We start from the raw sequence: 144,179 nt of genomic DNA on the forward strand, positions 1-144,179 counted from the left end.
TGGCCTCTGTGGGAGCTTTCCATTGACTTGGATAGGGCCAAGATTCCACTGCTGGTTTAGGTCATCCAGAGCAGTGCTCAAATGAAGCACATTCTTGGGGACCAGTCTAGCATAGTCACTGCTTTCCCTCATTCCCCAGCGTGTGTCAGGACAGCAGCTCATTGCTGTGAAAGCCTCCTTAGAGACCATGCCCAAGATTTTCAAAATTGACTAATGGCCAACTTTTTGGTGATCAACTTGAGACCAGAAAAAGGGGGCGGGGAGGGGGGAAGCACAGCCCTTTCAGAACACCAAGACCCTTGCAGATGTCTTTATTTCTTTAAAGCACTACATAATAAGAATGATGGCTGCACTACCACGATTGCAAGATATTTTCCTCATTTGTTTTTTTTACAGAGCAAAAATGTGAAGAATCCTAGCAAGATCACGTAATGCCAATTTGTTCAGAAAATGGTGTTGACCTACTGTGTCCTGAATGTGGTGGTAGTAAAAAAAAAACCCATGCGAAACTATTCGTCTCTTTAATCTAACGCATCAACAAGAGTCAACAATGCAGAGTTAAGGCTGATTGAGAGAATGGTCTCATATTACATATTGCATCATTTGTCAGATAATTTAGTAGCTCTCAGGGTTTTCTACAGGTCATGCAGGGTATGCAAAACCCTGGAATGTCTTACACAACCGTACCTAGGTGCAGTGCAGTAATACTGAATTAAAGAGCCTGCATCAGAGCTGATGAACTCTCACCCAAATTATTTGTAACGGGATGAGTGCACTAGGTAGCACAAGACTGGGAAGACCTGGGATTTTGAACTCCTCACAATACATTGTACTACAGTAGCTGGTGCATACAAATCAGGAAACTAGTGACAGGAAACACACAGGGCATGCAGAGGTGGAGGCAAGTGGAAAAAGCATCAAGATGATGCAGGGAGAGGAGGAAATGATGTTGGGGAAAGAGAGGGAAGATACTTCAGGGGGAGTTAGAGGAGACTAGAGAGCGTGCTCAGACAGCCAGTAAAATCTGGCTATGGGACAAAATCCTAGCTGGAATGTACCTGGCCAGAATCCCACCGAGCTGCCGCAATCTTGCAAAACTTGCAGAGCTGGTGGGGCAATGGAATTTTTATCCTGTGGGTTATGGTGACATTCGTTCTGAATCAAAACAAAGTTGAAATATTGAAAAATTCCACCGAACTTTTCAGAAGTTTGCAATTAAAAATATTTTGTTTCATAAAGTCACCTCAAGTTTTCATTTGGATTTCCCAACTGAAAAATTGAAATAAAAAATGTTGTGGAAAAGGACATTTTCCCTAGGAAAGATTTCAAGGGAGAAAAAATTTGATGCTCTCTATGAATAGGTCTGGTTGTCCTTAAAGAGAAGGGGGAAAATGTGAGACAAGAAAGGGAAGGAAATGTGCAATGGCAGAACAAAAAATAAAAAGACAAGAGGAAAGAATGGATGGGACATTTGTCAGAAACTAAAAAAAATAATTTTGCTTACCTGATCCTTAAAAAATTATTTCGTAATTGACTAAACATGTAACCAACCTCTTTTAAAAATCACACAAAACAGACAGGATATTTAAATAGTCCTCTTCACTAGCATAATGATGCTTAGCTGCACTGTACAGATTTTTAGTGTGTGCAATTTGGCTGAGCTATGGCTGCTGTGAGAACTGTAACTTCGTATTTTTCAATGTTTAGCTATAATTACATGCAAAAAATTTCATTAATGCAGTGTTTTGCAATTCAAATGCTGCAGCATTCTAGCACATGAGAACTTGAACATGAAAGACTAGAAACAGACTATAAAACAAATGTGGAACTGTTTAGTTATTTGTTTTTTCACTTGACTTTGACAGTTATTGCAGAGTGAAAATTATTGATAATAAACCTAATTTGAGGTGTGTTTGTGAGGGGTTGGGTGAGGTGGGTTTTTTTGGTTAAATGATTTTAAAAAGAAAAATGTTAATTAAAAAATGCAAGTTCTTTCCTCTCTTACAAACTTCATTTATTAAAACTGGAAGAATTGCAAACATCATTTTGTTTACTTGCTACTTTTCATGTGGTTTACTTTTAGCATTTCTCCCTGCCTGAACAAGGAAAAGCAGACTGATCTGTTTTTGTTTTCCTTTCAGGATCTCAGGGGAATGTTTTTTTAAGAGGTACAAATTGAATTTCTTTAAACACACAAAAAAAAAACACCCATGAAAACATTTCTCCATCTCAGGTTTGGTAAGAGCTCACATTTTAGATTAAATTTATCCCAGCAGCGTGTCTGACTAGGTATTGTAAGCGGTCTTCTTTCCCAATTTATTTGTACAGTGAAGCTGCGTACCAATACCCAATTACTGCTATCTTACACCAGAGCCAAAACTGATTTTTTGGCAGGGCCTGTGGTTGACACGGGTTGGCACAAGCCTTGTGTCACAAACGAAAGAGGCAAAACGCAGGATGAATTGCTTAAAATCTGATTGGGTAAGCCACCCATAGCTCCACCACTGTCTTGGACCCTGATTCAGCAAGCCTTGTCTATTCAACATAACACTTATGCACATGATTAACTGTAGGCACTTACCTAAATCCTATTGACTTTAAATGGGACATAAACAGATGCTTAAGCACTTTGCTGTACTTCAGCATGTGCTTTATGAACCTAGCTAAAATGTACTTCTGGCTGCATAAATCCTCTTTATTCTGGAAAGGAACTCAGCATGGTATTTTTTTGGTCCATTTTTCTTTCAATTAAAAAAGGTGGCATTAGTTAGTTGCAGGTTTGTTGGGGGGACTGGATGGCACAGCATACTGTTAATAGGACACAGAGCCTCACACCTTTATGTTAATAACCAATACTAAACACTAGTAATACTAAGTAATAATGCTTCTTAGGTACAGAGAGAAGCAGGAACTCACACAGAATCAGTGGCAGTAGCCTGGGATAGAACCTAGGTTTCCTGACTTCCAGTATCTGGTGTCCTATCTACCAGACAACTATAAATACAGACTAGGCCAGTGGTGACTTGGAGATATCTTCAGTGGACTGTGTGAAATCACCGTTTCATAGTCTCAGTCCAGTTCCCTTTGGGGAAGGATTCCCAAGAACCATTAATATACTGGGCACTAATAAATACTCTTATGTCTGCTGGCTAATCTCAGAGACCACAATGCTGGGAAGTCAGGGGGAATAGGCCACCTCCCATCCCCCAATGAGATGTAAGGTAGGGCAAGGCAGGAAGGCTTTCCCTATGCTTATCTGGACTATACTCATTGCATGCACAAATACGGAACCGTAACTTATAATACTGGTTAAAATAAGACAGATATTGACAAGAAAAGTAGTCTTTTATTTCAATGAATATTTCTTGGCATTAGGCAGATATTAAATAACACTGGAATGCACAAGACTATTAACATATTGACAGCAAAAGGTAAGAGAGCATAGCAAAGTTTAGAACAACAGCGTGAGTCACATCACCTCATGTCACTCAAAAGCCAGTTAATGCTGCAACCACCACTAAGTAGGACTCCACTGAGAAATACCAAATGAGGATTATTCCTTTTATTCTTTTGTTAATATAGTAAACGCTGGAACGATCAACAGTAAAAAGGAACAAATATTTGCATTCAGTAATTAAACAGAGTGCAAGAGCCACAAATTGCTAGTCATGCATTTTCTTTTTAACAGCAATTTGCTAATGCATAAATACCTCAAAAACAATCAAAATTTGAATAAATCACAGACAAGAAATTAAGCTTGAATTCTACTTTATGCATTAAATACATGACCTAAATAATTAAAATTTTACTTCACCATATATATATATAATTTATATATATATAAAAAGAAAGTAGACCATTAGATAAGTGCAAGCAATTTTCCTCAAAAGCAAACACAATTTGGAACCATGCCCAAGAAAGCTTTTCTCTTCTTCTTTCTACTCCATTCAGTTCACATTTTGTTTCAATAATGATGACCTACCATCTGCTATGTTGGATAAAAATTCTATCTAGTATCTTTTTGGGGCTACCAGAATGTCATCATTCTTATTGACTAAGTGATGTGATATCTCACCAGAAATTGGAACTCTTTGTATCCGCATGTAAACATACCTTTCAATTACATTAAATGTGTAGAGTGAGTCATAACATTGGCAGGGAGGAAGGGGGAGAAAAATGAAACTGCAAAAGGAATGTTGCATGGGTGTTAGTGAGAGGAGTGAGGCGGTCTTCACTCTGATACGCGCACACACACATATATATATATACAATCTGGCAATGGAATCTTATCCACTAGCAAGTTGAGGAATGATTGAGAAGGCATCCATTTGCGAGCAAAGCTTGAACAACAAGCCAGTAGTTTCTTTGCAAACTGTCCAGAGTTCAATTAGAACTGACTTGCACTGCTTGGATCACATTGTAACAATCGCACAATAGAGGGATCACTCTTGGCACCTTTAATAAACTCTTCGAGGGACAGTTTACCTTGAAGGGAGAAAACAAAAACAAGTCACTTGCACTGCAAGATCAAAGTAAGCTTAAAAATAAAACCTCTTCACAGAAGGTTTAAAAATACACATATCCTACTGCAAATGCATTTAGGGTGAAACTGGCTGCAGTGCAGAGGAATCAGGCACATTCATCCTCCTCAAGCCCTTAAGCCTGGACATTTTCAAGTTAAAATAATTGTACTAATAATACCACCTTAGATCAACAGTTTAAGCAGAGAACTGGCTTATACAAAACTGGAGTACAAGCATTCATGAAAGATACACACGAACTAGATTAGAAATGGTGCTTGAATCAAGGGTGAGATTTTCAACCCACAGAACCCAAGATATTTGCATCATATGCTCTGATAGGTGATCATGTAACAGTGTCCCTAACACTGGGCAATGTTATGTCATTTATCCCACATTTGTGATCTATTGCTATAGTCAGCCGTGCTGTGGTAAAAGAAACAGACCTTGAGTGATGCTGACCTGGGTGCCTTGTTTGCTGAGCTAGACAAAACCTTTGCAATCAGACTCCTACAGATGAGTTTTTCAGACTGTTACAAACCTGAAACTTGAGCCAACTTCACCAATTTGAGCTGATTTATGGGGCTAGGGTTGAAAACCATGTGTAAATCCGTGGCTATGAATGGCTTCTAAAATCCGAAACTCACAAAGGAGAGATTGACCATTAATCAAAACCACTGAAGTCTGCACCACTGTAATTATTTGTTATCCACCATTGCTGAAAAGTATAGGACTGTTCTCTTGTATCAGTTTTACTTTGGGATCATGCCTATAAGCCCTGGGCTAGTGGAACTTCCATTGAGCTCAGTGCAAGTGCTGCCTACAGAGGCTTTCAGGATTGGATTCATTAACTGTAATTTGAACAACAGTACTGAAATAGAATTATATTTTTCTGATCAATATTTTGCATCTGATGCACTTGCAATGCTATTCTCTTGTACAGTACATTACATATCCACAGCTGGGGAGAAATAAGACATTCATGAGAAATGAAATTGATTTTTCTAGGATGATTTCACTGGGCCCAACGATTCCCTCCTTGAGCTGATGTAACCTCCCCAGAAGAAGGGCCATGATGATGACAGAGTGTGACTGGAGCATTCTGCATTCCTGAAACACCTTTTGGCTTTTATAATCTCTTGAGGCTTATTGCAAACTGGCAAAGTTTAGAACAGCCCAAGCCCGGACTTCAATGAACTTACTTACATGTCTAAAGTCACTCATCTGCATAAGTGCCTGGAGCTCTGGGGTAGTTATTAGTAGATGCTTACAATCTAAATATCTGTTTGCTACTGTCAAAGAAGTTTCTTATATGTGTAATTTGTTTAATCAGCAGGTTTTTATACTTTTTAATAGAAATATTTACTACTGGGATGGTCTATCACACAAAACATTCTGGCAGTCAAGTCCATTTACACTACATCTGTATGAAATACAGTATTTCATAGAATTATATACAACATTCCAAGGCAATTCTTACCCACCACATATTTTTATTTTACCAAGAGGAAATTAATTCTTTGCAGAACAATGTGGCACACTTTGCATATTCTTATGTGATCACTTAAACCAAAGCCCCAGTCATACTGCACATGTCTTAGGAGTTAGAATTTTAGCTTAGATTCTCAGCTGAGATTTTAAACCCTCGTAAAGTGAAGACATTCAAACAGAAACATTCCACTTTGAGAACTATCTAATTAAATTTCAGTTCTGCCCCTTCGGTCACTCTCTCCCCCTCTCTCTCTACCAGTTAGCATTGCTTCTGGCTCATTTTGCTTTTTTTGTTTTTAATTACTCCCTGCATTTGTGTACATTTACATAGTCTAGAATATGGTATTAATTTACACTTTTTCCTTCCTCCAACACTCATTCCTAGAGTATCAGAATGTCTCATGGAATTACAGAAGCATCTATTCTTACATTCTATTTTTACTGTGGTGGGTTTTTTTTGTTTTTTTTTAAAGACTAACATACATTTTATTGGTCCAAATGGAATCTTTCCACTACAGATTCAGATTTTGCATTTGACTTTTGCTCATTACCTTTTTGGCTACAAGTCTAAGACCCTGGGAGGAGCAGCTGTGTAACATTTGTTTTTGTTAAAAATATTAAAGTAAAGGCATCTAGAGATGGTCTCAGCCTTTTGTGGAGACAAGGACTGGATTCAGCGATCAAGTGCTCATCTGACCAAGGTATGCCATGTGCCAGGAGAGCTGCGATACGCAAAGGCCCAAAGCAGGACCATGCACTTATATGCTGGGCAAACTGGGATTTTTGTTTTTAAAAAAAAAACATTGTCATTGCTGAGAAGAATTTTTGCTAGTCTGAAAGTTTTCACAAAATTTAGCACAAGTGTCACGCTGGCTGGATTGGGGGGGGAGGGGGTATTTATTATATTTTTTAACATCAATACGTCAGAATCATAGTAATTCATGTGAGATATGCCATGTCAGGTACCGTTAGAAAGGCTATAATGTGCTAAGTAGGATGATGATGTTTATGTTCATGTGTTATGTGTGCAATGGAAGTTATGGATATGTTTTTATCTGTATTTCATATTGTACTGTGTTTCTGGGCAACACCCCATACAGGATGGCTGCAGCACTTGCCTGCTTAATGGCCCATTAAGGAAATTCACAGGTACAATGGCCCAGGGGGAGAAGCCAGGGATATACCTGATGAGTCACCAGTCACTCATGTGACCCTGGACTCCCTCTTATTCCGGTAAATTTCCACAAGCAGCATGGCAAAGGCCAAAGGACATAAAAGGCAGTTGCACCCCATCCATTTGTCTTCAGTCTTCAGCCTACCTCTGGATCAACTCATCTACAACTAAACTGAAACTGTGAAACAAAAGGACTGAGACCCATCCAGGTACTGGATGTATACCAGAGGGACTATACAAAAGCCTGCGAACTACACAGTTCTATTAGAAACCAGATATATATGGACTTTCAATCACTTGTATTTGTCTGATTGCTTTAATCCTTTAACATTTCTCATAGTTTGTTTCTTTCTTTTTATAATAAACCTTTAGTTTTAATTACTAAAGGATTGGCTGGCAGCGTGGTATTTTGGGTAAGTTCTAAACTTATATTGATCTGGTACTGTGGCTGACCCTTTGGGGTCAGGAGAAATCTTTTTGGTAAAGAGCATAGAGTTTACTGGACCTAGTGGCTGATTGGGAGCCAGAGACTGAAATGCAGTAAAGGGGGCTGTGTATATTTTTATTTTGGCTTCTTGATAACCAGTGTGGGGAAACAGAAGCACTGTTTGTGGCTGGTTGGGAAGTCTGACTTCAGTGTCACCCACCAGTGTTGGGAGAATCTGCTCTCCTTTTACAGCCTACCCTGACCTTGGCATTTTCAGGTGGCTACCGTAGGTACGGACAGGTCACAACAAGTTTAATTTTTTGTGCAACATTCCAGGGCGAAGTACAAAGCAAAATCTGGCAGTGTCGCTCCCCTGCAGAGTGGAGAATGAGAAGCCATTCAAGTCATATCAATGAAGCGCACACACAAGGTGTGTTTCTCCTCTCTCTTGCTTGGAAATGGCAGGAGGGACTGCTGGAGGGGTTCTTTTGACGTGTAAGCACTGTTCTATTACATAGCTCAGTATTTACATTCTATTACTTAGGAATACTTTACTTACAGAAGTGACATTTTGCTAGTTATGGAATTGCTTTAATGAAGCTATCTGTATATTTCAGGTTTTGCCACATTGCCCTATCACATAACTCTACATGCCACGTGTCACAGAAGGATTACTTTACACATTTTAGTTTTGTATCCCCCCACACGTTGATCCAAAGAGTGAAATCCTGGCCCCACTGAAGTCAATGGCAAAACTCCTGTGGACCTCAACAAAGACAAGATTTTACTAACTACTGTCAGTCCAACAGAACACTATTCAGAGGCTTTTCTACCTCCTAAGGGTCATAACTTTAAAAGTCAGATATCACAGGCCTTGACAAGGCTACACGCAACTGCTGGGTCCCACGGAGAACCTCTTTTTCCAATAAGCGAAATCTCCCGTTTCTACATCTGCAGCACCCTGAAATATCAGATTTTACCCTCTAGAAGGGCATGTCTGCACAGCAGAAGTCGCACGTGAACAAGCCTATCTGAGCTGGCTTGAGTCCAGCTAGCATGAGTAACCATAGCAACGAAGACAGTGCAGCATAGCTTCAGCCTGGGTAGCACAAGCCTGGCACAGACCCTTGTACATTGTTTGCTTGCCAGCTTGCTCTGCAGCCAGCACTGTCTTCACTGCTGATATTAGCCTAGCTGGATTCAAGTAGCTCAGATAGGCTGGCCTGTGTAGTGCCTTTCCTATGCCGTCGTACCCGAAGAGCGGTCACAAACCCAGAACGAAGGCTGCCTATCTTGGGCCTCTGACCAAGGTAATTTACAGGGAAAAATTTCACAACTGATGGGACAAGGTGGAAACATTTCTTTGGCAGGGTGATGGGGGGAAAAATTGATTCTGCTCACCAATTTTAGTCTGGGGAGATGAGTTAATGGGCAGAGGAGGTGGCTAAAGGAGCCTGGTACATTAATTTATCACATGGTTACACAATCTGCCATACTGGTATTGCCTCCAAACGTGGCATATATTGCAATGAAAATCTCTTGATGTAGTGAAAACAAACCTGCAGCCTGAAGCAGGTTTGGGAGGGAGCAGAATCAGCAGCAGATCAGGACCACAGAGGCAAAGGTTGCAAGTTAGAGAGCTCTCTGTGTTAGACATCCCATCCCAACAGCATCCCACACAGCTCCCTACTCTCACTGCCTATGGTTTTATTCCTGGGACATCAAAGCTTTCCTATGAAAACCATAAATTTAAGTGCTGGGTTTGGATAACACAGCATTAGAAAGCGCACTTCAGGGCCAGATTTTCAGAGGCACAATTTTGCAAGCACCAGTTTTGCAAACCGCTGCTAAAGGCAAAAATGTGCCTTTCAAAAAATCTGGGCCTAAGTGATCACTTCTACATCTGAATGGAGCTAGAAAATCTAAAGATGCATAAAGGAGGAGGAATATAAAACTGAAGAGCTGAGAGAAGAGTGGTGGCACAAATTCAAGGCCCAATCCTGCTCTCCTCATGCATGAGTAGCAGCCTCACAGGAGGGAAATATAAGGAGAGCCAGAATTTGCCCGTAGTTTGCACACTCAGAAAGTGTGAGCTGAAGGCACTGAAGACATGGAAGTTTCACAAGAGCCTTTTCACAGAAGAAGAGAATGACATGGAAGATTGCCAGAGACAGCAGCAGCAGATGAAACTGAATAGTAACAAAGAGAGAGAGAGGAAAAAAAAGGTGGTGGTGGTGGGGAAACAGTAAGGTGGCTAGGAGCCTTGCCTCCCCTCTAAGTAGACAGATGCATCTATTCGGGCTGCCACACTCTACCAATTACAGTTGGCCAGAGCACCATGTGGGTCACACTGAATACAATTTTAAGCATAGCTGTGACTTGGTTCTACTGGCAAGGGTTACTTAGATGGATGACATGAGATTGCTTTATGCAACATGTGACCAGGATGTTTGCAGAGGCAGCTACTCATGTACTCCCCTGTAAAACAGTGCATGAGATTGACTTAGGCTCAGGCCCTCATAGGAGCAGGGTGACTTTTTCAAAGGAAAAAATGAGGGCACTCCTGTGACTGTCATGGGGCCAGCACAGGGAACAGTGTGGACAGGCATAGGAGAGGTGAGCAGACTGCATTTGGAGACTCAACGAGGGAGAAGAGGGTCTTCAATCTTCTCCCCCACCTCCCAGGCAAGAACGCTTCCCCTCCCTCCCCACTATCTGCCATTCTCTCTTCTTGCAGTATAAAAGCTGGAACACACGACAATAAAAACTGGCCCCCCGTAGTCCCTTACTACTCTCTACCAGCCCCTACCTCATTCACTGTATTTTCTGCCCTGTATTTGTGTTCTCTGTGGTTATATACTCCTCCTCCAGTTTCTACTCTCCTTTGCTCATTTCTTCCCATTCTACAACCTAGCTCCCCCTGGCCTCCCTTCCTATTTTGCCCTCACTCTGCCCCACTCATAATCTGCCTTTTCTCTTACCTTCTGGAGCGAGGCTCCCATTTGACTTTCCTGGACCCTACCACAATTTGTTACCCACTGCCAGTGCAAAGGCAAGGTGGAGAAGCAGGGCTGCCCTCAGAGGCCAGGACAGTAGTGTTGAATGGACAGATGGCCATGCAGCTGAGCTGCCTGGAGTCAGACAAGGTGTCTGATTCCATGTGTGGAGGAGAGATACGGTTTGAGAAGAGATTTCATGTGCATGTGTGTATGGAGGAAGAGATCAGAGGGCAGCGCAGGAACATACAGCAGACCAAGCTTGGGAACAGGCCTTACTTCAGGTGCACACACACTTAGCCTGCTACCAATCTCACTAGCTTGGATACAAAGACAGCCTGTAAGGGTGTGGGTAACAAAGAACAGGACCACATAGCTTTTTGCAATAAAGATCATGTCAGGCCTGGCCAATAGGGACCTTGCTGATTTCTACAAACACAGTTCATTCACATTTATTTTATTTGGTGACAGACAACAGACACTCATGTTACTGTGAGTATGACAGACAGAACTGAAGCCTCCCCGAAAGCAATTTTTTTCTTTTAATTAAAAGTTAAGTGTTATCAGTAATGCAAAGCTAGAAAAATGGTATGAGTCAATGCATGTTTATTTTTAAGACCTAATTAAGGACGTGTGGTGGAAATCATACCATCATTGTTTGTGTCCATCTGTCTGAAGATTTTGTCTGTTCGTTTCTCCGGAGTGGACTCGTCTTCCGGCATTTTCATTACAGAGGACACCATTTTGTAGATTGCCTAAATAAAAAAAGAAAAAGAAAAATAAGAAGCTATAAAGCCACCAGGACTGAGGAAAGGAATTTAAGCCTTCAGCAATAAACAAAGGCAGGCAACCTTGAAAACCCCTATAAACCACAACAAATAAAAGGAATTGCAAACTTGATCTGCTTTTTTCCAGCATTTATTTCTGATTTAGAAAACCAACACAACTGCTATGTCAGTCTAGTAGTCGATCAGTATTTAAGTTAACACAATAAAATGCAAGAGCTAGAATATATATGAAAAAAGTTCCCATGTGTTTTCTTTTCTGCATGAGAGTCTGTGGAGTGATCTCATGGCTTCAGGATGGCTGTTCACTCTCTCACACATGTGCACACGCATGCTTACCACTCTTCAGTAATTATTTGCATACATGGGGCTGGGGGGTAGCTACATTTCCAAGCTTTGAAAAGATGATGGATTGACTTGAGTGAAGACCTATTATCCATTGGACTCATGAGGTCCAGCATGGGCAATTCAAACTCCCCTTCCAATTTAATTTTCCCCCACTCTGTTCTAGGGGAACCATTGGGGGGGGGGGGGGGGAAGGGGAGAAGAGGGGGAGAAGGGGAAGAGGAAGAGTTGTTCACTCTCCAGGTAAAAAGTCTGTTCCTGGCAACCCTTGCTAAAGCATTCAAGAGAGGCCAGTTATGATGGGGGCTTTTGTGGCTTGGATATCAGACAGAGCACGAAATGATGTTAGAGGCTAAACAGTCAGCTGGTCTGTATTTTCTGTCACTACCAGTCAGAAATGGGGTTTGAATTTGTGATCTAGAAGTGAAGGGCTCTTTCTGACATTACCAGTCCTCTGAGGCTTCTTACACATCTGGGGAGGGGGTGGGGTTAAAGGAGCTGTGCAGCACCTTCCCTTGTACTGCTGTGAGGGGAAAGGAGTTTAGGGCCTTTCACTTTAAAAACAGAGATGGGTTTAAATCTCAGAATTTGAATTTCAGAGTTTATGACATTCACATCTGGAATTATGGTTCAAACCATTATAATCCCTGGGGCCATTTCCAAAATTTGGATCCAGATCTGGTACTGATTTTGAACACCTTAAAAGTCTTTTTTGGGGAGTGGGTTGGAGGGGAGGTGATTGGGGTTTTGGTTCATTTCTCCTCAGAGCCGCTACACATTTTGTCATTTGTGGGTAGAATTATTTTCTGCACACCCCTTTGGAATGGCAGAGTGAAGAAGTGCTCAGGAACTTGGTCCATGTGCTGGCTGCAACTCTTTTGAAGTACCAGCAACTTACTAACAGAATGGCTGTTTGGATCTAGTAGAGGCACAGCCCAAGTCTCTAGCGCCAGTCTCTAGTTCAGCAGGCAAGTGGTTACAGCAATATTAATATGAACAGCAAAATTTTTCAAAAGGTAAGTTTTACAAAAGAGTAAGAACATTCCTCACCTGCACAATTTCAAGCATTTCGCCACGACTGATGTATCCATTGCCATCAAGATCATACATGCTAAATGCCCATTTCAGCTTCTGTTCGAGCTTTCCCCGAGAAGTGACGCTGAGGGCAATGATAAATTCCCTAAAGTCAATCGTCCCATCGCCATTGGTATCAAAAGTGCGGAACACGTGCTCTGCAAACTTCGATGCATCACCATAGGGGAAAAAATTTGCATATATCTTTTTGAATTCCTCAACAGTCAAATGGCCTGTGGGGCAATCTTTTAGAAACCCTTTGTACCACTCCTGAAGCTCATGGTCTGTGAATTCGGTATTCTCCCGGAGATCCTGGAGTACCTCAGGTCGCAGCTTACTGTTCTGTTTCCCCATTCTGTTCTCGGTTAGGATCTATCAGCTGTAAAACAAAAGAGCCAGCACGTCACCTTTAGTGCCACGACTGAACTCCAGGTGATATGGTATGCTCCTGGACTGTAAACAAGTAATACAGTGGAAAGATGGGTATCAATATGCGGACATCCAAGAAGTACAAACATATCAATTGATGGAGTCACCCCAGAGAGAGTACTGCTCCACTGCACAGAGCACTGGGCTGTTAAATATAAGCATCTGCATACAGCTTTAAACAAGAAAGTGCTTATCTATTTCATTAACCTTCTCTGTCTACGAAATATCTTATTTCACTCACTCTCTCCCTTTTTCCAAGCTCTCCCAGCTGCTGATGCTGCCCTGAGGGGGTTGGGAGATGGAGAAGAGAAGAAATGGGTGGTTTTGGGTGACCGTGTGCATACGCCCTTGCTCAGTCACGTTCCTCTCCCCACAGTTCTCCTGCTATCCCAGTTTACCTTGCTACACAGCTCGGGATGCTTGAGCCCAGCTTGCAATGTGCTTTCCCAGTCTTTGACCACACGGCCCTGCGCAGGCTGACATGTTGCTACTAGTGGGTTGGGCCAGAGTCCAGCATGGGAAGTAAGGAGGGAAAAAACGCTTTAAAAAAACTAATTCCATATTTAAAGATTGAAAATCTCCCCCTTAGAAATCAAAGGCACAAAGGGCAGTTAGATAGGCACTCAACTCTTATAGACTTACAGTGAGTGTTGAGTGCCTATCTCCTCCTAATGCCTTTGAAAATCCCCTGCTAAAGCAGTCCCTTCCCCCTTTTACTCCTACCATCACATCAGTATCAAAGGTTCCTGCCCTGGACTTGCAGCAGAGCTGGAGTCAAGTCAAGACCCTTTGGAATGCTTTGAAAGTTGGGCTCAAGCAATGCAAACAGTATAAGCAGGATAGAAGGACGGAGGGAGGTGGGAGGGGAAAGAGGACAGAAGTGCTGCAGGGAAGTCTGTGCTGAAAGCAGCCCCCACATTTAATAGGATCAACCCAGAGGACCTTTCCCTCCCTCCTCCCAACAGAGTGGCGGCAGCAGGAGCAGCTGGGTCACCCAGGGAGAAGGAAATGCATAAGTGATTCAGCTCTTTTAAACACATTTTAATTCAATGTGTTCCTACGAACGTAGACAACAAGATTTTTAAAATGAAACACTTTCTGGGTTTGCAATCTGGTTGAAGTGATTGCATAGGCCTGACATATGCATTTGTTGGGAGAATTACAAGGGTCTGGCTCCCTGTTGAGTCAATCAGATTGCAGCTATTATACAAGCTTATTCAAAGATAGCACACAGTACTTCAGAGTGCAACATTCCCAACTGGGGTGAAAAGGCATTTTAAAAAAATCTCCTGGTTTTATCAGGTATTCAAGAAGGGTCTGAGTGCAACAGACATGCTCAGCCTATTAGGCAAGAAGGTGCCTCAGTGCTGTGATGGCTTTTGTTCGTTTCAGTATTTCCTAGACATTTGTGGAACAAGTTGAAGATGTTCACCAACAACAGACAAGAACCCCTGACACAGTGGAAGGTGCTCAGTACACTCATAAAAACAGTCTAACATACGTCTTCCCCTTTTACCATCCTCAGCCCCTAGGTTACCCAACAATATCAACCACTAACTAAGACGACAGAGGAGCTCAAGGCTAGCACTCTTAATGGGTTTAGCTGCATACCACAGAGCCCGTCAACAAGCTGACTAAGGGCTAGTTTACATTAGAAGTGCCACGCTGCACCGCCATGAGAGGCAGTAGCTATGGCAGCAGAAGTTCTCCCACTGACATAGTGCTTCCATACTGGTGCTTAGGTCAGTGTAACTTACATCACTAGGGGTGCCTTATTCACACCCCCGAGTGACATAAGTTATACCCACATAGTCTGTAGCATAGCCAAGCCCTAATGCTGCCAGCTCTTCATTATGACAAACCGAAGTCCTGTGCAATGTTACTAATGTCTATATGAATAAAGTGTAAGAGTCATTATGTCATGCATAATTATGTCAAATTATGCATTATGTCAAAATGTCATGCATTAACATACGGAAGCCTACAAGAATCTTACATTGCTTCATTAAAAAGGTTTGTATGCTCTTGAATCAATTTACTCATAGCTTAAATTAAGGACCTAATTTTTCTACCTTTCCTTGTATAACATTTACACCACTAAATGAATGCAAAGTCCATGGAGTGACTACATTATGAGCACACCAGATAATGCAGGGTGTTTGTGCAGCACTGTGCCCTATCTACACTGAGAAACAGGACAAGCGGAACACCAAGATGCAACAAGACAAATGCAGTGAGATAAGACATCTGATAACGAGTAAAGCACTTTGCAGGCAGCAAAGGCTGAGTTCATGCATCAAAACCTAAAAAACGTGAAGGGTCGACAAAAAATAATTGCAATGCTTTAGAGGATTATCAATAACTGAATTCAACTGCATTTTATTTGTATTCTATTTGCTCTCCGCACAGTCTCAGCAATATAAAATCCACATCCTGCTCTGCGGCTTAATGCTTAGAGACAAAAACCAACCAGCTGCTCATTAATAAAACACATCAGGTTCAACGGAAAACTCTGCTGATATCATTAGCTGCTTCTGTTTTGTAGGAAACCACAAACATTCCAACCCACTAGCTTTATTTCTATTCACTCAGACGCAGTTTGCTCTGTGCCTTTGACATATCCCCATCTCACTTCCAAAATGCTGAAACTAAACTGGCAGACACTAAAGCAGCAGCCATTTAGTGAGCACAGGGCAGCTCTCTAGCTAAACTGCAAGTTTGCAACTACCAGTACTTCCTCTCCATCTGTTTTTCAAATCCACGCTGCTCCACATATTCATATTCACACAAGTCTGTGTGCACAGGGCAGAGAACACAGCCATACTTTCTACTCTGCTGCATTTTAAGGGTGTGTTGGCGTGGACATAATCAGTCCAGCTTAGGAAGCAAATTATTTTAATGTCATGCTTCTGGCCAATATGAACCCTTCCCCCCCACCCCCTATCTTCTTTTTCCCTTCAAGATGCCTTATCACCTGTTAAGAGTTACTATGTCCTGGTCAAAAGCTATTGAAGGCTGTGGAAGCCCTTTTGTTGAGTTCAACAGGCTTTAGATCAGATCCTAGAGCAAGAGCAACAGCCGGAGAGTCTGGGAGAGCAGCAGAAGCTTCTTAGGGGCAGAAACCAGGTTTCAATCATGAATTGCCTCAGATATACGAGGGAAAACACAGGCCTGGCCACCATTAGTTTACTCCCCACCCCAAAATCTGGCAGCTGAAGGAGGTGGTTAGGCAGGCATCAGATTTCTCTCTTCCTCCTGCTCCCCATATCTACTCAGAGTGACAGGCAGCAGGCCATGTGAGAGAAGGGGAAGAAAAGGAGATCTCATAGCCCAGGAAGCCAACGGAACATCCCCATATTGAATGAAATGTTGGCCACAAGAGCTGGGGCAAGAGGAGACAGGAGAGCCGTGGGGGAGCTCAGATGGCAGGCCATAACATAATAGGCAATGTGAACCTTCATTTCCCTAGAGCCTCCCCAACTTCTCGACAGCTGTTAAAATGTGGCATTCCTACCATCCACCCAATACTGTGCAATCTTAGGCCACGTCTACGCTACAGTGTTAAGTCGACTTAAAGCAATTTATGATCGTCAACATAACTTCAGAACATCGGTAGAGCATGTCCAAACATTGCTCCTTTTGGCGGCTGAGCATGTCCACAGTCGCTGATGTTGCATCGACAGAGAGTGTGTTGCATTGTAGGTAGCTGTCCCGCCATGCAACTCTGCACCCTCTGCCACTGGAAGCTATGGGAATGGATTGCAGTACACCATGGGGACATGCTCATCGTCACGCTCCATGGGCTTCCAACTTCATTTTGCACTGTTTTTGAACGGCCCATGTGAACTGTGCACCCGCCATTTCTGCCTGAGCTGCTGACCATGGTGGTGATGAGCATTATGAACACAGGGTGGCTGGTCCTGCAGTATTTCAGGAGCTGCAAGACAGAGTGTGATTCAGTGATGCCTGCCCTGCTGCCTGCCATGGAGATAAATAATGCATGATTGCTGCTGGCATTCATGAAGCAGCTTTCCATGGTAGACGGTTGGTACTGGGCTCGGGAAACAAGCACTAAGTGGTGGGATTGCACCGTGAAGCATGTATGGGATGATAAGCAGCAGCTGCAGAACTTTCAGATGTGAAAATCCACCTTTCTGGAACTGTATGTGGAGCTCACCCCAGCACTGTGACACAAGGACACTAGAACGAGAGCTGTCCTCACTGTGGAAAAGTGAGTGACAATCACTGTGCGGAAGCAGGCAACTCGAGACTGCTACCGGTTAGTCACGAATCATTTTGGAGTTGGAAAGTCCATCGTGGGTGTTGCCGTTTTGTAAGTGTGCAGGGCCATTAATCACCTCCTTCTACAAAGGAATATGAATCTCAATAATGTGCAGGAAATAATTGATGGCTTTGAGGCTATGGCATTCCCTAACTGGGGCAGGGCAATAGATGGAATGCATATTCCAATTTTGGTCCCGACAATCTTGCAACGAGTACATCAACTGAAAGGGCTACTTCTCCATGGTCTTGCAGGTGCAGGTGGATCACTGGGGCTGTTTCACTGACACCAGCGTGGTGTGGCCAGGGAAGGTGCATGATGCACGCATCTTTCGGAACACTGGTCTGTACAGAAAGCTGCACGCTGGGACTTTCTTTCCAGACCAGAAGATTCCAATGGGGAATGTGGAAATGCCCGTAGTGATCCTGGGAGACGCACCTAGCCCTTGCTCCCGTGGCTCGTGAAGCCTTACATGGGAACTAGACAGCAGCAAGGAGTGCTTCAACAACAGGCTCAGGAGATGCTGAATGACTGCTGAATGTGCTTTTGGGAGATTAACAGTTCGCTGATCCTATCTTTTTGGCCAGTTAGATCTCAAGGAGGAAAATATTCTGATGGTCATTGTGGCCTGCTACTCTCTCCATAATATTTGCAAATCCAAGCGGGAAAAGTTTCCCCAGGGTGAACTGTTGAGGCTGATCAGCTGGCTGCTGATTTTGAGCAGCCAGATACAATGGCCATTAGAGGGACACAGCAGGAGGCTATTCGAATCAGGGAGGCTTTTAAGGAGCATTTTGACAATGATTTCCAATAATGTGTCTTTAAGTGATGCATTGGGCTAGGTAATGATTACTTGCCACCTTGAATTACCCCTGTAGAGCTTACTTCCTGAGTGTTAACTGCAAGGAGCAAATATTCCTACCTATAGTCACTGTGTGTCAATGTTAGCACTGAGCAGAGTATGTATGTATGTATTTCACAAATAAAGTCTCATTTAATTTCAAAGACTTAAGTTTACTAACAGGATCAAACACAAACTTTTGATCAACCAGGGGAAATGACAAAGAAGAACAGTTTCGTGGCTAGGGCTCTCACAGCAGGGTGCAACTCCAACTTTCATTGGGAAACCAGTCCCTAGGTGTGGAGTGCACGGGGTACACCAGGAACAACCGAGGAACAGTGGTGGTGGAGTTTGAGAAGGGCATGGACCGGAGTTCTAGTAGCTGGAGGAGTGGTCTGGAATGGATGTGCTCAGACTGAAGGTTAATGAGGGACTTCAACATCTCTGTCTGGCCTTAATCATCTGCTTCTGCCCGTGTCCTTTCCTGGCTATTCAGCCTGAGTTTCTTGTTGATTGTCTCCCTCCACGACACCGCTGTGTGTCCCTGTCACAGTCCTTTGCTTGCTTACCACTTGCAATCAGCCCATGGTATCAAAATTCCTACAGATGGTGTGAAGCTGCGACTGCACCGCCTCCTCTCCCCACATACTCAGCAGATCCAACAGCTCCAGTGTGCGCAGACAGCATCTAGTGCGTACAGCGGGCATGGTCAGCTGGGAAGATGCTGTGTGAATTGTGCACAAGCAAACAGGAAGAGGAATTGCAAAAATTCCCGGGCTTTTAAAGGGGAGAGAGACGCAGACATATGTGCCTTCAAGATAGCAGAGTTTAAACTTCTGACCAGAGCGATCACATGGGACACCTCCTGGAGGCCAATCAGGGCGACATAACCAAATGCTGTGTCCAGGATGCTGTGTCACTATGTTGCAGAAAGCTCTACGTCACTTGTCAAGGTGGTTGTATTTTGTCAGCTTAGCAGGGGAGTTACATTGATGGGAGGAGCATTTCAGTGTGTATACCTCCACTGTTTTGTTGATGAAAGCCGACTTTTGTTGACAAAACACTGTAGTGTAGACAAGGCCTGAGCTTGGCTCTTCCTAATGTTTTTCTCCCTGCAGATTCTCTGTTTCCACTGCTCATTCTCATCCACGCTACAGAGACTCCAAACCTCTCTGTACACCATGGTTGGAACTCACATGACACCTGCTCCGGCTGCCAAGGTGAATCAGCAGCACAATTCTACATCTTTATGCAGATATCAAGCACCTGACACCCTGTGTTTCAAGAACCCTGTGTTCACAGATAACTGATGTTTACCAGGTTACTTCAATTCAACAGTATGGCATCTGCTGGGTGACATGGAAGAGACCAAAACTGTGAGACGTCTATGAAGAATGGTATTAGCAAGAGGAGGAAAGGGCAGTGGTAGCATTCTCTCACCACTGACACTATAGTGGTCTAAACTCTGTGTGGCAGGGATGCGTGTGGGCAGGGATGCGTGGCTAGCTTTAAGAGAAAGCGGACTGGGAACAGCCACTGCTCTGTGAGGAATCCTCCACCTGAAATTGTGTCCAAAGATCAATCAAATGTCTTCACATATTTCTGCTGAAATGAACAAATTACTCATTGGGGTTTTGCTACCCCAAAGAGCAGCAGGGCAGGGAGGTTGTGGAAACAGGATCCAGGCATGCAAATAACCAGAGATTCACATGACCGGCCTGTGGTAATTAGAAATGCCACAGTTATCCTCATAAGGCGACCACACACACCCTATTAGTAGGGGGATCAATTTAAGAGCTCTTTGGGGCAGACACTAATTTGCTACAAGTTTGTGTGTTGCCTAGTGCAGTGTGTCTTGACCTGGTGAAGGCCTCTAGGTGCTACTGCAATATAAATACTAAACACTAATAATAAATAAGGGGCATGTTAGTTCCATTTACTGGAATCGCACTACTTCCTTATCATGGGAGGAGAAAAGAGGTTTGCTGATATTACAATGAAATTCATTTGATATTAACTTCAAAAGCTCTATAGTCCAGTAGGCTTTTGCATTCAACAAATTATAGGTTACCTTAGGTGACTTCAAAGCCACCTTTTACTTCAGATTTTAAAAAAGTAACATGCACTGCATTAAAATACAATCATTCTTCAGGTGTCTGAGCTTTTCAAATAGATTCTTAATGCGTCAAACCCAAATACAAACCTGCAGTTGGGTAACCAATTTGTTAAGAGTAATTAAGTAAGTGACATTAATGTTAATTTATTAAAGCACATCCAAAGAAATAGCTGTGAGATAAGACTTGTGTTTCAGGTAGCTCCTGGAAAATGAAATGCCTAAATATCTCATTAATCATGACAAAAAACCCTGCTGCTGGCATCCAACTGACATTTCATTCGATTGCTCTAAAACGCTTTAATCAAATCAGTTTCCCTGAGGCTCACTACCTGTTTTAGCCAGAGAAACACCTGGGAGGATAGTCAATAATGGAAATCACAGGTAGTGGGCTCTCAAAGAGGAAAGTTCAAGTCAGTCTTATGATTACTCTTTTGCCACATGATTTATAAATGTCCGATAATCTGCTGTCACTGGTACACAAGCATTGGCTAAAAACACGCTGCTGGTGAAAACTTTTCATGGTCTGAAAAAGGCGGCAGGGATTTGAGAAAGACCACTAATGATTACTGGAATCCCTCACCCACCGATGAGCACTGGTTTCATCTTGCTGTGTTTTCACAGGACATTGTACTGCTGTTCTGATCGACTCACCCACAGCTTGGGGACCTTACTTTAAAGGTGTTAAAAGATGTAAGATTTAGACTGCCCATAGATCCTTTGCTTGCAGATCAGCTAAGAAATCAGTCTGTCCCTCAAAACAGATTTTTTCATCACTTCCAAACTGACCACTGAGAAGGTGGCCAAAGCCCTTGCAAGATTTAAGAGAAAAGCTGTTGGTTTAGTAACACATTTAATATTGAGGAGAGATAGCAAGACAAAGCCACCAAGAACAGCAACACGCTAAACAAATTAAAGGAGACTTTAAAATTTCATCACGGGATTTTTAAGATGGTAGAGCAAATGAAAAATTGGAAAGCTCAGCTTTTGATAGACGGTTAAATCAGAGATACAGGAGAGTAAAGAGGCAGCTCCACAATGGATTTTGCATCTACTATAATGGGGACTTCCTGGGGGATTGAGGTGGGAAACTGACATCCCTGTATCTAACAGCTTCAGTGAAAACCACCTCATGTGTGATTAGAATCTAGCATTGCTGAGTGGTAACAAAGTCCTGGTTGTTTGGCAGCTAAAGCATAGCGAATCAGTGATCCTCATGCATCGTCTAGTGAAGGTCTGTCTTCATCTCAAAAGTCGCTATCATGACGGGCATGAGCTCAGAGATGTAGGAATGAATAAGCTTGGAGACTAAACGACCTTTCCCTAATTTGTATAATATGTCCATCTGTATCATTGTTGCTACCACTGTAATACTTTCTACAAGATTCATTGCAATTGTATGTCATACGTAAGGTGTCAATGGAAAAGTTATGATCTGCTAAGTATGATTATCCTGGTTAAATGCACGTATCATATTGGCTATGTATTTCATCCCAAATGTGTTTGTTCCTGAGTGACACCTCTCAAAGAGATCTACGTCAAAGCTAGACAGCTATGTGTTGAAGGCCCATGAAGGATACTTCAGTCTAATGGTGAGCCATAGAAGAAACTCATCCCAACCAGTCAACCTTTCCAGTAAACACCTCAGAAAGAATATTGGCAATGGCTGCCCGTTTGTCAGCAAGCCACGTAACGACAAATATGTCATGTGACCCTGGCCTCCATCTTGGGCCAGTAAATAAATGTTCCATGCACTTGGGCTGTGGGCTTTGTTTGAGACAGTAAAAATCCATGCACATGGCAAAGAATTATAAAAAGACAACAGGCATCTCCATTTTGTCTTCATTTCCAGCTTCCTTTCTCTGGCCTAAATTTCTAATAAGGAAGCTTTGGACAAGGACTGGAGATCCCCCAATGTTTGGGTAATTCCAGAGAGAGGCTTTTGCAAGACAGCAATTTATTCCATCATTGCTGTGATCCTGATCTATGAACATTGAAAAAATATCACTTGTATGTATAAGATCTATTATCCATTTATAACTTTTCTTTTCTTATTAAACTTTTAGTTTTTAGTTACTAAAGGATTGACATCAGCACGATTACTGAGCAAAATCTGAGTTATATATTGATCGGGCTAAGTGGCTGATCCCTTGGGATTAGAAGGATCCTAGATCTGATTAAATTGGTTTTCTGTAACCACTCATCATAAATTCTAGTGCAGGGGCTGACAAAAAATAATTGACTAGGTCCAAATTTCTTGGTCAAGGTATAGTCGAAGTCCAGACTCCAGAGAAACATTTTTCACAACCCCAGTGTCCCAGTTCAACAAATACATACAATGCTGTGTAATATATCCAGGGTCTATTGCTTATATTTTTAGTGCATTAAATGAGAAATAAAATCAAACCACTGTTTAACCTAAAAATAACCTCCAAGAAAAATGGAATAAGTTATATTTGAGACTTTGAGAAAGTACATAGATAAAATGTCAAATAGATGCAAATATTAGCATCAAAACAACTTTCAGACAACTGTTTTAAGTTTTGAATTTGTTCTGAGTTTACAAAGAGTATAAACTTTGGTTTTGTCAAATAAAATTATTATAGGCATATAACCCTCCGACTGCGCCCCCCCCCCCAAGCTTAGGGTTACCATATTTCAAGTTCCCAAAAAGAGGACACTGCCAGGCAGAGGTGGAGGAGGGAAGCTGGAAGGGGAATACATTTGGGGGTGCTGGAGGAGGTGCGTGCATACTGGGAGGGTATTTGGGGGTGCTGGCAGGAGTATTTGGGGGCTACTGGCGGGGGTACCTGCAGACTTTCACTTGAAGTGGGGGCAGTGTCACTCCCTGTCACGGTGGCAGAGCAGCTGGCACAGGCCCAGGATGCAGTGCCAGCCCTTCAGTCAGCACCACTACCCAGGGCGGGGAGCCAGGACCTGACTCTGTCACTCCCTCCCGGCCCTGGTCGGGCTCGGAGTCCCTGAGGTGTGGCAGGCAGCCCAGCCAAGAGGCACTTGGCAGCTCTGCTTACAGAGTGGGCCAGATGGCCCAGCTCCCCTCAACCCCCCGATCTCCTGCCAGCTCCCCGCTTGGAGGGGCTCGTGCTCCTCCCTACCCCCCCGCTCACTGAGCCTGGACACCAGTGCCTGCTCGTTCGTCCACATGGCCCACTCGCCCCATCCCTGCGCTGCTGCCAACTAGCAGAGAACAGAGCTGGTGGGGCTGCAACTGCATAAAAACAGCTGCCCGGGGATACACTGTGCCCCCCCAGCTTGCTCCTTATTGGGTAGGGGGCCCTGTGCTGGGGAGTGGGCACAGCTCCAGCTCCACCCCCAGCTCCGCTTCAGCCCATTTGACCTTTGTGGTCCATTCAAAAGTGTCTGGTGGCCTGGATTTGGCCCATGGTCCACCTATTGACTATCTCTGGTCTAGTGTCTGGATGGTGAAGGCTGAAATGCCTAAGGAGACTGTGTTTTTGACTTTTTGTTAACCACTGTGGTGGGACAGAAGTTCACATTTGTTACTGGCTTGATATAACCACGAGTTTGCAGTGAGCCTGCCCTATTCCTCAGCCGCTTGTCCTGAATTTGGCACTCTCGGCTGTGACCCACTGAGGCACGGTGACAGCATCACAGCCCATCCTATGCCTGTTTTTCTTGATAAACAGAGGACTTATTTCCAAGGTGAGCACCTGGAATTTCCATGAGCATGGAATTCATGATAGTAACAAAAGAAGAGCAAGGTAAAGAAGTATGCTTTAAAGATACTCAGGCAAGAATCTGAAGATGTAATAGACCCATAGCTTCAGAATATATAGCTTTCCAGAAAGACAAAACGTTATGGCAGACAGCTGATTCATTGTGTAGGATCTGAAGGGGGGAGGGAGGGAACCCCAATGAAAGAGGATTTTTGTTCAAGTCTCATACCTGGAGTTTTGGTAAATGTTAGCTATGCATTTAATCACCCTCCCTCTACCTCTTAAAGCAACACCCCTGCAAGGTCTAGAAATATAGCCAAGTTAGAAGTTAGGATGCAGAGAATAAATAGGTTAAGTTGCTCTAAGTTACGGTCTCAGCTAGAGTCACCAGAATGCAGACAATGATTTTTAACAAAATCCCAAGAATGAGTGAATCTGGATTTTTAACCACTTAAGATGAAGATTCATTAGGCAGTAAGTGCAAATGGCTTGAAGTATCTAGCCAGTAATACCAATTATTACTAAATTAGAAGACTGGGTGTTGGCATCACTAGAAAAATGTCAAGTACTTATGACAGTTCTATTCACTTTTAGGTTTTCAACTCTAAATTGAGCATTGTCTATTGCATGTAAAATCTCTCAACATGCAAAACCCAGAGGAGACTGACTACTTTCATTTCAGCCCTTCTGAAGACAAACTCACTGAACTGAATTCCTGGTAAGATGTGTTAGTGAATCAGTTAAAAAGGCCAGGGGAAGATAGAAACTTCTTCAGAAGGATACACTTCCTTGTGATATTTCCTTGCCTCCTTGAGTGTTGATTTAGTCTTCATAAAAAGAGGAAAACGGATTAAATATCTCTGTGTATGTGTCTACAGTATTCTTCAGCAGTGAAGGACTGCACACAGAGAGATGTAATAAATAATCTTTGCATCTGAGAGCATCAGTTTTGCAAGGGAAAAATCTAGCATCATTCCAATCTCACTGAACTACAGAGAGAGCAAAAGCATTTCTAAAAACCATTAAGGTCTTGAAATAGGTTGCATTGTGCCTTTTGAACCCCAGCAATGCACAGCAAAATGGTCAACATGTGCCAGGTGTATTGTTATAAGAGAGTTTGAAAAGCAAGAGCAGCTCCTATGTCATCTTTTTAAAAGCAGTTAAAATGTCAGTCCAAGGATCTGATGCACTTCTCTTGAAACTGCAAAGGTACTTTAGGTGGGGGAAGAGACACAAGAGGACTTGTCTTGCTGTGGCCTTGTGGATAGGATGGAAAGCCTGTGTTTGGGATTCCTGATCCTAAGGCAGGCAGAGGATGAGAGCGGTACCAAGATTATGCCCTCTGCCTCTATGGGGATGGCGTAGCATTCAGCATGCTTCGTTCACCCCTTGGTGGGAAAGCTTTGCAATACCTGAGAATGCCCATCTGTGCATCTATGAAGAGAATGAATATTGATGATATAAATGACAGAATCTAGGGCAAAATGTTACCCTCCATATGAGAATGCCTCTGCATTAGAATCCAGGAAACAGCACAACTCCTTCCTATCATGTTCTTGTTGGGAAATCTTGCTACGAGAACACATGCCATGTCACCTCAAAGTGAAAAAAGCGGGCTCTTTATTTCAGGTCAACAAGAGGCACCAAATGCATGAAAAGTTTTATTTTCTGTAGTTTGTTCTTTTATTTAATTCCTTACGAAAGAACCTTGGGAAGTAACTGCTAAGAAGAAAACGGGTTTCAACTGATAAATATCTGCACTGTCAGGTTTTTGTAAGGCCACAACAGGGAAACACACATTTATTTTGGACTATTCACACCAGAATTAATAGAAAGTTTCTTATCCCTAAAACACAAACAAACAAAGCTTGGTGCAATACATCTGTGGTCTACTATGCACAGCTGTCAGCAGAAATAGATCATTGGACCTTTAGCACCAACCATTACCACTTGTGCTCAAGGAGTAACTTATCTGTCAACAGATGACAGTCTCTTTATGAGCCAGCAGCTAGAGAGAGACAGGATCACACTTACTTTATCCAATATATTACATTGGTACTTCATACAAATTGACAAATACACACTAGTCTAAGAGGGAGCAAGCCTTATCCCATTCACGGCATCGTTAGCTTGCCAAGACCCAAGAACTGCACTTGATTTGCATGAAATGGAGCAGAATGCAGTCAATACAAAATACAGCTCAGATCCTGGCCTCTTATGTTTTGACCAGGGCAGCCTGCCACTCTTCAGAGAAGGCGCAATGCACACTGGGACCTATAATCGCCACAGGCCGCACCTGTGTAAAGGTAAGGTTGACGGTAGACAGCACATAGAACTCAATAGGCTGCATTTTGACTTTTGACCAACAGCATTGCTGCATGATTGTAACATGCAGCACAGCTTCAGTGAGTCAAAGCCATTAACATCAAATAGCAAACATATTGCAAAGCGGGATTACAATGACCAGTATGTGGACCACACTCCACTTGCTTTGCTCAAAGAGAGTCAGTGAGTAGGCCTACTCGTTAGAGTAAGGCAAAAGAGATGTGGAAGTATATAGGTATCTGACATCATAAACGTCTCTTTACCTGAAAGTTTTGTTGTCAGTTTACTGCCAGTATCCTAAGCAACAGCCTACAATTGATAGGATACAGGACATATACAAACATGTTGCTACAGAAATCTGGTTCTTCTTGGTAAGATCATGTAAACCTCTTTGTAACTTTGCTGCAAAAGCCGCTATTTAACAGGACACTGTCAAGTTAAACTTGGCCCCAAATTTACGTTTGGTAGCAACGAGCTTTTTAAAAATTTCAGCCCCGAGTCCCAGTCCCGCCACCCCGGGTCTGACAGCCCTGAGCCCAGCCCCACTGGGATCCAGGGACCAGGTTCGTTATAGCCAAAGGTTCGTAATAATGAAAGGCGTTATAGTGAGGGTGTACTGTAGTAAACAAAACAACAAAAATAATGACAAATCAATTAGATGTGCTTATTTTTTCACTTTTAATAATCTATACTGTTAACATAAAAGTGAAGAAATGTTGGTCTATAAACATATAATTTTTAAGTTGGCAGTGTCCTTTTGAAAAGGTGATTTTTTTAAAAAGTGGAAGTGAATTTAATGGAGGACAACCAACCACCACCACCACCCAATGTTTAGGGCAGAATTTTCAAAAGAGCTCAGTCCCCATTTTAGGCACTGAAATAAGTAGCAACATTAAAAAAACCCTCAACATGTTGGGTGCACCAGGTGCTGAACTGTTTTGAAAAGCTGGCAATAAGCATCACAATGGATGCTGAGTGCTTGTAAGTGCAAGCTGTGCACTACCAAAATGTGTCCAAGTGCTCTTGAAAATTTGCATTTATGGACAAAGGCCCCGAACCTGCACATGACTGCGCATCTCTGTGTTTGCACAGAGCCTCTTTGATTTGATTGAGTCAACTGCAGTTGGAGCCAGATCTTAAGAAATTCACTTACAAGCCTCTCGATTACCGGAGTAAGGTATCCTGATCCTACTGAAGGCAGTGGGAGGTTTGTCATTGACTTCGATGGGGTCAGGATTTCACTCCTGATTTACTCAGCAAATCTAGCAATGTACGACACCCAGCAGCGTTGCATTCATCTGAGAACATAATAATCTTGCTACAGGACAGAGAGAAAGCGCTAATAGAATATCATTACTATAATATTTCCATACATACTGTGGTCATATGCTGAACTACTACCAGCTACTTCAGTGTCAAACTGAATTCCATCAACTAGACAGAGGAGTTCATGACAGAGTATGGTGACAAATTCATCACTGTACCAAAACACTATTAAAAAAAATAATCCCATGCATCCTTGGCTTGCTGCTAAAAGTTCTCTCTTAGTTTTCCCCATGCCTCCGAGTCCTCACTCCCCTATCATTTGAGTTATGGAACTATAAGTTATACACATAAGTCTATATAATGCTTTGCAATTCGGAGAGATGGTATTCTACGTGCAAAGGGCAAAACTCTCCCAATGCAATGAAAATTAAGACCAATATTCCAAGGAAAGCAGGAAGATGTGTTAACTTGGGTGAAAGCAGATTCCCATCCCCCTTGAAGGGGTGACTTTTTTTTTTTTTTTTTTTAAATGGAGTTGAGAAGAAGACAGCTTTTTATTCTGTCCTCCTTTAGCAGAAATCACAAGGGATGAAGAGGTCTTTAAATGCCTTTCACATTATATAAATTTAAGATACTAATGTAATTTAAAGTTTAAAATAAATTTTCATGCCAAGTGAGCATACAGGATGGCAAATGGCAACCAATATAAACTGGAAAATAAACAGGATAGAACATTTAATCTTCCCAATTTCATTTCCCTTTGGAAATTATCAAATGGCCAAAAATCAGAGTAGAACAGAAATAATTATACAGTAAGAAAAAGAGAATCAAGGTGTATTTTTTAACTTGACTTTTAAAGATATGTAATATGAGTTATTAAATTTAGATCATAACCATCTTTTCCATGCCAAATGTCCTTTAGCTGTCAGCCCAAAGCCTCTTTAAGGCTTAGCGTTTCGTGTGTACAGGGTCAATGAAAGAACTCTGCTTGCAGTGTAAATAGCATCTAGGAGATGCCAGCAAAACAACAAATACATTGCGCATCAGTAAGAGATTTTCTATCCTGTACTGCACACGGAGTACTCTAAAGCAGTAAGGGAGATGAAATAATCCTTTTTCCCCTTTTGGTTTACCAGTCTTCTTACATATGTAAGGACTTTCAGTTGTGGGTTCTCCTCTGACAAATGACTATGTGAGAATGATAATTTCTTCCTCATCAGATCCACTCCCTATGCATTGTGGAGTTGTACCTGCTGATTTCAGTGACAAAGGTTTTTTTCTTTTCTTTTAATACTGCTGTCAGCTCTACAGAACGATCACAGCTAAGGGAGAAAACGAGCTGCATTCAACTCCTTCATATACATCAACAGAATAGGTTAGTAAATCCCAGGAACAGGACCAATCAACTGCACCTGTGCAAATGAAGGGATGGCAGTGTGATTGGCACAAGGGTAAGGGAGAAACAATGGGATTACACAGATAATGACCAGATTAGATCAGGCCTTAAAATTTGGTCTGCAGAACCTTTATTGCTGGGGCTGCAGAACAAAAGGAAAGAACCCCAGTCTGACTGTCAAACCCAGGCTGAATTGAGACATCTTTTTTACTAGAACTGGTTGCGAGTTTTTAATTTCACAAAATGTTTGAAGTGGACCCGAGATTTTGTTTTTAAAAAACCCAGCCAAACAATTAAATGTATATAAAGAAATATATATTGAAAACACCATCAGAACCATCATCAGAACAGTTACAGAAATTTTTGTTTTCTGACACAATCAAGTTTTCAGATTTCAATAACAACGTAAATATTTTTGGTTAAAATGCAACAAATAAATATTGAAAAAGGCTTGAACAAAAAAAAAAAAATTCAGAGAATTAAGCTTTTCTACTAAAATTTTCATTCCTCCCAAGGTTCTCAGTTTTATTTTAAATTTTGACTGGGCACACCCAATACCAAGACGACCCAATAAACCGGAAGCCCCATAAATGCAGTGTTACTTTTCACACACCATCTCACTTTAAATAGCACAAAACCACTAAACATTTCACACTCAGACCCCTTCCTCCCTCCCCATTCCTTAAATGAGAGCCTCAAAAGTTGTTGGCTAACCCTAAACTAACTAAACTGGTGGTTTCAAACCTTTCCGAACTATTTGGACAAAACCCCAAAAATTAAACCCCCCCCACCACAACTGCAGTAGGATTGAAATCTGGAGTCTAGAGCTTGCCACAAGCTTTTATAGCAGAATTTTTCAGTGAACATAGCAGCTCACTGGAAAAAAAAGCCAGGGTGAAATCCTGGCCTCACTGAAACCAACGGGAATTTTGCTATTGATTTTAATGTGGCCAGGATTTCACCGCTGGGCACTCCTAACTGTGCTCATATGAATCATTGAGACTGAAGGTCAGTAGCCACCATTATACGGTGAGAGAGGCAGGGGGGAGAACAAAAGATAGCAAATCAAGTGGCCAGATCTTCTGCTAGTGTAAACCTAGATAGCGCCACATCAGCTGAGGTTCTGAGACAAATGTTTTTGGTACAGATGAGTGTGCCAGCCACAAATATGTTTCAACCTGCATATAATTGATATAAGCTCCCCTTATCAAGGAGATGATACCACCAAAAGTTTAGTGGTTATTATCTACCATCTGTTGTCAGGGAAGATTTTTATCTAGCACATGGCTTTAAAGGTTTACCAGACACCTCAGACAAGTGTCAATGTAAGAAAATGCAGTACTGTGTTGCAGTCACAACATACTTACCATATTTTGTAAAATCATTTACATACAAATGTTGAGCTCCCTCTCAGATGGCATTAGAACCACCATGCCTTCAGAGCAAAACATGAAACCCGTTTGACTGATCCAAAGCAAAATAAAAAGTAGTTGCAGGATATGGCAGGATATGGGGATTCATATACAAACGCTGTGCCTGGATCCTGATCAGAGAGTTCCAGGTTTCCTATCACTATCACCAGATTGCTAAAAGGGAGGAAGGGAGGCATGCTATATTTGGCTTCTTTGTCTGTTTTCTTAACAGTGCATTCTTACAGGTCATGCATAAGGTCGGTGATCTGAATAATAAGCCCATTTTATAGTGAAACTTATATTAACAATGGAAAAATTCCTCCAAGAAACAAACAAAAACAGGGTTGTTAGCTTTATATGCAATGAGTAGGTCCTATTAGCTTCTTGGCACTGAACCCTTGACCACAGTGTGTGAGAGCCACAGGATCCAAGAATCTGAGTAGATCAACAACTTGACGTGCTCATATGGTTCACCACAAATATATGCAGAAGGACAATAAGGCAGTATCTGTAGAGAAGAAAGGGAGCAATTCCAATTAGAGGTGACAGCTACAAGATGTCTATTCCAAGGTCACAGTGACATTTTCCAGCGGAGAAACAGATAAAAACCTTTTTCTTTGCTGGCATTTGTACGAGACACTCTGAACACTTAATTTGAAAGGAAAATCATCTCCGAAGGAATCATAACAGCAGTCATGACAACACTACTTTCATTAAATTATACTGATGAACTCAGCCCTATGATCCAGGATGTATGAGTGGCAGTATTAATATTGAATATATTTTTCCAAGCTCCATGACCCAGTATGTCTGGAATGGACTCTCTAGAAGCAGGTGTTGGTGGTGGATGGGGAGACTGAGTCAAGTTCCACTACTTTAATTTTGCATTAAAAAAATCTGAGTTATCCATGAAGCCCAGACTCTGGCGAATCTTCCTTTGTGAAGGAGGAAATTAAAAAAAAAAAAGTGTTTGATCTTTCTTTTAGAAAGAGGTTTGATTTGGAACAAGAAATACTCAGACGTGCGTAAAATGTGAAGTGCTAACTTCTACCTGCTACCACACCAACAAAGAGAGCAAACACAGCATACTCTCAGTATCTTGTGTCACTCCTATTCTAAATGCAATACAAATGCAGAATTCAACTAGAAAAATAAAATCTGACAGTGATCTTTGAAGCTTCCACAACACAAATTTATGGCACAAAAACCATGCTGTAGCCACTCATGATGCCAAAGAGCAGTGTCACTTACAGTAGACTGTGTTGATCCCTACGGCCTTGTCCTCATTAGGAAATATTTTGAAACGCATGTTAAAATCCTAGTGTGGATGGGGCAAATTGTAGTTTCAACACGTGTTAGCTGACCAATGCATTAAAATGACAACTTGTCCACACTAGGATGTTAACATAGGTTTGCTAACACAGACTAAAAATGCACCTTTGCTCCAGCATGGACATATCATTTAATGTAAGCCCGTTCCTGAATGATTTGTTAACGAGTACATTCCTGATCAGTGCTGACATCTAAATTATCACTAGAAATCAGAATCCACAACCAAAAGTGGATAAAAATCAATTTTTTTGGAAAAATGAAAAGACATCAGATTTGATTTAAAAATCGGATTTTTTTTATTGTTATTTAAATTACACCCTTTTCTTTTTAAAAATAACCTGTTTAAAATGAAATCTGAATTTACTACAAAATGTGTTAAGGCCTAAATTATTTCTCTCTTAAAACATTTAAATAAAATAATAAATATGCTGAATCCATGCGCCTCTATTCAAACACTGAATTAAAGGCTGCTTTTCTATATAAAGAAAGCAACATGGGAGGGGGAAATCTATCTTTTGAGGTCAAGTTTTATAAATAAGGCACTTTAGGTCATATATTATGTTAAGGGCTTGTTTTGTTTAATAAAAATAAATTTTATATGCTGTTGTGTTTTTAATTAAATTCCAATTATATCCTAATGCAGCTTGATATAAGTCATGAGCAAAAACTTAATTACCAAAAAATAAACCAAAGAAGCTACAACACTGAAAGGAATACATCATTCACCATTTCCTAATGTACTAAAAATGTTAATTAATTATTAATAAGGGTCTACTTAAATCAGAGAAATCACACGTTTTGTCGGTTCGTCACAGCATTAATAGCAAATTACATGAATGTGTTCATACCATGACTCCCCCCTTACTTCTGCGCTGCTGATGGCGGCAGGGGCTGCCTTCAGAGCTGGGTGGCAGACCAACAGACGCTGCTCACTGGCCACCCAGATCTGAAGATAGCGCAGAAGCAAGGTTGGCAATACTGCGATCCTCCCCCTCCACAACAGGCTTGAGCACAATAGGGTAAAAGTACACAAAAAGACTAGCTTTCATGAGGAGACCAGATTTCACGTTCCGTGACATGTTTTTCATGGCTGCGAATTTGGTAGGGCCCTAATGATGAAGAATCTGAAAATATTAATCTATGTAATTGCTTAAATAAATATATATGTATACAGCTAGAACATAGCCTCCTAGGAAGCAAAAAGATGTACCAAATCTAGTGTAAAGGCTCTATTTAGTTGTAAATCAACATGTTTTAATGGTTACGTCAACCAATGAGAATGTACCTTTCTTTAGAAAATAACTGAAGTCTAAACAGAAAAGTTGATTAAAACCAGTTATTTAAACTGAGACTTTCCACTTGGTGATTTACAATGGCCTTGATTTAAAATCAATCCCCCTGGCAACCCACGGAAATGAATGGGGCAGTTCTCACTTCTCTCAGAGCTATGGTTTCTGGTGTCATTGGCAGACATTGCCACATTGCTTTACACTTCACAAATTCTCTTTACAACCATCAAAGATATAAATATTTTTAAAAATACTGTTTAAGTTCCGGTATAAGAGAGAGCCATCTCAGAGATGTAATGCAGAGAAGTACACAACTATGGACGGTGTGATTGTAACACAAGCTGGCGTACCCACACGATTTTTAATCTAGCTAGTCTGGGTAACCGTAGCCATGAAGCTGTGGTGGCATGGTCTTTAGCATGCGCTAAGTGTCCTAGGACAAGCCTGCTGGGGACCACAGATAAGTATTCAGTTTTCTAGCCTGTGCGAGGGTCCTCCCATACACATAGTAATCATGTCTGGGCTTTGAACAAATATCCCCCACCCCCCCAAAGAAACTCAACCAGAAATCCATTGAGAATGAAACTATGAGTGTCCATTAAAGAGGTGTAGTACCTCCCCACATACCTTACACTGGAGAGTCTAGAGATTCTAGGCTTTGTCTCCACTGGGAATTTGCCTCAGTGCCAGCAATCGGTGGCCAGCTACCAATGTACTGGACCATTGAATGCATAAGTCTAGACAAGAAAAACTACAACTTCCATTGGTGCAATTACATCTACTGGAATTAAGGCCAATTCTCAATGAAAACCAGGCCTGGACAAATTCATTGAGAGGACGGCTATTGATCTAGTGAATTTCTTGATGTTTTTGGCCCAGTTTTGTAAAGGTTTTTAGGTGTTGGTGCATGCAGTGGCACAACGCCCAACTCATTTATGATCCTATGGCTTTGTCTACATTAGCACTTTTGTCGGTCAACGTTATGTTGGTCAGGGGGTATGTGTTTTTCACCCCCGATGGACAAAAGTTTCATCCACAAAAGCGCTGGTGTGGATGGCGCTATGTTGGCGGGACAGCATCTCCCGCCGACATAGCGCTGTCCACATCAGCGCTTTTTTCGATGAAACTTATGGTCTCTGAGACACAGCTACCACCACTCATTGGGGGTGGTTTAATTATGTTGGCGGAAGAGCTCTCTCCCATTGGCATGGAGCAGCTACAAGGGAGACCCTACAGTGGCGCAGCTGTGACGCTGTAAGGTCTGTAGTGTAGACAGAGCCTAAATCTTATTTTCAAAAGAATTTAGGCACTTTGGAGTCTAAGGAATTTAGACTCCTCTAAGTGCCTAAATGCTGTTTGAAGATTAGATTTAGGCTCGTTAATTAGTTAGGTGTTATGATGCTAAGCACAGAAATACCTCAATACCTTTACAAACCCAGATCCTTGTATTTATGAATTAGGAATTATAATAATCTGTAGCCTGTCATCTAGACAGGTACGATTTCTACCAGTTAGCATGTTTGTTCAATTATCAGTGTAAACACCTTTTGTCAGGACGCTCTTTTTCTTTTTCACGCAAGTCAGTAACACAGGAGGCTGTTTTAGGTTCCTTTTTAGCCTAGCTACACTGTTGAAGTACTATTGCTCTGAAGACATTTCCAGTACCAATAAAGAAGACACTGTATTTAAGCAGCATTTTGTGTTGGATTTACACCTTTATCATCATCTGAAGTTACACTGTTCTCCTGGATTCTAAAAGTAAAAACTCTAAAAACATTTCTATGGGTTTTGTACAGACTGCCCTTGAAAATGTGTAGCAGTAGGGTTTTAATTCCAAACCCAAGAAAACGGCAGATTCCACCAGATTATCATTTAAACCACCTCCATATTTTAATGTATTATTTATGTTACAGAAGGCCCCAGTCAAAGCTAAGAGCTCCACTGTGCTACGTGCTGTACAAATAGTGTCAACAGACAGCTCCCGCCCCAAAGAGCTGGTATGCAGGATGTCTAGATTATGAAAAGACAACAAGCAGATGAGACAAAGGCAGTCGAGAGAGGGGCAGATGGTAACAGTAAAGCAAGCAAGTTATTGCAAATTAAGCAAAGGCCTTTGTGCACTAAAAGTCTGGCTGCTTTCTAAGGATAGGTCTACACTGCACCTGAGGCGGTGCTTCCCAGTGCAGGTAGACAGACACATGCTAGTTCTGCTCAAGTTAAAAACAACACTAAAAATAGCAGTGTAGGAGCAGCAGCTCAGGCTAGCCAACCAAGTATGTGCCAGAGGGTTGGGTGGGAATGTACTCAGGCAACTAGCCCATACCACCACCTGTGTCACTGTAAATACACTGCTATTTTTAGCATGCTAGCTTGAAGGAGCTATGGCAGGTCTGTTTAACTGTGCTGGTAAGCAGGCTCCATGATACTCTACAGACACACCCTTAAGGGGACAAGTGGGGGCAGATTAGTTCCATACTTAGGTTGATGGCAGGCAGTTTTACAGATCCATGGACACATTCCTGTATGTCCCCATGCTTTTTACTTTAAAAATACAATGGAACAGTACACCTGACCAATGTATTTTACAAAAATTACTGGTGAACTACTGTTCAAAAGTTTTCAAGGTGTTTAGTCATTTCTTCCCTCACCATGCAAGTCCTTGTGTTAGCAAATGAGCCCAAAATCAGCTATTAATTTGTTTTGCTTTTTAAAAATGCTTCTAGTCTGAATGACAGACACAAAAGTATGACTAAGTCAATAAAACTTCAGGAAGGAAAGCCTCTCAGAGGTTTCTGCTCAAGAGTATCTTTTATCTCACTAACCAGTAAAACTCTGTAATCAATTTGATCACAGGCTGAGAATTTACAGCAGCTCTGATTCAGAGTGACGCTAGCATCGTATGATGCTTATGCTGACTTCTAAAGTGTTTCTTCAATGGGAATCAAGTTAACCACCAATTTAGTGACATTTTATTTCTTAGTCTCAGAGTATGTTGATACCACAATGTAAATCCAGGGTTTGAAGTCAGGCTTAAGCCTAAACCCCCTTCTGTCTACACTAGGTCAGGGTCCCAAGACCTCAGGCTATGCCTGAGTCAAGCGAGATCTCAGGGTTCGGGCCCTACAACTTTGCAGTATAGACACAGCACGACTAGACTTGTGTTCCGTCAAAAGCATCCCACAATCCCATGGGCCAACTTTGACTTTTTGTCCTCTGGACAGTCAAGTTTGGTGGACAATGAAGTTTTTCTACACTGCGCACACTGGGTCAGAGGGGCTACGTTGTGGGAGGGTGCTAGGAAATGTGGGATACGAGTGATTGGACATGGGCCCACATAATACAGTGTAGAAGCGGGAGCCCCAGGTTTCAACAATTCCTAACATGGGGTTAAAAATAAGTGTAGACACTCAAGCCCTAGGTTAACAAACCTAGGGTCTGCTAACTTGAATTCTGCCCACCTGGGTTTACACTGCAGTGTAGACATACCCTGACTTATGTCCACTCCTTATACCTTGACATTTTCAAAGGCCCTGTCTATGCTGGGAAAATGCATCACGTTATAAAGTGTGTTAACATGTTTCAATAAGTACAAAGTTAAACATGATTTTGCCTTAGTGTGGACCAAAACAGTTGTGCTTTTGAAAATGCATTTGCATGTTGTGATTAATCTATAGCGGCAAAGCCATGTTTAAACCATACCATTAACACATTTTCTAATATGACGCATTCTCTCAGCACAGACAGAGCCAGTGGGGTAGTGTTTTTCTTTGGGCATGCAACAGGGTGGCTGCTTCTCTTACCCTGAGGCTTGTTTATTATGTTTTGTTTGTAGTAAATTAAGAATCAAGGGACAGGGAACATATAACCCGCTGAGTCAGGGTAATAAGATCTGGAAGAAGCATAAATATTTGGAATTCATTGGCTTTAAGGTGGAGTGCTTTAGACTGAGGGCTCCTACAGATTGGTGGAAAGGAACCTTCATGACCTCAATTCCGAAGAGCGAGATGAAGTATGGATCCTGGGAGGGGCATTGCTCATGGCTGGAATTTTCCATTTGCATCTTCTCTTCCTTCTTCTCTCTAACTCTGTAAACAGTGGGCGACTCACTATCGTCATTCTTCCTGAGCTACAGTCTAGCTAAGAATATTACCATCACTTTCACTCCACATTCTGAACACAGCACGCAGCACCTAAAAGGAGCTGAGGTATTTTAATTCTCCTGATCTGTTCAACTGTTTAAATTTTTGCATTTAAAGTTTAAATGTCATCAGTGAAATCCACAAAGGATTAATGAAGTCACTCCTTGGCCTTACAGATGGATGCACTGGACTCTTTCCCTCCAGGGAAAATAGGATACCATTAACAGTGACTGTTTCAAAATTAAAAAAGATTCAAAATTTAAAACAAAGAATCAGAAAATGTGATTCATCTTCTCAATGGAAACTCAACCCCTGCATTTCCTTTCCCTGCTGGCAATGCTCCAAAACATATAAGTGATGGGGAGAAAGGACAGGGAAATCAGACACTTATTCAAATAGCTTATTTTAAGACCTTGCATGCCATCTGACTTTTCATTTAGGAAACATTCTATTTTAGAAAGGAACGGATACACGCCTAAGGATGAACCATTTAAACAATACCAAAGCAGACTCCTCTAGGCATGATTTTGGAGCAGCTCCAAATTGGGGTGGGGGTGCAGCGAAGCAGACAAAAGCGCCATTGGAATTTGGACAGAGATCTACTGGGAGGAAGCACTTCCTACTTCCTCATCTCTTCTACGGAACACAAAGCTTTAAATAAACCTCAAATGCTGGTGAAAACCAAGCTCTTTTGATTGAAAACGAGTCTTATTTTGCCATGACTCGTCTGATTTCTCTGCTCTGATAGAGGCTTACCCAGTAAATAATATATTTTTCAGTGTAATTACCTCACCAATGGAAACAGGGAAGTTTCATTAAGATTTCAATAAAGCTAATGTCTTTTACAGAACACAACTTACTAGGTATATGAAGGGTCACAGTCAGCTCTCTGGATTCCCCTTAAGGAGAAGTGCACTCCTGCATAATCATTCCCCGTGCTTCCCCAATAACCAAAGGAAGGAAGATGTGTAAGAGATCTACAGTGTATAGTCACATACCTGCATACACCATGACCATACCAAAGAACCAACATTTTCACTTCACATGGAAGGAGTTTTGCTTTTCCCCCCACACCAACTTTGATGCCCACTCCACTTTGATGCAGCCATCCCTGTGGCTCCCCCCGCCCCAATGCACTCTCTGGATGGAATGCTAGTTTATACTGATCAGTAGCCTTACTCTGTTCAAATCCCCTCTGAGTGACTCACTTTTTCCATGGCATCCACAAAGAGTAAGTCAATTATTAGAATACATACTTTTATATTTAAACGTAAGCATTTCATATTGCTACACACACAGATATCTCTTAGTGATTCCCTCTCCGCTGGGCTTCCCAGTGCACCAGTCTACTTTGTATCTACCCCATTTAGATGATAAACTCTGGAGCAGGGACCGTTTGTGTTTTGTGTCTTGGAACAGTACTGGGCACAATCTCAATGCTTAAATAAGAGAGGCTGATCATGGAAATTAATAAAAGTGTTTAGTCTGTGTAGGGACAACAGGAACAGGTCCTCAAACATATGGGCTAAATATTATTACAAATGAAGATTTATATTAGTGGGAAAACAACAAAACGTCACCCAAGTCTACTTGCTACACAAAATCACTGCTGTTCTTCTACTCAATTTATATCTAAAGCTCTTCTCATCCAACAATTTCTTCTGTGATTTCATTATATATCCTTCATCTACCCTATTCTCATTTCCAGAGCAGATGTATGGGAATGAATGTTGTCTATTTGCCAACTCAGAGTATGTGAGTGTGAATGTGAGTGAGTGTGAGTGTACCACGTAACACAAGGAAAAAATTGTGCGTGCTCCAGGTATCAAAATCGGTATCCCTGACAACTTCAATAGGATGGAAGATTTAATAAGGGAAAATGATGGAGGGAAGGAAAGAAATCACAGGTTTGGAAAAAATCATGCCAGACAGAGTAAATATCTCTGTGAAAAAGAGTAATAATTATGATAAAAGAGACACTGAAGGAAAAGCACTAAGTACACACATACATTTACTATGGTCATTGCTTTGAAATTCAAAACATACAAAACCACACACACACACACACACACACACACACACACACACACACACACACACACACACACGCCCCCATCCTCCTTCCTGGAGGAAAAAATTATTTCATGAATGGCTCAGCACAAAGCAATTTGGAGCAGACATCTGCTGCGTTGACCTATTGAGATAATCATACAACTGTGCAAGATCCAAAAAATGGAAAAGACAATTTGCTCCCCCTCCGCCTGCAGTCTTACTGGTCTCAGAGTAATAATAAATCACCATCACAACAACCTGCCTGGTTCTATCAACATTCAGTGAATGACTAAATGCTAAAAATAAAGGCAATACTGCTATCTTCATAAGATTTCTAATTTACTATTTATTATTTATATTAACTGAGATCAAGACTCCATTGCACTCAGTGGTATACAAAGACAGGAGACATTCCTTGCCATGAAGAGTTTATAACCTAAATAGACAGCAATGGAAGGGAAAAACAGGCACAGAAAGGTGGAGTGATTATCCCATGGTCACACAGATGTACAGTGGCAGTACAATGACTAGAACTCAGGTCTCCTGACTCCTAATGCAGGGTCCCAGCCACTAGACCAAGCAGGCTCCCAGTTAATGCTTGTACAGGCATTACAAATAAGCTAACCATTTACTAAGTGAGCTGCACTAGACTAGAATGAGGGAGCACCACAAAACATCAGTACAAAGGTTTTATGGGGTGGTAGCTCTCAGCATTACTGTACTTACCATCAGCCCTCTAAACAGCAATTAGTTTGAATGACTAAAAGACTTAAAGCGTTGTAGCTGTGTCGGTCCCAGGATATTAGAGAGACAAGGTGGCTGAGGGAATACCTTTTGTTGGACCAACTTCTGCAGGTGGGGGAGACAAGCTGTTGAGTTTACACAGAGCACTAGACCCAAAGAAGAGCTAAGTGTAAGCTCAAAAGCTTGTGTCCTCCACCAGTAGAAGTTGGTCCAACAAAAAGGTATTCCCCGGCCACGGTCTCTCCAACAGACTTAAAGGACAGCAACTTCCAGCTCTTTGGCACCTGCAGCTAGTGTTGGGGGAAGACTGTGAATAGCCTGTGGGAGTAATCACACTCTCTTTGGTGTGCACCTGTCAGCCAATGCATGTGCACCTTGAGTGGCCCTCATGCCCTACTGGCTGATGGATACCTAGAATGGAGGTGTCGAACTCATTCTATGGATACTAAATTTTTATCTGTGGGCTGAGACTATAAAGTGAGGCTCAAATATTACCCTTGATCCACAGGAGCTCTCCACTGAATAACAATGAGAGGCTTGCAGAAAAATGGTGGGCAGAACACAGTCCTTGGTTAGCAACTAAAATTGTGGTTAGTTCTGTTGCATTCAGCACCATTCTGAATGAAAGGGATTTGGGGAACTTTTAAGCATCACTGCTATTTCTGCCCTTTGTCCATTTGCACATGCAGGTCCCCGACTTGTACACACAGTTGCTGCACTCAACAAGTGCTGTTCAGAATGTGGCACTCAGTAACATGGTAAAGTCTCTTCAGCAGTACAGACTATAACTGTCAAACAGAAAAAAAAAACCTGTTGAACTACACACATACAGCACTATCCAATCAATTTTACAAAGATGAGCTTTTAAAGAAGCATCTACTGACAAATACTATACAAAAGCTCCCATTTACCCCAGTGTGTTTCCTGTAAGTTTTGTGAATGTGTACGCATGCAACTTTATCTGCTTTTTCCACAGAAAGTTAATTTATTGTTTGACAAAAGCAGCTCTCCTTAGTTACTGGAAAGAATTAAGACTGCAAATTTCCTACAGGTTTGTATTACTAAGCCACAGGGGCTTCCGCAAGTAGCAGACTTTTTTAATTGTAGGCAAAGATTACAGCCCTTAACAATAGAATTATGCAGGAGAAGTCATTATTTATTAAAAAAAACAAACACCTACTTTATGTCCAATTTCTTGATATTACCCTCTAGTAATTTACTGTCTTGAGGCTGTTGCTTTTTCCCCAGTTGAAAGCAAATTAAACACACACGCCTCATCACCACCATATTTTAAATGAGTAGTTTTCAACAAGCATGACTGCACACAGCTGCATAATATACAGTCAGTATCATCCTCTCTCATTTCTTTGCTTAAATTCCCACATCTACCTGAAAATAAAAATGAATAATCTTACCAAGTTGTAATTTCCTTTCTAGAATTTGAATGGAAAATTGAACAGCTGATAGTTTGAGTAAGGGTCTTGGAGCAGTGCTCCTGATTCAAGTGTGCACACCAGGGGAACTCATTTGGCCTTTCGGTTTCCCTGTCCACATTATTGTTATTTGTATTATAGTTGTGCAGAGAAGCCAAACCGGAGATCGGGACCACCTGTGCGAGGCGCTGTACAAACAGAGAGTAAGAGTCCCTGCCCCATGGAGTTTACAATCTAAATAGACAAGACAATCAAAAGGTGTGAGAGAAGAATTATCCCCACTTTACAGATGGAACCGAGACCGAGATTAGGTGACTTGCCCAAGTCACATAGGAAGCCTGTGGCAGAGCTAGGAACTAAGTACAGGTCTCCTGAGTCCTAATCCAGTGCTTTAAGCACAAAACTATCTTTCCTTTCTCTTTGTCAAATGGGTACATCATCATCTACTTAACAGTGGTCATGAGGCTTAATTAATGTTTGTAAATCACTAGACCCACTGATGAAAAATTCTACACACAGTAGAACCTCAGAATTATGAATACCAGAGTTATGAACTGTCCGGTCAACAACCACCATGCACCTCATTTGGAACCAAAAGTAAGCGATCAGGCAGCAAAAACAGAGAAAAAAAGCAAATACAGTACAGTACTGTATTAAATGTAAACTACTAAAAAGAATAAAGGGAAAATTTAAAAAAGATTTGACAAGGTAAGGATACTTTGTTTCATTTAAATTAAGATAGCTAAAAGCACCATTTTTCTTCTGCATAGTGAAGTTTCAAAGCTGTATTAAGTCAATGTTCAGTTGTAAACTTTTGAAAGAACAATCAATAACATTTTATTCAGAGTTATGAACATTTCAGAATTACAACCAACCTCCATTTCAGAGGTGCTCGTAACTCTGAGATTCAACTGTAAAAATATATTACTAATCCAAAGTCCTTACCAGCACTGATCATGCAGGATGGTCAGACAGATGATTCCTGCAAGTCAATGCTCTGTGAATGAGTTGGCAGGGATGTGTCATGCATGTATGTGAAAAAGAAAGGAAAGGGTGAATAAATGGCACAGCCTGGCAAACACAAAAGAAACACAGTTTCCTCTGAATTCTAGTTTAGCTGAAAGGTTATATAAAAAGATAGTGTCAACAGTTTATCCTCACAAGAAATTACAGATGCTTTATGTATCTAAGAGCCAAATCCTGCCCTCAGATAGTCATACAGTCAATTTTTCCTTCTTGCATTTAGTCGTGTGTAGCATTTATATGGTGCTGAATGTTTTTCGAAGAGAGTTATACAAACATTAACCAATTGATCCTCTCCTCAGCCCTGTGAGGTAAACAAAGGCAGGACTAGACCCTAACAGAGATGGGACTGATATAATCTAAGAGCCAAATCCTGCCCTCAGATACGCATATAGTCAATTTTTCCTGCTTGCATCTAGTCGTTTGTAGCATTTATATGGTGCTGAATGTTTTTCGAAGAGTTATACAAACATTAACAAATTGATCCTCTCCTCAGCCCTCTGAGGTAAACAGACACAGGACTGATTTAATCATCTGTGTGTTGCAAGAACATACAAGAAAAATCTGTACGGTGCTTGTATTTACAGCAATCTCTATGAAATGTCAGTCAAATGTGAGGGGCCCCACACACACAGCTCCAATATTTGAAAATTTATTTCCCCAAAAGCTCTTTTTAAAAATCTAAATACTAAATTTAAAATGGACATGATCCGTTTAAGATTCATGTTATAAACAGATTTGTTACTAGCATCATAGTTTCTCAGCCTGTGGTATGCATACTCCCTGGGGGTACATGAGACACAGGCAGGGGGTACTTGCGGAAAAAAAGAGAGAAGGGGAAGCGGGCAGCAGGTGCCGACTTCTGGGGAAGCCTGGCGGCAGCAGCCCACTTCCCACCCAGTCCCAGCTCCTAGCTGGGAGATGTGCAGCAGCCCCTGGCTTCTGGGGAAGGCGGGCAGCAGCCCCCCCGCTTCCCGCCCAGTCTCAGCTCCCAGCTGGGAGGCAGGCGGCAGCCGCTACAGTCCCAGGAAGCCGGGTGGCAGCCCCCCACTTCCTGCCAGGTCCCAGCTTCTAGCTAGGAGGCAGGCGACAGCCGCTAGCTTCTGGGGGAGGTGGGCAGCAGTCCCCAGCTTCCTGCAGGGTCCCAGCTCCCAGGTGGGAGCCCGGTGGCAGCCTCCTGCACCAGGGCTCCAAGCCAAGGGACAGCCTCCAGCACCAGGGCTTGAAGATGGACAGCAGCTGCCTGAACACATCTCTGGGTCCCAGCTGGTGCAGAAGCCTCCTCTAACCCCAGCTCGGATTGGGTGGCAGTCGCCCACCTCCTGGGCTGACAGCCAGGCAGCAGCCACCTGCAACTTGCCCAGGTGGCAGCCCCCCTCCCTGGCTCAAAGCCCAGTGTCCAGAAAACTTGTCAATTTCGCTGCTCTATGACAGCCCCAGATTTTACCAGTTGCCTCTTTTCCTGCCTCTCTCTCTCGCCCTTGTTCCCTGTCTCTCTCACCCCCCTTCCTCCTCTCAAATCTATGGCAAAAAAATTGGCATGGTGCTTTATATTCCCCAGCATTGGCATGCCACTCAAAGCCTCCTAGCTTTGGCCAACATCACCTCTAGCCCAGGTACATACTAGAGTTGTGCACCACTAGATCTGACATCTGTCATATCACGGCCTTATATACTCAGCCCTTCTTCCAACATATGGCTCCCATTAGTCTGTAAATATAAAATCCCATGGAAAATTGAGTGTTGGGGTGCTTATTAAAATTTTCAGAAGTTAGGGGGTAACTTGCTTCTTAAAAGGTTGAGAAACACTGTATTAGAGCATTAAAAGTAAAAAAAGTAAAAAAAACCCCAGATTGTCACTAGTTATGCTCTGCTTACTCTGCATTTCTCTCAGCTTGGTAAAATAAATATATATATTTTTTTAAAGGTCTGTTTCACTTTTAGGTTGACTGCAGCAATTTCTGGGATTTCAGATGCTACCATGGATTTTTTTTTGTTTGTTTATTAATGATAATTTTCAATGTAATTTAATAAGATGTGGAAACATTTCCAGTGGGTTTATATTTTATAAAACTTTCACAAAAATGTAAAATGTTGGGCCAAATGTAAATTCATCGTATCCCTTAGAATCACAAACACATGCACACAGGTTAATTTCCCTCAGCAGAAAGCTTTCCAACAGCAATTTGATTGAAACAAAAAAATGTCAAAATAATAAAGACCTGTTAAGATGAGCAAGGCATCTGATGCAATGTAACACTTAAGTCAGTTACGTAACCAAGAAACTGTAGGGTAAAAGGGCAGGAAAAGCTCCACAGTCCGTATCTGAGCAGCAGCTAACGTGTGAGCTTTGGAAAGCTCATAAAGAGCTTTTGTTGGAATCAGTCATCTTGCAAGATATAAGCTTGAAAGTTAGGTCCTGGTTCACAGCGTCTGACTGCTGGTACCTTGTGTGCAACTGACATGCACAGTGACAAGATCACATTGTTGGTAAATGCACAAGTAGTGCACGAAAGCCTTAAATAATGTCGAATCAAAGATCTAGGTCCCTGGAATTTTCTCCCCTCACATACAAGAGCTCATCTACGCTGTCAGGACAAAGTTCAGAATGATTTACTTTCAAATTTTGTGCTTGCTGGGCATGTTTGTTACTGACTGGATGTGGGGGTGAGAAAATGGGTTTTTATTGTTTTCTGTGTGATTTATTTTGCCCACTGATTTTTTTAGGTTTTGTTGTGAAAGTCAAGTGCCCAGTGACTTTTGGACACTGAAAATATTAAACATTACAACATATTAATAGTTTGGATTTCAAACAATTTGGCATTTCTGCTGAACTAACTCTTTTCCTGCATACAAATTTCCTTCAATGTTCTTACTGTGATAATTGCTGAAATGCACACTGGTAATCTGATTCATGAAAGTAATACTGAAAAAGATTCATCATGCAACAGCTAAAATTAATGTCTCCAACAATGCTTAACAGAGCTGTTCAATAACGGTTTAACATATTTTAATAGACCATTAGCCAACAGAGCTAGAAGTTATTACCTCAGTGAATATAAAAACACTTGCCAGAACAGTTAAAGGCAACTGCTAGATGGACTAAAATCTAAACAAGAATCTTAATAAATAAAACTGCTTCAACAAATTCTATAACTTGAACAAGTACAACATGTGTCTGTGGTCTTAGTTTTATATTCTGTATTCCATTTTAGCAGCAATTACAGTCTTAAATAGATATATTGTTCTTCACTTGCTACTTTCAGTATTCCTGCATCCAATGTTTTTGTAAGAGAGAAACAAAGGGATTAACAACCTACTTTTTTTTTTTTTTTAAAGCAATGAAATCATTTATCAGAAGCAACACCATGAAAAGAAAATGGTCTGATGCTATATTGCCACCTTAGACCATGATCTTGTCATCACCGATTCACAAATTAAGCAGGGTTGTGTCTGGCCAGCACGTGGATAGGAAATGCCTCATTCAGGGAAAGCACATAGTGCTGAAGGAAGTGATGATGGGGTTTATTATATGGCAATCTTTCTTGAGAGTCAGTTCCAAACCAAATGCCCCAGAACAGTGTTGGCAAGCACTGCGCTTGTGCTATTGAAGGTGCTGGGTGAAATACTGGCTCCAATGAAGTTAAAGGGCTCAGGATTTCACTCACCATCTTTTGGCTGAATTAGACCTAAGACCACTTGTAGCCATTATGGGTCTCCTGTTGGGAAGTGGATTTCAGGCACACATTAGGAAGATTTAAGTTTGCAAGCTCTTACAGCACTTTAAATTTCTTTAATGTGGCCACTGATCCAAAGATGCAAGTGCCATGTTATTTGGAGTGGTTCATGACCACAAGCGCCAAACACAGCGCAGACACCCCAAACTGGCTGTATGTTCTGTAACTAGATTTCACCAACCCAGTAACAAATGTGAACTCCTGAAGCACTAACAGTCTTACCATGGAATCACAGATCATCCTCTTGGGCATTCCAGTCTATCTCGCCACCCAGGCAAGATGGATGTAGTGATAGTCAGTTGCTCTACACCAAAGATGACAAAAGATTCAGGTTGATTCCAGTCCTAAGAGACCAGTCAGTTACCCCAGATCAATCTGTATCTCAGAGCTCACACAATGCTTGAGGCTAATCCTATGGTAAACTAACTAAAGATTTAACAATTAGGAAAAAGAAAAGTTATTAACAAGGTCAAAGCAAGCAAACATATATACAAATGAGTTATAGTTTATGGTTTTAAAAGGTGACTGTTGTAGTAATCTGTCAGTTCTGAATGGCTTTTAGGGCTAACCCAGGTTGACCCTGGGGATATCTGCTTCTGTTCTGTAGCTCCAGCCTTGTCAGAGTCTAAACGGTGAGCGATGAAAAATTTTCTTGTTCACCATCTTTATTTCCTTCTTCAAGAACTCAAGCTGATGGGAGGAGCCCTCTTGCACATAGCCTCTTCATGGGTGTGAAGGGGCAATTAACAAAGTCTTTGTCTTTTCATGTCCCACAGTGGCCCATTTAGTGTTGGCGGTCCTTCCTGATAGGCAAGAGGTAACACCTTTGGTATGGATTTGGCACTTTGCACTAGATAAAGTTTTTTCTTGTTTGGCGAGTTTTACATAGTTCAGAACAAACATTTTACAGCTGAGACTAGACTTTATGAAATGCTTGTAAATGGTTGCATGAGTTAAACACATTGTTATAAATTCAATACTCATCTTAACATAGGTGAGCTGGACTGGTTTCCAACAATGGATCTGTCAGTGCTCAGCTGAGGCTTAAAGCCTTGGCAAGAGCTGGCACTTGGTCACAGCAAGTACAGAGTATATTTAAAAAGAAAAACTTCTGCAGGGCCAGAATGGCATTATTACACACTGACCTGACTCAGGTGAGGTTCAGAACTGGCCCATCCCCTAGGAAGCCCAGGAAAGGATTATGCCCAAAGCTCACCAGTGTACTGAGCAAATGTGCAGGCTGCAGGTCAATGCACTGAGGGCAGGGCCATGGCTCTGCCACCTGCAGGCTCCCTGTGGTTTGCCACGTGCCTGCTCCAAAGGTACATGGAAGGCGCAGTCTCTGCACACGGCCCTAAGTGTAGGGATTGCAATTGTAACAAGGCCACGCACTGAACAAAAAGGAGCGAGGAAGAGAAGCAGGGGGAAGGCTCTTTGCCACCATTGCACATGGGCCTGTAACAACTGGACCCTTAGGCAAAAGGGGAGAAGAGATGGGCCTTGCACTGTGCTCTAATGGTCAAATGAAGGGCTCTGGTCAGCTAAATCCACATTTACGTGCCCTCCACCAAGAGCATCCACTTCCTAGACAGAAATGTAGGAGTTGTTAGCATGAGCAACTCAGCTGATCTGCTGGGATGGCACACAGAGGGGAGTGACGGGGGAGAACCCATTTCTCAGATGGCCAGAGCACAAATCACGCAGACCTTTATCCATCACAGTCAACACCTTAGACTGCACCAATAAACAAACAGCAAGCAGACCCAGCTCTAGAAAAAACTGCTATAATACATCCCCTCGACTGACAGCACAGCTGATTCGCGGAAGAGACATCATTCACACAGAGCACATTACTGCCACCTCATTTAGAAATCTCAAGAGGCACTGATGACCATGACATGGCTTAGCCATAACATTTTTAACAGTGACTCGGCTTCTAGGTTCCTGAGTGCCACTGATTTTTAATGAGATTTAAGGTCAGATTTACAAAGGTATTTTTAGGCACCTAAAGATGCAGATAGATACCTAGGTGCTAAACTCCTGTAAATTTCACTAACTCCCATTGATTTTCAAGCTTCTCCAAACTGAATTCCTCCTGAACAAAGGATAGAGAAATCCCTTAAGCAGCAGCAGGAACCACCTCTGCTATGCAAGATCCTCCTTCAGCCCACAAACAGCAAAAGCCACTATAATCCCTGTAAATTTAGAACCTGAAGGCGATGTTTATCTCTGAGGTGAGCTATAGGGGTCACACTTCTAAGCCAGTCAGCACATTTATGGGTGCTCCACAAAAGTTAAAATAATAAATCAAAGGATACACAAAAAGTATTGGGGATTTTTTTCCAGACTATCAGTTAATACCTAGGCCTCATCTAAAATGGGTTGTGTAGTGGTTTTTAATGTACGAATTACCATACTGGATCAAAACAGTGATATATCTAATCCAGTATCCTGTCTTTTGCAGTGGTCAGCACTAGATGTTTCAGAGGAAAGCTCATGTACCCCCCTCCTCAACCCAGTAGCAGATGTAGGATAATTTGTCTCCCATGAGCAGTGGTGTACCATGGATCTCCGGCACCCAGAGGCCAAGTTTGCATTTATGCTGCCCCCTTCACCCCTTGTGCAGGGCAGGAGTCCCCGACTCTCACCAGACAGCACCGCCCCCCAGCTGCCCCAGGGTGGAGGTAGGGCACACTGCTTACCTCCTCCTGCATGGGGGACTTTGTGGTGCTCATGGCAGCAGCGGAGCTTGGCTCTGGCTGGGCTCCACTGCCCCACCCCACACTTCCCCACCTGCCCCTGAGCTTCATCCAGCCGCCTCCTGCACCGGCGTCATGAAGGGCCAGCCCCGCACCTCCTACCCCCAGGCCGGCACCCAGGGACCTAGTCCTTCCCCCCCACCTCAGTACACCACTGCCCATGAGGCCACATCCTGATCTCGAATACCTAGAGACTGACTTAAGCCCTGAGGTTTAATACCTTTTCCATGCAATTATGGATATTACTGTATCCATATAAATATTCAATCCCTTTTTAAAATCCTAAGAGCTTGATCTCAACAATTTCCTGTGCAGCAAGTTCCACAGTTTAATCATTGCGTGAAAGTGTTTCCTTATCCATTTTGAATTTCCCACCTTTTAACTTCATTCAATGTGCCTAGTTCTTGCATTAGATGATAGGAAGAACAGAAGTTTCTGTTCTTCATTAGATCCTTTGTTCTTTATATATTTTTACCATGTCCACTCTTCTTTGTCTCCCTTTCTACGGTAAACAATCCCAATCTTTTCAAGCTCTCTTCATAAGTAAGTTTTTCCCAGGCCTTTCATTATTCTCAATACTCTTTATCCCTTTTATAGTTCTGTGCTATCCTGTTTGAGATGGGATGACCAGTCCCCCACACAGCATTCTAGAAGAGGCTGCACCATCGATTTATATAAAAGCACTATAATAGTCTCTGTATTATTGACTGATTCCTTATGCATCTTAATAGCATGTTTATTTTTTTGACCACAGCTGCACATAGTTCAATGAAAACAATTGATCATGACACACAGGTCACTTCCTAGAGTTAATACTGTTAATTTAGAATCCAGCAAGGTGTACAAGTAGGTTTAAGTTTTTCCCTCCCTTTGTATTTACCTACATTAAATTTCAGTCGTCATGTTGCCCAGTCACCTGGCTTCTTTAGGTCTCTCTGAAGTAGGGGGACCAAATATCTTGATTTTGCATGGACAGTCCCGATATTTGGGGCTTTTTCTTATATAGGCGCCTATTGCCCTCCCTATCTTTCACACTTGTTATCTGGTCACCCTACACTGAAGCTCCTAACAGTCCTCTCTGGTCCCGATTAACTTATATAATTTTGCAGCATTTGAAAATTTGCTGTCTAACTACTCACCCCTCTTTTCCAGATCATTAATATATTATACACAAGTCCTAGAGTGGAACCTGGAGGGCCCCAATTAGCCTTTTGATGGGATGAAAGGTAACGATTTAATCCTACTCTTTGCTTTCTGTCTCTTTGCCAGTTTTTGATCCATAATACTTTGCCTCTCATCCCAGGGCTACTTAACATCCTTAGTAGCCTACTGTACAGGATCTTATTTAAAACCTTTGGAAAGCCTGAATAAATCAGAGAAACAAGGTGTGTGAGGCAATGTATTTTATTGGACTAACTTCCATTGGTGAAAGACAAACTTAAGATCATACAAAGCTCTTCTTTAGATCTGAGAAAGATACTTAGTAAGTGTCAGCTAAATGCAAGGTGGAACAGATTGTTTAGTATACGGAGTTAACATGTTGTAAGAAGTTGGCAGTTAACTGCAGTTAACACCTCTGCAGTCAAAGGACAAGGAGGGTAGGTAGATTATAGATTGCTGTAATGCGATATAAATCCAGTGTCTTTATTAAATCCATGATTTTTAGTATCTAACAAAGTTATGAATTTACGTTCCCAGGCTCATCTTTTGAAAGTGTTGTGCAGGTTTTCTTTGGGGATGAGGCTGAAAGGTCAGATATGGAGTGATCACTTTGTGAAAAGTGTTCACTCACGAGTGATTAAAAACATCCTATCTTATTTTTCTGTGTGAGTTCATTTGAGAACATTGTGATTGTCTGGTTTAGCCCACATAGTTATTGGGGCACACAGTGCACTGGTATACCACCAACATGAGGTACATCTCATGTTTTGATAGGCATGTGTAGGACCAGGGATCTTGAAACATTTGCTTGGGGAGTTTTGATCATCATAGCAGTGGAGATACGTCTGCAGATTCTGCATCTGTTATGACAGGATCTGGTGCTGCTCTGAATTGGTGTGTCCCAGTCTGTGGGAAGCTTACTTCTGATGAGCATGGTGAGGTTGTCTGAGAGCCAGAAGAGGGAGTTCAGGAAAGATTTCTTTCACGATAGGGTCCCAACTGAGCGTGGGTTGCAATTGTTTAATGACACCACACTGAGGTTCCAGTGTGGCGTGGTAGGTGACAGCCAGAGGGAGTTTTATTTATGTGGTGAAGCATTTGGGTTTTGGGTGGTCCTTTCCATGATGTGATCTACTGTTCTATGGTGGAGCGTCCTCGTTTGCTGAAGGAGGTTTCCAATGTGTTAAGAGTGTATATCCTGGATTTTTCTTCCTCAGAACATATTCTGCGGTGTGAGTGCCTGGCTATAACAGATTGCTTAGTGTGTTTGGGGTGTTTACTGGATCTGTTAAGTTAAATGGGGTGATCAGTGAGTTTTTTGTATACAGTTGTCTGCAGGATCCCATTGCTGAAGCTGATCATAGTTTCCAGGAAGTTGATGCTAATGTGGGAGAGATCTAGAGAGTCTGATGGATGAGTGGCGGTTGTTGAAGTTGTGGTGGAAATCTGAGGGAGTTTAGGTTGTCTGTCCAGAAGATGAAAATATCATCCATGTATCTCAGGTATTTCATTGGTTCCGTGGTGCTTTTGTCCAGAAATTCTTCCTTGAGGTAGCCCACAAAGAGGCTGGCACTAGCTATTCTAGTACACAGGGCTGTTCCCATGGCTTGGGCAAAGTAAGCATTGTTGAATATCGAGTTGGCCTGGGTGAGGGTGAAATGGATGAGTTTGGCGATGTGTTTGGGGTGGATACCTTAGGGCTGTCTATCTTCTTGTAAATATTTGAGGCATGCAGCGACACCATGATTGTGTGGGGATGTTGGTGTATAGGGAGGTGACATCCATGGTGGCAAAGATGGTATTCTGAAGGAGGTTGTTAATGCTGTGGAGTTTCTGGAGGTAGTCTATTGCGTTCTGAAGGAAACTGGCCCTTTGTGTGGTGAGTAGTTTGAGGATGGTTTCTAGGAGTCTCGATATTCCTTCAGTAAGAGTGCTGTGGTCAGATATGATGGGTCTGCCTGCGTTCCCTTGTTTAAATTTGAATAAATTAGGTCAATTAGTTTTACTTCATCAACTACTCTATTGACATGTTCAAAGAATTCCAAAATATTATTGAGACATGACTTGCTGTTAGACCATCATAACAAAATACCTGGAAGAACATGGTATTTTATTTTTATTTATAATTTTAATCCATTTACCAGGTACATATGTGAGATTTACTGGTTTTAAGTACCTGAATCACCCTTATGGCCTTTTAAAAACATGTGAAGATGTCTGCTACCCTCCAATCCTTGGAACAGTGGCTATTTTTAATAAGACATCAGCAAATTTAAAAAAAAGAAGTAAACAACTTTATATTTTATTTCCTTCAGAACTCTTGGCTATATATAATCTGGGCCTGGTGATTTATTACATTTTTTAAATCATTAATTTGCTCTACCAACTCTTCTTTTTGCATTGGGGTAGCTGTTCCACTGCAAATTCCTAATGTAGATATTCTGCATGTGTGCAAACCATGACTTTGGTGAAAGCCCTGTTTTACATTGGTGCAGAAAGATTTGCAATGGTACAGCTAATTCAGTATAGCTATACCAGTGCAAAACAACAACAAAAATAAAAATCCCATTGTGCAATAGGTGGTGGCTTTAGGCTCACTAAGGTTTTCTCCATGGAGAAATGGACATTTGGGAAGGGATCTCAAAACACAGGGATTACACAAGAGCAAGAAACCAGAATAACCCTTTGGTATATCAACCAAAACCAAACAAAACACTCCCACTGATGGTATCCAAACTCTGACTAATCATAGTCAGAAAGAAAAATGTTATCTTAAGACAAGTAGGAAGAAAAAAAAAAGATGTTTGGAGCAACAAGTTAACAGTTCAGAAAACAGACCATGAATGGCCAAATGAATCCATTTACTCGTTTGATTGACACTTTCCATTATCAATGTAGTCTCTTACATAATGAAACTGAACTAGTGGAAAACCAAATGGGGAGGCAACTGTAGCTACCAAAGAAGGAGAGAACACAGACACTAAGGACCGATGTGATATATAACCATCCAGGGCAGGAACATCGCTTAGTTAGATTCTAATTCATTTTTGGAAAATGGTTAACAAAACCTGGGATAGAAAAAAGGCTGTTACAACACACAGGGAGCACACCACTCACCCATGGATCAGAGAAACATTGAAATGCAGCCTCTGGTTAATGAGGAATAGGAAGAAACTCTCTCTGTTAGCAGGTTATCCCATGACTGCCTAAGAATCTGCCACTGACCACCATGGGCTTGTCAACCGCAATTAACAAGCTGCAACTGGCCTGCGCCAGCGGACTTGAGCTCTCCCAGCTTGGGTGAAGGGGCTCTAGGACCCTGAGAGGTGGAAGACACCCGAGCTCAGCCTACAGCTCGATCATCTACACTGCAACTAAACAGCCTCTTGGCCCCAATCCGAGTCAACTGGCGCAGGCCAGCTATGGGTATCTAACTGCAGGGGAGCCATACCCTCCCGGAGACAGGGTACTGGACTCAGGTGAAGAAATTGCGGCCTGCTGTAAAATAACATATTAAATACACACACACACACACACACACACACACACACACACACACACACACACACACAAGAAAAACTTCTTGCATTTCATCTGGGTTTAGTAAGCACAACACACTCGGGAGAATGCAGGATAAGATTGTTTAAAGGAAAATGTTTCCTTGGTAAATAGAGCACACGTCAACTAAAAATATCACTGGGTACACGGCAGCTTTGTTATAGACTCAGACTTTAAGGCCAGAAGGGACCATTGTGATCATCTGATGTGACCTCCTGCTCATTGCAGGCCACAGACCCTCACCCGCCCACTCCTGTAATAGACCCATAACCTCTGGCTCTGTTACTGAGGCCTCAAAAATCATGATTTAAAGACTTCAAGTTACAGAGAATCCACCATTTAGTCTAGTTTAAACCTGCAAATGACCCAGGCCCAACACTGCAGAGGAAGGCGAACCCATCCCTCCGCCCCAGGGTCTCTGCCTATCTGACCTGGGGAAAATTAATTCCTCACCTCAGATATGGCAATCCGTTAGACCCTGAGCATGTTGGCATGACTCATCAGCCAGACACCTGGAAAAGAATTCTCTGTAGTAACTCAGAGCCCTGCCCATCTAGTGTCCCATCTCCATCCATTGGGGATATCTGCTACTAGCATCTACGGATGGGCCACATGCCATTGTAGAAAGTCTCATCATACTAGTTTTCAGTTTAAGCTGTTCTACTTCCAGCACTGTATCTAAGAAATGCCTCACTAAGACAGACATTGTATAAAGCAAGAAAAGTGGTCTTCACAGTGACACCCATGTGATATACTGCACTTATGTACCTTTGATTGATTTACCTTTATTACTCTATCTATTAATCCACAATTTCTTATAACATTCCAAACCCCCTGAATGCCTTCCATAGGACTATGGCTTGCTTGGTTTTTAGGTTTTAAAACCACCAACTACACAAATTATTCCTCCTTTCCACCACAAATTTACACATCTAAAGTTCCAGGAGGGGCAATATATACTGCCTGAACTAATGAGCGGTATAAAATTCTCTCTCTTGTGAATGATCAGGGCCAAAAAACCCTGTGTGCCTATGGTGATTTTTTAAAAAATATATAATTATGCACACACACAACAAATTCATGACAATAAAGCATGTACATATACTCACTCATTCTCGTATATACACACACTACATGTGTGATATCTACATACATATGCATACAATATATATTCAAATTAATGCAAATATGTATGATAAATAGTGCCACAGAATAAAGGCTTTATTGGCATGAGTTTGGGATAACTACATTACTCACAAGTGATACCACTCAATGTGTTCTGTCTATGCACACATAATAGTGTAATATTTCATGTGTTATATATTATGCAAAATAGGTCTGTAAAGCAATCTGGGATCTTTGGGATGGAAGGTGCTAGATGGTGGTATTTGACACTCCCCCAAACCTATAGTGAAAGCTTTGGTAGGGCTCACAGGGTAAAAGCCTGAACTTAAACTCCTGCACCCCTGATCTCTAGATCTCCTTTGTTAGTCTACAATCCCTGTCTCCGCTTCCCAGTTAGAGGCAGGAGCTGAAGACACAGGGAAATAAAGCAGTGTCTTAGTTGAGACCTGTCACAGTGCAGGAAATATCCCCTGTAATGCCTCTGGCTTTTGGGAGGCCAGCTGCTGATTTGCTGAGAAGGCAGAGGGTGGGGGAGGCAGCAACCTCCCTCTCCACCCCCAGGAAAAAGAAATGTGCCCCCACCATTTCCCACATAGCACCCCACCCAAAAGAAGTCCGCCTCTTCATTGGACCCCGCCATTTCAAGCCTCACGGAGCAGTGGGAGGAGGGGCAGCCCAGCTCCTCCTCCTCTCATTGTGGTGCTTACAAAGGAGCAAGCAGAACCGTCCAGGACATCTCTGTAGCACCATCACATTCCAGGGACCAGCCAGCTTTTGCTTTGGAGGGGAGAATGGTAGTGGTTTAGAGGCAGATACAACCGGCCGCTCCCCAAGCAGGTGGGAAGAGAGAAGTCACTTCTCTCCCTGGGCATGGAGATAAGGTTAGAAAAGTGGCCACACTAGGGGAGTAGCTAGAAGCACACTGCAGCAGCCAGTTCCAGTCAACCCTAACCATCACTCTCCCCTCCCCCCCTCAAATTGGGCAGCCAGTTTCCCATTCTCTCCACCCACTCTAATAGCAGCTATGAATCTGGTGTCCCCATGCAGCTGGAGCTGGATGGGAGGCAGGAGAAAAGTTCCCCTAGTTATGCGAGTCTCACCCTGGCGTTAGCTGATATGCGGTCTACTCTGTGTCTGCTCCAGGAAGTGGAGGTAGGGGCTGAAAAGTAGCAAGGGAGTATATTTTTAGATCTTTTAAAAGTAAAAACAAAACTACACACAAATCCACTCATCGACTCTCAGACCTACCCCAAACCAGACTGGTTTTTATACTTAAAGCTCTTCCAATGCCTTACGAATTGTGGGGGGAGAGAGGGGAATAAATCCCTATGCCAAGCACTGGAAAAAAGCCCTTCCATATTCTGATCCCTGCAACAGTGAAAAATAAGTCTATCAAGCAAAGGTCTGAAGTGCATGGATCATTACTTGACGTAGTATTGTAAAAACATGTCACCTGGCTTCCCTCCAGAAAAAGTAGGCTACACTGAAAATAATAATAATAATAATAATAAAAAAGCAGATGGTCCTTTTTTACAGCTGAGCCATTTGCATCTGCTGTAGCATGACCTGCACAAGACAGTGTTAGTCTTAAAGAGAAGGCATACAAAAAAAATGTATTAATGTACATATTTAGCAAAAATAGTGGATGCTTTAAAGCCTCAACTCAGGTTTCCCTGCCTCCTCCTCTGAAAAAAAAGATTCACAATATACACTAAAATATAATTGTTGGTCTTGTTAAGTTTTACATTCAGCAGAGCACTGCACATTGCTTTATTACCCTGAGCTTGAATGGCGGCACTGGGTTGGACTGATGACATATCCTCTCCCTTACTGAGCTTAGAATTATACCATGCTCAAACGTACCTAGGGGAATAAGAAGAGGAAGTCTTGTTCATTGTTTGTATGGAGGCAGTGCTTGGAGGCTCCAGTCAGGATCTAATTGCCCATTGTGCAAGATGCTGTACATACACAGAGTAAGAGACAGTCCAGGGGCCAAACAGTTTACAGCAGGGGTAGTCAATAGACAGACTGCGGGCCAAATCTGGACCGCCAGACGCTTTTGAATGGACCTCAAAATCTTTTTCTTTACTTACTATTATTTTCTATTATTTTCTCTGGAGTCTGGACCTTGACTAAGAAATCTGGACTTTGACAAAAAATAACTGACTGCCCATGGTACACAGTTTAACTAGAGACAAGACAAAACAAGTGAGTAACAAACAGAAGAAAGGGATGAGGTTAGTAGTATTTACATCATACAGTTGTGTGACTATCTACAGAACAATCTGAAGGTATTTAAAAAAAAAACATAAAAATCAGCTGTCCCACTGATGCATGATCAAACAGCTGCAGAGTTCTTGCAGGTGTCAGGTGTGAGTCTTGCCAAGGGATTTGGAAGAGTAAAGTATAGATGCCTTATGGGTTAATTCAGGGAGGATGTGCCACGGATAAGGGGCTGCATGGAAGAAAAGAACAGAGGACTGTGGAATGAGCTCTCAACTAGGTAGAGCTAACAAGCTGCCATCAATTGCAGGACAGATAGCAGGGAATATGGAACATGGGATTGCCATACTAGATCAGAACTAGTTCAGTATCTAGAGGTCCAACTAGTTCAGTATCCTGTCTCTGACACTGGCCAGAACCAGATGCTTCCGAGGATGACATAAGAACCCCATGGTAGGCAGATGTGAAGTAATCTGCCCTTCACATTATTAGGTTTCATCCTGATATCTAAAAGAGATTTATTTAAGCCCTGAAGTATGAGATTTAATATCCCTTCCAAAATTTCAACCGTCAGTTATAACTCTGTTATATTCTTGTTATCCATACAAATGTCCAATCTCTTTTTGAGCTTTGCTAAATTTTTGGTGGCAATGAGTGGCACAGTCTACATGGATGTAAAGTAAGAGACAAGACAGGATGAGTAGAAAGCAATGAGGTGTGGAACATGTCAGAAGTCTTAAAAGAGTAACACTCCAATACAGAAACTACAGAACCCAAACCAGCAAATCAATCTGTTGGAGGCATCAGACTCAGATAATGAAAATGATTATGCATCAGTATGCACTGCTTTGGATTATTACCAAGCAGAACCCATCATCATCAGTATGGAAGAATGTCGTCTGGAACTGTAGCTGAAGCAAAAAGGGGCATACGAATGTTTAGCACATCCGGCACATAAATACCATGTGAACACCTGTTTTCACTTTCAGGTGATATTGTAAATAAGAAGTGGACAGCATTATCTCCCATATATGTATACAAACTTGTTTGTCTTAGTGATTGCCTCAACAAGAGTTAGGACTGAGAGGAATTATAGACTCTAAAGTTTTACATAACTGTACACAAAAACAAAACAATGTAACAAAAAATAATCTACATTTGTAAATTGCACTTTCAGGATAAAGAGATTCCACCACAGTACTAGTATGAGGTGAACTGAAAAATACTCTTATCTTTTTGACAGTGGAAATATTTGTAAGAAAATAATATAATGTGAGCACTGTACACTTTATATTGTGTTGTAACTGAAATCAATATACTTGAAAATGTTGAACATCCAAAAATATTTAAATAAACAGTATTCTATTATTGTTTAACAGTGCAATTAAAACTGCAATTAATTGCGATTCATTTTTATAATCTCATAATTAATATTTTAAACATTTGACAGCCCTAAATTTTACATGTGTAGACAAAAAGAAAAGGTCAGATTCTGGAAATGGTACCAGAGCTTTTGCAGTCTTTTACTCCTAGACAGACTCAGGAGTCAGCTGTGTGACTTGCCCGGATGCGTGTGTCCCCCCCGCTATCTTGGGAATTTCTGGTATGACTTTCAGTTTCCTTCAAAGTTAAAATAAATGAAAATCCCAAGAGAACTCAGAAATGAGCCACAATACCAACTGTATAAGATTTGCTAGAAGTTTGTTGATTTAGAACTCATTTTGGCTTTTCTTTACTCCTAATGCAGTATAATATGCTCACTAAAAATGTGAAATGTTCAACTGGCAAAGAAATTTACAGGACATGCAAATTCTGCCAACAACTTGACACAACAATTACACGTTCAGGATGTGATTGGCACAGACAAAATATTCCCTTTTCAGCCACTTTCAGTGGGCACAAGTAAAATAAAATCCTTTCTGCAGTAATTTAGACTATATTAATGTCTGTTCAAATGGAAAACCAGTGACAGAAGAGGTCATTTATGCAGTCATTACTGTATTAGAACAGGCATGAACATTTCAGAGAACCTAGGAACTGTAAGTAATTAATCATGAAACCATTTTACAGCAGATTGTTGCAAATGCTGTAAAGTTCTGTAACAGCCAACTTTATAGTATACAACTCCCCCAACGCCCTCTTAATGGCTATACTCTTTCAAGTTAGTTAAAAGGCATGCATTAATACCCAAGATAATAAATATACTTCTTTGGCAACGTGGGCAAGTTAGCATTGCTACGAGAATCATAATAAAAACACCACACCAAGACAATCCTGACTTTTTAAAATTTACGACCCTTAAATGGCATGAACATTGATTTGTGGCATTTAGCTACTGGTTTTTGTTTTTAAAAGAATAAATGTGGCTGTGTCATTATGGAATTGTGCAAGATAAGACTGTATAACTCCATATACATCAGCTCTCTGTTAGACACACAGCAAACCTGTCTCCAGCAATATGGATATGGATGTCAATGTAAGACCCTGTAAAGATAGAGAAAGCTGAAAGTTGAAATAGTTGGGTATGCAGGATAAAAGTCCTATTCTAGGCCAATCCTCAGGGCCTGTCCACACTAGCATACAAGACGCACTTTTAAAACTGGTTAGCCAACACATTTTAAAACCCCAACATGAATAGGGGAAGCTCTATTTTAAACACACTGGCTGGTTGTGTTGTTGCTTGAGAAGGAGCCGAGGGCCCACCTTGATCAGCTATTACACGTTAAAATACAACTTGACCCATCTACACTATGGTTAAAGATACTTTTTATCCTAGTGCGGACAGGCACTTGAGCTTTTCTGAACATCCCACTGTAGGCAGACAAAGTTGAGTTTTTCTACGTCTTCATTACATTTTTCTTGTATTTATGGAGGGAGCTGTGTAGCTTATGAACCCTATTTGTGAGACTAAAGAATTTGTTCACAATACAAGTGAAAAATCTTAGTAACCAATTTTACTGAGTATATTACAAAAACGAATATTTAGCTGCAATAAAACATTGGATAGCACAACATTAGGTCCTCTGCTACGCTGGAGACATTCCATAAAAATAATACTACAATACAGTTTCAGTTCTGACCAGTCACCTTGTCTGTATTTTATCAGCTACTCTCCAATGCCCTTTCAATATTAGAGAGATGCACATCAGAGACCACAACTGGCAATCAGTGGCAGTCTCAGCAGTGAGACCAAATAGTACATGCAGGGGGAAAGTGAACTTTTAATCTCTGCAGGTCCCTACTTGCTCATTCGTGGGACAGAATAAGAAACCTTTCATTGTATCCCTTCTTGGACAGACGACTTGAATTAAAGGCCTGTCAATCCAATGGCTTTTACAGATATTACATTCACTGTAGGATAAGTATAAAATTAAAAAATTAAATTTAGTTAAAGTTTGGTTAAGGAAATACATATGTATTGTAAAGAAAGACCCTGACTAACAAGGAGGAGGAAAGCCTTGAAAATAATGAGTTACAAGGCCAAAAGGAATGAAGTAGGGAGGATGCCTGGTTCAAAGAATAACTAATGAGATAAGGGGAAGTTTCTAAAAAGAAGGCTTCTGACCAACAGTGGTGTCTGCAGATGGTTTTAAATGAAATAAAGAGAATCTGTCTTAAAAGGAGCCAACACAGCCTTTCCTCAACCCACACCCCAGTGTTAAAGCCTAAGTGAAGCCAGGAGCTATAGGAAAACTGTTGGGCAGCAAGAAGGAGGGGAGGAAAGGCCTTGGGAAGGGAAGAAGTTGTAAATCTTATCTGGATTAAGACTGGAAATAAGAGTGTATGGTCTCAGATTAGTTTTAGCGGATGTCAGTCACTGGCAATGACATCACTTGTTTGTTGAATGGTATAAAAAGTAAACTCTTAAAGGGTTCATTGCTAATACCTGCCTGACCATGTGGGAGCCAATCAATATGGGTCTAAGCACCCTGGGTTTAGCCTGTTTGTAAGTATCTTGATCAAATGTTTTGTTATTGTATTGGGTGTAGTAAATTGCTTATTAGTTAGACTTTTAGAGCAATTGTATCAATCCTATTTGGCCTTTGGATTTAATAAAGGATTTTATGGTTAAATTAGTATTTGGCAGTTGTCCTGATCAATATTCATAATTTCAACACTTTCATATGAAAAAGCTATTCATGAAGGCATACTCAGCTTCTGTTGAAGGAGTATGGGTAATACTTTCTCAAACTTTTTTGGGGGTCAGGAAACTATTTTCCTCTTGAGCATGGCAAGAGTCTGAATCCCTAGAAAAGTAAGCCTGTTGATACAATCTTGAGGCTTACTTTGCTATTTTGCCTACTTCTGCAGTCTGGGAGATCTGCTGCCTGTAGCAGAGTAATCTGCTTCTCTCCTTATGAAACAAGAATCTTCAGCAATGACCCAGCTTCCAACTCTGCTAGTTATTTGGTATGAGCACGATTCCTCAACATCGCCTGGCATTCATATCTCCATTAACTGGAAATGATGCCAGCATACAGCGCACTGCCCACACAAGCCAACTTGCTTCCCTAGTGGAAGGCTTCACAGGGACCTGCAGACCCAGTGAACACAGCATCCTCTCAATGGAAGCACATGTAATGACAATGGATCCCTCCTTCCAGTGCCCACAGTGTAGGACTTCAAGCTAGTCCTAGGTTTGGTTTGGTTTTTGTTTTATTTTTTTTTTATAAAACAGAGGCATCTCTCCTTCCACTAACTTAGCCAACCTGAAGCATATTTAACAGAAACATGAAGGCAATTTGTAACAGGCTGAGAGCTAAAAGATGGAGCTGATCGGTTCCCATCTACCATTTATGCCATGTGGGAGAGAGAGAGGATGGTAATGTTTTCCAGCTTCATTCATTTCATAGGTCAAAATATACCAAAATGGTATGTCAGCTAATCAAAATTCTGTGTAAATTAACAGATGTTTTCTGATAAAAAATAAGGAACCAAATCATAAGATAAATCATTCTTATAAATGTAATTCAACAACAGTGCAGAATATTAGTACATTTTATTGACACATTTGTTTCCAATTTGCAGCAGCATCCCACAGGGAGCTGGCTCTGCTGCAAAGGCACCATCTTGGATTCCCTCCAGGAGCAGAAGGGCTCTGGGCAAAACTAATTTAAGAATCTTTAAAATCTTGGCTTTCAATCATATTTTAGCAGTATCAAGAGAATGAGAATTTCTGCTCCAATAATGTTCTGCTGCTTTAAAACAAACATTGCAGCAATTCTTTGACATTCCATTAATCTGCTAACAAAATGCCAAAGTATGATCTAAAAATAGGAGTATGAACTTGCACTCACAAGGAGATCTCTGTTCAAATGCCAGACTTCCTGAGGCTTGAAGTAGTTACGGACAAGCCCTTTCTATGCATCCAGCAATCTCCCTGAAATGGACTCTCTAGGAAGACTGTCACAAATAGATGCCAGCTTATTTCCTGAATTCCCAGTGGAACTTTCCTGTTAATATCAGGTGTATTGGGGTGGTGTTTACGAGAAAGCATGGAACTCACTTATAGATTTACTGTCCAGCTACACTGTATAGAGAGAGTGTTTACTCTAGCAATTTACTTCCTCAGACTGACTTCATCAGCCAGGGTGTCCCAGAAGGGACACACAAGTACACCTTCCTAGAGGGACGATAAGTACATCACTTTGCTTTGGAATCTACTACTACCGCCTTAGGCTCAATATAAGATACCCTCCCTGCAATACTGTAAAATAAACCACAGCCCGTTTGGTCACTTAACATTCCAACCCATTCCTTCAGATTCACTAATGAACAATTCTGTGGTCTGAATATATATTTTGTTAACATCTCTATTTGTGAGAGCTACAAATGTAACTAATTTGTACTCAGGAAAACCAAGGTAGAAAGTGATCACAGAACAAACTGCAAGAGTCAAGGAAATGCCATACTGGGATGCACATCACTGAATATAAGGTCTCACCAAGCTTTTCAGCCCTACAACCAACGAATACATTTGTCTATCGTCTTTAGTCTTCTGCTCTGGAAGTTAAGAAATATGTCTTGGCTCTAACAAAGTTTACTACATCTAATGAAAGAGGCATAAAACTGAGATTCTATTAAAAAGGCAATTGGAGCATCTTATTCCACATTTACAAAAAAAGGTGATACTAGCACTCTTTCCCCTTCTTCAGGGTGCAATGTTCAGACATACGGACTGTCATATAGAATATTGCCCATATGCTTCTAATATGGTTTATGCTTCTAATAATTTTACAAAATCAGTTTTTCTAGATACTCCTCTTGGCCTCATACAAATCACTCCTAACCATTCATTATTTTAACATCCTACATAAAGCATGCATGTTTACACTTAAAAGCAAACATTTGAAGCACCAAATTATAGGAGGTATTTCCCAGCTTAATTGTAATGAATACACACAGACACCCAAAGTTTATGGTTCCATGAGGGAGTGCAAGTAAGAGGACGAAGACTAGTATTGCATCTACTCCCCTTATAGGAATATTTGTATGTTCTGAATTATCGTTACAAAATCAGCCTACCCACCGTAGGTATTTATACAGCCTCACATTGACACGATACAATGATCTTTAATATATTTCTCCTCACAACATCCCTGTGAAGCAGACAGATCTATCTATCATCTCCATTTTACAGATGAGGAACTGAGGTATAGAGACACAAAGTGATTCACCCCAGGTCAGAGGAAACATGTGGCTAGCAGGGAATTGAAATTAGGTCTCCAAATTGTAGGTTAGTGTTCTAACCATTCGGGCATCCTTCCTTTCCTCTAGGCTGAGATTCAGTATACCTGCCACATAGAGATCTCCCAACTGAGGGTAGTGGAATTCACATCTGCAAGTCCATAGTTCAGAACTGGAATATTGAATGTGCTTCCATCACCCACAGTTGACACAACCTCCACCAGACTGGCTGCTTCCGCCAGATTCTTTCCTGGTTTTAATCCCCCGCCATATTGTTGTCACATCCCAAGGAGTCAACGTTCACTGCTACTGCTGGACAGGAAATGAAAAACATTGAAGGGGGTGGAAATTGGGAAGGAACAGTTTCAGTTTTCCTACCCAAATGAGGAACCTGGAAGAGTCTAGTGAGACAGCAGTGAAGTGTTCCATCTCTCTTCCTTTCTACTTGAGCACTGAGTGGCTGAAGGGCATGCTGTGTACCCAGATGTTTTTTTATTACTGTAGCGTCCAGGAATCCAAATAAGGTTCAGAGACCCAGGTACAAACAAGCCAATCCCTGACCCTGAGAGAATTTACAAGAGGACAGACAAGGTAACAACAAAACAGAGTCAGGCAGGAAGTCAACTAGTCTCAGCTCAACACTTGCCTAGAATTCTTCTACTTTTTGGTTTTAAAATTTGACTTGCAGAATTACATCTAAAATAAGCAATTAGTTTTCAGCCTATCAAACAGTTCTGGTATCTGAATTGCTGAATAGGTAAAGGGACTACAAATCTTCCAAGGTCTTTGATTAGGTGTGTGTGAGGAAAGCCATGTGTGCACAATACTCTTAATGTAGCTAGTTCAAAGGATTCTATTTATAAAGTTTTATACATTGTATTAAAGATGCTTCTGACTTAATAGGATTTGCTGGATAGCCCAAACCAGATTCAGTAGTTAACAGATCAACTTCTGCTTATGGAAGAGGGGAATTATTGCAACAATTGCACACCATTTTATGCATCGTTAAGATAATAATTCTGAATGATTCAGTGCTATATATGAATGTTGTATAATATTTTTTAATTTTCTATAATAGGAGGGATGAACAACATTTGCAGAGGACACAAAATTATTTGGTTAATCAAGATTAACAAAGACTGAGGCACTCCAGAGGGAGCTAACAAAGCCGGTTGAATGCACAGCATGATGGCAAATGAAGTTCAGTATTGACAACTGCAATGTAATGAGTTAAACTCACGGCTAAATTATTTACATTGCAGCAACTAGAATTATATATTTTCTAATTAAATGCCATTTTCCCTTTTAAAATATATTTTTCTATACACTAAAAGGAAAAAAATATTGTTTCTTCCTCAAATAAATGTGGATTTACATGGCATTTGTAACAGTTAAAAAATGAATATTAGAAAGATAGCATTTTTTCTTTCTCAAATTCATCTGCACATTTGGACCCTCTGAAAGAGTACAAAATGAGTGCTAAAGAGTGCTGTGGTAAGTTATCAAATAAATGAATAAGGTAATAGTATAGAATTCAGTTATATAAACATCTCATCGCTTAGATAGTAACTAAAATAGTACATCCTTCATATTTAACCAAACGTCAGATTATTAAGGGCCTAGCTCTGGTCTGTTCAGATACAACATTGACTTGAATGCTGCTGCCAAAATAATCTCCTGCTCATTGTTTCCAGTATATCTACTCTGTCTTTGCATCACTTTACTGGCCCCTCATCATGCTGCACATCAAGTTCAAACTTCTTGTCCTGGCTTTAGAGATCAGTCATCATGCATCCCTTGATCTCTCTGTTCTCCTCTCCTTTCTTTATCCATCTTTCCTTGGCCCTGTCCACTGCACTAACACCACTAGCATCAATATCTCTTCCATTGCTTTCTCTCACCAATGTCACCAGGCCTTTTCATGTTGCACCTTGTGCTTGGAACATCTTTCCAAAAACTAAATGCCTAGCCCTTGCCTGATTAAAAAAAATGCTCCTAAAAAACTTACTCACCAGTGACATCACCTGCAAAACACATTTATACTTATCAAAAACCCCAAACAATGGAATCATCAAAACGTATATCTGTAATCAAACTTCTATAACATCCTGCTTCCCCTCATTCTGCCCGATGTAGGTTATAACTTTCGCCTACCATGTGCAACATGTAGGCCACAATCGGGTAAATGCTTATGGATGTGCTGAGGTTACGTGCATGAGTAGTCTGATGAAATAGTCACGTGACAATTCATGACGAATGGGGACTATTCAGAAACACACACTTCACTGTGTGTGCCCAGGCTTGCAGGATCAGGGCCTTGGACTGAAAGCTTTTCAGGGTATAGATCCATCTTATATGTATATCATATGCACAAGATACACACATCTTGTGAAGTGCTAGGATGTTTGTGGGCACTATAAAATAGTGAAGTTGACTACAAAATGGTAAAAGTTGGCCTCATGAGCTGGTTCAACAGTCACTCTGACACTAGGGTAGCTACAGCATAACATGGTATTTCTTCTGACAGAAGTAGAGTTATGGAAAAGACATTAATAAAGAAAAGGATCCTGCTCATTGCCTACCACACTTGTATCCGATGCTTTAGTGTTTACTACATCCCATGAACAGTTAATGTAGACTGTTTGGATTAGTATCCAAGAACACCAGCCAGCAGCTGATTATAAAGGGGCAAGTCATTTAAAATGTCCTTAAATAAATTATTAGAACACAATCTGTGAAGTCAGTCAATTCACTCGAGGCCAAAATGTTGCTAAGGAACATTACGATGCTCCCCTTGTAAATACCCTTATCTACCTGCAGCAGAGATGAGCCAATAGTTTAACATTTTTGTTGAGTACACAAACTGGGCCAGATTAAGATGGCCATCGTTAAATAGCTGAAAATGAACATAGCAAAATTTAATAAGCCTCAACAAGCCAAGTGAGATGGTAGGCTGCTCTGCCAACATTTTATGTGCTCAGCCCTTTCCTAGATGGAGTCCTTCAAGATGGCATGAAGAAAGTCTGCCCTGTAAGAGCTGTCTAATCAATATGAATAATATGTGGATGATTGCTGCTGATTTCCTTCCTTGTTCTGCACAAGAGGATAATATAGCTCAGAAAAGATGAACTGCAGGAGAAAAGGTAAAGAGAATGCTTGGGTGTGAGCAGCCACCAGACAAAGTCCAGATGAAATTAAGAGAATGACTTACATCTTGGGAGCCCTGCAAATTAACTTGGATGCAGCTGTGAAGACAGCGCTAGAGTCTGGTTTCAGAAATGTAAATATCCAACATACATTTGCAAACCAATCACAGGCTAAAACTATAAGAAAACTTATTGGAAATCTGATTTACCATCTACCCTGTTATTGGAAAATAATCACTTTCTGTAGAAGCAGCAACCTGGACTTATTCTCCCAGCCATGGGACATGCTGCAAGACATTTTCATATCATGCAAGTCCCTTCATGGACACATTTTGTTGCAAGTCCACAGCTTACATTCTAGTGGATGCTCATGTGGTATCCTTTTCCCTCCTCACATACTCCTTCCTCGTCATACTTCCCTTTCTTTCTATGCCTCCATCTCCTCTTTATTACTATCTGTCTAAAGTACTTATCCTCATTTTACCAGATGGGAAACTCAAGCAGAGACAGACACTAAGGCTCAGATCCTCAAAGATTTCAGTGGAAGTTAGGAACCTAAATACCTTTCAGGTTCTGGGCCTAAGTGTTATACCTGTAGTCACAGAGGAAGACTATGGCAGAACAAAGAATTTAACCAGGGTCTCTAGTCTCAAGCTAATTACCCTCTGTTAGAGTTCCTCCCAAAGGTCCACCTCTGCCATAATGCTTGTGGGGAAACTAGCTGATGTACAGAGGCAAGTGTGAAGAATAATTAGGCATAATTAATATATTTGGAAGGAGAGATGCCAAAACATAAATATGTTATGCTACATCAAATATGCTATGTCAACATAACAAATATTACTAAGATTCAGCCAATGACCATCTCAACCATTTTATTTGTAGACTGCACCTCTTCCACCTCTTCTGCCTGTTTTAGACCACGAGCTCCTTGCAGCAGGGACTGTGCCTCCTTTTGTTTGGAAGACACTTAGTAGGTTTTAGTAGAGAAAGGAACACGACCACCAATATAATGATACTGTCACTTTTTTTTTTTTTTAATATATAAACAGTAACATTTTATCCTTCTCTTAATAGTAAATGCTTCAAGCCAAACTGAAAGCGTAAGTGTTTCCCTTTTAATGTTTTCCACCCATTGTTGTTTTGCTCCGAGTAAGTGAAGCTTCTTTGTATAGGATTTTCTATTGTGCTCCTCATCACTGCATCAGAGCACCTCATATACATTCATTAGTGTGTCCTCAACACCTGTCCTCCTTCCCCTTGGAAGCTAGGGAAGAATTATCACCACCATTTTATAGATGGAAAAAAACAAAAGCACCAATACACGAAGCAATTTGCCCAAGGTGACTCAGCAAACTCCTGGCACAAATAGAAACAGAATCAAGATCTCCCAGTTCACAGTCCACTGCCTTAAACACAAGAGCATTCTTCTTCTGTTCTCTCCTTAAACTTTATATATTGATCTACAATAAACATCTTAAAGATGAGAATAGTACAGGGCCCCCATCCGACCTAGAGGTAAGACAACAGCATTGACAGCGCTCGCAGTGTGCCAACAGCAACGCCAGTAAAGGAGTTCCAGAGGGATAGCCATATTAGTCTGTATTCAGCAAAAACAATGAGAGTTCTGTAGCACTTTAAAGACTAACAAATTTAATTTCAGCAGGCATAAGCTTTCGTGGGCTTCAGCCCACTTCCTCAGAAGTAAAGGAAAAAGTGCCAGCACACTGTGCTGGTGAAGTCTGTTCACTTTTAGCCTAAAAAAAACAAAAGGAGAGAAAAAAAAAGGGCTAACACTCACTTCACCGATCCTGCCCAGAGCATGTACTCAAGGGAAATTTAAGATTCAAATCTTAATTGCAAAACAACCCCGCACCACTCTCAAAAAAAACAAACAAACAAAAAAAAATGCATACAAACAAAACCCTATTCCAGCAGCATCCACATCCAAAATGTGACCAATAAACAAAGCAAATTAAATAAGACTGTCTGCTTACATTCAGCTTTATGAAGCTTCAATTAACTGGTAAGGATGCAATCCTAGTTAAATCTAATAAACCTGAATATTACATTGCAAGCTAGTAAATGCCACATCTATTTATCTATCATTTTTATATAGCACTTTACATATGGCAGCATTTTATACTTGGAATCCAGGTGTTCTGGACACAGAAAAATTGTAGGTTGACATTTAGTTTATCGTCACTTACGCTGATTCCTATAAAAAGTGATTAGTTTTGATATCAGAGGAACAGTAATTACAACCAGAAAAAAACTACAACAACAAGATAATGGAGGTGTTTCAGAGTGCCTCAAAGAAAACTGCCACCTGTAATATTTCAAGAGAGTTTTATTGTTCAACCTTAAATAAGAAACTGAGACTAGCTGTAATTCCAAGCAGGACTGCAACTGGTTCCACTCCTCCTTTAAATACATTGATCCCGAACATCTAAATCCTTGATACAAAAATTCCCACTGGTTCAGCTAAATGTTAAGCTGGTGGGAGCTGTCATGCAGATGAGGCTCTTGAAGCCAGACCTGCTCTTTACCATTTCAATTAGACTCATTGTAGAAGGTGCAACTACAGTGGTTTTAAAAATGTTTCTAGCCACTAGCCTTGTCTGCATGACTCTCCCTTCACGCCCCCCAACTCCCAGTTTTTTTACTGGAGAAGTATTGGGACCAGGAGAAAGTTTTACATAATGATCCCCAGTGTAGCACAGACACAGTGCTAGAGAGTTTCCTTCTCAACGTAGGCCTCCTGCATGACAGCAGTTTGCAATATTTATTCAACCCACCCTATGCAATTTAAAATAATAAGGTAAATCTTCTTTTAGACAAGTTAGCAGCAAAACTTAGGCTTATTTCTTTGGACTTTAAATTTTTTTTAAAAATATATAAAATTGGAAAATATATAACCTTCAAGCCTTCTCTTCCACCACAAATTACTAAGTGCAAGATGTTGCCTTAGGGGGAAAACAAAATATTGTAGGCAAGGTGTTGGAGTTAGATTTACACCAATTTCTTTTTAATGAGCTCTACCAGTTGTGCTAGAGTGGGCAGGAGCTGATTTGTGGATATGTCAAGCTTCTATTCAGCTATGTATGGTTCCTCGTCTGCAGCTTATTGTCAGCTGAAGTCAGTGTCTGCACAACAGAAAAATTCCCAACACACAAGGCAGCAAAACAAAACTACCACTGTGCAACTTACAACAAAACAAAAAAACAAGAGATGAGATGTTGCTGGAATAACTTTAACCAGAGTAAACAGATTAAAAAAAAAAAAAAAAAAAAGCCTGAACTCAATCCTGCAAACATGAGTAACCTTACACATGTGAGAAGCCCCACTGATGTGTCAGTGCTAATCATGTGCTAAGCATTTATAGGTTCAGGACCTTAGTCTAATGTAGCATTGCTACTCAAAGCAGTGAAGAACAGCATAGACAAACTCTAACTTACAAAGCAATGTTTTGAAGATATCTATGCGGAGACAGACAGACAACTACTAGGAACTATGACGCATAGATATGATTTTGCATCATTTCTGCAAAATACTGAATTTATAAGTTTACAAAAAAATAAAAATAAAGTTGAGGCCCTTCTAAAAAATTAGAGCCACCAATTCTGCCTCAAGTTTCTCTCACTCACACTCACACTCACGCATTTTATAGTTCTTAGGCCTGGTCTACACTAGAAAGTTTTGTTGACAAAAAGTCAGCTTTTGTCAACAAAACAGTCCTGTTGTACACACTACAATGACCCTTTTGTTGAGAAAACTGCCATTTTGTCGGCAAAATAAAACCACCTTGACGAGAAGAATAGAGCTTTTGTCGCCCAACTTCTGTTGCAAAAGCGTCAGTGTAGGCACTGTTGTATGTTTATGTCGCTGTAAATGGCCTCCAGAAATGTCCAACAATTCCAATCCCGACCTCTCTGGGCATCCGTTTGCACACTGCTGCTCTGCAGCCACTCACCCCTCCCCCTGGAAAGTCATGGGAAGTTTTGAAATGGTTATTCCACTTCCTGCTTGGTCAGCACGGAGAGCTTGCAATTCATCTACCCAGCTGACCATGGCGGCTCCACGCAGCAAACAGTCTCCCGCTTGGAGCACACCGGAACTGCTGGATCTGAAAGAGTTAAGAGTCTAAAAGAAATAAAATAGTTGTAGTAATAGAAAAGGAATTCATGGCTCCAATATTAGGAAATAAGTTTAGGGAAACAATGGGTTAACCCTCTGCTAAAGAAAGGGAGTCTGTCTTTCTTTCACCCTCTGATAAAAAAGGGGAGTTCTTCTTTCACCCTCTGATAAAGAAAGGGAGTTTTTCTCTGCTGAAGGAAGAAGCACTTATCTAGTCATAAATTCTGGCTTCAGGAATTTCACCAGACAGGGGTAAAAGGGAGGGAGAGTTTTCTTATCTGATAAGTAAAAGAATGTCAGCACAAGAATTCCATGAGAGAAAGGACAAGAGGTAAAGTAGGAAGGCGCATGCTTAAGAAGGTAATAGAATATTAGCACACACCTTGCATAGAAAATTCGCTTATTAGCATGAACATGGATCTATATATGTTGTATGTGGAAGAAAATGTATGTAATAGGCGGTCGCGAACGTTGTAAACCTTTTATTACCCAGCCAATGGGGAACAAAGGGAGGGATTTTCTCGGCCGGGATAGGGAATATAAACTGTTAAACAAAGAAAGGGGGGTGCGCTCCTTACAGAATAGATTTTTGTTCTGGAGTTGTGCCCAGCTTTGCAAACCTGTTAAAGAAATAAAAGTAGTTTGTTTTTACTCTTTACCCGCTTATATCCGATGTTCTTTATTAAAACCTTTTTAGTCCTAAGTGGACAAATTGAAAAGGTATTATTTACAGATCTGATCAGCATTTGGGAAGAGTCAAACATGCAGTTCCAGCTCTGCTCTAGCTGAAGGCAAACCATCACTCTGGTGCGGAGCCAATGAGCTGCCACTTCTACAAAGAGCTGGAAGCCATCCACAGCGGTCACCCCACATCCACCCCAAAGACACCCGTAGACACCTCTGCAGCCCTTGGGCCACCAGACACCAGGCTCAACCCTGATGAAAAGGTCATCGCTGAGGAAGTGGAACTGGAGGATGACCTGGAGCCGGGGAGCAGTTCGGTTGCTGAGGTTGGGAGTCAGAAGCTGTTCTCGACCCCAGAAAGCTACAAGCAGCCTCAGCCCTTGAGCTCAAGTGCCCTGGGTGCAGGAGGGGAGCTCTGGTAAGTGTTTGGAAGTTGATGCTCCTTGTGTACAGGAGGGATGGGGGTCCTTAGCTTGGCTAAAACATACAGGCAGTTGAAGAGAGAGAAAGGCAGAGGAGTAGCTGGCTTTGCATGTGCTTTCCCGTTCCCTTGCACAGCTAAGGCAGTATGGCTGAGAAGCACGTTAATGCACGCTGAGATTTCATAGGTATCCTCCGATGTGACCGTTAGGAAACTTTCATGGAGGTACTCCCCCATTCTCTGCCTCAGATTCCTTGGTAGAGCAGCTGTGCTTCTTCCCCCATTGTAGGGCACTTTCCCGCGCCAATTGGCAATCACTTGAGCGGGGACCAAAGCAGTGCACAGATGAACAGCATAGGGACCCAGTTTGAAGCACCTGGCATGGAGGAGATGCATCCTAGCATCCTTGCTGACTCTAAGGAGCGAGATATCAGCTTCTAGGACCCCTGCCTGTGGAGTATGGTGGCAGAATTTGAAATTTGTTTTCCCTATGCACCTGCATTCATGCCCAAAGCGAGCACCCACCCACCCAGAACATAGAATGCTGAAAGCAACAGTGGAGAGTAGCATGGGATCCATCTTTTTGGATTCAGATGGCGGGCGCGCAGGAAACGGCGGGAAGCTGCTGGAAAAATGACGATTCACAGCAATGCAATAACTGATAGTATGGGAACGCAATGCATCATGGGGTATTGAGCCAGCACCCATGCTGCTCCGCACTTCTCTCCCCCCTTCCAGAATTCCTAGCAGCAGAAGGTGCTCAGTTGCATGGTGGGATAGCTGCCCATGATACACTGCTCTCACTATCGATACTACAGTAACAAGTGTGGATGCGTTTTGGTGACAAAATGAGTGCTGTGTGGATGGGCGCGAGTGCTGGAGGGTGGATAAGAATCAATGATTTTTTTAAAGATTTTTAAAATCAGATTTTTTTTATTTTTTGAAAAATCATCAATAAAATACTAAATTTCTCATTTAAAAAATAACAGTTACAATTAAATCTCATCATAAACATGCTAAACCTACACTTCTAGTCTCATAAAAATGAATTAATGGCTCTAGTCTGTTCAGCCAAACTACCAGCTCATGCTTCTTGAAAGTTCTGGGCTTTCAGTTTCTGTTTCTCAGCAGACTAAAGTCACATGTGCAAAGAAAGACACAGGCTGGATAGGATTGTTGTTGTTCTGTGCTTATGTGGTGGTGGAGCTGGGCCAAGCAAGGCAGAGGAGTTAGTTAAGACACTGTCTTAAAGACAGAGAGACAAAGGACTGAGGCAGAGTAGAAAGGAACAGTGGAAAGAAAAAGGGAAGACATTCAGTATACACACAGCTTCCTATATTATCCCACACTTTTGCCAAAGAAAAACTGTCAGGGTTTCTGGGCATAAGCGAGACCCTATCTGAGAATATTTTGAAGAAATTCCTTCCCTGGGTAAAAAGGGAAAACGTGTCAAGTGTAAGCAGTGCAAGAAGAAGATGCAGGGCCTAGTTGCAAGAAGGAAACATCATAATGAAAACTGCTTATTGGGAGAAAATGATGTGGATGAAGATGTGGATTTGTCTGAAGAACAATGTGGATCAACTGGTTAGTAACTTAAATAATTCACTTTGCAATGCATCATTCTTCAAGACTCTCTCTATGCGCCTTTTAGTATACGTGTGATTTAACAAGTAAATTCCCAAGCTGTTTGCTATGGTGAATGTAGCTAGAAAAAAAGTTTAGGTTAGCTAATCCTTATGGCTTGTTTAATTAGTTAACTATGTTTAGAATCTATTGTTTAAGTATACGGTACAGAAAGCTGCAGTAAGAGAAATCTAGAGTTGCCAGTTGCCATTGGGTGTCATTTTCTTATTTTATATTACATAATACATGCCCCTTATTTTGGAACATCATGGCAATTCCATATTTTTACTTCAGCATAACTCAGCTTTCCCAAAGGAACCCCATCCTATACTTGTTTTCTCAAACAACCAACCAAAAAAACAAAAAAACAAAAAAAACCCAGAAGTGCCGGTGAGTTCTATGTGGCTTACTCAAAAATTAAGTGCACTCTAAGTACAGTCAGTCGTGCCTTTTTTGGTAATTTGGAATCGGATCTGTATCCTTACTGAAAAAAATGTAAATGATTAACTGAATAACAGAATGAGAAGAACTGAGAAGAACGACTATTCAAAATTATTTTTTAATTTTATTTCAGGATTCCATTTAAGCATAAGAGACTGACTGTGACTGTCTATCTGCAACAATTACAGAGTTATCTGACCGTTGGTACTTTTAGCAGCAGTGCTGCAACTAAAGATATTTCAGACAACAAAAGGATCAGAAGCAAGCAAAAGATTTCAGTCATCCAATAAAACCACCACCATGGATGGGTTTGTAGTAAGGACCAGCAAATACCAACAAAACACCATAGATGAAAAGATTGCTCGGCTCATTTATACCACAAATTCTCCTTTTCGCATTGTTAACAATAAACACTTCATTGACATGGTTGAGTCCTTATGACCAGGCTACACTCTGCCTGGTGGAGCAGACATTGGTGGAAGGTTGCTAGATACAGTGTATGAGAAGGAACTTGAACAGTGTGCAAGAAATACTGAGGGGAAATTTGCCAGTTTAAGCCTTGATGGGTGGAGCAATGTACCCAATGATCCAGTAATATGTACCTGTGTGACAACAGAAGATGGGGTTGCATATCTTTCAGAAACAATAGATACATCGGGAAATGCCCACACAACAGAATATTTAAAAGAAGTGGCAGTGAAAGCTGTAATCAACTGTGAACAAAAATTCAACTGTCACGTGCGCAGTTTTGTCACAGACAACGCTGCAAACGTCGCAAAGATGAGAAGATACTTAGAAGAAATGGATGGATACTCATTAATAACATATGACTGCAGTGCCCATTTAATGCATCTTTTAGCCAAAGACTTAAGTACCGTATTTCCCCATGTATAAGACGCTCCCATGTATAAGACACACCTTAATTTTGGGGCCCGAAATTTGAAAATAAATGTATTACAGTACATCACCGGTAAGTACCACTGTATAAGACACACCCAGTTTTTAGACCCCAAATTTTTCGAAAAAAGGTGCGTCTTATACATGGGGAAATACGGTAAATCTTCTCCAGGAATAAAAGAAAACGTTGCTGAAGTCGCAAAATACTTCCGTAACAACCATTTTGCTTCAGCTTCACTGAAGAGAGCAGGAGGATCCAAACTAATTCTCCTTCACGATGTTCGATGGAATTCTGTGGGTGATTGTTTTGAACAATTTATTAAGAACTGGCCTAGTCTCATAAAACTTTGTGAAGAAAACCGTGATAAAATAGATGGAAGTCTCTCATCCAAAGTATCTAATATCGGATTAAAGAGGAATGTAGAGGATACGCTCAGTATACTGAAGCCTATATCCAGAACCTTAAACAAACTTCAGAGAAATTGTTGCTGCATTGCTGATGCTGTCAACATTTGGAAGGCACTTCAAGAGACATTGAAGAAAGAAATACCTCACCAGAAAGTTAAACTGCAGGCAATAAAGAAGCAAATGGATCAAGCACTAACTCCACTTCATTGTCTTGCAAACATTCTCAACCCCAGACATAAAAGTAGATGCCTAACTTCTAAAGAAGATGCTGCTGCCATGGCATGGGCATCGCAAAATCACTCCTCAGTTATGCCAGTCATAATAAATTTCAGGGCTGGAGCAGAACCATTAAACAGTATATATTTACTGATGATGTTTTGAACAAAGTCATTCCCCTGAATTGGTGGAAATCATTAGCCAGGCACTTTGAAACAGAGTTCCTTCATTTGCTAAGCCAACTTTTCACAGCAGTAGCTTCCTCTGCAGGCACAGAGATTATTTTAATCATTTGGTATTATTCACTCAAAGTTAAGAAATCGACTGGGAGTTGAAAAAGCAGGAAAACTTGTATTTCTGTTTTAGTCTATGAAGAAAAATGACAGTGGGAGTGGGGATGATGAGAGCTAGTTGTAGTAGTTTTCAGGACAGCATACATTTAGTGTTGTGATAACTTGTCTGTTAGAGTTGATATAATTTGAGTTTAAGGACAGCTATCAGCTGGCAACTCAGGAGACTACCACAATTGCAAATGTGAAACATTTATGTAACATTTAAGATTTAATTTAATAAAGTAAGTGCTATTGTGTTTGTGTGTGTGATTGAGTTCTTACCATTCCTAATGTATTGCTGCTGCATCTGCAGCTTGACACAGGTAATGAGTATTATGTACTATTTCCTAACTTGATTTTTATTAATTTATCTAAAAAATTACACAAAGTATACCCTTCAAGATGTTGTAAAATGCTATACTAAGTTGTAAATTAACATGTTTTTGTGATCAGATTTACACCATTGTTTAAGAAATTGTGAAGTAGTATCAGTGAGAAACTTGATTTAAATCAATTATTTTCCCTTGGTGATTTAAATCATGATTTAAATCAACGATTAAACAATACACCGTGCGCTGTAATTATAGTGCTTTTTTTAATCACCGATGTAACTATTGTCGACAAAACTTTCTAGTGTAGACATGGCCTTAGTCATCTACCTAGCTATATCTGCAAGTCAGATAGCTGGTGCATGAAGGCAAAATTGGAAGCTGTTTCTGAAAAATCAGGGCCAAAATAGGTATATTCTTTTTATATGTTATTCCAAAGAGCAGAAGGATCATTGATCGGCATTTACCCATGTTATGTATGGTTTCTTCTTCCATCCTACCATCACTTAGTAATGAGAGCCCAATGGCCACAACTCAAAGCATTTAATTCATCAAAGCATCTATTCATCAAAGCACAAGCAAAGTCAACAGGACTTAAATATGCACCTAAAACTAAACACAAGCTTGAATGCTTTTCTGAATCAGAGCAGATTGTACAATGGGAGGCCTAAGACTACTTCCAAAGTGGAGTAAAAAAAAAAATTTCTCAGGATAAAATTAGGTCGACAGAAGAGGAGACTACAACAATTCCCATTAAGTATCTTTTTTGTCATATGTTTCATCTTTGGGCAGATGTATTAGTATTATAAGGGGCAGTGGGCTCCAAAAACCACAACCCTGGTATTGTTCTTGTGGCTACATTTTTACTAGCTTTTTCAAAAGGTTAATCAAACACAAATGCCCACCTACTAACAGAAGTAATCGTTTTGGGATGTGTTGTGTTGCAAAATTCTGCAAAGAGCACAAAGTGAATGTAATCACAATTAACTCTTCCCGATTTTAGTTACATTTTATCTACTCCATGATACCTCCACTATGGAAAGAGCTTCAATGGGAAAAATCTCATATGGATTAAGGTTTATTGATCGCCAAGGCAACAATTCTAAGACTGGAAATCAGAGACCTCTTTCCAAGGAAAGGGAAGACACAGTATTTACAGAAACACCATCTAATGAGAAAGCTTCAGGACAAGGAAGGAAAACGGGAGACTATAGGAAATCCACTTTTATAGATTATTTGTATAATCTGTTCATCCTTTTTGTTGTAGCATTTTCTTATACAACTCTCTTAACTGTTCCCCCTTTTTCTTGCTTGGATGAATTAGGAAACATTAATATACTCTAAAATCAATTACTACTCTTAAGATTGCTGGTGCTGTTTTACATTGTAATAATTGCCTGCAAAACCATTTTAGCTTTGCCTCCGATCACTTCTCCTGGTAGTGCCTGCATTTTTACAATTAAACTGTAACACCACAGATGTTGCTGAGGTACTATTCTTTCCTCTACTGGGACTTCAAAAGTGAGTAAACAGTTTCCCAGAGAGTTTCAAAATGAATGACTGTTTCATTGACCACAGAAAAGAAGAAGAGTCCTGGTAAAGGGTAAACACAAAAGCCAGGTTCACCTTCAGGCCAAACACTAGGCCCAACAGAAATTATCTTTACAGAAAAAAAATATAAGTCCCCACAGACTGCCTGATGGGCCAATCTTGCTAGAAGTCGTTACTAAGAAGTTTCCATTGTTATCTTAGCCAACTTAGGGAACAAACTTATAGAATCACAGAAAGGTAGGGCTGGAAGGGCCCTCAAGAAGTTATCCGCCTGCCCTGAGGCAAGACCAAATAAACCCTAGACCATCCCTGACATTAGAAGCCAACCTTAGATCTTAGCCACCCTTCTAGTTAGAACATTTTCCTAATCACTAACCGAAATCTCACTTTCAGCAGATTGAGCCCATTACTTCTTGTCTTACCTTCAGTGGACATGGAGAACAAATCACCATCTGCTTTAGAACAGCCCTTAACATATTTGAAGACTTATTAGGTCCCCCTCAGTCTTTTCTCAAGACTAAACATGCCCAGTTTTTAAACACTTCCTCACTGGTCAGGTTTTCTAAACCTTTTATATCATTTTTGTTATTCTCCAATTTGTCCACATCTTTCCTAAAGTGTGGCACACAGAATTGGACCCACTACTCAGCACTGGTGGGGCCTCAGCTGGAGTATGAGTGGGAGAATTACCTCCTGTGCTTACACACGACAATCCTCTTCGTACACCCCAGAATATTAGCCTTTTTTGTAAGTGCATCACATTGTTGACTCATTCAATTTGAAATACACTAACTCCCAGATCCTTTTCAGCAGTACTACCATCTCGCCAGTTATTCCGCACTTCGTAGCTGTGCATTTGATTTTTCCTTCCAAAGTGATATACTTTGCACTTGTCTTTATTGAATTTCATCTTGTTGCATGAAGACCAATTCTCCATTTTGTCAAGGCCATTTTGAGTTCTAATCCTATTTTCCAAAGTGTTGCAACCCTCCCACCTTGGTGTCATCTGCAAATTTTGTAAGCATATTCTCCACTCCATTACTGTCCAAGTCATAAACGAAAATATTGACTAATACCAGACTCAGGACTAACCCCTGGGAACTCTACTAGATACATCCTTCCCATTTGAAAACAAACCTTTGATAACTACTCTGAGTATGGTCTTTCAACCAGATGTACCCTTATCTTATAATAAATTAATCTAACTGCATTTTCCTAGTTTATTTATGAGAATCATGTGGGACTGTGTCAAAAGCCTTACTAAAAATCAAGATACGTTATGTCTACTGCTTTTCTCCTATCCATTAGGCCAGTAACCCTTTAAAAAAAAAAAAAAAAAAAAAAAAAGAGATTAGATTGCTCTGGCATGATTTGTTCTTGACAAATCCATCCTCACTATTCCTTATACCTGTTATACTCTTGGTGCTTACAAATTGATTGTTTAATAATTTGTTCCAATCTCTTCCCAGGTATCGTTTGGCTGACTGGTCTATAATTTTCCAGGTCTTCTTTGTTCCCTTGTTTAAAGATGGATACTACGTTTGCCCTTCTCCACTTGTCTGGGACCACACCCATTCTCCATGGAGTTCTCAGAGATAATTGCTACTAGTTTCAAGTTTGCTTCAGCTAGTTCCTTAAGTACCCTTGGATGAATTTCATCAGGCCCAACTGACTTGAATACATCTAGCTTATCTAAAATTTTCTTTAACCTGGTCTTTTCCGGTTTTGGCTTCCCTTTGTTAATATTGTGTTGAGAATCTGGTCACCATTAACCTTTTTAAAGTGAAGACTGAAGCCAAATAGGCATCAGTTATTAGCTCTCTTTCACTGCCAAATAAAGGGCCTATGCTTTCCTTTGTCTTTGTTTTGCTCCTAATGTATTTATAGAACCTCTTCTTATTCCCCCTTGCTAGGTGTAACTCATTTTGTGCCCTAGCCTCTGATTTTATCCCTACATGCTTGTGCTTTTGTACACCTTCTTAGCATTTGGTCCATTTTCCACTTTCTGCAGGATTCCTTTTTGATTTTCAGATCATTAAAGAGCTCCTGATAGAGCCATATTGGCCTCTGACTATTCTTCCTTCACATCACAGCAGTTTGCAGTTGTGCTTTTAATACAATCTCCTAGAGAAATTTCCAGTTTTCCTAAACAATTTTTTCCCTTAGATTTTCTTCCAAGGGACCTTACCTACCAGTTCTTAGCGTTGGTTAAAATCTGCTTTTTTGAAGTCCATTGTTCTTATTCTTCTGCTCTCACTCCTTCCTTTGCTGAAGGACTTAGGTCACCTTTCCTCAGTGGAAGCTAACAATTTGCTGAAGATACAAGAAGCCCTGCAAAGTTAATCCTCATTTCACCCTCTTCAATCTGCCTCCAATATGTCAAGAATGTAGAAAACACGGACTCTTGGGATAAACAAGGAACTTGAACATTTGCTTCAAGTACCTCTAACTTTAAGTACTGAATTGCCTTCTTCAAAGAGAAAATATTTATGGTCCCTCCACTTCGGATAGCACTAACATTGATAACTGCTTCACCTGCCTGTAGAGGTGGGAACAAGAGGCTTTTAAAATAGCATCTTAGGGGGCTGGTTGGTCTCCCTAGAGTATGAACGAGAATCTTTACCATCTACTAAGATCCCATGTGTTTCCTTGTCTTCTGAAATCAGAGGTACTCCTGCAAGATTTCAAAGACAGGCTCTTGGAAATATTACATTTTAGGCAGAACACGCAAAGCACCAGTGAAGTTAACTGATGATTCCATGAAGTGCTGTGCTAAAATAATAAATTCTATAGCATATTTACAATCAGATTGCTGTAAAGTACAAAAACCAAGCAGCTTAAAACTGCCTGCAAAATTCTAAAATTAAATTATTCTCAGTGTAACAAAAGGTCAACCATCTGTTCAAACATTCAGGTTAAATATAACCTAACCCTTCTTCCCATTCTCTTCTCCAGGCCCAAATATACTCCCCAATAATGTGAAAATGTTGCTTAAGCCACATCATTGTTCCAGTGACTGCCCTCTGGAGGCCTTTTTCAATGAAGGACTATCTTGGTAGAACAGGGTAAGGAAGTGAATCATGAGTCAAAGGTATCTGAGAGAACTATAGTGTAATACATTACTACCTTCATTATCCAACTGTCTCAGGGAACTATCAAAACCTTCAGATAACCAGGCTTCAGAAGAATTCGGGGCATCAATCCATCAGGCTTTGACATCTGCATTATGGCCAAAAACTTCAAACATGTCAAAGCAGATTTCCCCACGGCTTGCTGCTTCAGTCCTCTCCACTCCTGTGGAGTTCAGTCCAGCAGAGCTCCTAGAGCTTATCATATGAGTGAGAGAGAGAGAGAGACTAGGAAGCTTTCACACTGCCAGTGTTTAAACTGTGTGATTGCCTGACACCGAGTGCTTCATGGTGCAACCTTAATGTGCTCTTAGTGGTGTTTATATACATTTCTAGAGATTTATTTTTTAAAATGAGATCTGGATATATCTGCTAGAGGAAGGATGGTCTGTAGTTAAGGCACTGTAGCAGGAAATAAGAGATATGGGTTCAATTCCCAGCTCTGTCAAACTTTCTGCGTGATCTTTGGCTAGTCAGTCACTCTCTCTCCCTCTGTTCCCCATCAGTTAAATGGGGCTAAAAATGCTCTCTCCTTCTCCTACCCATTGTCTGAGTTGTCTATTTAGACTGTAGGCTCTCACTACATGTATGTTCAGTGCTTAACACAACTGGGCCCCCAATCTCACGTGGAGCCTCTAGATGCTACAATAATATTGTATTGAGGCACCACCAGAATGCCACATCCCACCTTAGAAAGTCCATAGGAGAGCTCCTTCTCCATGGAGCCAAGCTTAGAAGTGAAGTAACAAAAAGAGCAATGCTTCAATGGAAGTTTTCAATAACCACTTAAGATTAGGTGGGTACCCATAGAACAGTTTGCCTTTGGAATGTTGCCAAAAACTATACCAACTTCACGGCACATGTGCAAAGTGCATTTTTGCAAGGCTCACAACTAGGTCAAGCCAAACCCAGGTTTTACGGAGAAGAACATGTGAGTGCTCCCTTGAAGGAGGCTAGTCCAAAGGTTGGGGTGCCATTCAGGACTTGGGAGACTCAGATTCAATTCTTTAGTTTGTCACACACTACCTATGTGACCTTTGTGTAAGTCACTTAAGATATGTCTACACAGAAGTCGGGAGGTGTAATTAACAGCTCAGGCAGATGTCCATGAGCTAGCTGTATTCGAGCTAGTGTGCTAAGAATAGCAGTGTGGCTGCAGCAGCATGGGCAATGGCTCAGGCTAGCTGCCCTAGTACAACCCCATCCAAGATCCTACAAACATATACTTGCCATGGCCACATGGCTATTTTTAGAGCACTAGCTCAAGAAGACCTAGGGTGTGTACATAACTCCCAGACTGGGCAGACATCTCCCAGTTGCAGTGTGAATGTACCGTTAGCTTTTCTGTGTCTCAGGTCCCCATCTGCAAAATGGGAATAAATAGCCCTCACTACATCATAGGAGTGTTGTGAGAATAACTACACTAAAGACTGTGAGATGCTCAGATACTGTGGTGATTTTATATTTTTTTTTATATATATTACACACACACACACACACACACACACACACACACACACACACACCATGATAGTGTGAAATTCATCATGGAAGTAGTCATCTACATGCCAAGTATTACAAACTGTAGATCTCTAATATAATTTTTCCTCCCAAAAAAAAATAAGAGTATTTGTCCCCTCCCCCCATTCTCCTCATAATCAAAAATGCCTGAAGCAAACACACACAACAAGCAAGCACACAACCTAAACACCCCATCCCCATTTTAGGGAAGACCCTAAAAAAGTCAGCAAGAGGAGAAAGTTGTGGTGAACTGACAAAGGGTTGTTGGAATTGAAAGGCTTCTCCCACCTTAAATACAAGGGTCACTGTTATTCCTGCTCTAGTACGTGACAAATGGCAACTCTCAGCGCATCATCAATTCTGATGGGAATCAACATTACAAATCATTTCACAGAGCATCCCTCAGCACAGCTGTTCACCACTTGGTGGGAATGTGCAAACAGAGTAGGTATCCTGCAGATTGATACCAAGAAATCCCCTGGACTGCCTGAAAAAGGATTATCTATTTGGTCAACTGTCTCGAGACGCCTTTTTAACTAATTGGCTGTGCCCCTCGGGATCTCTTTGACACTAGGGAAGAAGCAACACACCTCACCACCTTCCGATCTGGAAGGATGGCTCCAGTGGGTAATAGACAGGTCAGATGTTGCTTTCCCAGACTGCAGGATGGAAGTAAAATTACTTACAACATTTAACGGGAAAGACATTAAGCAGTTTCTGACTGCAACTTCAGTATCATCTTCTGTGGGGTATGGCGGTAGAAAACCCTTAGCCCCTGCACTGAAGCACCTTATTAATGTACTGGATAGTAGGGATGGAATAAGAAAAGAAGCTACTAAAGTTCTGAGTTAGAAATCCACTTCGGTACAGAAAATGGGATAAGAAGTGAACTATTTTGGAAACGTTGCTGTTCATTCTCTTTTCACTAAAAGCCCTACCTTAAAACCTATAGAGAGATTGATAGTTTGACCTTTGAATGTAAAAAGCAATAGAATCACAACAGAGTATTTTCCAATTTTTAAGAAGCCAAAGGGCCCCTGTATAATTTGAAAAATAATAGCCTCTGGAAATTATTTTATTGCAAAACTGTTTAGGTGGCTACCATTAGTTTAAAAGTCCATTTTTGCTTAATGACTGCAGTTCCTCGTTCTCCCACTGCCATGCATTATAACTGTCATCACTAAGCCCTGGTTTTATGGAAGCCTCCAGCAACATCATTATACTCAAGGGTCTGCTAGTATTTTCATCATTAACTCACCTCTCTCAGATTTCAGCTTGCCTTTAAGGTAAATCTTAGGCTTTATTCAGATATTTAATTGCCATACCTGCCTATCTTCTGCACAGGCAAAGCATGCATAATATGCCCTGTATTGCACCTGGCCATGCAAGAGTCTGTCTATATCAAGCCAGGCCTTTAAAGGGACCGGGAACACCTACATTACAGGTCATGCTTTAATCATGCTGGGGATAAATGTTGTGTCTTGTTCCAACAAAGTGGGAACTCTGCATAAGAACCTTATTCTAACCCACTTCCAAACCTCCAACCCTACTGTTTCATCCTATATGACTCAAGGACTGAGAAAGGATTTTGTTTTTCCTTTGTAAGGTTTCCCTGTTTTGCGCCTAAGAAAGAAGGGACATAGCTCCCCCCCAAAAAAAACAATAGTTTCCAAGAACCAATTAAGGCCTTGTTTACACTAGAAAGCTGCACCACTTTAATTATACTAGCATTGTTAAAGCACTACAACACTGCCCAAGAGTGAATGCAGTTATACAGGTATAACGGTGCTTGTACCAGTTTAGCTATTCCTTCACAGTAAAGGAAATAACTGTACTGGTGTAAGGCATTTTTATACCAGTAGCACTAATCCACACTAGGGCTTGTACTGATAAAACTATTTAAATAAAATAAGCAAGTAAATGAATAATCACACCCAAAACCACAATAGTTCTAGTGGTACAACTTTCAAATACAGACCAGGTCTTAAGCTGCTAAGTTACAAGAATATACTTACCTGTCACATAGTTTAAAAAACCCAAGTACTTATGAGCAAGGAAACGACTAGACAGGACTCTAAGTTTTACACTGGGAACATAAACTGCACACTTTCTTATCCAGTGTAAAGACATGCATTTTTTGCCAAAGCACAACCACCTTGAATAACCACTAACTGGACTGGGCCTTCAGCAGCTCACATGAGCCTCTTATTAAAAGAGAGCAGACCTTTGTACCCAACTATGAATGTAAACGAGAATCTTAGTTTTCGGAGGAGGGAGAAAGTAGCATAGAAAATGCAAGCCAGTGGCTAGTCAAAAAGTGATGAAGCGACTGGACTCCAATTCTGCAGCAGAATGCTAGAAAAACTTGTAAAATTAACAAACTGTTAACTTTGTAATTAGGCCTCTGTTTTCTTCAAATACAATCAGTGCATGAGTTTTCAAGGAGATTTAACTTTATTAAAAGTATGTAAGGGGTAGAAACAAGACTTACTTTTCTATAGGGTGATAAAGAATCATTAGACAAGGGTCAAAATTTCAGATTGGGGTAATTATATTTTTGAACCTGTACTTCAAAAACGCTGATGAAGTTTCTTCAGACCATGCAGAAATATTTTGCCTTCAGTCCAAGTCTGGCAACTTTCAGACCCAACACGCTTTCCAAATCACAGTTATTCATAGATTTGAAAAGCCAAAAGGGGCAATTTATGATCTAACCTGACCTCCTGCATAACAAAAGCCATAGATTTCATCCAGAGACTCCTGCATCTTGCTCAACAAACTCATGGTTATTAGAGAGTGGGATTAAAATAGGGCTTTATAAAGGAAGCTGTTTGCAACACTACTATGGAAAGTAACATTACTGCATCTTCATAATCTATTGATTTCATTATCATGTAAACACTGTATAATGGAACCATTCTGTTTCACAGACTGACCTCTCGCTCTGGAATGCTCCATCTGTTAGGACTGTAATAATTTATATTGTCTAAAGTGGAACTTGTGCTATGAAATCAAACTAAATGCAAACTATCCCCTTTTTAGAATATTAAGACTAGAAGATAAAAACAGTAATAAGACAACCATTTCAAATGGCATGAGGCTTTGTAAATACTTGCCTTTACAAACACAGCATATTGTAGGCCAAATTTGACTGAATCGTATTTGCTTAAAGACTTTAAACCTAGTGGACAAAATTTTTCAACTCAAATGTTGAAAGCTAGGTGTCTAAATATACAGTTTAGATGTCTGAATTCAGGCACCCGAGGTTAGATACTTTGGCCAGCGCTCCTGATGAGAGTTGAGTAGAGAAAGGGAATTCTGTTTCATGGAGGATTTTAATATTTCAAAATTTGGTTTCATTCCAATTTGAGACACTCACACCCCAAATTCTGGAGTTCTCCAAAGAGGGAAATCCCTAGGGTCCGCAACTCCAGGGCAGTCCACCTGGCAGACTGCCCTGAAGCCACAAATTCTGGAAGCCCAGGAGTTCCCAACTCAGGGGCAGTCCACACGGCAGGCTGCACCCATAGCTCCAGGCCCCGGAACCCTGAGACCAGGCTGCTGAGGAGCTAAAAGCCCAAGAGCTTGGAAGCCCTGTTCTACAGCATCCCACCAAGCGAGGTGCAGAGGAACCTAGGAACCTGGAGCCAGTGCTTCCAGGCTCTTGGCTGCCCAACATGCCACCAAACGGCAAGCTAGCAGGAAACTACATTTACATTTAGATAACTGCATTTTCAGATAGAAAATTTTCGACCAGCTCTAGTCCTAACAGCTTCTGAGGAAATCGTTAGGTCAAATCTTTCAAACAAATGTGGCCTGATTGGCCAAGACATGCTCCCTCTGAAGCATCTGGCACTGGCTACTGTCAGACGACTGGACACTGGGCTAGACAGACCACTGGTCTGACCCAGCACAGCCATTCTTATGTTAAGGTAATATCCCAGCAGCACCTGTTGACTTTACTGACGCCATTTTCAAAATAAGCAACTTTTTTTAAAAATGTATTTATTTTGGTAACTAGCTTTAAATTGCTTAAATCTAAAAATTTCAGCCACAGTTCATACCTAACCTTTGTCTGGGTCTCTTTTCTTTGCACTAATAACTACAATTGCATTCTTTTGAAATCTGAAAGTTCCATATCGTTTCATGTGACAGCTCAGTCACATCAAGAAACTGTGGAAGTCAGCAGTCAGTTCTGCCCATAGGAATATTGTCAGACCATCAAAGTCAATCTGACATACTATATGTAAACAGCTCTTACTGTTCTTCCCAAGCAGGGCAGACCTCAGCTACAGGGCATACATTTATTTTTAATCAAGATACATGCTATTATATGGTGATAACAGTGAAGAGCATCTAAACATTATGGAGGTTATCATCAAGAAATTTAGGACCTGATCCAAACCCACTGGAGTCAAGAAAAAAAAACTCCAAAGGACTTCAGCATGATTTGATCTGGTCCTTAAACATGCACCACCACACTTTATATTTTGCTATCAGAGTTGAGCCTTGTTTGTCTGAGTTAGTCAGGCAACTCCATAAACATACAGATGCATAAAACCTCTACTATATACAGTTCTAGGAGTAGATGCCCACAACTGGATAATACGGCCAGGTATTAACATGGAATGAGAGACATTCAGACTATCATAGTCCTTTCTCCTCTCCATATCCACATTTTTAAAAGAAAAAGTCACAAAAATGATTCCAGGAGGTTTTAGCTGATCATCTCTGCAAAGGTAATGTGTTACAGAGTATGGGACTGATTCTACCACCCTTACCTCCTGTGAGCAATCTTTACTCATGCAAGCAGTCCCTTTAAAATCAATGGGACTATCTATGTGCATTTAAGTGTTACAAGACTGGCTCCTGTTCTTTCATGCACCATCATACACAGTGATGAGAAAATGCTGTGCCACAACCCAAGTGTAACTATTCTATTCCAAAACTGGCCAACGTAGTTTAGTCATTATTGAAAACAAAAGTTTAGCTATTCACTACTGAAGGAAAAAGAGTGAGCTCATGACTAATCTTTTCAGTTCTTGGTACTGCCAGGATTTATACAGCCATGCTGATTTTTACAAAAATAGTAAATCCTATTACCTCTATGCTGCCAAGTCCAGAGATGCACAATGATACCTTAATACAGATTAAACAAAAATAGCTCTCCCTGAGTCAATCTGAGGATGATAATGCTTCGTAATCCCACACTATTAAAGGATGAACATTTGTATAGGAGTGAATCAACATGAGAGACTTGCAGTAGGATACAGTTCTCTTTTTGTTTCTTATTCTATACCAGCAGTCACACAAAATGTGGAAGGAGGAAGGTGTGTGTAGTAGGTTCAGTGTGTGCAGAAGAAAAGCACGGCTGTTAGATAATGCCAAGCTCAGAATCTTCTTTCAGTTCTGAAATGTTAGCCCATAATTAAGTTTTTCAGCAATACTATTCATATATTTACATTTTCAAGCAAGGTGGTGTCTGAGTTATTGAATTTATCCTTAAAACAATCCCTGAATAAACTGCAAATTTTTAGAGCTTTTTCAGTATTGGAAAAAGATCAAGAGGTTCCCAGGATTTGATACTGCAGTATCATTCATTAAAACAAAAAATATGAAGCATACATGGGGTGTTGTCTGGCAATAAGAGTAGAATACATCTTTGTTCTGGCATGACCATGGAGTAAAGGTGAAATAAATTGTTCATGACAGTGAATGAGTGGGTGGCATTAAAAGAGGTGCTCCCACCACCTTTTAATGCTTTGGGAGAAAACAGGCACAAATTAATCTAGTTCTCAAGGACAAGGGGCCATGTTAATATCTATACGTCTACTGGCAGACTCGGAGGCCATGGACTGAATGGGCAAGGAACTATCTTCCTTCTCATCTCCAGAGGTTCCCCAGCCTCCCAAGTCAAGGAGCAGGAACATGAAGAAGAGTCAAGGGTTGAATTGCATAGGGTGACCTGGATTTTAATCCTCAAGCTAGGGAGTTATGTTTGTAGGGAATGAGGGTTCAGAGACCCTCAGGAGGGTTTTGGCTGCTAGATAAGCATGTTAGGGTTCGGCCATCTTACTACCGGGAAGGATAAATGGCACTCCCCTTCCAACAGGTTCCACCTCTTCTCCCACTTTATGGTTTAGCACCATTCAAGTATTTGCTTTTCTACTGCCTCCTCCTTTCTGACTCCACCACACTATAGGAGTATAGAACTACAGTGTCCAAGGGAGTTGGGATAAAAAGGCAGCTGTAAGGGAGGAAAATGAGCAGAGGCAGAGAAAGAATATGGGGCTGTGCAGAGAGGGGGAACAAGTTGTACTACAGGCCAGGAGGAGATGGGTAAAGAGGTTTAGTGTAGCAGGGACTATACAGCAGGAGTAGGCTGGCTGTATAGTGGATAGTTTTTAATAAAACTGAGTGTTGGGGTGCAAAACACTTCCACACAACTTCCCCAAAAAAACCCAAAACCCTAGATTCAGGAGCACTGACTGCAATTCAAGATAATTCCAGTACAACCAGGATACCTGGTCACTCGACACTACCACTCCCTGGGATGTAGATAAAAGACTTTAGTTTCCATTACTATCACTGACAGTCCTGCGATTTTTTTACTGGTAAGAAGTCAACTTAATACTGTACCTCATACACCCTCCCATTCGGTACAGTTTTCAAGCTACAGGGCCATCTTTACCATCTCTTTAAGAAAAGGACAGCTCAGTTTTTGATGAAAGTGTTTAGGAAAGTTATTTTATTGCCAGGATAAACATCCCTTGCTGTGGATTCCGCAAGCACTTTTAGGACTTCTAGTTCAATCATTCTGAAATCAAGAACTTGCTAGTTCTGGCTTCAGGTTTCAGTGCTGAACCTGAACTCTTTCTCCACAGACTCTGGTGCTGGAAGAGACCTGTTAAACCAAGCAGCCTATTTATCTGCCAGCAAAAATTGTTTTCTATTATGTTTACAGTGTTTTGTCCTTCTGATCTCATCGTACTAGATCAGCCCATTATCACCTCCACAATAGCATATGTCCACCACTACCTCACTCCCCCTCCTTTCTCAGCCACTTATTCAGGAAGATTATGGCCTCAACCACCTCACTCTGACCAAGTCTCCAGTCTATTCAGAATGCCGAAAACACTGCCAAGAATAAATACAACTGCTATCCCCACACCTCATCCTTAAAAATCTCCCAAATTCCATCTCCTGGATTCCAAAACCCTCCGTGGCTTTGCCCCTCAAATCTATACTATATCTGATCTCATTCTCCCAATACGTTCACTTGCTGCCACTCACCTGCCTCCGCTCAGTTTTGGCCTCCTCTCAGACCCCAACTCAATCTATTTTGTAGTAGGTTGGTCCTCTGCTGCTGCTTCTGTACCAGCTACTCAGATCACCAATTTTTTTTTTTTTTTTTTTTAAATACTCAGTTTGATATTCACCTCATCAACACAGCAGCTGTTGGTTCCCCACACTGGTGGTTACTAATTCCCTACACATCTCCTCGTCTATTGACCACTCCTCTCCTCCCCATCATATACATATTAGCCATCATTGCAATGTCTGTGCATTATGAGACATCTGCATGAATGACATGCAAACACTATTACACTGAAATAAGCAATCATACACAGAGTAAATATTGGCAGGGCCACATCAGAGTCTTATTGCATTCCTGTTTATACCTGATTTAGTGAAAAACTATTCTAAATATCATGCCTCTGAGAAACCTGAAGTCACTTGGAGAAACAGGATTCTAAAAAGACTTTATAATTTAAATCAGAAAGACCCAATTTTAAAAACATTAAGTGTGTCATGTTTTGAGCATCAAAAATTAATTTCTGGAGGTGTATATGTAATCATTTTTGTACAACCTGATTAAATCTTGTGAAAACTCTATAAGAACAACTACAGCATCATATAATGACAGAATCGTCACCCCATTAATGCCAATTAAATTACAGTTCCAAAACTGCCAGTTTTATTCAGAAAGCTATTTACCAACACTAAAACTGCAATTGGGAAGAGTTTGAAGTAAGGATTAAAAAATTTCAAGCTGCAAGATCACATATGCATCATTTGGAATGTATTTTATTAACTCAGTACTTATTAACTGGATATTTATTGATATGTCTAATCAAATTGTAAGGTTACAGATAGCAATATGCAGATGTATTTTATTTTATTCTGAAAACATGAGAGAAAGAGAGATTTAATGCTTTAACTACACCAGCAGCACAAATGTCAAGCGCAGAAAAATCTGTTTTCAAGAATGACAAGCTCAAGTCTCACCGAAAGTCCATGGGACTGGAGTGCTTTTGAAAATGTTACCCTAAAATGACTATACAGGGGAAACCATAAGTACAATGAAATGCAACACTGAAGAAAGATTTTTGTTAATTAATGTTTCACTTAGTTTATATAGGTATTAGTTGAAACTTCAGGTGAAAAAAAATTCAGATGTGTGATTTAAGTGGATTTAAAAAAATTAGTTACCTGACCTTTACATACACTGTTTTGTCAACGATCTTATTTTCCAGCCCACCCAAGGAAGAGAATTTGATTCATTTATCAGTGTCTCAGAGGGCCACTGATGAGGGCCTGGTCTATGAACCCCCTCAGTCACAAAAATACCACCAATAGGAGTTCATAATCTGACCCCATATGATTTCATCTTTATAGATGTGTTTCAGCTATAGGAGATGGTCTACCTGGATTTAAGCCACAAGTTCAAATCCTAGCAGTGCTGACTCAATCCTTTGTCCTATGTAGAAAATTATGGTGCCATGCACCATGTGGGCATCTTTTTGATAGACCTTAATTGATGTTCTATCTGTTCCACATGAAGAAATTTAAGGGACCTTTAGTAACAGGAGGGGTTCTTGGCAGACATTCACCCCCTCCAACATGGACACACAAAGTATTGCGCAGCATGCTGTGCAAGAGAGGTGGCTGCATTTCAGTTGTGCTGCGTGAACACTCATGAAATACTCTAATTAAAATATATTTATTTCACAGAAGGGGAGGTGGTTCAGTAATTATCTGCAGTTGAATGCCCCAAACCTTTTAATCTATCTGAACCTTTTAATCTATCTATCATTGCTTTAATAGCTTGTATCCTGTGCACTGGGGAAATGAAACTAAAGGATAAACTTCCTGAGCAATTAATGTGTAATATAATTGTGTTAATCTTACTGGGAAAAATTTAACATTGAAAGGGGAAATGCAGTAGCAATACCTACACATTTATTCAGGAATAATAATAGAGACTACTATTGACCAGATCTGCTACTGCTAGCTACACTGAGTCACACCAGTTTAAGAGCTGGCTCTGCATGTGCGTAATGTGGTCACATTAACATTTCTGTGGGAACCTTACATTTGCTGACTATTTTAAATGTTTCGTTTACCTCATTTTAACTACATAGAAACATATGGCATACATGACTATGCTATGAAGACACAAGTCACATTAATCAGATGCAAAAGTGAATTATTCCAAACTTTAAAATTCCATTCTATCCAATTAAAATAGGTTAGTTATGTTCTCAAGGAAGTCGTCCTTTGAAATGGAAAGGAGGGCTTTGCCCTCATGGGGCAGCATAGACTATTAGCTCCAAATACAATCTAATTTGTACAAATTTCCCCCACTAGAGATAAATTAGCTTAAAAACTTAATTACTGAATTCTCAGGAAATTAATTCTGGTGCGAAGATGAAAGCTTATCACACGGATGTAAAAAGACCAGACCTGTCCTTCAGTTCAACAATTAAAAGGCATCCTGCCCGTAAGCGTGACCCCAAACTTCGCTCAGTGCAGAGGATTAATACTTGCTGCAAGCCAAGCTTTGGGGCTTCCATTTGCGGTTTTTTCAGATGATTTGGTGCCCTGAGTGGGGCAGAAATTTGGGGGTCTAGGGGAATCCCAAAAAATACTTACCTCCTAGCTTGAATTTCTTCCGAGAAACTCAGATGCGTTCACTTGCCTGAAGGAGAAAGCATAAGATGTATACACTTTACCCAGAGTTTTCCACCAAGTCACAACCTTTGTGAGAAATCCTGGTTTCAGTCACCCCCGTGCAAATCCTTTGTGTCAACAGGGAGGCATGTGTGTAACCGAGATCAAAATCTGGCCCTTAGTATGAAAATTCTGAGAGTATTTATTTAGTAGTCACTCCAAATACATACCAGCTTTACAGTCTAAATGTAAATTCTGCTATTTCTCCTGAAATACAGAAAATTGATAAGAGAAACGTACATACTGATGAAATCCCTATCGTGCATGAATAATCAATTCTACTGGCCTTCAAAGTCAACTTATACTATCCTTCCTGCTTAATACTGTTATATATTCTTCAAAAAGAGGAGTCAATTTTAGCTCAAAGAAAAATCCCAAAATCCAAGTATCTGGTCTTGAACCCCCAATTATCATCTGTCTAGATCTAGGAGTAGGAGAAAGGAAACCGAACTAAGTGGGCACCGGTTTAGGCTTCTGAAAATGATAACGTTATGAAAGGTTAGAAATGGCGTCTCTTACAATCCGACAATACTACTGATTGTCAGAACAGACAATACTACTACTTTGGAGCTTTGCAGTGCCGGCCAGTCAAGCATTCTAAACCTTTTTACAAACATTAATACAGAGTTTTTATCCAGAAAAAGAAGTAATGTCAAAGACTCTAGGAAGTCCACTAGGAACTTTGCTACTGCTACTGATTTTACATGGAAGAAGCTCAGATACTACAATGACGGGTGGCAGAATAAAACCCTTAGACAGGTGGTGAGGCTAAATTAATTACCTTTCTGGGAGCAGGTATTATTATTTCCATTTTTCAGATGAGGAAATTTGAGGCTCAGCAACTTTATAAACCCAATCTAGCCCCCACTAAACTCAATGGAATGACTTCAATTGGGAGTTAAATCAGGCCTTAAGTTACTTTCCCAAAGACACAAAGTCAGTGGCAGAGGAGGAAATCAAAACAGCTCTTCTGACTCTCAGTCGTGCTTTTGCCACAGAACTATCTTTCCTCCCCCGCTTACACTATTACAGTAAGTTACAGAATACTGTATTTGATCACTTTATTAGTGACTTCAAATTAAAAGCTATTTCCTCCTCCTTGATTAGAATACACAGTCCGTGTGAACGCATGTGGGACGGGATATATATTTTTAAATTTCAGAGGGTCTTCAGGAGAAGTACTGGACATTGTTTCCTAAAATTATAAGTCTTGGCTCCAATCCTATAGAGCCTAGTTTAGCTGCGCTGCTGAAGTTAATCTGTATATCAGTATGAACCATTAAATCTATTGTCAATGAAAAGAGATGCATAATTGAATTAACAGAAGCATCTTATGACAAAAATTGAATTAACAAGGCCGAATTAAAGGAAGATAGGTCAATAATTTTTGAGGCTCGACAAGACAGGGTTGGACTAGTAATCTACCATTTTCCTTGTTACTAGTGTAAAGGTATCAGTTTGATGGTTCTACAGAATCATTTTTAGGGTTATCCCTAATAAGAGGCTGTATTGACAGACTGAAGGAAAGAAGAAAGTAACATAATGCCCCTATAATGTGATTCCTACCACATCTTGCTATGTAGAACTGGCTGAATGCAACAGATGCTTCCCAAGTCTGTCTCTGACACACACACCTTAACCTGAACATATTCAAATGATCCCTTTAAATTAAAAAACACCAGTTAACTAGTAATCCTATCTTTCCACTGAATGGGTGGGCAATCTGCATTCTACCATTACAGTAACTAGAAGTGGGCCTGAATCAATGCCCAAATCTAAATGCAACACACAATGGACAAACACATCCACACCAGCAATGATGGAACCCCAGGACTTCAGCATCAAAAGCTGAATTCCCGGCCATTTGAGCTGAAAGAGTAACTCCTTCAGCCATAAAGTAGCAGCAGGTTCTTATCCTCAGAATGAGTCAACTATCAGAAGGAAACCAGAAGACAAACCGCTAGCTGCTGTTTGTAAGTTATATAGACAGCCCTGACCTTTGGAGGAAGGCATGTCCTGAATATGGACCATATATACCATCAATAACCCTGAACACCCCATGACAGTCGTGTGGTTTTCAGCATAGCCAGGGTTAAGCACAGTGTACATTATTAATTGAAATTGTGTTGTGTATGCATATAGGAGGTTAAAGCATCCCTTTGTAAGGTGCTAGGATTTGCAATAGATTGTGTTCACTCACTTCTTGTTACCTGCAGGATTTTATTGTGTACTCTGAAGTTGTTCCATCTATATGTCCTTAATTTCTAATCTTGATCATTATTCTTATAGAATACTCCTCTCAAAAATGATTAAGGATCTTGAAATATACTCAGCTCTTTTTTCCTCATTAACAGCTACTGCTCCACCCAGCACCGCTCCAATATCCATTCATTTTTCCTTTGCTGATAATATTCTCAATCAATAGGAGTAAGTAGGCATTAAGACGACACCTACTCATATCTTGAAAGTTCAGTTTTGAACAGTCAAACAGTACTAGGACAAATCAGAATGGTTATTGATGTTACCTTTGTGGCCAAGCTTCTCACTAGCTGATCTTGCTGTACATGCCAGCAAGCTTTCTTCAAACGTAGATATGGCCTCCACTCTACGTTCTCACCTAGCAAAGCTTGCTCACTTGCAGCTTATTCTGATTGGGATCTGCTGGCATCCCAAACATTGCTCTTCTTGAATGCAAAAAAGCATTCTAAGCCCTTAAAGTTATGTACTCCCTTCTATATTTTTGCGGCCATGTCAGGAACACCCCAGATATCAAAGGGCTGCAATTCTCCCACCATGTGCCAACCTTTTCTTTTTAAAAGACCACTTTCCTTGGCCAGTTCTACAGCTCCTCTACCCTCTCCTCCTTCTCTTCTCCCAGTACTCCACTCCTTTGCATGTTGCTACCCAAGCATTTACATTACACTCACACTGCTCCTCTGGCAGGGCAGCTGACATACTGTATATATGCAATACATGCTGGCCAGACACCTGCTCCTTCAGATCCCTCTGCTGGCCCAACTCCCCCTCACAACATTTCCCCCAACTCTCCTCTTTTAAACAGCACCCTTAAAATCGCTACATCCACAATCTAGACGTCATGGCCTTATTGGGCAATATGGCCATGTGAGCATACAAGTGTAATAAAAAGATCAGCATCAAGCAGTCAATAAAGGGTTCATACTCCCTGCAGTAAATCCTGACATGCTATGTGAAATCCATAGGAGGGGAGAAGCCAAGTTCTCACTCAGGGTCCGTCCCCTCGTCCTCCACACATTCTACCTTTGGGGTAGGAAGGGAAGGGAGATAAGGTGTGGCTAGTTTACCCCACCCTGCTCATGGGCTTTCATCCCAAGTCCATTTCCATCCAGAAATCTGCCCAAATGCAATGATAATGTCATAGGGAGCAGTTAATACTCCACAGCTCGTTCCCCACCCGCTGTCACATGCACACACACAGCAGAGCCAGTACTTCATGGAGGGGTTGAGCAGCAGGAGCTGTTTAGCCATCTTTTCTCTGCTTTGGACAGTAATAAGACATATTTTCTGTGTCTTGAGGCCCCTATTACCAGAGCATTTCAGTCTTCCTAGTGTATTTATCGTCCCAACTCCCCGGGGAGGTACTATTATCCCACTTTACAGATGTGGAATTGAGGCCATGAGACTTGCCCAAGACCACCCAAGAAGTCTGTGGTGAAGCAAGCAATTGAATCCTGGTGTCATGAGTCCCAGAGTAATGGCCTAACCACTGGGCCGTGAAAGATCTATCTGGGAGATAGACAAAGCATGAAGAAAACATCAATTCAATGAGTTGCAGAGCATCAATACTATTAGGCAATAGCTATGGAGATGGATCCAAAACATTCCCCATTGATTTTGTTCGTTAATTTGGAGAACCACTTACACCAGTGGTTCCCAACCTTTTTGGCTTGACACACACAAATATAATTTTTACAACTCTAAAGGGCCACCAGTCTCTGCCAGCAGTCCCCCTCCCTCCTCCCACTACAGCCAGATGGAAGTAGTTCAGCAAGGAGGCTCTCCCGTCCCAACCCTGGCTGCAGCAGGGAACTGTGCGCTCCATCTGGAAGACTTCACGGGCCAAAGGTTGGGAACCACTGACTTACACCAATTGAACAAACAGATTGATTCCCAAGCTACTTTGTTCTCTCACAATTTAGAACAGTCTGTGTTTTCAGTTAGAACACAGATGTGTCCATCAACAGACAACTCTTCAGTTTTTCTCTCTTTTAGTCGAAGCATCCCATCATTAACCTTTGCAACATGAAGTGTGCCTCAGTATTACAGGCACCTGCCAACTGCTTACTAAGCAAAGCTGGCATTGTTTGAGAAGTTTAATCTGCAGCCATGAAGCTGAAAGCAGGCAGGCTCATCTACCAGCAAGTGCAAAGCTAGAGAAAGAGACCGTGATGCTAAATCACCAGCAAAAGCAGGTTTAAAAAGAGATTTTGACACTGTAAGATCTCACTCCAGCAAGTGAAATAACCCAGAGGCAGCAAATTACAAACTAGTGGGTCCTGAAAATATGCTACTATACGCTAGTCACTGGGTGCTTACACGAGTGCTCAAACAAACACAACTTCCCCTTTTAGATCCTTCCTCACATAAGGAAGGTGGAATCCTACTCCTTTGATTTTTTTTTTTTAAATTGACAATTCCTGCTGTAAATTGTAAGTGCAACTACACGTTGAAACATTACTGCATAGGCAGAAGCCTCTTCCCTCATCCATTCCATAGACAGACACAGGATCATACTAATCAGACAATACCTATTAGATCATCTAGTGTATCCCCTGCTCTTAAACTGGAATTTTAAAGAAATATTTCAAGATACACTGACATAATAAAGCATACACGGGTAAAATGTAAGTTGGTTTTGTTTAGGATACGGAAATATTTTTTAAATTTATGTACACCTGACAAGCTTGAATCTAAACTGTGGATAATTACACTCAAAATGAGTAATTACTGTTTACCTCCAAACAGCCAGTTTCACAGCATCACCAAAAGTTTGTTTATTTATTGGACATTTTTACTCAAGGTCTTAACAGACACACTATAACAAACTGTCAGAAATCTGCCTCGTCTAGTGCAATGGAGTCCTCCTGATCCTTGACTAATACTAATTTAATGCACTGCTGCAATACACACAAAACCAAAAATCAACTATCCTTCCCAAATTCACAAGAAAAGAGTTAGAGAACAGAGTTGGTGCAAAGAATAAAAATATGAAAAACTGCTATAGAAGGGCTTAAACTGAGATTGGTTATAATGTATCATTGGCCAGATTCCTCTTAGTGCATGCAGATGCAACTCTATTGATTTTAATAGAGTTTTGCCCTCTTACACCAAGGCTGAAATCATGCTTTTATGTTACATTAGGTATTTAACTTGAGTACTTCTTATTAATGGATGCTTTTCATAAGTTGGTCAATAACAATTGCCCACTGAGGACAAATGCACTACACAATGTCCCATTTTGCAGAAGCTTGCTGTATAGGTATCTTTGGTGGCCAGTTTAGTTCCTATTGTATATTTGCAACTTCCAACCCATTTTACACAAGCAAGGACCTGCACTATTCAATTTCCAGAAAACATTCAGCATGATCTTGGGCTTTATAGAAAGCAATAATATATCATATTAAGCAGCGGTACAAATTTAAGTAAGTTTAAACAAGCTATGGGTAAAAAGACTTCTTCAGTACATCAGAAAAGTGCTAAGCCAATATTCATAGATAAGGCCAAAAAGGACCATTATGACCACCTAGTCTGACCTGCTATATAACACAGGCCATAGGACTCCCTTAATTCATTGATTAAACTAGAACATATATCTTTTAGATAAACTTCTAATTGTGATTTTAAAATAATTGCCAGTGATAGAGAAACCACAGTAAGTTGTTTCAGTCGTTAATTACCCTCACTGTTAAGCAAAGTTTCCTTAGCACACTTTATCTATTCCAAAAAGAATTGTAATTTCATGTTATCATGGGATTGACCCCAGCAGTTAAGCAATAAGATTACATACTGTACTAGACCCACATAGACCTTGTGTACAAGAAAAAAAAAAGAAAGGCATGGAAAGTCTAATGCTCCACTATGACTAAGCATATTAAATCTATTTTGCAGTCCTTAAAAGTGTCAGCATGAAATGAATTACTTTCATCTAACTATTTTTTCCCTTCCTGAATTGAAGAGGAGATTGACAAATACCACATACTGCATGGCCTGACTAGCACAAACTATTGGGTTAGAGTAAAGAGGGATAAAGGCACTATGGGATGGAACAGTGCCAGTTATATTTACTCCATTTCCTCTTTTAATGCTAAACTCTTTTCAGTAAGATTAACACAATTATATCTTTACATGCTCATTGTTCAGGAAGTTTATCCTTCCTTTCCTCGTTTTATCCTTTCTGTTCTGTTTCCCTGCTACACAGGATGCTAGCTATTAAAGCTATCCACTCTGTGCTCGGATGCACTATGAAGGCTTTTTTGAGGGGAAGCATTAAAATTCCGCAGAAAATTCATCAAGTACATCTACAGGAAAGAGCAGCCCTTTGTTAGACTGGAGTTAAGATTGTAAATATGTATCAAACATACAGGAAAAAAAACACAATAGAACACACAATAGTTCGAAGGGCTTGAACTTTTGAAAAACAAGAAGTAAAAATTACCCCAAAATGGTGTAAAGTATGGGATTGCAGAGTTAATGAAGGTGAAGTTAAGGTTTTTCAGGATACATGTCCATGCATATAGATGGAGGGACCATAAAGATGGCCTAATGTATTTCACAGCCATAGAATTTGCCATATAATTCATCACTTGAAACAGAATTGTGCTCTAGAATCTCATCTTTAAAAAAAAATTATGTTTCTAACCCTTATGATTGCAGTGAAGACCTTGAAAATGGACAATGAGTATTTGATGTATCAGTGTCTTCCTGAGTCTGCAGAGAGCCTGAAACAATAGCTACAAGAGGCAGACACCGTCCCATTCATCTCAAACATGACTCTGTTGACTTTGCAATTTCATAACCCTGGGAAATTAAATTTTTCCCCAAGATGCCATGGATCTCAGTTTCTTGACTTTGGAATTTTACTATTTCACTACAGCTCTGCCTTCTTGGGACCTGCCTATAGCTGCCCCTTGCTTCCTATTCACCCCACAAGAGATAATTTATTGGAGTACCATGCACACTCTTTGCATTGCTCCATGGAATCAGGCAGTAGGGATTTGGGGCACCAAAACTGGAGTCCAGCTTGAGCCAGGGAACAGGAGGGCCAGATGTGCAAGCCAGCAAGCTGAGTTGCCTGGAGAACAGCACAACAGGACTGGGGAGCTGGGTAGATGAGACACTGAAGCTAGCTACAAACTTCCCCTTCCTCAGCATATATGGAGGTAGGGAGTGGAGGGAAGAGGTTCTGACTTGGGTGACTGGATAACATCAAATGAGCTGAGGCCAACCAAACAGGCGGAGGCCAACCAAGCCAAGTTGCCCAAGGAGCAGCAAAAAAAATCATAAAAATAAAATCACTGTTAAAAATAAAGATACATGAATTTTACATAGAGCATTTTCAGTGGGGAGCCATTCCTTTGTCTGTGCTGGGGCTCAGGAGGATGGGAACCTGGGATATTTTGTGAAGAATAAACAAACATTGTGAAATTTACTGGCTCTTGCCACAGAATGTTATTCCATCATGCTGCAAAGCACACAGGTTCCTGTTCATAAGCACATTTAGGATTAAAGCGACTTTCCTCTCAGTTGTTCTCTCAGAGTACAGCACAGAAGGTTGATAAAGGGCATTTAGTGACTGATTTGGGGAGTCTGAACAGCTGTTGGGGGCAAGAGGGATCGACAGGCCAGGAAGTGGAAAGAACATCCTGGGGGAAGAAAGAGGATGTCTGGATTAGCCTGCTGGTCGGCCACCATCGGCTGCACTTGCTCCTCTACCGGCAGTTGCAATAGCTGTGTCCCCCCCATTGCCCCACTCCTCCCTGAGCACGCTTCCTTCTCTGACTGCGGGCAAGGCAAAGAGTTAAGGGAAAGGAAACAGCTGCTGGACCAGCTGGGGGAGGGGCAAAGGTGCCTCCATCACGATTACCTAATAGAAGGTCGAGGTGCGTGCAGTAGGCTGATCTGACCTCTCAAAAGAACACCCACCATCCTATTTAGCCCACTTAGCCTGCTGCCTCTCATTCTGCAATCTCCCCTGAAGGTCAAACACCAAATCTCCTGTCCTGAACCTTAAGGGTATATTTACACTATAGCCAGAAGTTGTAAACTACAGCTCAAAGAGAGGGCTAGCATGATAAAAACCAGAAGTATAGGCACTGCAGCATGAGTGGTGGACAGGACTGGTTGCCTCATGTAAGATCCCAGCTGAGACCATAGGTACATACTTTGGGCAGCTAGCCCCTTTGACTGCTCATGCCATCGCAACTATGCTTCTTTTTTCAGTGTACTAGCTCGATCAGAACAAGCACAGGTGTCTCCTCAAGCAGGAATTTACACCACCTGCTCAGTGCATACTTACTCTCAGCCGGAGCAGCCTGTGGGGGCAAAGAGTGGAAGGGGATAGAAGGAGGTTGCCTTAATCCTAGATATTCTATATCATGACATCCTAAATGTTGCTGGAAGCATTACTTTTCTTGTACCATGGTCAATGCAGCCTCTAGGAAGAACAGGTGCTTACGGTCAAATATTTATCATTTAATATGATTATAATAGCACCCAAAGGCCCCAATCAGTACAGGGGAGGGGGGCACAGTGTAGTGCAGAGAATAAGCACATAAGAAAACATGATCCCTCCCTATTCTACCACCATTTAAGCACATGCTTAACTGTAAGCACCAAAGTATTCTCTCTGACTATGTCAACTGGACTATTAAGTGTTTGCAAAACCAGAGTCTAAGCAGACAAACAGAACAGAAAAAACCCATCAGTGAAATGCACAGATATATGCCTTGTACTATTTAAAAAACACTACCGGTTCACATTTTTGGGGCACTCACCTGGTTGGCTTCTGAGTGGCAACCACAATATCAATATTAAGTAGTCTGGGGCTTTCATATATGCACAGTAATATCTAGGGAGGAGGAAGAATTTTAAGCTTGCTCATGAAATGCTATTCCTTTTAATAACTCCTATATGTATAGCAGGTAAGGGCTTCACAGAACAAAATAAATGGACCCTATATCAGGTTTTGAAGTTCCCCAGACTCAGGCTCTAGCAAGCTACCAGGAGTGAGCAAATTCCCAAGCTAGGAAATCCTCAACTAAAGATGTTCCACTTCTAGTCAGAGTGCTCACTCCTAAGAATCAAAAGCAACAGTATCCTGGCTGATCTCAGTGATTTATAACCAGTCAGGGTGAGAGATGTTCTCTCTGAGGATCAGTGCCCAAACCGTTCAGACTTCTAGAGATAATCACTAGCACCATGAATTGCCCCCATCAGTGCAAAGGCCTGAGTAGTGGGCACTGGTGTGATGAGTTCTAGCAGCCGGTCTCACTCAGGAAATGGAAAGCTGCCCTCTGGCCACTACAAAAACATTCAGGTGGGCCCTGAAGGATAAACTAAAGCAGCGCATGCCACAGCAGCCTAACCTGGTGGGGACAAGGGCACAAATGAAAGTCATGAAGTCAAGGAATGGAGTGAGGAACAGTTGCAGGCACAGCTGTGTGTGTGGAGGGGAGGCGGGGGGGGGGCAGGAAGAGCACAGAGCAATAAAACTCTGAGGCGACAAACCACTTTGACAAAAGGTGGACACGCACCAGTGCAGGTGCGGGCGTTTTTTCAGGCTGCTCTTCTAAAGCATTCCTTCCACCTTGCCAGGCCTGAATCCCAACCATTCTGCTACCATGCAGACCCCCCCTCTCCCAGCTGGTCAGTGAGAAACAGAGAATCTGTCTTCAGTGACAGAGGCAGAGCTCTGCAATGAAGTTCACCCTGTGAATAGCAGTGAGTTGATTCTGCAATCAATCTATGAAGGCAGATCCTTACTTCTATGAGTTAACTGAGCTCTGCAAGAGCACAAGGGTTCTGCCTCTGCAGTTCAGACTGGAGAATCAGGGCCTTACTTAGGAGAATTTGCAGCACTGGGAAAGTAAAAGTGTAGATTACATCCTAATGGAAAGGAGTCTAAATTATGTACTATATTAAAAAAGTAAAAACGGTCTGCTCTCATTCTGTGTTTAGTCTGAGATGAAATACATCCCTTAGTAACTATGACTGATGTATATGAAAGGCTGAAATTTACAATCCGTGACATAAACCAACATTCTTCAAAATGCACAGTATTGTGTCTCTCTCACAATGCAAGCTTCAATGATCAGGTCTGAGTGCACAAAACAAAGTCATGTGAATTAGAAATCTTCTTGCACCATAGTAAAGTCAACAGATAGCTCTAAAGACTTGCTCTATTCTCTTTCGGACCATTGGCAGGTCTCCCTCTATCAACTTGAAATGGAGTGTCTGTAAGACAGAAATGTTTTACACAGATTTGAAATAGGACTTGCTTTATCTAGAAGCAACAGCTTCTAAAAGATGTTTGTATGTTTGAGAAGGGGGTGGAGGGAAAGGAGCTGAAATTCTTGCAATCTATTTAGTTTTTTCAACATCCTAGGGAAAAACAAAAAACAACCCCCCTAACCTGCTGCAAAAACAAAACACAATTAGATTTAGCTTGGTAGCTGGATTTCTTCTCTCTCTCTCTCTCTTTTTTTTTTTTAAATATAGCACTTCATTGGAAGTCAGTTTCCTAATGGAAAAACCCGTGGGCATAATACTCCTCTCAATTACACAAGCGTGCTCAGGGGTGAAAGTACCATAGCTATGCCAGTCTAACCCTTGGTGTAGACACAAATAGGTCAATGGAAGAATAGCTATGCCACTATAGTTCTTGCAGTGTGGACATGAGACCTCTTGGTGTTTGCAGAGAGGTTTTAAGGTCCCATCAATGAAATGCGTAACCATGTACCCAAACTTGCTGTGCTTTACTGGCCAGTAGAACCAGTAAAAACAAACAACATTGCACCAGGATAAGGAGGAAACACCAGCATCACTGACATGAGTGTGTGTTAAAATTTTCCCTTAAAAAGGTTCTGACTGTATTACAGAGACTGGTCACAAGGCAGCAATTTAGAAGGTATCTGCAATTGAAATACTCATTTTATGTTGTCATAGGTATTACGGGGGGTAGGGTGGGGAAGTGGAGGGGGAGGAACTAGATTAAATCCAAGTATTTTCTGTGCACATTATTGCATTTGCACATGATCATTAGTTTTTAAGAAATCCCCTAAAATCCTCCTGAAGCAAAGGGATACACACAAGCTCTGACTGCACTAAAACCCAAACCAAAGAAAAACAAAAATGGTGTCTAATCACCACTTGCTTCCTACTATCTATTAAACCTACTTCCATACTTATCTACTTCTCCTCCCCCTTCTTCTCCACCATCTCTTGCTGCTAAAGGAATCCTCTCACTCCTTCAATGAAAAGTACAACAGGGTTTTGCAATATAATCTGACACCGATATCTATGAAGTGTATTTTTCCTAATTACTAAACTCTCACAGTTAGGCCATTTTCTAAATTCTACAGTAGTTTTATAATTAAGTGTGTGAAAACCAAGCACAAGTGGTTATAAACCCACATATAAAAACAGTCCAAAATACTCGAGCTTCATAACTCATGCTCCACCTTTTAAAAACAGATAGTTGTCACCGTCAGATGACCTTTATTCTGAGAAACACAATGCAGTAAGTTTTGGGAAATGCTCTTTACTGCTGAACACCCAATCAAAATAGGAGAAAGTAACTGACGCCCTCCAAACCAGACTATCCACAGTTCAACTACAAGCTTTCCTTTCCCTAAACAATGGGCGCACAGCCAAGAATAGAGGAATTCCATTCACAATGCACTTTACAGAACTGAAAAAAAATCTTGACACTACAAAGCAACGAAGGCGTCCTTTCTGTACCGATGTGCTCGGCCGCTCAGCGTTGAGGCGAATTAAAAACACGGAAAGAAAGGCTCACATTACACCCACACAGTCTTGGCTTTGGGCCACCAGGAGCATTCTTTTTCTCGCTGCCACCCCCGCCAGTGCCAGTTCTATAATGACTTAGCACAAGACATGAGCCAACTTTTAGCCATCAGCAAGATACATTTCCTTAACTCAAGCCTGACCTACACCATCAGTCTCTGTCTAGAGTAATGTTTGTGTTTCCAATAAATTACAACAGCCTACAACTTAATCACTAGAACTAAACACACACCAAGACATTCACAATGAAGTGTTTCCTGGCTTTCTTTTTTAGGTAATAGATTGCACATAGCCACATGCTTGTATATGGGAAAGAAAAAGAAAAAAAAAAGAAAGCCACCTCTCCAAAATGATCAGCACACTAGTTAATTTGTTATAATAGAAACAGTCCAAAACAACAAAATCACAATCTGACTTCTCAACCAACTGCCTGACCTTTAGCTCCTTAAGAGGGCAAACTGGTCAGGTCCTTGACTAATGCCATTTAAATGGCATCTCACACTGTCAAACTCACTTCATACTTCTAATATTCAACCTCTCTGCCCCTCACGAAGTCTCCATCCCTCTATGCTGCACCATCGAAATATTTTCTAACAGATTCTTAAAGGAACACCATCAATTTTAAGTCTTCTTTCTATAGATGTTCATATTACTATCACTGAAATAGTCTTCTCTAATATTTTTCCTGTTTGTTTACTGCATGTTTGTTCAGTTTCGTGATTTCAACATGACAGTCTGCTCTGTTGTCCCTATGAGTAGAGAATGCTGCAAGAGGGGAAAGAAAACCCTCTTTAAAAAAATGCAACTGTAAAACCTGCAGAGGGCCTCAAAGGCAAGTGTGTAGCTGAGGCTACATCATGTTTTTGAGCTGACTAGTTTTCAAGCAGACTGCATCTCTTGATCTAGGTAGTTTGATCATCCAAAAATACCAGGGAGTAGGGGTGGGAAGTCTACCAGTTTTCAGCTGGCATGCTTCCTGCAGAAAATGTCTCTCGAATGCAGATAGAAACACATTTTGGCTAATGTGAATTAGCAATAAAAATTAATTGAACTATTTGGTTCCTGCTTGATCATGAAAGGAAGAGCTGTGCATATTAGGAAAAGTCAGAGGAGCATTTGTGGTTTCTTCCATGTTGGTAATTCAGATACCTATAAAAATGTATAAGTTTTACTAGTCACCGTATGAGTTACAAATAATACTTTTAAAATAGCAGTTACATACCTCAGGCAGTGCACTCCAGGGGAATTACAACACATCTCAGATTATAAGAGCAATTCTGCCTCAAATTTGTGCCTTATAACACCACTGATGTACTCAATCGCAAAGGAACGCACTTTTATTGTTTATTTGAATCTACAGATCTCCTGGTTCTAAAGAGTAATAGAATACTGAACTTCCAGAGAGACACAAGTTTTCCTGAAGATTCATTTCAGGATTTATTCTTTCAGCTGTCAGTTCCGGGAGCAGGCAGGTACTTGACTCCAATATTTTGTTTAAGAATACACAAATATTTTGCTATCATGCTGTGAAGCAGAATATGACAATAGGCAGAAGACATACTATCTGAGGGAGTCAAGAGCATGCAGAAATCAATGTGTTGGTTTAGAGGGCTTTCACACCACCACAAGATTGTGAAAGCTTTTGTTCAGCAATAGACTGGCAAAGTGAAGATAAAATAAGTTTATGCATTTGTTCAACTTCAGAATGGCAGCTTGTTATTGCAGCAACTGGAAATTCAGACATTAATTTAAAACATTTTACGCTCATTAAGGTTAAAACTAGCAGCTCTGCAAACTGAAATCCTATAGTCACAGACAGCCTAGCACAGACACCTGATGCAGCATGTTACTTCATCAATACAGTCAACATGATCTGAAGATAAATTATCTCTTGCCAACAGAAATTAAGTTAACACAAGTTAAGCTCTGTTTCTCCTCCAGGCAGCCCAAATTCATTATATATTCTGATGTAGACTACAGTCAAAAGAAACTGATCCTAGATCAAAATGTTTTGTTGAATACTAGAAACTGAGGGCTGAATACAGTTTTAAAGATTGGTTTCTCTTGCAGTCAGTGGAGGACAGACTGCTTTTGTTGTTGAATCTGACCTAAAGTCACATTTTAAGAAACAATCAACAGCTCCTCAGAAAAACAACATTCTCAGCATCAGCACATTCTGCACGTGCGCTCGCACACAAAAAACAGGCTGTATTCTCAATATATCACTCATTACCATAACATTAAGAAAGAAATCTACAGCCCAGAAGGTTAAGCAGGATAACAATCTGCTTGACTTACTAGCATTTCTGTCCCACTCAAGTCAAAACAATTGATGCATTATTGGTTTTTTGAAATATGACCATTTCTAGCCAGTGGCTCATGTGGCCCCTTGCAAAAAAAGTCATACTCCAACTTTAATATAGTTTGGACCACAGAGTAACCTGTATTGTTAACTCAGAAAAACAGTACCCTGAAGTCTAGCACTAGAAAAGAGCTGGGTGATCAGAGGTTCCCTCGTGTCTCATTAGAAGAAAACTAACATTCAGTTGTTCACATGCACCAAGGACCCTGCTGTAAGAAAGAGACCATTTAGAAGCAACAGCAATGTGCATGTGGTTCTACCCAGCATCAGGTGGTCAAAGCTGTTCCCAAAGGAGAGTGGGCAGGGCACTTCAAAGTCATAGCAGATTAATTGTTCCGACAGCTTTACTTGCCAATGACAGCAGGAAGCACTGAAGCAGTGTTGGCATGAGTATGCGATACAGCTTTATCATGATAATGGTTTACTGAAACTCTCCATGGTCTTGCTATAGCTACATTTCAGGCGACAGGTTTTGAAGAATTACAATGAATGGCTCAGAGCCACTGGAAAACACCCTAAATATTGATGGGAGGAGGGGGGAAAGGAGAGTGCATTCTGTCTCCCTCCATGACTATAATTCCTCTAAATCAGATTTCTATTCGCAGCTAGGTACATTATACTATGATCTCATGACAAAGTTTACCTGTGAATATTCCTATATGTGAGAGTCCTGATTTTTAAAAAACACCCCAAACATCTAGTTGTGAGTAAATTACACAGATGAGCATATAAAGTATTTTTCGACAAAGAGGTTCCATTTCAGACACTGCACTACCCCTTCTTGAGTGAAAGTTATTTATATGGACATTCATTGGTAAAAACATAACTGCCCCATTTTACATATTATTTCTTGTAAATCTCAACATTTCATAATAACCCCAAATACTCTCTCTCTCTCTCTCTAGGTCATTAAGCAAATGACAACTTTAAATTGCAAATTTAAACTGACAAAACACTTTTCAGCAAAGAAAACATTAAAGTGTTTAGATCTAGGGAATCTCAACTATAGTTTTATATCCAACCAGCCAGCTTGGCTTTTGTCTCTTCTGAGAAATCTCTTGAAGACACCAATATAGGACAATAAAGACTTTCTGGAAGAGCATTCTAAAAAGTGTGGCAAGTAGGAAGTTCTGTTTTTAAATGGTTTAAACACAGTGTAATGTTTATGCATTTGTAAGTCTGACTGGTAAAAGATTAACCACCATCAATGTGAGCCGTGGGGTCTCTGCATAACTTTCATCATCATATTTTTCTACTAAGTTAGACAATTCACAAGCACACACACATACCCCAATACGTACATAGATATGTACACACACACACACACACACACACACACACACACACGAATGTGTAGTTAGGCAGAGAAAAAAGCAATACTTCTCATTTCACACACCCACGGTCAGAGTAATAGTTTAACTCTGAAATCCAAAAGGGGCTAGGGAGGAATTAAATAGTAAGTCTGCACCATACAAAATGCTGGAGAGGAGAAGGAGACTATTGTCGTTAGTAAAGGGGTTTGGCCACAAAGAAGGATACATTTTGTTGAACTCATCATGAATCATGAAGGACTAGACTTAATAAACCACCCCAACACTGTTACGAAGCTACTGGAAAAGACGGGTCACCAGAACTGCTAAGATCACAGCCCAAAAGAGAGGGAGAGACTCAGACTGACTCTGCTGCCTGGGACCGCGGAGGAAATGAGACATGCCTGGGACAGTCTCTAAAGACCCATCGTCCCTACCCACCCTGGTGGGAGAACACAATCAAAGATGCACGCACACAGGCGACGCGCCCCACGGAGAGCTGGCACCGGCTGCATCGAGCGGGGCGGGGATGGAGGGTTTCAAACCAAAACTTATTTGAAAATCGCTGCTGGCCGTCGGACGGGAGCGCAAGGCTCGCACAACCCTGCCTGCAGCTTGGTTAAGTTGCCCCTCAATGTTCCTATTCCCAAGAGGACATGAGCCGTGTAACTCACCCCCCCTCCTGGGGAGAACAGAAAACAAGCACCAAAGCAAAGGGGCGGTGGGGAGGGTGGTGGTCTCCGAGCCCCCCCGAGGCACAGCGATCGCGCACGCCCTTACCAGGTCCTGGGCTGGTTCGCCGCCCTCCGGCTGCCGGGCTGGGAGTGGGAGGGACGCTGCCACCCTGGAGCGACCCTTTGCGGCGCTGCTGCTGCTGCTCGGCCGCGGGCCCTGGAGCTGCGGCTCCGCTTCGAGGCTGGTAACAGAGAAAGGCGACGGGAAGCGGGGCGAGCAACGAGCAAAAGAGGAAACGAGCCGCCGGCTCCCGGCAGGGAGGGAGGGAGCGAGCGAGCGAGCGAGCGGCAGCCGCCCTGGGACCCGCGCTCGGGCGGGGAGAGTGAACTTGGCGGGCCGGCGCGGCGCTCCCTCGCTCTCGCTCTCTCCGCGCGCGCGCGCTCACTGCCCCATGCTGCGCCCGCGCTCCAGCGGCGCAAGCTCCGCGCTGCTCTGCGCTGCGCTGTCCCCGAGCCCAAGAGGTGAGGCGGCCTATTGGCTCCGGGAGCGGACCAACTGCGGGGGTGGGGGGGGGGGCGCGGCGGCGGGAAGGGCGCCCGGCGCGTCGTCAGGACAGCCGCGGAGCCCGCCCCGCCCTTTTTCGCAGGGGAGCCGCCGAGGGGGGCGTTGGCGGCCCGGGGGAGCAAAGAGGGCAGCCGGCCGGCCGGCGGGGGGTGCGGCGGTGCTGCCGGGGGCCTCCTCTAGCGGGAGCCTGTTGGTCTCTCCCTCCCCGGTCCCCGCCCCGCCCCAGCACTGCACGCTGCCGCCTGGCAGGGCAGGAAGTACAGCGAAGTCCTGGAAAGTAGCGGGCGCCGGTGCTGCGGCGGGCTGAGGAGGGGGGGAGGCAGTCTAGTGCACAGCTGGGGGGAGGCAATCTAGTGCACAGCTTCCCCCACCCCACCCCCCGACGCCAAGAGCCCTGCCCTGCGGGGAGGCCCGGCTCCTCGGCTTCGCCCCGCCACTTCTGGGGAGCCGGAGGGACCCCGAGCCCGCACCGACCTGGGCAACTCTGCGAGCCGGGCCACTGCTGCCTGCCTGGCTCCTGGCGGGTGCCCCGGGCGGACCGAGAGTTGCTAAGGCAGGTATTAAAGGGCAGCACGCGCGGGGCTCTGCCCCTGTGGCTGTTGTGTCTACACGTGACGCGCAAGAAGCGGCAATACAGTGACGGCAAATCGAGCCCTCCGAAATGAGCGAGTGCCGGACTGGAGGTTGCTCCTCCATTCACTCCCCTCGCCTGGTGCTTCATCGCACAGCAAGTCGGTGGTCTCGCCACGAATAAAACCCAGGGCTGGGGCTCAGTCCAGAGCCTTAAATACAAGCGTCCATCCTTTTTATTCCTGTGACTTAGCCAGCCTCCCTCATTGTCCCTCCCATGCACTGAATGTCTTGTGCCTTTTCTTAGATGTGCTTAAAGACACTCACACCGCATACAGGCAGTGGGGCCAAATGAAGGCTCTATGGGCAGCTGGAACTGGCATTTCCTAACCTTTTGAGTGCTTGATTTTACAAGCCCAGGTTTTTAACATAGGAAACTACATACAAAAAAAAACAAAACAAAAAAAAAACCTAAGTTTTTTCAAAAGCAAACTGAAAAAATACAGATATTCCATCACCTGCCCCTATATTGACCCTTCCCTTCATCATCAGCAGAGTAGGAACCCAGGCCCTGGATAGCCACAATACAGAGCTCTGCCACTGGAGCTAAAGCATCAACTGGTGGCAGGAGTATCCATTATGTTATCCATTATGGGGAGCAGTCACTGGGGGTAGAGATGCTGCAGACATTTTGCCAGTGGCATACACAACTGGTTGCTACTAGATAGCACAGGAGTGTTGATAATCAGGACTCTTGGGTTCCTTTTCTGGTCCGGGAAGGGAGAGTGGTCTAGTGATTACAGATAATAATAGCCTGAAAGCAGGTATGGCTAAATGGATAAAATTAATACAGCAGGGCCAGAGAGTTGGATTCTGTTCTCACTATGCCAGAAATGATCTTATGAAACCTCTCAAGTGCCCCCTATGTAAAGAGGGGAGGACATGCGACTTGCCTGCCTCCGAAGAGAGGGGACTGAAACTTTTGCTCAGTAATAGGGCCTGTGAAGTGACCACATATATTAACACCAGTCAGTTGACGGTCGCCTCCCGCGCAGCACACCTGCACCTGTGTCACTGGATTGTGCTGTTGTGCCTGCATCTGTCTGGAGCTCTGTAGCATAGGCATAGAACTAGGAGGCCAAGTGAGGCCTAGAAGCATGCTCAGTGCAGTTAGCATGTAGGAGCTCAATAGGCCTGAGAGTAAGCTCTGGGCAATAGCAAGTTTAGAGATTTTAGCAGGAAGTCTCTAAAAAAACCTCTGCTGAGCATGTGCAAATAGCAATTTCCCCAGGTTTATAACTCAGCTAAATCTGATGGATTTTCAAGAGGACAGTAAGAGACACTTCCCTAATCCCTGCCAATTTTCAAGTTCATGCTCCAAAGCAGGGGTGCACTGGAGCACTTCAAGAGAACAGCTGGAAATATTTCTTAGTATTTTGCAAAGCTACCTGCTTTAACTCCCAACCACTCTCTCTTTCAGAAACAGCTCAACCATTTTTGCCAAAAATTTCCAAAAAAATTCAGCCTGAGGCAGAAAGCAAGCATGAAAGTTATCTGCCTGAACAGTTAAAGCTAGAAACAACTGAAAACAGAAAGCTATAATAGAAAAGTTTTGGCTACTTTAAACATAGCTGTCACAATCAGCTCCACTTTTAATACTTGGAACTTTTAATACTTGGGGCCTAATTCCTCATGTGAAAGATCATACGAGTGGTCCCTTGACTTCATTGGGCCCAGTTCTGCAAACCCTGACTTGTGAGAGAGTTACACACATGAATAAGGGTTTCCAGGATTGAGTCCTAGATCCAGACTGAGCTTTTCTAGCAGCTGAGCTAGGGAAGGAGCAGCAATATGGCCACCCCTGTAGCTCAGGGACATGTATAAATAATGCAAATGTATATTTGAACCCCTGTACAAATTCACAGCTGTTAGGCCAGCCAAATCTACCTATGTCTGACAATGGGAACCCTGAGAGATTCAGTTAACAACCCCATCTCTCCACTCTAGTAGTTTGGAATCCCACTGTCACTTGCAGCCCAGCAAGTTTTGTCAGCTTTTGTTGCCCTTCTCTGTAATTTTTCCAATTTTAATATATCTTTCTGAAGTTGGGTGGCCAGACCTGCTCACAGTATTCAAGGTGTGGGTATATCATGGATTTATATAGTGGCATTATGATATTTTGTGTCATATTATCAGTCCCTTTCCTAATAGTTCCTAACATTGTTAGATTTTTTGACTGCTGCTGCCCATTGAGTGAATGTTTTCAGAGAATTATCCACAATGATTTTATTTGATAGTCTTTCTGGCTGAATCTAAGCAGCAACACCAGCAGAAAGAAGTGTATTTTCTTTGCCTCTGGAATGTACTAAATTGTGTAAAATTCTGACAGTTGAACTATTGTCTCTAATTTAGGCCCAAGTCCTGGATTTGGATCCATGTGGCATACTCTGCAAGGCTTCAACCACACAGATCTGATTGCAGGATCAGGGTCTTAGACTTTAAGCACCCTGAGCTGGGAATCAACTAGTCTTCCATGTATCGCACAGCACTAAAAACATGCAGCATTCAATAACACAGTTTCCCAGGGGAGATAAAGTCCATGCAGAGCCCTTAACCCCCTCTACAGTTAGGCAATTGCTTTAAAAGCAAAACAAAACATGAGTATTAACTCCAAATGAAAAGTTGAATGTTTTGCCTGTTTGTGTCCTTCTGTGTTTGTTCTCTACAATTATTCCAGTGAATGAAATTTACAGGCAGGAATATCCACAGCAGCAATGGATTAAGTGAATTTTAGGGAAAGCAAACTTTAAGGTCATAAACACAAGTACTTATACCCAAATACTTTTTCTAAAAGTTATGGCCTACCAGCTGGGGGACAGGAATAAAGCCACGCGACCTGTAAATCCAATCAAAAATAACCACAGGACTTAAATTTCAAATCACTCTGAGTACTAATAAACTGCTCATGAGCAAGAATTATTCACAGAAATTATTTTGTGACCAATTTTAAATAAAGGGCAAACTGGAAAAAGTTGTTAACTGCTCACAGCCAATTTGCAACAGAAAAAGAGGCTACGTTTCTGGAATAAGTCCTTAGTTATGAGTTATTCACTCAGCTCTATCCTCTGTCTTCTCTGTGACATTTGAGCATGGGAGGTTTGTTTTCACTGTGCGTATATTACTATGACACTCGAATCCTGCATCTGAATGCTAAGATCAATATGTAAGCATGGGCATTTCCACTGTATATACCTAAATGCCAGTTTGAGCATCCTATTCAAGTATCTGCATTTGGAAAATTGGACCTACTGGGGGTATTTAGCTTACCTGAACATTTTTTTAAATGACATACTTGCATTAAATGCATCCTTAATACTCTCTTATAATTGTGTGGCGCAAGCATACCACAGTGCTTTAACTGCTTTTGTATGTCACCTTTATTTTGATTTTTCTCTTCCTCTTCATTTTATTTCTAGAGTGGGAAGAAAGAGACTAAATTAGGCTCATATGTCTCCTTCAAAGTATATATCGAATTTGATTAAGCATCAGGCAACAGAAGTGCTTCATACAGTGTTTAAACCAAATGATTAATGCAAATTAAAATATTTGTGTGAAAGAGAGAGATGCAATGCACAGTTCTTTCTACTCCAAAAACATCTACTGTAATTACCTATACTTTAGTATCAGAATTAAGGCTCCTGTTAATGAATGTGATAGCATTACCTGCCCTTCTGTGTTTAGGCATGACTAACTCAGGATATTAAAGGGATACATACTTTTTGAATTATTCACATCACATTAGAGCCATTTGCCTGCCACAGATGAGCTTTTAGTAGCACTAGGCTTCACTTTAATTTAGTGGTGTATGTTCATACAAACTCTGGTTTTGATAAGTGTTCTTAAACATTATGCTTAAACAGTTGCTTTTAATAGTACCAGAAAAGAAAGAATGAAACTGATGGCCAGGATTAGAGTTTTCAGACCATTTTCCCCTGTTCATCTAGTAAGCCCCATCATGGTTCTTGCAACCAATAGAGCTGGCTATCCATGGTGCTGACCGAGGGGATCAGTCAGCAAGATCCTCTTTGTAGATGGCTCATTACCCTGGAGTTTTCAGGTCCCAGTGACCTCAGTGGAAGTACTTGTGTGAGTCAGGAAAGTAGGATTTGGCCCTTAATTGGTGCATTAGGAAAAAACCCTTGGAGTCTCATCCTGCTCTCGCCACAGTCAATGAAACAGCCCTTTGAACTTTAGAAATAAAACTACTCTAAGGTTTGATCTTGTAGCCCTTACTCAGATTGCACCATGGCACAAATAATGGAGGTTATTTTGCATAGGGAGGCTGCGAGTGACAGGGAGCCTGTGAAGGCCAGGGGCATCCTGGGATCTAGCAGAGAGTTTCTTTTGGCCTGACCAGCTCGGTATACCCCAACTCACTGTTGTTATAATCTGTCTCTAAAAGGTGTCTTGTAATATGTCATTGGAAGACTAATAATTCACTGATCATTAATATTTCTTGCATGATGTACATATGGTCAATCCACAAAGGATTATATGAATATACTGGAATTATGAACAACACATTTAAACTAGACATGTCAGGGAGAGCTGATAACCAGGTTTGAGGTTTTTTTCCAGACAAAAGAATGTGGTTCCACCTGCTTGAATATGTCTCCTGTGTAAACTGAACAAGGTGTGACCAAAGAAAATGAAAAGCACATTTGCATGCCAGGCAAACAAAGCAAGCAGGGGAAAAGTGATCACTTAATCTCAATGGGGGATGGAGACTGCACCCCCAGGAAGCCTTGCTGACTCTTGAAGCAGAGTCAATGAACTTTGAGTGAGATACTTTTCAAAGGTTTACTGGACCCATAAGTGAGAACCCATAAGTGATCCTTCACCTAAGACGACAAGGAAAATCAGGGTCTTGGACTCTATGGATATCCTGACTAAGAGGTAGTCACTTCTGGAAAAGGAAGATTAGTGTCAGGAAACTACCTTGAACAAAAAGTGTAACTTGCTGAAGTTAAGTTTTAGTCTTAGAAGTATATTTTTACTTTTGTTTATAAACCAATTCAATCCTATCTTTTTGACAGATAAAAAGTAAAAAGTTTATTCTACAACCAACCCAGTGCTGTGATTGAACTCAAGTGATTGTTCACTCTAGTCAAGATAACAAGCTGCTACTTCTGTCTCTTTAAAGGAGCAGCACACTTAATTACTTGGTGGGTATTCCAGGAGAGGGCTGAATACTGCAGGGAGACAGTTTGGGGTGCAAACAGAAACTGGAAGCTAGCATGTGACCTGCCTGCGTGTCTGCTGGCTGGAGGTGCCCATGCTGTGAGCCACAGCAGCATAGCATTTAAGGCACCCAGAGTTGCAGGGTAGGTAGCAAAAACTCCTCACTGGTCTGAGTTGAACCCCAACACCTATGTGGAGGGGTACACCTGCATGGAACAATTTGCAGCGTCAGAGCCTAAGTCATTTCATATGAGATGTGTGGGGCAGTTTGATTTATATAGGTGCTACTTTATCTATGTGTCATCACATCTTAAAATGAAACAGAGTAAAGTGGCAACTGAAGAAACCTTGTAATTATTTTTTTCATCCTGCTTTAATCTTGCTTTTGCAAATCTCTTGCCAAAAGTCACTTGAGGGGATTTCAAATGAATTACAGTAATAAAGTCAGAAGCATTTGTCTTTGATGGCAGTGTTTTGAGAAATCTAAGGCCAGTTTGTCTAAACAGGACTATTTCCTTCCAAAAGCTGGGTGCATGTCTCTAAGTTACCAAAAGGATAGACATTAGTTGCTCTCAGATGCTGATGCTTGAATCTTTGCCTGTGGCAGTTCAACACCTCGGTGCTCTTATCCTCTGCAATGCCAGCCTGGGCACAGAGTGCAAACACACCTGAGAAATGCCAGCTGCACCAGTTGCTGTCAGCTACAGCACACACAATTCATGTCACTTCAACTGGAAGAACTAGTGTCTTGTTTACCGTTGAAACAAATGCATGTTTCTTTTTGCCAGTTGTCTGCATGACAAGTCTGCAAGGTCATCTAAGTTCATCCTCCTGCCGAAGCAAGACTGCTCCCTGCAGTATTTTCTAGTGTGCTGTCCTGTCCAATCCAGCTTTTAATGACCTAGCCCTGGTCTACACTGACCTGGCAACTTGGCGGCAGTCGACGGGAGTTACGCAACCTACGCAGAGTAGCTTGCATAACTCCCGTTGACTATTGTTATTCCCTTCTGCGTGGTGTCTTCACTGCACTGTGCCACTTGAGGGTTGGTTTACTAGCGTCGACTTCTGGATCGATTGAGCGGGTCTTCACTGACCGCTCAATGGATCCAGATAGGTCAATCTGATGGCAGCAATTTTGTATGCCATACAGTATAGACATACCCCTAGTGGAAAAGGGTTTCTGCTGCTTACCTACAGAGTCTCTCTCTGGCTTTGATTATACACAGAGCAAGCAAGTAAAATGTGCATGTGATGGATAAAGTTAACTGAACTTTTTAAAAAAATGTAGTTTAGTATGCTCTTCTCTTCCCTCCCCCACACTCCTATTACTTGCTATGCTTGTGACTGTACTGACAACACAAGATTGATGTTTATTACAAAACTATTACAAGTAGTGGCAACACCCTGTCACTGCATGATTGCTATTCTTTCTACTAGCAGCAGACTGTCTGGGTGGTGCCTCTCTCTCCTTGCAAGAGAGAGTGAATTCTAAGAGCAGTCACAATATTGTGGTGATTGGCAACAAGCCTGAAAATGCCAGATGTGAGTCTGCACAGGCAGCTGCACAGAGGAAAAAAATGTGCACTTCAATTTCTATGAGGGTATTAAGGTTGCCACAGGGGTACCACAATGTTTATGCATGACTAAGCATATGAACAGCGAAAGCCATAATGCATATTTACATATAGAAACATATTTTGTATCCTTTTTTAAATCAATGAAAGAAAGGACTAAAGCAGCATAAAGGAAATTTGGCTGCACAAAATGTTTTTTCTTAGAGTGATCAAGCATGTAAATACAAAAAACTAGGTCTGCATAGAAAGGACAAAGGCAAGGAAATTCTAAATTAAAAATGCACTTCTTAATCTTTAATTCACTCCTGCTCTGCCTGTTTATTGCATGGGTTTCCAAGCTGATTTTATAGAGCACATGAGCTTCAATAATTACAGTAGGCACAAAAGTTAATTTTTTCAGATACGATTTGGTATGAAGCTGTCTGGTTTTGAATATAGGAAAATCCTGTAAAAAATTGAACACACCCTATTTCCCTCTGAAGTTTTGTTGTGCATGGGATTAGGTTTAATAATTTTACAGCATACTGTTATGTCACTTTGTTTGCCAGAATTTTTCATAAAAGCAAAACCACTAGATAGTATTTTAGCTATGCCCATAAAAAGCCCTTTTAAAATGAACTGGATTTCTCATGCTAGCCAAAATCTTCATACACTACCCTTAGTTACATGCTTCTCATTGTCATAGCTCTAGTCGAGTGCCACTCACCAGACTGCTGTGAGGAGATCCAACCGCTGGATCGACAGAGCTTTCAGCCTCTGGAGTCAGAGTCCATGCGCCGCTCCTCGCTGGCCCTAGGCACACACAAGGAGAGCACCCCTTCTGAAAGTTGAAACCTCACAGACCAACTGTCCAGGCCCTGGAACTAGTATTGGCCCTTTCAACTCCCCATAACTTAAACACACCCTCTACCAGAACTCCAGCTGGCTGGGTGTTCTGGCTCCAGAGGTTAACTGCCAGGAGGAGATCAGGTCATAGATAGTCAGGCCTACCAGTTGGCATGGGAGTCAGGCCTACCAGTTGGAATCCAAATGCCAGATCAGAGGTCGAGACAAGGCCAGACCCAAGAAGAAGAGTTGAAGGTCAAAACCAGAGACAAAGTCCAAATGGCAAATTCAACGGTCAAGACAGAGTCAGGAATTAGAGCCAAGAGTCAGAACTGAATTATCAGGAGCCAGGGAAGGCAGGAGCAGGAGGTAGGAGCAAGGCTGGGGACAGCTTAGGAACAGGACAGGATCTGGGCTGGAGCAGGAGCAGGAGCAGGAGCAGGGCTTGGTGAGAGACAAGCACAGAAAGGCAGAGAGTCCAGGAGCACATGCAGTGAGCAGCCAGCAAGCTATAGCTGCTGCTGATCTTAAGAACTGGCCTGCTATCTTCCTCAGCCAATCAGACAGGGTGGTCTGTCAGGAAGCATCACTGGCTCATTAGGGTATCAGAAGTACTAAGCAGGCGCAGCTGCAGGGCCTTACGCATTACATTAACTCTTCAAGGGCACATGACAGGGATGACAGAGACAACACAGATTCTAAGCCACCTTAGAATATTACTTTAATATTACTTTATTCTTTAATATTACAAGAAATACACAAATATATGCAAAAACAATAAACCCTACATGCATTTCCCTACCTCAGTTTCCTCACCACTCCAAAGCATTCTTTGGGCTGGACTCAGAGTCCTCGGGGCCATCCATGTTCCTTCTGCAACAGCACTTGGCTTGGCTTTTCAATCATGGAGCCCTGGTTGCTTTTTCTGACCTTTCTAAGTCCTACTCCTGCAGCTAAACCACCTCCCACCCCATTCCAAAAACATGCAACCTCTTTAGAATACCTGTTGACTAGTCAGTGTAAAGTCAAAGTTAACTACTGTCTATTGTATCTAGCCTGGGAGAGAAGTGCTTGACATCTTGACAGTAACGGTGGGTAGACAGAAGCAATCCATGGTACAACAATTTTCATAAGAACAACTTCATACTGTCTTCCTGAATTCACAAGATTCCCCAGAACATCACACTCCTTGCAGCTGGATCAGAGCAGGTGGACCTTTGCGTCTGTGTAGTGCCCCATTGACATGAAGGCTCTGCATGCATGGATATAATTGCAGGATGCAGCCCTATGTGCCATCTTGGAAATTATGCTACTCTGTTCCCAGGCCAAGTAGCACATTTTTCAAAATACACAAATGATGCATGTCCATTCATACCTGAGACTAACTCTTGAGCTTTCCGGATGGAATGGGAAGGAAACTAAATACCTATATGCAGTAGTTGCTTTTCATGTGTGTCATGATCCCTTCTGAGATACAGATGACTTGGCAATTTCATTTTGTGTTCAACAAATCAATAGACATTTTGTAGAGAAGGGTTGAAAAACCTTGTGACAACTGCTGGTCAGGAAACAGAATTTTCATTCCGTGGGAAACCGACATTTTGAAATTGCTTTCCATTTCAAATCACAACAGGAAATTGAAATATTTTGTGGGATGAAAAGTTCCAAAAGGTTTCTAAATGACAAGCACTGTTTCAAATCAACATCATGAACCAAAACTTTTCATTCTGATTCTTTCAATCAGACCATTGAAAATTTCTCCCCTATAGAATTTTGACACAAGCCACATATGCACATAGGAAAATTTTAGTGCCAAATATTTCAGCCAGTTCTACTTGCGATATATGGTTCATGCAATGAGCCCACACGAAGGCACTGGGCAAAGGTTCAGTTTTTTTAAGAGGAGAGGTATCCTTCAGGAATCACTTCCTCTTCCCCTGGGCCACATATCACTGACCTTCTCTTCACCCAACAGAGGCTCTCAGTACAACTTTGAATGTTATCCACAGGAGATTGCTTAACAATAACTCAAAGTGCATCCTCTTCCTATGGAATGAGCCTCATCAAGGTCCCCCGAGACTCTGCTAGCCCAAGAAGCTTGGGAAACAAACTAGATCAGGGAGGCAGTGTGGTCTAGTGGATAGAACACTGATCTGGGGGTCAGCAGACTCACAGTTAAGATAGGATATGAGGCGCACATTTTTAACGCTGAGAGTAATTAACCACTGGAACAATTTATCAATGGTTGTTGTAGCTCCTCCATCAATGACAACTATTAAATCAAAATTGGCTATATTTCTAAAAGACAGGCTCTAAGAATTATTTTGGGGAAATTTGAAGGCCTATGTTATGCAGGAGGTCAGACTAGATGATCACAATGGTCCCTGCTGGCCTTAGAATCTATGAGACCTGGGTTTTATTCCTAGCTCAGTCACTGCTCTGGTGAGCAATCCTGGGCAAGTAATTCAACTGCTCTTGCTGCACCTCTTCCCACTACCACCATTTTTCTCCACTCTTGTCTATTTAGATTGTAAGTGCTACTAAATCAAAATAAAACATCTCCACATATGAAAGTTTGCAAAGTCTATTTAAAAACAAACAAACATTTAGAGCAGTACAAGATTTCCAAACAGCCCAAAGTACTTCCAAAACGGTGGTGGCAAAAAATACGAACTTGACTGCTTTTCTGGGTTGGTTTGTTTGTTTTTAAAAAAATATTTGCATTCAACCTGTATATCAGGTTTCGGCCCAGGAATCACTGCCTACACCCAAAAAAGAGGACATGCTGCTCTTGTGAAATCTTGCAGAGTTGTTGTTTTTCTTAAATAAAAGGTCAATGAATTTTACAAGAATAATGACAGAGAATTTGGAACCCTTTCCACTTGGTGATCTGGGCCCCAGTCCTACAAGTTGCCCTTGCAGGAGGACTTCTGTGCTTGTCTGAAGCCCCACTGAAGTCGGTGGAGCTCTGTGTAGGTAAAGGGGTCTGCTCATCTGGAGCTTCTTGGAGGATCAGGATTTACAGCTCAGTTCTGCAACTTGATACTCATCTGGATCATTACTGACTACAATGGGGGCTCTGTATGGGGACAATGATACATTGTAGTGGATTGTGGGACTGGAGCCTAACCTATGGGCTGCTTTATTATACCTAAACCAACTGATAATATTTTTAAGAAGTCAGATTAAATTCTGCACAAGCAAGGCAGCTATGGCGAGCTCTTGTCTTGCTCCTGTTGGTAATTAAGGAAATGAAAATTACAGGGAAGGATACTAAAAAATACTAATTACAAATATTTTAAAGACAAAAAAAATAGCAATTTTTAAAAGGAAGATCTAATGCAGAAAAGAGTATTTAAGTAGGATGTTAAAAATAACTCAGCACATTGGCATTTAGCAAATACTACAAGCTAATAATTAAATTAGGATTATGATTAAAATGTTTAAATATCATCTGACTTCATTGCAATGGGAGCAGAGGGTTGTGAGCAGTTTCCTTGTCACAGCAGCAAGGCCTCAATCCTGCAAAATGCTGAGCTCTCTGGCTCCAATCCAGCAAAGCTCTGAAGAATGTGCTTAGCTTCAAGCACATGAATAGTCTCATTTAAGTTTTTACTAGGAAGAAAGGTAACCCCAGGTAAGAATGCACCTAACACAAGATATCTAACATGAGGTACAATCCCAGTGAAGACAAGGCAGTTTGTAGTTTTAACATGAATTAGCAGATCAATGTAAATTCTAGGCTCTCCCATAGTCTTTATTTTAATCTACTAGAATATGTGAAAACTACATATTGTTTTGTCTTCACTAGGATTTTACCATGTATAAAATAACGCGAGGCAAGAACAGGCCTTGTTCCTCTAACCCAATGAGATTAGTGGTGTGCTTAAAATTAAGCTAATGCTTAAATGCTTTGCTGGATTGGGGCCAGGGTGATTAGCAGCTTGTAGGACCAAGCCTTAAATCAGGCACCAAAGCCACTGTATTAGGCTAAGACCACCTAGCACTGCCTAGGCTGTCCGTGTAGCTTGCCATTTTTCCTAGATAGCCCAATTTTTCTCTCTGAAAATCTGGTCATAATAGCAGCAAGAGAGAGGATGGCAGTACACAGACTTTTTATTAAAGGTAGGCAGGAATCAGACTCTCTGTTGTGTGAGAAATTCCAGGATTTTGAGATGGAACAAAAATAAAATGTTTCCTCAGTTCCCCCGAAATGAAAGCCTGAGAAACAAACAAACCAACCAAAACCTTGTTTCAGGTTAATCAAAATGTTAATTTCAATCAAAAGCAAAACATTTTGTTTCAGTTTCAACCTTAGTGGTTTTAAAAATATAAATAACTACATAAAAAAACAATTTAATTTCAAAATGTTCTTTTGAAACCAAAAAACCCCTAAAAATTAAAATGTTCCAGAAATCTTGAAACAGGATTTTCTGACATTATGAAAATACTTGGTTTCAATTTTTTCCTACATTAAATTTCATCAAAAAATCACTTTCTAAATGTTCCGATTTTGACAAAAGCAGAATTTTCTATCTAAAAATCATTTTCATGAAGAATTTCTGACTTGCTTGACTGATCAAAGTCTGGCGGGGTCTCAGGGCTGCATGTCACTGGTGGGCCCGTGCATCGCCCTCGTCAGGGCCCGACTAGAACCAATTCCCGGGCTCCTGTGGGGTCGGGTCCTGGTGGCCGCAGTGCGGGTCCCGCCGGCCCGGTTCATCCGGCAGCTGCCTATGTGTGCCCAATGGGTCTTTCGGTGGCTAGAATGTCCTCCATCAGGCGGACCACCCCGGCCAAGGTAGTGGGGTGGTGTCGTAGCACCCAGGTCCTCCCTTGAGCCGGCAGGATCTGGAGGAACTGCTCAAGGATCACCTGCTCTGCTACTGCCGCCGCTGTGTGTTGTTCGGGCTGGAGCCAGCGCCAACTGGTGTCCCGAAGCTCTTGGGCCACAGCCCGTGGATGGGCACCGGGAGGGTAGGTATTCTCCCTGAACCGCCGGCCAAACGTCTCAGGGCTGATGTCTAGGGTGTCCAGGATCGCAGCTTTTACTGTCGGGTAGTCCCGGGCCTCCTCATCATCCAAGGCCCGATAGGCTGCCTGGGGGACCCCCATCAAGTATGGGACTAGGAGTGTCGCCCATAGCCAGTTGCGACTCGCTCGAAGGTCACCAGGTACACTTCGGGATCATCGGCGGGTCCCATTTTCGTACGGCCCATCTGGGGCCCGGCTGCAGCCCGGCCCGGGGCTTCCTTGGGACCCAGGATTACTGATCCTGTGCGGCTACAAATTGCCACTGCAACTCCTGCTGCTGGGCCCCCAGGTCCCGAATTAGTTGCTGTTGGTGAGTGCCCAAAGTCTGCAACAGTTGCTGCTGCTGTTGCAGCTGGGCGGCTTGCTGTTGCTGCTGGGCTTCTGCCCACCACCATCAGTTTTTCAGCCTCCATTGTCGGGCCCGTCAGCGCCCGGCGGTCGCTGGAGGGTCGGTATCAGTAGGTCCCCTATGCGTTAGGGTTGGTTTGCCTGCATTCTCCACCACGTGTTATATGGCCATCCTCTCTTGCCGGGTCACTGCAGCCCTTACTCGGGTCCAGACTCCGGGGGAGGCCGCAGCCCCTTCCTGAATGGGGAACAGTTAGCCCTCTTGTGCGGGTCTTAGCCCGGCCCTCAGGCACAGCGGGCAAGCAAGCTCCGCTATCCGTAGTGGTACGGAGGTGTAGGCTTTCCTGGGGTGGCTAGGGAAGGGGCGTGGGGACACAGGCCCACCCGTCTCCACTGAGTCCCAGCCCAAGGCCCTAGCAGTGACAAAGGCGTTGCCACTGAGTCGGCGGAGCTCCCGCCGCAACACGCTGACAGGATCTTGCCCCTGTCTCAGCCACGGCTATGGCTGTCCCTGGGCCACTTCCTCCCCGTATCCCCAGGTACCTGTGTCCGCTGGGTCCTCGGGGTTGCTGGGGTACTCGGTCCAGGGTAGGCCCGCCAGTCCCTCTTCGTCCACAGGTGGCAAGGCAGGGAGCTCTTCTGTGAGGGGCAGCTCCTCCAGGTCACAGGGCTCGTGGGAGGGCTCGGCCTCAGGCAGCTCGTCCAGGTCCTGTCCCGTCTCTGGGGGCTCGGCGTCGCAGCTCCTCCAGGTCCCATCCGGCCTCAGGGGGTATCTCCCATCCGGGTTGCTCAGGGGTTCTGGTCCAGTCCCAGGGTTCTGGTAGCCTGGTCCAGTCACTGTGGCCTGGTCCAGCTACCCAAGGGCCCTACCCAGTCTCCAGGCCCTGAGGCAGGATCGGGGAATGGTCGGGGTCTCTGCTCTGGGAGGCGAGCATCCCTGGTGTCGGCTTGGCTCCACTCCGGGCTAGGCCCCAGCCAGCAGGGTAGCACGTCTGCCTCCGACAGCAGTCTCCTCCCTACTGAGCCCCGGGGCCTGTCTTTTATACTGCCCCTTCTGGGAGAGACTCCACCCCGGGGCAGCCGATTGGGCGGCCCTATCAGTGCCTAGCCTTTCGGTTGCCGGGCAGATTGGCCTGCCAGCCCTATCACAGCCCGGCCTTTCTGTTGCCAGGCGGACATGCCTACGGGGTCTGTTTCAGTCCAGGTGCACCACTGTGGCCCTTCCTCGGGTCCAGACTCTGGCGGAGGCCACAGCACCTTCCTACAGACTATTAAACAGCAGCAATGTTGCAGCTGAACCAGAAGGGGGCCTGGTCCAGTACTCTGTAAGCCTTGAGTGCTGGGGGATGCACTCACCCACGATGAGCAGAATGTTGCGGGCTTAGACTTGCAATGCTCCAGAAGGAGCAGCAGTGCTCACAGCAGCCAGAAGAGTGGCGACCTCACACCATCCAAGGCACAGGGCCCTTCCAAGCAGGGCAGGGGCTTGGTGGATCCTTCACACTGGTGCGGTGTCATGGCAAGCTCGTGGGCAGCCACACCTCATAGTCTGAGCCAGAGTCTGCAGTCATGAGACAGGAGTCCAGAGGCAGCTGGGAAGGATAGCGGGATTTCAGAAGCAGGAGACAAACAGGAGGTCAGGAACCACACGTCAGATGCCAGGAGTCAAGCTGGGTCGGGATGCCAGGAAATCAAGTCGGGGGAGCAGATGCAGACAGCACAAGGCACAGAGTCCAGGGCAGGGTGGAAGTCAGTTATTCAGACAGCTTCCTACTCCTGCTGCTGGCTTAACCAGGGCCAGCAGGCCAGTGAGCTTCTCTGGAGCTTTGTCAATCAGACCTCGGGGGTGGAGCCTCACACTGGGGCTGGGCTTCAAGCCACCAAGGAGAGGTTGTTTTCCAACTCTGGGTCCTCCTCTAGCCAGGTCACATGAGCTGCAGCATCTGGGCAAGGGTGTGTGGTGGGGGAGTCTGTGCACCCTGCAAGAGGCAGTGTGGGTGAAAGCCAGAGACAAGAGGCTGCAGCTGGTTACCGAGCAGGGAACTGCATAGAATCATTGAAGATCAGGGTTGGAAGGGACCTCAGGAGGTCATCTCGTCCAACCCCCTGCTCAAAGCAGGACCAATCCCAACTGCAGTAGAGAGGTTGGCAGGAAATCTTGTTGGCAAGGACACGAGCAGAGTAACCATAGAGCCGCTGGGACAGGCAGCCACAGTCCCCAGGACATCCCTCATTTCAGTTCCCTCTGCGCCATATAGGCTTGGTGCCCCTCCCCCCACTAAGTGTATGTATGATTTTTTTTTTTAGAAAAACCCCAGCACCTCATTACTTCAGACAACCTGCCTGTTCCAGCCATGCCCGGTTTCTCCAAGGATGACTGCACTAGAAGTTCAGGATACACATAAAATGTGAATTCATACGATGATTCTTATTTAAGAAAAATCAATATTTTAGTGGTGTTCCAGTACCTTCAGATTTAGGACTACCCCCTGGGGGAAGATAAAGAATACAATGAATTGTCGTGAGAAGACAGGGTAAATAAAAGTGCCCGATCTTTCTCATGATATAGGAACGAGGGGGGAAAAAAATCAATGAAATTGAAAGGCAGCAAGTGTTAAAAACTGCTCAAAATTTTTCACACGCCTAATGAGCTTGTGCAACTCACTACCACAAGATATTGTTAAGTCTAAGCGGTTAGAGTTAAAAAAAATGGGGACAGTTATATAGATAACAAGAACATTTAGAGTTATAATAACAAGGATTTTAAAAATCTTCATGTTTCAGGGCAGAAGCCAATTTCTTACTATTGAGAGTTAGGAAAGAACGTTGCCTGGGGGAAGGTTGTCCTATAACTAGCTATTGCAGGATTTCTTGGACCTTTCTCAAGCATCTCGTACTGGCCACTGTCACAGACAGAATACTGGACTAAATGGAACTGGGGGCTGATTGTTCATGGCAATTCTTACATTTATGAGAGCAGGATAAAAAATTAACTGACAGAGACAGAGATGAAGGCCTTTCAAACAGGACCATTCCTAGTTTTCAGGGATACAATGTCATGCTCTTTTTTATCTGATGTAGTTCAATCCAGGCAGAGAGGTTAGGATTTTTTTAAAACCCACAATAACATGAGAAAAAGTCATCCGACCAGAATCTTGGATAAAATGTGCCAGTTTTCTGGCAAGACCTCAAATCAAGCAGGCAGCAGATAGTGGGTGTAGTTTCTGCTGATATGCCCTGCAGTGTTTGAGGCAAACATTACCAACAGCATATTTATTTTCATCCCAGCAGCACTTCAAATGCCCACAGTCTTAAATGCAAATGCTGCTAGATTCTTAGCATTATCAGTGATACCAGGTGTCCTATTTTATATCAAATAACATCCAAACAAGTGAGAGAAGTCCCTTATCCAGTGCTTTATGTGTCTGTACTTTGTTATCTCTGTCTGATTTAGACCGTAAGTTCCTTTGGACACTGTCCATGGTTTCCCCTCTTTGTCCATACTGGCTGAGGGTAATAAAAAATATAAAGGACACCAGATGAGTTTCTGGGTATTTAAAAGTGCTTGTCTGTATTACTTTTGTTTATAATCTGTTGGACGTCGATCTTTTTGTATCCACTTAATTAAGTTTAGATTTTAATATTAACTGTAAGTCTCAAATACAAAGGAGAACGCGTTGTTATCCTTGCATAGGAGAGTTCACAAGAATATTATCACTGAATGCAGTTTTGTTTCAAATTCATCTGGGGGATCAGCAGCATTGCTAAGGAAGATAAGAAGAGACCTAGGTAAAAGAACTGCTATAACAGTGACTCAAACCCTAGGTACAAAGCAGAAGTTCCAAGTTTTGTCTAGTGTCTTTGGGGTATTTCTTCCACCCCCTTCTACATTGTCTACCATTTCCCACAACACCTAGCCCAATGTCTTTTTCACAGCAGAGCGGCACTTCCTTCAGACAGTAGTCGCATGGAACCTCCGCTCCGAGCTGTGGCTCCCTGCAGTAGGACTGCACTGTGGCTGAAGATGCCTCCCCAAAAATACGAACAATTTCCCTGGATTACTATTAAAACAAAAATCAAGAGGGCAGATCATTAATATTCCAAAGAATAAAGAACTCAGGATGTGCCATTAGTTTTATTAAATTACACAGACTGCATTAGGGCCAGATCCTGGGCTCCTACCACTTTTAAACTGGTGTAACTCCCACTATGACATCTGATTCCAGGGGTGTGCCCAGGAATAAAAATTTGACCGCTTTTGGAGGCCATCGAGCCCTGAGACCATAAGAGCTCTCTCTCCCTCCCCGCCCCATGGCTGGAGGAGATCACTCTCCCCCTGCAGCCCTGGGACCATAAAAGGAGTTGTCAGGTCCCATCCTGGCCCCTGCCAATTACTGGGGGGAGCTGGGCCGTGTGCTTGGTTGCCCCCCCCTTGTGCACATCCCTGCCTGATTCATAACTGTATATGGCAGATCTGTATCAGGCCCTTGGCGTGCCCCTCAGCAGGACTCCCAGACTGGAGCCCAACTTGAGCTAACAACTCAGCCCCATGGATCATTCTTAGAGTGGAAAGGTGGAGCGGCAATTACATCTGGCACCTGCACACTTGATATACACCCAAATAGATTAGAATACGTTCTGTACAATGTTTCTCTAAGAAACAGAGGAGTTTCCATGTACCATATTAAATTTAGATATTAAATGATACATATACGACCTACATAAGACCTCCTTATAAGAAGTTAAGTTTGGAAAGTCAAGCATTCAAATTAGGAAATACCAGAATTAAGGCTGCTTATACAACTGTGAATCAGCCCCCTTATGCAGTCTTTAATTACATGATCAAATGCTATTTTTTCCACAGGACCCTTGCCTCATTCAACACATAGAATGGATGGTGCTAAGCTATCCAGTGTTATGTGTTCTACACTGATCATGCACCTTCAGTCTAGAGCCCTCAGTTCTACACAGCACTGAATCACATGTTTAACTTTAAGCACGAGATGCTTTGAAGATGTGGTGATGGGCAGTTTAAAATCTAAAACGGACAGATAGTTCCACTGACTTCCACAGGACTACTTACAAACTTAAAGTTAAATGCTTTGCTGCATCAGGGTTTTAGATGATTTCATATATAATGTATTATGTGTATATATATATATATGTAACCCCCTTCTTTTTCTGGGTTACTTGGGAGCAGGCAACACTCACCGGTGTGCAAGGGTGCCTAAGGTTGCTAACAACAAAGGAGATCCTGAGTAACCCAGTGATGATAGGTGGGAATCCTCTATCCACCCCTCTGCTGCAGTCCCTTCACTTCTAAAGGAATTTAAAATTGGCGGTGCCTCCACCTGGCTGGCCCCTAGTAGCAGGCCTTGAGAGCTTCCAGGACTAAACCTAGTCTAATAATTATTATAATCAGTGACATAGGTCTAACTCAACAATTGCAATTATACAAACTAAACATCCAATATATTTAAATTAGAGTTAACACACCTTTACTTAACAAATTAATAAAATATGGCATAACAGACTGAAATTAAACATAACTATTATTTTAAATCCATAGGGGCCGTTGAATAAATCAATTAATAAAAATAGTATACAGTAATAAATGAAACTTGTCTAACTGGCATCTACACTGCCACTATTTACCCCACCTCCAGAGTGTGCACTCCCCAAGAGTTCAGAACCCTAACCCCTTGCTTGCGTGGGTGCGCTTGAAGATCTGAAGAAGGAGACAGAACTCTGTTGGTTCAGTGTACCAGTTCAGCCCAGGTATCAAGCTGGAGATTTGGAGTTGGCCCAACAAGATGTCTGCAGTCCTGGCCCTGCTTGAAGGGACTCTCTCTCTGCCTCTTCTCAGGTCCAGTTGTAAATAATACCTTTTCAATTTGTCCACTTAGGACTAAAAAGGTTTTAATAAAGAACATCGGATATAAGCGGGTAAAGAGTAAAAAAACAGACTACTTTTATTTCTTTAACAGGTTTGCAAAGCTGGGCACAACTCCAGAACAAAAATCTATTCTGTAAGGAGCGCACCCCCTTTCTTTGTTTAACAGTTTATATTCCCTATCCCGGCCGAGAAAATCCCTCCCTTCGTTCCCCATTGGCTGGGTAATAAAAGGTTTACAACGTTCGCAACCGCCTATTACATACATTTTCTTCCACATACAACATATATAGATCCATGTTCATGCTAATAAGCAAATTTTCTATGCAAGGTGTGTGCTAATATTCTATTACCTTCTTAAGCATGCGCCTTCTAAATTTACCTCTTGCCCTCTGTCTAATGGTTTTCTTCAAGCTGACATTCTTTCACTTATCAGATAAGAAAACTTTCCCTCCCTTTTACCCCTGTCTGGTGAAATTCCTGAAGCCAGCATTTATGACTAGATAAGTGCTTCTTCCTTCAGCAGAGGGTGAGAGAAAACTCCCTTTCTTTAGCAGAGGGTGAAAGAAGAACTCCCCTTTTTTATCAGAGGGTGAAAGAAAGACAGACTCCCTTTCTTTAGCAGAGGGTTAACACATTGTTTCCCTAAACTCATTTCCTAATATTGGAGCCATGAATTCCTTTTCTATTACTACAACTATTTTATTTCTTTTAAACTCTTAACTCTTTCACAGTCAAAGTCTCTCTGCTGTACCCCTTCCTTTACAAGCCCTGCCCCAAACAACAGGAGGGATGCGAGGGGGTTTGCACCACCTTCACTGCAGGCACACCTCAGTCAGCTCCAGGCTCAGTCCCTGCCCTGGCTTGGGCAATGCCACCAATCTCTGAAGCTCCCTGCTCAATCAAAACTCCAGCAGACACTCAGCAGCAGCTTTGGGACCCTGGCAGCAGGTTTGGGACCCCAGCAGCAGGCAGCAGCAGCTTCGAGGCAGCAGCAGGCAGCCAGCAGCTTCCAGACTCAGCTGCACTCCACCCCAGCACCAAAATGGAGCCCCCACATGCTTTTTTTCTGACTCCCTGGAAGGGAAAGAGTCTCTCTCCTTTTTCCCCAAGTCATCATGGGAGTTGTAATCTCCCAGGATCTTCCCAACTGTAAATCTCCCAATTAAGTCCCAAGGCCCCTGAAATACAGGGTGCCTATATTTATATATACTCAGGGAGTTGGTAGGTAAGATCCCATGGGAAGCAAGTCTAAGAGGAAAAACAGTTGAAAACAGTTGGCAGTTTTTCAGAGACATTATTAAGGGCACAAGAGCAAACTATCCCTTTGCATAAGAAAGATAGGAAGTATGGCAAGAGACCACCCTGGCTTAACCAGGAGATCTTAAGTGATCTAAAGGTAAAAAAACAGTCCTACAGAAAGTGGAAACTAAGTCAAATTAAAAAGGATGAATATAAACAAATAACACAAGTATGCAGGGACAAAATTAGAAAGGCCAAGGAACAAAATAAGATTAAACTAGCTAGAGACATAAAGGGTAAAAATAAAACATTCTACAAATACATTAGAAGCAAGAGGAAGACCAAGGACAGGGCAGGCCTGTTACTCAATGGGGGGGGAGGGGGACAATAAAACAGAAAATGCAGAAATGGCAGGAGTGCTAAATGACTTCTTTGTTTTGGCTTTCACCAAGAAGGTTGGTGGCAACATGCCAGTGAAATGCCAGTGAAAATGAGGCAGGATCAGAAGCTAAAAGAGGGAAAGAACAAGTTAAAAATTACTTAGACAACTTAGATGTTTTCAAGTCACCAGGGCCTGATGAAATGCATCCTAGAATACTCAAGGAGTTGACTGAGGAGATATCTGAGCTATTAGCGATTATCTTTGAAAAATCTTGGAAGACAGGAGACTGGAAAAGGGCAAATATAGTGCCCATCTACAAAAAGGGAAATAAGGACAATCCAGGGAATTACAGACCAGTCAGCTTAACTTCTATATCAAGAAACATAATGGAGCAAATAATTAAGCAATCAATTTGCAAACATTTAGAAGATAAGGTAATAAGTAACAGTCAGCATGGATTTGTCAAGAACAAATCATGTTAAACCAACCTGATAGTTTTCTTTGACAGGGTAACAAGCCTTGTGGATGGGGGGAGGCAGTAGATATGGTATATCTTGACTTTAATAAGGCTTTTGATACTGTCCCACATGACCTTCTCTTAAACAAACTAGGGAAATACAACCTAGATGGAGCAACTATAAGGTGGGTGCAAAACTGGTTGGAAAACCATTCCCAGAGAGTAGTTATCAATGGTTCATAGTCATGCTGGAAGGGTATAACAAGTGGGGTTCCGCAGGGATCAGTTCTGGGTCCGGTTCTGTTCAGTATATTCATCAATGATTTAGATAATGGCATAGAGAGTACACTTATTAAGGTTGTGGACGATACCAAGATGGGAAGGGTTGCAAGTGCTTTGGAGGATATGTAAATAATACCTTTTCAATTTGTCCACTTAGGACTAAAAAGGTTTTAATAAAGAACATCGGATATAAGCGGGTAAAGAGTAAAAAAATAGACTACTTTTATTTCTTTAACAGGTTTGCAAAGCTGGGCACAACTCCAGAACAAAAATCTATTCTGTAAGGAGCGCACCCCCTTTCTTTGTTTAACAGTTTATATTCCCTATCCCGGCCGAGAAAATCCCTTCCTTCGTTCCCCATTGGCTGGGTAATAAAAGGTTTACAACGTTCGCGACCGCCTATTACATACATTTTCTTCCACATACAACATATATAGATCCATGTTCATGCTAATAAGCGAATTTTCTATGCAAGGTGTGTGCTAATATTCTATTACCTTCTTAAGCATGCGCCTTCTAAATTTACCTCTTGCCCTCTGTCTAATGGTTTTCTTCAAGCTGACATTCTTTCACTTATCAGATAAGAAAACTTTCCCTCCCTTTTACCCCTGTCTGGTGAAATTCCTGAAGCCAGCATTTATGACTAGATAAGTGCTTCTTCCTTCAGCAGAGGGTGAGAGAAAAACTCCCTTTCTTTATCAGAGGGTGAAAGAAGAACTCCCCTTTTTTATCAGAGGGTGAAAGAAAGACAGACTCCCTTTCTTTAGCAGAGGGTTAACCCATTGTTTCCCTAAACTTATTTCCTAATATTGGAGCCATGAATTCCTTTTCTATTACTACAACTATTTTATTTCTTTTAAACTCTTAACTCTTTCAGATAGGATTATAATTCAGAATGATCTGGACAAACTGGAGAATTGGTCTGAGGTAAATAGGATGAAATTCAGTAAGGACAAATGCAAAGTACTCCACTTAGGAAGAAACAATAAATTACACATGTACAAAATGGGAAATGTCTGCCTAGGAAGGAGTACTGTGGAAAGGGATCTGGGGTTCATAGTGGACCACAAGCTAAATATGAGTAAACAGTGTAATGCTGTTGCAAAAAAAGCTAACTTGATTCTGGGATGTATTAGCAGGAGTGTTGTAAGTAAGACATGAGTAGTAATTCTTCTGCTGTACTCTGTGCTGATTAGACCTCAACTGGAGTATTGTGTCCAGTTCTGGGCGACACATTTCAGCAAAGATGTGGACAAATGGGAGAAAATCCAGAGAAGAGCAACAAAAATGATTAAAGGTCTAGAAAACATGACCTATGAGGCAAGACTGAAAGAACTGGGTTTGTTTAGCTTGGAGAAGAGAAGACTGAGAGGGGACATGATAACAGCTTTGTGTGGCACTTTGCAGCATTTGTGAAAGCAAGCTTGCTTATCAAGTCAGTGCACTGAATATTTAAAATAAAATATTTTAAGAGTTGCTGTGGTCAGAATTGTAATTAAAAGTGACACCAAGATTCCATATTTATCCTCTTACAATTACATCATGATCAAAATTGTTCAGTTTATGTATCAAGACATTTTTGTTTTAACTGCCAGCCCTTCATACTTCACCTGGGATTTGAATGTCACATCTTCTCTCTGCTTCATACAGCCTCACTGCTACTAAAAATGTACAGGGTGCACTTACCCAATAACTCTGTTGGTGTGTGAAGCGGAATAGAATCTAGCTCATTTTCCTTTACTGTATTGACTCTGCAAGAATAACCAAAATAAAAGATTTATTCCTCCTGATCCTGAAAGCAGCTCCATGTAATTGGACCTTTGAGCTTTGATGGAGCCCCATTCACTTGAGTGGGGCATCATATGGGCGTAAAGGGCTACCCAGCTGGAATAGCTTTCAGGACCTGGTCCTTTGTCAGTAAAATAAGCAGCTCTGACTCACATGCACATCAGAGGGAGCAAATATATGGACAAGGTGACAGTTTTACACAGATGCTTTTCTGACTACAACTTCACTTTAAAAGAAATACATTCCTTACTGAACAAGCAAAACTGCACCCTGCTCACAGATGGACAATTTCAACCTTGGTCTATAGCTTGGAGCCAGCGTCCTTCAAAATTCCACATAAAACCTTAGGACAAAGAAGACACATACACTCACCTTCCACAGTTGGCAGTGAGGCAGTGAAGATGAATATCCCTCTGACTGCTTTCCCAGCAAGAGCCCTGCAACCCCCTCCTAACTCCTGTTCCACTACCCCCTCTCCTAAGCTTTTCTGTCACATGACAAGAGTCCTCTATTTGCATCACAGCCAGGGTACTGGCTCTGATTTCCCCCCACTCTCATCCTTGATCTGAATTACTGCTGTCTGCATGTCTATTGCTACTTAGAGTCCTGAGGAGTCACGAACTGGCAGCAGGTGAGAGGTGCAGGACTTCCTGAGGAGAGGCTGGGAATTACTTCATCCTGGGGCCCTCATCCAACCTCACCATCTAGTGTCCTGAAATAATACCTCTCTCCTTTTAGAAGCTGCAACCAAGGCGGTAGGGAGTGTTGCTGTGGGGAGAGACATGTTCTGTTTTAAACAGCATCCTTTCTTTCATTTTGATGATAAGTTTGGTCATGTATCGCTTCTTACCGACAATGACATTACACATGTTGGGCAAGAGAGGAAACAAACTCTACCATAACAGGCTGTGGCACAGTATAAAAATAATTTGTGCTTCAGGGAAACTAAGGGAGACTTTAGTCAAAGAAACCTGCAGTACCAGCCCTAGGTTTTGTAAGGGCACAGTGATGTGTGTGAAATCCAGTTCTGGCTTACTTGTGGTTGAGTCCCTCTGTTGCTGAATACCTACAGCAATCCCTCTGGTCCCCTTCTACTTACCTGTGCCCACCACCACCCCTTTGTTGAAAGATTTGGCAGCTTCTAGCGACTACAGCTTGTCTGAACACACCACAAAAACCTATTGGTTTTGACAGCTTTTTCAACTGGAATGTTTTGTGAGCACCTTCTGCTCTATAGCCTAAGTGGCAGTAGCTGTGGATATAGAAGACCCAGGTTCACGTTCCTGCTTTACCTGATTTAGAGTGATCTGGAATGAAACATCAATGCTAAATCAGGCAGAATAGGGACTGAAATCTGGGTTTCCCACATTTCAGACTAGTGCACTAACCCCTAGGATGGACCAATACCTCCCTTCAAACGCTTCCATTTTGTGGAACCAGTTGCAAGGTTCTGCAAAACTGAATTGGCATTCTCCAGTCAGATCTGTGAGCGACCTTCCTATTACCAGTAAGGCCAATGGGAGGAGAAGCCAAGAGATGGAGTCAAAGGTGAAGTGTGTGAGCCAGAAAGGGCAATTAGAGAACTTGACCTCTGTCATGATCGGGGTGCTGAAGTCAGATGGTACCTGAAGGATCAGGCTAATGTGCTGTGGGACTCCTGGAAGAGGGTCTGCACATTAGGGCTATGCTATTTAGTTTCATAGATTGCACACGCCTAAGGCTGCCATTGAAATATGTGTAAGCAAGGTTTGAGTAAAGGGGGGCACATTATTTGCTTGGGCTTTGTATCTGCATGAGTACAATTAAGAACTTAGCATAACTTACCTAGGTGCGGAGCATAATGGGAGATGGTTAGCAGGGCTGGGTTTGGGTTACAAACCACTTTTGTGTTAACTGCTGGGGTAATGAAATGTTGTTCTTCAATTGTATGAACAGATGTCAGCAAAACTGTGTTTAGTCTGTTATGATAGAACACTTCACCCTAAACTAGACAGAGCTCCCCAAGGGTGGCATGAACTCAATAAGCACTGTTTCCCAAACCCATCCCAGAGTACAGGGCGTGTCCTTCGCCTCTCCCTTCCTTCTTGCCCCTATACTGACCGTCGTAGTTGCAATATCCACCTCTCAGGTGTGACTCCACTCCGTAGGCCGCACCGGTCCAACACAGGCTTGTCCAGGCCCCCTCTCCTGCTGTCTCCTATCGCCTGTGGGCCTCACTAAGCCCCCACCGCTGGCAACGACCACGCTGATCTCCCACCGACTGCTGGCACCAACCGCACCTGGCTCCTGCCGACCACTGGCCGGGCTGGCACCGACTGTGCCGGCCCCTATGCCAACCGCTGGCCGCCCTGAGCTGGCACCAACTGTGCCAGCCCCTCTGCTGATCCCCTGGGCTGGCACCGACTGTGCCGGCCCCTCGGCCAACCACTGGCCGCCCTGGGCTGGCACCGACTGTGCTAGCCTCCCACCAGAGTTGCCTGTTGCCCATTCAGCTCTGTTAGTGGTCAGGCAAAGTTCAACTCTTAGTGATTTCAGCTCCTAACGATTTCAGCTCTTAGTGATTCCAGCTCATAGGTAAACCTTCTGCTGTCATACAGGAAATGTCCCTGCTTTCAAGAGACAAAAGACTCCAAGGTGAGTCATTAAGTCTACCTTTTAACAGTGGGAGGTGAGAGTCACTCCCTGCCTGGGGGACAGCCCTTTCACTTGGCCTCTGCAATCCCAATAGGAAACTCCTCCACTTCCATCTTTTCCAGGCTGAAACATCGGCCTGCCACCCTTGGGGAGCTCTGTCTAGTTTAGGGTGAAGTGTTCTATCATAGCAGACTAAGCACAGTTTTGCTGACATCTGTTCATACAATTGAAGGACAACATTTCATTACCCCAGCAGTTAACACAAAAGTGGTTTGTAACCCAAACCCAGCCCTGCTAACCATCTCCCATTATGCTCCGCACCTAGGTAAGTTATGCTAAGTACTTAATTGTACTCATGCAGATACAAAGCCCATGCAAATAATGTGCCCCCCTTTACTCCGACACTCAGACCTTGCTTACATCTGTAATGGTCTAGTCGATCTGCTTATGTCAGTGGTAACACTATCCAGTAAAGGATAAAGGGTGACTGTAAAGCATAGAAACAGAAAAGGAATAGTTACTTCACTTAGGCACTGAGATTACATATGGTTCACAAGGGACTTTGAAAGGACATCGGAGCAGAAAATGCTAGGTATCAAATATGTAATATTAACAAAAAAATCACTTCCTTTTCACTCTGAAATATCAGTGTGAACACATTCCACTTTACATTAGTTATATACATTAGTGTGCATAAAAGCCAGTGGGAAAAGCTGCTGAGAGCATCCCTGGCTCTGAATAATTAATTGCCAGCAAAAAAAAGCTGTAAAATGATGAAACTTAAAAAAATCCAATTTTAGGATAATTATAGTACAAGTTGGAAGAACACTTGGACCCAAGACAGATCTATTAGTAGGGCAGTTAGGCACAATGGGGTAAATTCATCCCTGGCATAACTCCATTGGTTTCAACAGTGCTGCTCCAGGGACGGATTAAGCCCAATTAGAGAAAGCAGGACCTTCTGTTAGACTGATGTAGTGAGTAGAAATCTAAAATAGCATATCTTGTTATAGAAAATGTGAAAGAATTGAGTGAAGTTAGTCCATGATGGCATTTATGCCCTAGGTGTAAATACTGAGTGATATTTTCTTTGATACCTTATTCTAACAGCATTTTAATCATCAACTCACCCTTTGTCATCCCGTGCCGTGCCATACTGTGTGACCAACTCTCAATTTTATTGCAAATCTCACAATATTTGGTGTTTTTCATAAAGCTCCTGCTGCTGGAATAAAGTTACCACCTGAGAACCTCAGCTTTCCTTAAAAAAAAAAAGAAGAAAAAAGTAAGTTTCTAGTCCACACATTTACAGACAAAAGCTTGAAAATATGAACCCTAAGTACTCCAATATCAGAAGGCAAATACAAGGAATGCAAATTATTTTTAAAAAAATCTCATGATTTTTAAGCCAATAACAGTATTTTGGGGGGATGGAGGCTGACATTTTTGTATGTTTGGGGTTGGCAACATAGTGCATGCCTAATTTATTTAAACCATAAACTCACCAAGGGAGGGACCTGCAATTTTTATTTGCATACAAAGTACTTCAGTATAGATCACAAATTAGTTGAGTATTTAAAATTTACTGTGTACATATACAACAGCAGAAGGGCCCACTGTGATCATCTAGTCTGACCTGGATAACGGGCCATAGAACTTCCCAAAATAATTCCTAGAGCAGATCTTTTAGGAAAACACTAGTCTTGATTGAAAAATGCTCAATGATGGAGAATCCACCATGACCCTTGGTAAATTGTTCCAATGGTTAATTATCCTCACTGTTAAAAATTTATCCCTTATTTCCCGTTTGAATTTGTCTAACTTCAACTTCCAGCCACTCAATCATGTTATACCTTTCTCGGCTAGACCAAAGAGCCCATTATCAAATATTTGTTCTCCATGTAGGTACTTAGACTGTTATCAAGTCACCTCTTAAGCTAAACAGAGAGAGCTCTTTGAGTATGTCTACATTGCAATTAGACACCTGTGGATGGCCTGTGTCAGCTGACTCGGGTGCACAGATCTTGGCTAAGTGGCTGTTTAACTGCAGTGTAGACTGTTGGGTTTGAGCTTCAGCCTGAGCTCTGGGACCCTCAGGGTCCTAGAGCCTGAGCTCCAGCATAAGCTTAAGCATCTACGCTACAATTAAGCAGCCCCTTATCCTGAGCCCCGTGAGCCCAAGTTAGTTGGTACGGGCCAGCCCTGGGTTTTCAATTGCAGTGTAGACATAGCCTTTGAGTCTAGCACTATAGGTTTCTTACATGATTTCTTTTAATAATTTTAATAATTTCCGTGGCTCTTTTCTGAACCCTCTCCAATGTATCAATATCCTTCTTGAATTGTGGATGTTAGAACTGGACACAGTATTCCAGCAGCAGTTGCACCAGTGCCAAATACAGAGGTAAAATAACCTCTCATCTTCTACTCGAGATTCCCATTTATGCATCCAAAGATGGCATTAGCCCTTTTGGCCGCAATGTTAATGCACTGGGAGCTCATGTTCTGCTGATTATCCACCATGACCCACAAATCTTTGTACAAGGATTACTGGAGGTCTGGGATGTCAGAAAGAGAAAAGCACACTGTAATAAAATTGCTGCAGGATCCAGAGGTGGGTATATCCAATCGTGGAGGACGGCCCTAAAAGGGTAAATCTACTCCTATAGACTGGGGCGTAGGCGGTCGGGCCTACTCAGAGCAGGAGTAAGGTCCAGAGCACGGAGCAGGTGTCCAGGTTGGGGAATGAAGCCAAGGATCAGCACCAGAGTCAACTGCCAGTTACCAGAGCCAGGGGTCAAGCCAGAGTCAGAACCAGGAATCAAAGCCGAGGGTCAGATACCAAATGCCGGAGCCAAAGGTCGAGCCAGAATCAGGGTCAAAAGTTGGAGGCTTGGGTCAGAGCCAGGACTGATAACTGATGATTAGGGGTGAGGCATAAAGGCAGGAACTGGAGGAGAGGCAAAGATCAAGCAGGAAGCAGGAGCATGGTGGGAACAGGCATGAAGGCAGGGTTGAGGCAGGAGCTGAGCAGGACTCCGGAACAAGGTGATGCAGGCACAACCATGTTGCTCAGACAAACTTCCTGTTGCTCCTTCTGGCTTAAAACAGCCCAGTTAGACCAATCCATGGAGCCAGGCAATCTTCCAGTCAGAGCTCCCATGGGTGGTGCCTTGCTTGAGGCTATAGCCCCACTAGTTTCTCAGCCAACCAGGTTTCAGCCGACATTGGGCAGAGGCCAGGGTGTGGGGTGGCTGACTGGGAACTCACAGGCCTGAGCTCAAGAGTTAGGACACCACACCTGCGTGGATCTCTGTATCCCTACAGAATCCCAATGGCTTCAATACAGCTCTGGGCAGTGTCTTCCTGGGTGGATCCAGTTAGAGGCTCTTGTCCTCAGAGTTTGATTCCAAGATTATTTTTAAGCTATCCCAGTATTTCCTAAGTAGGTAGTAGGTACCTGGTCTTGTTTTAAAATAATATAATGGGAGAAGTTTGACTGTTGGGAATTTGGACAGGATTATGGATGAGACAAGGGCGGGCACAGGCTACTCACTCATTTGTGAATGGGAAGATTATAACCAATATGCATTGGACTGGAATAAAGCTCTTTTAATGCCCCACTCACTCTCTGCTCTACGGTTCCTCTAATTTGGCTCCCAGTGGTGTAATAAAATTATTAGGGTCAGGCAACTAGCTGAATAAGAGGTGGCCAAAGCACACCCAGATGCTGTGGGGTTGCCCATTCACAAGGTGTCACTCTTCCGAGTTAGTACTGAACCAATGCCCCAGTATGGTGCTAGGCAGCAGCATGGTGCTGGTGGAAGTGCTGTCTTTCAGATATGCTTTATTCAAACACAAGTTCCTAGGTTCAATACAGGGCTACAGGGTGAAATGTAATGGGCTGTGATACATGGGAAGTCAGAGAAGATGGTCTAATGGTTCTGATTACCTATAATCATTAAAGATCTCAGGGCACTGCTCCAAGAGTACAGGCATTCAGTAACCCTGCTGTTCTGATAAAAATCCAACTCAGATAATGTTTACATGAACTCCCCCTGATAACGTAGTTCACACCTAGTTCTAAATGGTTGTGTAATGTCACTGTGGGCTATTAAAACAGATGCTGCTTTTCAGTGGTGGATGAGGATTTTCCTTTATCTAGTTTGTTAGGAACTTTGGAGTCCTTCAGGATGAAAGTTTCTTTATAAACCCAAGTGTTATTATCTTACCTCTAGATAAAGGATCTCAATGGGCTTTACAAATTATATATTGTATGCATGTACCATTTCACCCAGTCCTGAAATTCAGCAGCTATTTAACAGCACACAGTACTATGTTACTTTAGGACAGGAAGCGACGATTACTGGATTCAGCGGAAACTGCATGAAACTCCAATGTAGGATTCTTGCTATGGAAACAGCTCTTTATTGTGCTTACAGTGTTTAGAGAGATAAGCCTCCGACAGCCATCAGCCTCTTTAAACACCATGTCATACAGACCTGTTCTGAGCAGGGTTAGAGACCTAGAACTTAAGGCCAGAAGGGTCGTCTCATCTGACCTCCCGCATATCACAGGCCGTCACCGCCACCACCCAGCACCTGCACGCTAACTGCAGGGTGAGACGACATGAGACTGAACACGCCTTGTCTACATTAACAATTCCACTCGTGTGCTGACTGATGGGGCTGCACCAGTGTTGGAAATGGCGTAAAACTTTTTCCATAAATCCTTTTATAGCCCCAGACATAGACTTTATTATATATCTCTTTGTCTGAATTTATATATTGCTTTGTCAAGTAGAGAAATGTGAAACTCTACCCATCCACCTCTAGTGTCATCTTCATAGGGTTCCCAACTTTGCTAGCAGTCGAGGATCTGCCCGGGCATTAATAAAAGTAGGAAATTTTTGCCCTCAAATCCTAGTGCAGACAATGACTGTAAGTGGGATTTCTTTCGTCACAGTAAAAACTAAATGAAGTATATATTTTTCTTTGAAATCACCACCTAACCTTGATCAAATTCCCTCATCAAATGGGAGAAAGCAGTTTATTCTAGACACTTTTAGCTCTTCATAATTTTGATTTTCTCTTAGGTGCCTTTATAAATCAACCTAAAGACAGCTAGATAGAAGATTGATTCTATAGCAGTAATGTCTTTAGTCAGAGGATCTCAAAGTGTTCTACAAAGAGTGGTAAATATTATTATCCCCACCTGTCATATGGGGAAAACTGAAGCACAGGAAGACCAAACTGACTTGCCCAAAGTTACAGTGAGCAAGGGGCAGAGTCTTGACTACAACCCAAGTCTCCTGATCTAACCTCTTCCCCTATACTTTCCCTAGAACTGCAGAAATATAACTGAAGACAGAACTTGGTCTACAGAATGTTTAGTATTGATCGCAGGTTAGAAAAAACCCAACTATATTTTCAGATCTGGGGCGAGTTGGCAGGATAGGGCTGAAAGTTAGGGGGGGAAACTTTTTTCTACTTGTAAATGAAACAAATTTGAAATGGAGTCAATGAGACACAATGAACATGAAATGCCATGATGAAGCAGAATAACGGTGTTCTGGCTGAACAAATTAATTTATCCACAGCCACAAGTCCTGACTGTTTAGTAGACTATGAAGATCCAGAAGCACTTTTTCTCTGAATAGATGAAAGATTTATAGACCCATGACTGTATTAAAAAATTCTTCTTGGTTAAATACATTTTCCTGGCTATAAAACTTCACCAAGCAAACACTTTCATTTATCATCCTGAACGGATATACAGAATTTGCAGGACTCATATCAAGCATTTCCCAAGGGAAATTATCCACTGATAAACAAAGCATGGGACTATGCAAGGCTATGTTCTACCCTAAAAATTGTTTCGGTATAATTTACATCGCTCAGAGGTGTGAATAATCCACACTCCTGAGCGACAAATTACACTGACTTAAGTGCCGATATAGATAGCACTGCCACCTCTCACGGAAACAGCAGTTATTAAACTGATGGGAGAACGCTCTTCCAACAGCTTAGAGCATTTTCACTAGAAGCACTACAGCTGCACTGCTGTAAATGATGTAGTGTAGACATAGCCTGAAGAATTCCTCTGGGAGAGGCAGAGGGAAGGGAAGAGGGTGGAATGAGCTGGAAGTGCTTAAATTTAAAAGCTCCATTTACCAATACTGGGAAACATCTGTCCTCTTGCTTGACAGAGTGTATTTACTGCAAGATGGCTATTTGGAGTAGTAACAATTGTGTTCTGTTTTCATACAGTTAACTTGGTTTACAAAACAATTTAATGTATCAAGGATTAAAAAATACACTCTCATTGAGAATATGCCTATTGGAACTGCAATGAGTTTTCCAGTCTACATTTTATCAATAACTATCTGTGAGACCGATGGAATTTTCTATCTGGAGCACATCACTGAAGCCAGCATTTGGCAGCAGCTCATATATTATATGAAAGGCTGTTCATGTATTATATAAAGAGCAAGAAGGCCTTTGTGATATCGCCCAGGGTACAGTCTGGACTGTGGAATCGCTGTGCTCCCTTAACTCTCCAGCCACGGGGGTCTCTTGTACTGCTGTGCTAGTGAAAAGCACCCTTTCCAGGCTTTGTTCTCACACAGCCATCAACATGTAAACGCACACCCAAAGTTACATGAATGCTCTCCCAACCACTCATGAGTTGTATACAAGGAGACATCCACAAATCACCCCAGCCCCAGCCTTGCACCCCAGTGTAAATTCATAAGTCCATCATTTTATGAAAGAAAATGAATATGCACAAACCCTTGTTAACCTGAGCACAGATTCCCCAACACTTCAGTCAAAGCTCACTGGTGTAGATAAAATATTAAAACAAGTTATTAGCTATAGAAAGATAGATTATAAGTGATACAAATAAAAAAAGGTTACAATTGGTTACAAAATGAAATAAAATTATTAAACTGCAGTCTAGTTCCTAAACTTTACTAAGCTAAGTCAAATTTGAAGCAAGCAACTTTCTTACCCCACCAGATACTGTAGGCAGTTCATAGGCTAGATCCCCTTACAGCGTGGGACCACTCCTTTAGTTCAATGATGCTTCTTTGTCTTTCAAATGATCTTGCTCCGTGAGTAGAGGTGGAAGAGAAGAGGTGAAGTGATGATGTCACTGTCTTTTATTTTATACTTTCCTCCTCCCTTTGAGGGTTATCCACCCACAGGGGTGCAGAAAAAGCAGTCTTCTGTGTACATGAGATTCAAAGCGTCTTCCAGGTGAATCGTAAATTTCTTGCTCACACCTTTTGTGTACTTGAAGCTCAAGCCATCTCCGGGGATGATATTTAAGGTCTTTGTCCCTTTGTTATCTCTAAGGAGTTAGTTTGTGGGCATTCCCCAGACTCACAACATGTTTCAAACATATAGCAAAATGTTATAAGTTCATATACAATTATGACAAACACATTTTAACAGGATAATGGTGTTCAGCAAATTATGACTTTTCAAAGGACACTTTACAAGGCATATGTTGTACAAAATATATCATAACCATATACAAGTGGTGAATATGGGGCTACAGGATGCTATTTTGAGGTACAATGTGTTACAGGCTTCCTCTGGTTCTTAACTTTTAATTACAAATAAAGGCCTCAAGTACCTAGAGGCAAGCTGAACCTGAATTCTGCTGCAAGGTTCCCTTATTCTACAGCACTCTGGCTTCAGACTCCAAATTTTATAGCAGCTTCATTTAACTTAAACCTCCCAATATGTAATTAAATATGAAAATCAATAGTACCATCAGTACAGGTATTGATTCTCCGTGAGGGACATGTCCATGCCAAGTCTTCAAACGTCAATTGATTTTTGCTGTAGCTCTGTCTAAAAATGCATGGCTTTTTAAAATGAGGAAAGAGCATTTTTCATATATTCATACATCTCAAACAGCTGAAGGGAACATGTACAATCTTTCTGGGGAAAAAAGAAAAGTAGGGATAGATCCTGAACACAGAAGACCTTTAAAGTAAAGGATTCAGAAAGTTATGACCCTAAGAAAAGGGAGGTGGGGGCTTCAAATCAAAGCTGGTTGTTCCTCTTTAACTAGAGAAAATGCTCTTAGTGCCTTCTGTAATATACCCATAAATCTCAATATATTATCGGACCTGAAGAGCTCTGTGTGGCTTGTAAACTTGCCTCTCTCACCAACAGAAGTTGGTCCAATAAAAGATATTACCACACCCGTCTTGTCTTTCATTTATAACATGTGACACAAC

At 41.9% G+C, this 144,179-nt stretch overlaps 1 protein-coding gene across 2 annotated transcripts; it reads right to left on the bottom strand.

The window, feature by feature from the left end:
- Positions 1 to 3,326: 3,326 nt before the first annotated feature.
- Positions 3,327 to 110,182, bottom strand: HPCAL1 (hippocalcin like 1). 2 transcript variants are annotated; one of them, XM_067544771.1, is made up of 5 exons: positions 110,133 to 110,182; positions 109,200 to 109,335; positions 12,789 to 13,191; positions 11,258 to 11,363; positions 3,327 to 4,485 (listed from the first exon to the last, which is right to left on the bottom strand). In XM_067544771.1, the coding sequence occupies exons 3-5, from the start codon at positions 13,164 to 13,166 to the stop codon at positions 4,388 to 4,390; spliced, it is 582 nt and encodes a 193-aa protein (XP_067400872.1). In that variant the 5' UTR covers positions 13,167 to 13,191; positions 109,200 to 109,335; positions 110,133 to 110,182; the 3' UTR covers positions 3,327 to 4,387. The 2 variants fall into 2 exon arrangements, with proteins under 2 accessions (XP_067400872.1, XP_067400873.1); XM_067544772.1 differs by lacking the exons at positions 109,200 to 109,335; positions 110,133 to 110,182 and adding an exon at positions 92,607 to 92,647.
- Positions 110,183 to 144,179: the final 33,997 nt, after the last annotated feature.

This window comes from Emydura macquarii, unplaced genomic scaffold (genome assembly GCF_026122565.2).
Source record: "Emydura macquarii macquarii isolate MOO-44397 ecotype Brisbane River unplaced genomic scaffold, CSIRO-AGI_Emac_v2 contig_1027, whole genome shotgun sequence".
In the NCBI taxonomy this organism is placed as follows: domain Eukaryota; kingdom Metazoa; phylum Chordata; order Testudines; family Chelidae; genus Emydura; species Emydura macquarii.

Coding starts and splice junctions, on each gene's coding strand:
- HPCAL1 (XM_067544771.1), bottom strand. CDS start 13,166: ATGGGGAAACAGAACAGTAAGCTGCGACCTGAGGTACTCCAGGATCTC. Junction 11,364..12,788: donor AAATGCTTGAAATTGTGCAG/GTGAGGAATGTT, acceptor TTTTTTATTTAG/GCAATCTACAAAATGGTGTC. Junction 4,486..11,257: donor GATGGACACAAACAATGATG/GTATGATTTCCA, acceptor TCTCCCTTCAAG/GTAAACTGTCCCTCGAAGAG.